This window comes from Topomyia yanbarensis, chromosome 3 (genome assembly GCF_030247195.1).
Source record: "Topomyia yanbarensis strain Yona2022 chromosome 3, ASM3024719v1, whole genome shotgun sequence".
NCBI lineage: Eukaryota > Metazoa > Arthropoda > Insecta > Diptera > Culicidae > Topomyia > Topomyia yanbarensis.
Genome location: NC_080672.1, coordinates 176430596 through 176574774, shown reverse-complemented (window position 1 = coordinate 176574774; position 144179 = coordinate 176430596). Strand labels below are relative to the sequence as shown.

The 144179-nt window shown below is 39.2% G+C and overlaps 3 protein-coding genes, 1 long non-coding RNA gene and 1 pseudogene across 14 annotated transcripts; 3 read left to right on the top strand and 2 right to left on the bottom strand.

Annotated features, from left to right (window-relative positions):
- Positions 1 to 40256: 40256 nt before the first annotated feature.
- Positions 40257 to 42230, top strand: LOC131689289 (uncharacterized). Of its 2 annotated transcripts, none has more exons than XR_009305371.1 (3): positions 40257 to 40287; positions 40704 to 41898; positions 41963 to 42230. It is a non-coding gene; the product is annotated as an uncharacterized LOC131689289 (long non-coding RNA). The 2 variants fall into 2 exon arrangements; XR_009305370.1 differs by lacking the exon at positions 40257 to 40287 and having other exon boundaries at positions 40644 to 41186; positions 41246 to 41898.
- Positions 42231 to 57909: 15679 nt separating this feature from the next.
- Positions 57910 to 106688, top strand: LOC131689283 (putative pre-mRNA-splicing factor ATP-dependent RNA helicase PRP1). The gene is made up of 8 exons (XM_058974263.1): positions 57910 to 58112; positions 58217 to 58657; positions 58715 to 59535; positions 59588 to 59851; positions 60284 to 60406; positions 60465 to 60655; positions 106135 to 106297; positions 106358 to 106688. The coding sequence occupies exons 1-8, from the start codon at positions 58063 to 58065 to the stop codon at positions 106483 to 106485; spliced, it is 2181 nt and encodes a 726-aa protein (XP_058830246.1). The 5' UTR covers positions 57910 to 58062; the 3' UTR covers positions 106486 to 106688.
- Positions 106689 to 106724: 36 nt separating this feature from the next.
- Positions 106725 to 113302, bottom strand: LOC131689285 (grpE protein homolog, mitochondrial). 2 transcript variants are annotated; one of them, XR_009305369.1, is made up of 6 exons: positions 113087 to 113302; positions 112829 to 113009; positions 112611 to 112772; positions 107797 to 107952; positions 106844 to 107007; positions 106725 to 106786 (listed from the first exon to the last, which is right to left on the bottom strand). XR_009305369.1 is itself a non-coding variant. In XM_058974265.1 (5 exons), exons 1-5 carry the CDS (start codon positions 113158 to 113160, stop codon positions 106900 to 106902), a joined length of 681 nt encoding a protein of 226 aa, XP_058830248.1. In that variant the 5' UTR covers positions 113161 to 113301; the 3' UTR covers positions 106725 to 106899. The 2 variants fall into 2 exon arrangements, 1 of the variants encoding a protein (XP_058830248.1); XM_058974265.1 differs by having other exon boundaries at positions 106725 to 107007; positions 113087 to 113301.
- A 904-nt stretch (positions 113303 to 114206) lies between these two features.
- On the bottom strand, positions 114207 to 116437 carry LOC131687406 (F-box/WD repeat-containing protein 7-like; annotated as a pseudogene).
- Positions 116438 to 124580: 8143 nt separating this feature from the next.
- Positions 124581 to 131986, top strand: LOC131689063 (uncharacterized). Of its 9 annotated transcripts, XM_058973844.1 has the most exons (4): positions 124581 to 124775; positions 124856 to 124920; positions 124982 to 125041; positions 125095 to 131986. In XM_058973844.1, exon 4 carries the CDS (start codon positions 125227 to 125229, stop codon positions 131470 to 131472), a length of 6246 nt encoding a protein of 2081 aa, XP_058829827.1. In that variant the 5' UTR covers positions 124581 to 124775; positions 124856 to 124920; positions 124982 to 125041; positions 125095 to 125226; the 3' UTR covers positions 131473 to 131986. The 9 variants fall into 9 exon arrangements, 4 of the variants coding, with proteins under 4 accessions (XP_058829827.1, XP_058829825.1, XP_058829826.1 ...); XR_009305344.1 differs by having other exon boundaries at positions 124581 to 131606; positions 131687 to 131751; positions 131813 to 131986; XR_009305343.1 differs by having other exon boundaries at positions 124581 to 131751; positions 131813 to 131872; positions 131926 to 131960.
- The last annotated feature ends 12193 nt before the right edge of the window (positions 131987 to 144179 follow it).

The window sequence follows — 144179 nt, the reverse complement described above, 5'->3', positions numbered from 1 at the left end:
CTTTAGATGAGTTCTATCTAGCTCACATTTGGCCATGTTCAGTGTCAAGTTATTTCTACGAAGAACCTGAAGAACCCGAGCAGTAGTGGTTCGCACTTCCTCTAAGCTTTTTGCGAAAATAAGGATGTCATCTATGTATACAACTATATTCGTAATTCCTTCCAGGAGCCGACATATTTCTCGTTGGAAGATTTCTGGAGCACAATTTACACCGAACATAAACCTTGTAAATTTATACATACCGTTCTCTGTCAGGAAGGTAGTGAGGTCCCGCGATTGCTTATGGAGTTCGAGATGGTAGAAAGCGTTACTCAAGTCCAGCTTAGAGTATTTCGAACCCTTCAGCTTCAATTATATCTCGTCTACTAGCGGAAGTCGAAAATACTCCCGTTTGATTGCCCTATTTTGGGCACGCATGTTGACGACCAAGCGAAAGTCGTTCTTTCCTTTGGCCACCGCGGACATACCACTTATCCAATTTGGGGCCGTTTCTACTTTTTCTATTATTCCGCGAGCCTCCATTTCCGTAAGACGAGATTTAGCAGCTTCGTGATAAGCACTGGGCACATTGAAATATGCGTTTCTTACAGGAGGTATAGTCTCATCAATGCTGAACCTCACTTTAACCCTAGGTACCTTTGGGAAACTTCCTGTTGTGTCCGAGCTCTCACAGCTGTTGACTGCCGATCCCACTTCCAGTAATCTCATCTCACTTGCCGTTGATCTACCAAGTAATGATCTGCGACCCTGATCAACAACGAAAAACTCTGCTGTTACGATCGGTTTGGTTAATCCAACTGCCTCAACTTGAGCGCGAAAAAAGCAATTGATTTTCATAGGGTTGTTCCATGCGTAACCACGCAACTCTTTGTTCCCTGAGCAATGTATTGGTTCCAATTGGGCTATCTTTAAGTGATACTCTTTCTTCAAGACTTTCCAATCATCACCCCCGATTACGTTAATGTCTGCTCCTGAATCAATGAGCATACGAATAGCATTTGACGATCCCAAGCGACAGTCCACCAGTACATCGCTGAGAGAAAGGGCGTTTACATGCTGAAAGAAGGAAAAGGAATCGCTGAGCATAATTTATTAACACCTGACCTTTTTCTCTTTGACAGTCCAATTTGGGAAAACTTTATTTTAATAATTTTTTTGAGATACAAATGGTTTATACCTGATCATTACTATTTTCTTCGTCAGTCCAACCTTTGGGCTCTCTTCTTTCCTGTTTTTCTTGAATTAAACTAACACGTTTCTTGTGACAAGTAACAGCAAAATGACCAAGCATACCGCATGTGTTACAATTTTTGTTAAGAGCTGGGCGTAGGTCTTGTTTATGTCCCATCCTATTGCATGTCGAGCAACGAAAACGCCGTCCTAGACCAGGCTTGCTAGTGTAAGGTACATGACGTTGGCGTATGCCTGTATCCTGGTTTCTATTCTGGCGTTTACGAAACTTGCCATCAGATACGTTGCGCCGTTGTGAAACTGCAAGGGCGCTAATACCGCTCGATGTTGCATTTTCGGTGTGGTACGCCTCATCTCTCGTCGCCGATTGCACAATGTAGATAGTTTCGTGCCCGAAGGTACGAGCAGCTTTCGCAAACTTCCTGTTTGTCAGTCCCTTGAGAAGTTGTACCCGCACAAATCGCTCTTGATCGTTCGGGCTGTATCCACAAAGCCTAACTTTTTTTCTAACCGAGCGTGAAATGCAACCGCTGACTCATCCTTGCTTTGCCGCATATTCATGAATGCCTCATGCTCAGCTGCCGTATCGGTCATGGACTTGAGATGAGCATCAATATTCTTCACCATAGTCGCGTAACATTGAGGGTCACGAAGATCCGGCCGAAGCTTCACCATTCTAACTATTCCTTGGAGGTCCTCCCCCAAGGACAAGAACAGCATTTGAGCACGGCGAGCGGGATTGCTGGCGTTGGAAAGTAACGCTGCGATCTCAAAATTTTCTAGGAATCGATGCCAGGCTTCCCAGAGCTTGTTTGCCGGCACATTTTTTGAAAAAGCAGGAGTTTCCCAACGAACGCCTGGCTGGCTCTCAAACGGTTTCTGCGTTCCACCGCTATTTGAATATCCCCAGCTATTTTCGGTTCCATCTACTAAGTCAATTGGCGATCGCTGTTGAATGCCGACCGAGTTAGAATTCAGCATGCCTTTATCCATTGCACGTTTCATTTCAACCAGCAATTTTTCCATGTTGACCAAGTGTTCGTGAAAGCCGCCGCTATCTTTCACTACTTCTATATTTGAGTCAACACTTTCTTAGTTATCGCTCTCAGTCGCTATTTGCATTGAATCGAGTCGACGGTATCGATCGGAGCTCTTACGTATTTTCCAGTATTTGGCATTTCTGAAATTTCCGAAAAAAAACAAAGCTATTTTACAGTAATTAGATGCTTTCGCTAGTTTCGTAAACTGATCGGGTGAAGAGTACCCTCAACTACCAATCCAGGAGCGATTTTTTTGCCTATGATTATATATGTAAGACCTAGCACAACCCAGAGTTATTTCGTCTACCTCCTGACATTGTATGCGTAACCTAAACATTTTGACGGTTGTAACCAAGCTTGTTGATTGTTGAGTGAACGTCGATTTTTTCCCGTTTCGCTTTGTGCTGTGATGATGCACACGTCGAATCTCACAATAGTTTGTTCATCCCCCTCTCTCTGTTCATGCGATGAATACAATGCCTGATGAGTGGCGTAGTTGAGTAGAGGCTGGCACAATCTAGCTTAGAATTGCTCACACAGCATTTCGTTCGATGGATGAAGGAAATTCTTCCGAATGCCACGCTCACTGAAACTGGAGGCAGCATTTTCATGCGAATGTGATTTTCGCCACTCGTGTGAATTTTTTTTTGAAAGAATGTGTGTTGTGTTTGGCTGCCGGATAAAGAGTCAGTAGATAAAAAGGCTACCAGATGCATAGCGTTCGAACGTGTGCAGATGCCCAGTGACTTGCAAAGAAATTATCGCGCTTCCAATGATGTGTGTGTATTACTACCAACGATTGCAGCAGGTCCACCGCCCATAGCACTGGGTTGTCCTCTCATTATAAATTGATCAAGCATTACCCACTAACCATCATCACGAGCCATTGCACGAAGAGTCAAAAAGGATATGGGTGATAGGAATGAAATTGTCGCCATTTTTCGGTCTATAACACTATAAGGAAATATTTTGTATTCTCTGCAAACTTATGACTAAACGATACTATAGTCACTGTGCTATAGTGTTTTTAAACTGTTCATCAAAACTTTTTTCTTTTTCAAATATTTGGCACAGTGTATTGCGTAAGACAGAGTTATTCGGAAATTGAGTCTACAGGTCCAATGCAAACTATCCTAGCAAGTGCAGAGTCGGAAACAGAAATTGAATGTCAAAAAAATATACATTACCGCCATCATCAGTAAGAATTTTTGTAGAACAAAATAACGATGGGGTTATTTTCAATTTTCGCAAGCAAATTATAGGTAATTATTCTATGCAACTTTTTTCAACACTAACATAAAAATTCTACGTTGCAATACCGGTGCTACAAGGTAGAAGAACCATATTTTAAAATGAATTGATTTTGATGAACCGTATAATTTGAAATATTATAAATTGTATTTAAACTGACATTTTAACTGATTTTCACTTAATGTATTTTTATATGTATTCTATCATTGTAAGCTATTTTGTTAGTGCTTCCATCAAATAGGTCATATATAATCACAGTTCACTATATTACATTAAGTTTAACATTTTCAAGTTTTCCTACACATATCCGATCAAAATGAAATAACAGAATTTTATTGCAATGCTGTTTTCGTAACAAGTTGAGTTGTAAATATAACTTATCGAAAAAAAAGATTTGCATATAAGAGCAATATAGTATCCAGTCGGTCCTTGAGAAAGGCATAGGGAACCTGGGTTAATTCGGACCTAGTAAGCGTTCAATGGCGAATCCAGGGGAAGGGTCCTGGGGGTCCGGACCTCTCCCGAAATTTTTCAACTTGTTGAGAAATTTTAAAATAGTTTCTATTTTAATTTATTTTAAACTCAAATTTGTTCCAAATTAAATTAGACCACCAAAAATGATTTTAATTAAATGAGGTTATTGTTCAAAGAACATTTCAAAATCGAACCCTCTCCGATTTTTTTTTGATCCGACCCTGTAACGGTTTATGAGCTATTGATCTGAAATGTGTTCACCGACTTGCTGGACTTATTTTTTGCTGGAAAGCCTGATCAATTACACATATTTTAGCTGATACGGTTCGATCTCTTACTTTTATTGTGTATAAACACTTCACCGCAAAAGGGCATCAGAAGTTTGAATTACCCCAACCCTGGACCGCTTATGCAAAATATATCAGACCATCAAACTTTTTATCAGATTGTTTCTGACCACTAGAACTTTTCTTTCTTATCGATATGTTAAACATGCATTATAACTGATTAGCCTTTAAACGAGAGAAAGATTGTAATAATCGATTTAGCTGTCTGCGACAACGATATATGTTAAGTAATGTACATATACGAGTAACCACAGACATTTTCTGAATTTTAATGAGGTATTAATTTTATATTATTTATTTTATGGCTGTACGTGTAAAAGATTTTGTCTGTAATAATTTGCAGACTGAATTGGCTGTTCTTTATCTTTTGGACGAAAATAAAAAAAATGTTTTTCATTCTTTTTTGTGAGAACGGGTAGTTGGTTAATCGATTACCTTGTACGCAGCTCACCCCGCACATAGGGTTAGAGATTTTTCCAAAAGAGATTTCTCTAACTCGACAAGAGGCGAATGACTCTAAGGTTAAAACCTCTATAATAAAAAAATTAAAACAAAATTGTTTTTTGTAGAATACATTGAAGCCCGATTGATAGTTGGTAGATTGATGGGCTTTAGCAGACGAACCGAGGTGATTTCGAGTAAATCCTTATTTGAGTATCCAGCTTTTTACGAGCCATAATGGCGGTCTAAATTGTTCAGTTCGTAATACGTTTAATTGCCCTTGTTTGACAATAATTGTTTACGCCAGCTTGACAGCGACGCCCAGTTGAAGATGTCGGACGTTGATTGAATAAATATTTAACGCATTGGACTAACGTAGGATGACTTAATCTCACTGGGCGGTTGACGTAAACGATTATTGTCAAAAAAGGCAGTTAAACGTATTACGAACTGATCGATTTAGACCACCATTATGGCACGTAAAAAGCTGGATATTTTTCATTTCTTAGAGATACGAAATTAAATTAAGAAATTATGGACTTTTAACCCTAGAACGGTTTTGTGGGGTACATTTGAACCCCAGGGCTATTTGCAATCCCTGTAATTCTGTTACGGTTTCTTTTAACTGCAAGCAATCTTTGTCATAAATCATTTTTATTGTTAAACTTCCATTATAGCAGGCGATACCTATTCGTTTCACTTGATCAACTTAACAATGCTGGTTTAAAGTGTGTCTGGGGTACAAATGTACCCCACAAAACCGTTTATTTTAATAAATTGTAATGATCTTTGTTTTCAGCTATTGATCTGAAATGTGTTCACTTCAGGCTCGTAGTTTTCGGACCATGCTTCGCGCGGAATCTCAGAAGGAAATCGCCGAAAGTTCTTACGTCTTTTAATTATTCCACAAACAATTTCAAACTTACCTAATTTACATCCAAAAGAAAAAATAACCTCCCCTTTAGAAGTTTATTCTCCACAACACTATATAGGGTGATGAGCCTATTTTGGCACCATTAGGGAGAGGGTCGCACTATTTTTTGAACAACTTTAAAAGAAGCCATATTATCTATAACCTTTCTCAGAATAAAGTATCAGTGTACTGTTACTTAAACATCTATATAATGCTTACTTAGATATATATAGATTTTTTTACAGATCGACTTCGACGAATCAAGTTTTTATGAGAAACAAAATTCAGATTACCCAATTGTTGTCACTTTGGCTGCTTTATGCTCCATACGAGACGCTTTTCTTAAATAGACATTGTTGATGGAAAGTATATATAATTTGCATACTTTGAGAAAATTTAATATGGATCCAATCTATTTTTTGTTGTTTATTACACATGATGATTGCCTAAAATGTGCTTTTTGCAAATTTCGTATCTGATATCCCAATAAATAGAAGACGAAAGCAATATATAAATCTTCAAATATTCAATTCCGCCGTAACGTCTCTTATGTACACTTCGAGTGTACTGAAAACTTAAACCGCGTTTTTCTCGAAACCATTTTTTAGCTGATCGAAATGTAACTAGAGCAAATTTTCACAGTGCAGTAGGATTTCGTTTTTGGCAACAATTTTATTTTATTCAGTTACCAAAACCGGAACCGTGCCAAAAATAGAACCTTATTTTTAAAGTGTGGATTTTCAATTTACGACTTCTAAAATGTTTCAAGGATGTTTAATATTATGTGAAATGGAATGAGATGAAAGAAAAAATTAGCAAATTCAATTTTATTCATGTTTAATCAAATTCAGCCGTCATCCAGTAGAATTCTCGAGATAACGGGCATAGCTCAACCAGTAAATCGATTGCCAAGAGATTTTTCAAAAAAAAAAATTATTCTAACCCAAAAAGAGGCAAATGGCCCTAAGGTTAAAATCTCTATAACCAAAATAAAAAAGTAAAATTCTCACAATCTTCGCGCACTTCTCGGGCGCAATGCCCCTTGTTACGGAGGTGTAACATATCATTTAATCCCAATCGCTTTTATTCGGTCCACTGGACGTCAAAACTCAAACGATTCACTGCATGGTAGTATTGATTTCGCTCCTGGGGCTGTTATCTCTGCTTTCTGAAAGTTAATGAACAACTTTGTTTAAAAACACAGCTCTTTTAAAAAATAATTACATTTATTGATTCTCCATAACAAACCAATCGTTGATCTTTCAAATGCAATTGATAGATTGAAAATCAAATTGCAATGCTTGAAGATATGTAGGTTTGAAAAACAAAACATTTTTGTTGTAAAAATCACTTGCAACTGTTTAAACAAAATGGATTGAAACATCAGTGCTACGGTAAAAATATGCGCCAATGAAAGTTCCAAAAATCTCTACAACAATGCATTTGAGAGGTAAACAACCCGATTTTTCAAGAGCCACCCTACCTCAAATCTTTTTAAAAAATTGTAACAAATTAACCATTAAACATCGCCTTGTTTATTCAGCAAACTTGCTCCCATTTAATTGTGTTATTATGTTGTAGGGCATTGCGCAAGTAAACTTCACACATCTAAACAGTCGATACTTCGAACACCCTAACCACAAGGACCACCCTAATTCCATTCATTTAAAAAAATCACCAAAAAAACTAACAAATTTGCCAAAGACATAAAGCCAGGGCCGGCGGAAAGCGTGGGTAGTATGGGTAGTACTACCCACTCGAAAATAACCGAGTGGGTAATTACCCACTCGAAATTTTGAACCATTTCAAAAAATTTAGATGTGCAACGCATGTATCTCGCACTACACACATTTGAAATCATCGATGTACCACAATTCCATTTGCTCAAACGAACGTGATTTATTGTGAATGTAATGTCAGCGTGTGCATTGCGAAAAGGGAAAAAATCCTAATAAAAAATACTAATGGACCCCTCACCCTATGCTCAGGCCCGACGAGAGGGGGGGTCAAGGGGGGCAACTACCCTGGGGCCCGGGTCTGTTTTGGGGGCCCGCTTTTTTAACTGAATTTAATTTATTTTAATTTAATTGTTGAAGTTTATTGATTCTGTTGGCACTGTAAATATAGGGTAAGGTGGGGCAAATCCGACCGTTGGGTAAACCCGACCCCCCTCTGTTACCGAAAATCAGAAGCACTACGCGAACTAATATCAATGTTGTCATGTAGAGCATCGAAAATAATTATAATGGTGGTATGACAGCATTTTATTAGTCTATATTGAGATGCTCATACGACAAAAAGTGTGTTTTTACAACTTTTGATTTGACTTTTGTGCATCATTGACTACAGGATATTTCTGATTGTTAACGTGATTGCATAATAAATGTAAGTGGATTTAAATTCTTTGATTTAAGTCCTGCAAAGTGCATAGATGAATTTAGTTCAACCTTTTTCATATTTTTTTTAATTGCATCGTAATGAAAAATGACGCGGTGGGGCAAATCCAACCTGTAAATAGTGGGGTAAATCCGACCGCTTTTTTGCTAAGAAAATTTTTATTTATCAAATTGAAATATATTTTTATTGTTATTATTTATTATTTTTATGTAAAATGGTTCATAATTACGAACGAAAAACACAAAAACGTGATGATTATAGTATTCGTCGAGCAATTGCTCCGATGCACATGGGAATATTATTACGTGCCACTGCTCGTGATTTTAGCATTCCAAGATTGACATTGAACTCCATGTTCTTCATGTTACAATTCAATAACACAACATTCATTGATTTATCATTGAAAAACCATAAAATTTGAGTAATATCTGCACTAAACCAACCAAAAACATAGGGGGTCGGGTTTACCCCACCATTTTTGAAAACAGCAAAAATGAACATTTTTGTAAAACGCTTGAATCTCAAGATAATCTCAAAATCCAAATAAAATACTATATACAGAAAGTTGCCCAGGAGTCTAACCTTTAATTTGGTATATAAAACGACTTGATCCGATGTAAAGTAAGCATTTTACAGCCAAAACCATTTACTAGGTCGGATTTGCCCCACCTTACCCTACCACAATCAACTACGTTCCAGTCGTTCCAATGGTTTTCTGAAGAATCTGAACGTAACCCTATTAAATTCATTTAACAGTGCAATGGAACCATTCTTGTTTCATTTATCGCAAGTGTTTTTAAAAGTGTTCGTAAAAAAGGTTTGAATACGCACAGTACAGTATGAAGTTGTATACAATTTAACATATTCTTAGCTTCGAGTCTACTTTCTACTTCTGCTGCAGTCAGACGTACAATCGAGTCAAGTGAATAACAGGCCCCTCGATCTAGTGTGCATTGTCTCGAGAACAAAGGAAACATCGGATTATTCTTGTCGTCATGAGTAAAGTTGACGAAAAAGCTCTACTCCGACCCAACGCTGCGGTCGTTGACTTTAAATTTTGTTTAAAACGACCGAGTTTTAGTGAAGTGGAATACCTTCTGAAGGAAAAAATGCAACTTAGACTTGCGGAAGTGTTGTACCTTCAGTATCATCATCTTCGCAGTGCAGTGTTAATATCATTCAACACGTTAGCACAAGCCGAGCGTTTCGTTTTGAAGAACAACTTAAAACACGTGGTTGAAAGTGATAACGTTGGAATTAAGATTCCCGTATATATTGAGAATGATTATATAGATGTAAGGTTATATGACCTATCACCTCGTACCCCTCCTGAGACAATTGCAAAATGCATGTCGCAATACGGAGAAGTAGGATCCGTTACATCTGATACTTGGAGAAACTTCTTCCCGGGTACTCCTAACGGCGTTTTTGTAGTGAGGATGCGGGTTGAAAGGCCTATACCCTCCTACTTAACAATAAAACTCAAAACTCATGGAACTACAATTATGCAAACTACGCTATGCACCCATGAGGGGCAAACTCCTACGTGCAAGTATTGTAATCATACAGCTCATCATGGACAACCTTGCGCGGAAGATGCAGAGGAAGACGCATCTCAACCGACTGCCAACTCATCTACGGCAAACCAACCCAAAACAGAGTTTTCAATACCAATACCTGAACCACAAACGGTGGCTAAATTTGTGGCAGCAGTTGCACAGACCATAATGACAACCACAAAAGAAGCATCCAGCGCCCCAAAAGCAACTGTAAGCAACATCGGCAACGAATATAGTAACAATGACGACGGATTTACACTGATCAACAATAAGTGCAAGAAGCAGGGGAGAACATCTGATCCCGGACACCAAGCCAGCTTCGACCGGAACGTGAAAAACAAGAGAGAATTTAATGACCCCCCTGGCGCTGTTTGCCAACAGACCTCGCGAAAGAAGGTCTCCGCTCGCAATAAAAAGTTGCGCGCGCGAGATCCAATAATACTACAATAATTCTAGTTTGGATTTTTATTTTTACATGTATTGTAAACATATAAAAGATCCACGGCTCCGTTAAGCTACCGCTATGAGCCGTGTCAAATAAACGAAGTAAAAAAAAATATTCTTAGCTAACTAATAAAAATTGGATATTTTCGGAATTGGGTTGACGAGTAGATGACGAAAATCAATGTATGAAGCCATTTTGAAAACCAAGATGGCGTATTCCAGTTAAGATATCTGTATAACCTAAAATATTGACATTTTCGAAATAAGTTAATAATAGAACAGATATAGATATATTGATTTGTGATGCGGATGATGATTATAGAAAACTTTTCTCAACCAGAAGACACTATCTTGGCCTCCAAAAGGGCATCACTCATCTACTCGTCAAGCCCGTTTCAAAAATTCCCAAATTGTTAGGGTTATCGAGATTATTGTTCAATCGGAAGTCTCCGTCCTGGATTTCAAAAGGGTACCAAATATCCATTTTCATCATGTACTTGTCAAGCCCGTTTCGGAAATACCAATATTGTTAGGGTTATCGATAATGTTGCTCAACCAATGAATTTTAGTAAGAATGTAAAGCAAACTTTTTTTACGATCTTAATCCCAAAAACGAACACTTTTTTTACGAACTAATTCAATTTACGAACCCATGGCTTGGTTCGTAAATGGAGGTTCCAGTGTAAACATTTGATGAAGAAAAATATGGGAATTTAACTGTACATTTATTAAACCCATTAGATTTCACCGAAAGTTGAAACTCTTTCTCTCACAACTCTCTGTCTCCGTCTTTTTAACAGCAGACTTCGCTGTAGGATCCCAGTCATCGCATTCGTAATGTTTTTCCTCTGAATGTCAGCACAAATGTAACAACTGGTTCCAAAACCGATTATACCATGTTCAGAAACCGGTAAAGAAAATTCGTTCAGGTCATAGTGACAGGTGCAATAGCACAGCATGTACCAATAACAAGAAACAAGGCAGCATCAGTGGTGCGAAATTTCTCATTTAGATACTTATTTCTGATTAATTTGCTGAAAACAATATTCAGTTTCAACGCTCCCCTCATTCATTCACTTCCAAACTGACTGAAATTTTATGAAGAATCGAATGGTTGAGTGCAGAGGAAATATAAATTCATTCACCAACCAAAGCATTCATTTGTTATTATGTGGACAGTTTGAAGGCAGAAGTTCTTTTACATTTTCGAGCATAACTGAACTGCGTAATCTATATCTGGTGCTATTTGCTAAATAATCCTTCTCAGAGCTAGCATAGAAACAAGGTTCAGTTTGCTTCTAAAACCGAACGTATGCGGACATGAATGCTTTGTACCGAAAAAGCGAAGGACGAGGGAAACAAACCAAACATTCGATTCATCGCGGCGGGCATGAATTGAATTTTGTTTCTCTTTCAAGCTCACGCAGGGATGTCAATTTTTCTAAGCTCTGATTCTGGGCAGCATTAACGATGGTAGCATTAACGTGAGTCAAGGGAGCATAAACGATGCCGATATGGACTATATGGCAACGCCGCAAAAAAGGATTCCAATTGCAATGGCAAGTCGGACGTAAGTCATTCTGATGTCCAGCCACAAATATTCTTTTATTAATTTTGATTTTTTCCATCTATTACATGTTTAAAATACTGACGACTCTATTAAGCTAACGCATTGAATCGCGTCAAATAAACAATTTTCATAAAAAATAGTTTATTTGAAACTGTCGCATCCGTATAATTTCTCTAATCGATATTGAAATAAGAAGTCATATATGGTAGGGCCCGTCAGTACTTCAAAGCCCGGGGCCCGGCACGGCTCTCGACGGCCCTGCCTATGCTTTCTACCCACTCGGGCGTAAAGTGTTTCGCCGCCCCTGCATAAAGCTAAAACAAACTATTTGCGTGCTATTAGTTTTGTATTCCTAAATACGGCTGTGGGACGCACTATGGTCAGCTTTCGATATGTAATGAAAATTAAGTGCCAAGTTTTGTAGCGAAGTCGTAATAATCGAAAGAGAAAGAGGCTCGAAATGTTACTAAGGTTCTATTGAAACTAGTCTTATTATGCATGCATGCGCATTCTTCTGTTCAAGACTCTCAGATTGCAAAGACTCTGGGTCTTATTATAAAAATTGATTCCGTCAGACACTAAATAATTCATTTATATACTTATTGTAATAATTAAATACAACACGTATAGTGTAAAATTTAGTTAACCCTTAAATGTATTACGCTGTTTTAAAACAACATTGCGAAAACCATCTCAAAATTATCACAGTAATGTATTGAAGCTATGAGACAATTTTCACAAAATTTTATAAAAACTTGATTTGCGCCTTTAAGGGTTAATATGACTCCAATCTTTGGAAATAAAGTCAAATGATACAAAAAATATCCATTATTAATTTTTAAAAGACTTATTAAGTACAACAAGACTGTTGCCAACAACGGAACCCAATTGTTGCCAAAATCGGAGTGTACCAAAAAGGGAGCATACCAAAAACGGAACAAGCCAAAAAACGGAATCATACTGTATTTTCGAAATTGATTTCTCCATCTTGTGATGAAATTACTCGATTAAATTTGTTATGTTATAAATTCCATTTAACAAGATCTCAATTCATCTATTTATTGCATATTGATAATCTCTTGCCTTACAATCAATGGAATGCGTAAAAATTGACATCAACCGCTTTGCTTCGTTGTTAAGAACCAATATAATAACACAAATGCGTTGAAAACAGTAAAATTCTCGTGTTCGAGCACAATAAAAACTCGAATCGAGTGCCCCTATTGTTGAGCTACCATTTGACTCAATGCGTTGAACAAAGATGGCAGACACTGCTCTAACCAACGGCTTTAAATGGGTGATAATAGAAACATGGCGCAAATAGGCTCAGCACCTTACCTCTTTTTTCGCGCTTTATGGTGGTGTAACCCCTTAATTTACAAACCATTGATTTACTTGCGATGTTTTTTCCGCCAAATTAATTAATGATTTATGTTATTGGAATGCCTTGAACACTACGCTCCATTTCACGACAGACTTGCGCGCTTTCATTTAGTATATCAGGTAATTTTTCACGCAATATTTTGATTCCCGGAGACGGCAGCAGCCCATTAAAATCAGTTCCTTCCTAATCAGGGAAGCGAGGCAGAACACTTTATAGCCACCAGCCGCTAGCAGTATTCCGATGTTCGTTTTCCAAGAGAATCAATTACGTAGATACTTATAACCAACGCGCACAAGAACAGCAACAGCATCGGCATCGAAATGGCGTTCACGAATGGCATTCACGCGAAAGCGATTCATTCAATTATTGCGAATTTCATTCTCATGATTCTTGGCTCCGAAAATTCGTGCGAGTGTGGACTCACAGCCTACACGAAAATGGTCTGAGGAGAATGGCATATGAATGAACCTATGCTGTGAGTTAGTTTATTCTCTGTCTCCCGTCGCTCTCACTCTCTCGAGCTTGATTTGGGCTCTCGTTTTCAATCTGTTCGATGGTTCTTTCAAGTATTGCCTTTCGATAAATCTAGCACGGAAAGCCATTCGGCAGATGAGTTCAATTCGCATTCAGGCGAATGAAAATTATACAACCTTGGTTGTAACAAGTACAAACTTTGACACAAGGGTCACATATCCAAAAGTTAAGCTTTTATTTTCTCACAAGTATGTTTTTTCTTCTTTTTTATGCTTTCGACTGCGTTTACAACTTGTGACTATCAGCACCGGTGCGTAAGCAAATGCGTGTGTATTTTGATTACGCTAAACGATAATATTTTATTTAGACACCCGTTTTCGCACCGGTCGTTGGTAAATAGGTTGCCAAAATAATAATCTGTTTTTACACCGGTAGTTATTATTATAGTTACGTTACACTTTTTTGCAATCATGCAATAAAATAATCGTTTTTTTAATGATATGGACTTTATTCAGTGAAAAAAATATAGCTAGAAAGAAAATACATTTATTTATTGAATTCAATAAAACCATTTCAGTAACGAACATCGTTCTCTTTTCTAAAAATATTTTATTGCAATGATTGTAAAATTATTCAAACTGGAAATGTTTATTGAGATTAAAAGTTAATTATTGTTTCAATGAAAAAAATGCTCATACCATTAATTTTGCCGTTTGAAGCAATAAACATTGTATTATTGAATTGAATAAGACATTTTTTTGTTGAAATATGCTAAAATTCTATATGTAATAAAAATTCTAAGAAATGTTATGGGTTCGGAACGGACAACGAATTCTAATAACTAATGTTTACCCAGAAGTTATTGTCTGAAGCACATACTACGGCCGCTCTGAATCAGGAGTGTAATGAAAAGGATCTCATGCTAGATATTACAAACAAACTTGCGGAGAAGGAACCTTTACGACCATTCAACGATTGTTTTGCAGAAACAGTTTATACGAACGATCAGTTTCGAATACGCTTTCGTTTTTATGTATTTCGAAGCCTTTGAAGAGGAGCTAATACTATATTGAAAAGCCAGAGAAAGTTGGGTTTTACCAAATTATACGGAAGCCATCTGACGTACGTCCTTCAGACGCTGCTGTCAAATATATTCGGCTGGGAGAAAAATTGCGCGTTAATGTATGTGAGAATACTGCCATACCCCAGGTAATAGACGTTTACACTGATTTTTACATAAATTTTGTCCATCAGCTGTGGTCATATTGTAGACAGCATAGCCGGGTAAACATATCTGGGTTTTAAGTACAGTAAGATTCCGTTTTTAGCACGTTCCGTTTTTGGCATGCTCCATTTTTGGCAACAAAAAAGTTCCGTTTTTGGCAACAAATGGGTTCCGTTTATGGCAACATTATTTTTGTTCATAGTAAATCTTTTAAAAAATGCTCAATAATCATTTTGTTGTATTAATGGATATCGCTCTTGACTTTATTTCCAATCATAGGAGTCATATTTACTATATTTTATGGGGCGGGCATGGCGAATAAAGTTAAATTTGTTGATTTTTTCTATTATTTCATTCCATTTCACATATTCTTATATAATTAATGTTCTTGTAACATTAATGATGTCCCAAATTGAAAATAAAAGCTTTTAAGGTAAGGTTCCATTTTTGGCACGGTTCCAGTTTTGGCAACTGAAAAAAAATATTGTTGGCAAAAACGGAATCCTACTTTATATTCAAAGGCAATTTTGAATCGCAGAATAGTGGGCTTATTTATGAATACTTGGTACGCTGGACTGTAACCATTCGAAATGAAAACATTACTGTGCAACTTGGGCAGAACAGTATACAGTAAAACAAAAATAATTAAGTGATAGTATTTTATGTGTGGCTTCAATAATAATATTAACTTGCGTAAAATGCGTTATTTTCCTAGGTTGATACACGGAGCACGTTGTTATAGTAATCATATCTCATCTAATTAACCTAGAACTAGAATCAGGAATCAGTAGCGACTGGTTCAAATAGCACGTTCCCCATGTTGATCGGAGATTTGTGCTTAAAAGACAATTAGCAAAATTCACGTTGAGAGGAAGTTCCAAACCAATATTCACCAAACACATCTAATGCTCGTGAACAAAAGGAGTATCGTCAACTCTTTCGTGACTGCTGTGAATTGCGCTGAGCCAACAATAGTTTCTCCGGAATTTCCCCTCAATGTGGATTTTGACCCATACCAAAAGTAATTTTACTTTTACGACAGAGAAAACTTTTCTCTTTCATAAAATGTTAACATTCATTCTCGGCGAGTTACGGTTTGTCCGGAATTTTTTCTCAATGTGAATTTTGACAGCATGCTTATTGGCCGTTTACAAAAAACACGCGAGATTTTTGCTGTAATTTTGAGTGACTTCAACCAAGTTACACAATAAATTAATATGGAGTGAATTGAAAACCCACTGTTTCGTGGCTTATAGCACTTTATTCTTGATACTATTCCATGTAATTTATTTTACATTGTTACAAAAAAGCATAATAAACTAAATACAGTGTCTTGTTTCGACGATTGAAATATTTCGCCATGTATTATCTAACTAATACATTTCTTGCATGTTCTCCGAAAGAAGAATATTTGTTTATTTGCACGATAGGTAGCCATCTGACTGTTCGATAGGTAGATTTGGGTTCACTCTGTGCGAGCCTTTATAACATAAACAAGGCGTTTGGCAACAAGTAGCCGCTAGCCGGCGCTACTATCGGCCAATAGGCTTCCAGTAATCGATATATGAACTTTGGGGGCTAACCTGTTTGGCATAAAGTCATTTGGCATAACGTCGTTTGGCATAAAGTCGTTTGGCATAATGCCCGTTTGGCATAATGCCCGTTTGGCATAAGAAAAAAATGATAGTAGGTCATTTGGCATAATAGCCATTTGGCATAATGGTCGTTTGGCATAAAATGTACAGGATATTGAATGCAATTGCGGTCGTTTGGCATAATGGTCTTTTGGCATAAAAGTCGTTTGGCATAACGGCCGTGTGACATAAGAGCCATGTGGCATAAAGTATGAAAATACCCGTTCAAATGTTTTTGGCGTTTTGATTCACTGAAATAAGTACGATTCCAAGAACTGCTCATGTTTGAAAGAAGGAATAAATTTCAGTGAGACGAAGAATATTTTTGTGTCAGATTGATTACATAGAAAACTAAAGTAAGTATGGAATTTGTGCATTGACAATATTTGCATTTAGAACTATGTTGGTCATCTTGCATGAAAGTTAAAAAAATTGTGAAATGTCATGCAACAAAAAATCTGTAATTGTAATCTGCTAATGATAGGCTATTTTAAAACTACAGATCTCATGTCAAATCAATTAGAGGGAACGAGTGAAGAAGAACCATAGTATTAACCATTCAATTTACGAATATTTGGATTGCTACAATTTTTTAACTTAACTACTTTTTATACAATATGAAATCTAATTCGAGATATATAGTATCTTGCTTTCCGAATGTTTGTTCTTCTGACGTTTACTTTTGTTTTCTGTCTAAATTGAAAAGAGGGAAAAATCTCGACTAGTTCATATCCACAAGAACCCAGGTAACCAATAAGCATGCAAAATGCGTCTTAACGGCTACCTGATAGGCATTTAAGTTGTTTTAAATGCTATTTAAAAGTCGCTTTTGGCAGAATATACGGCCACTCTACTGCTGTGCCAAGAAAATGCTGTTTTACTGCTGTTGTGCATTCAGAATGCTGAATACTGGCAAGAAGCTTTTTAACAGTTTTTTGAATGCTGATTAACAATAGATATGCATAAAGGATGCAAATATACTGCAAGAAGCATCCGAAATGCAAATTATATGCTATTTTACTGCACACACTAATGCTTGTTGGTTACCTGGGAAGAAAAAAGCTCAAAGCAATAAAATTAAAAGTTAATAGAAATTTACTACATATATGTAAAAGAAGGCAAAATCTCAGACGCTTTAAGTTATTATCGAAATCAAAAACATTCGAAGAATTGACAATATTCAGAATAATGTAAACTCTTAGAAATTCATAGTTGCATTTAAAATGAATAAAATTCAACCAAATTTTCATGTTCAATTGAAAGTGGAAAGCTAAAGCGCAGTTGGCTGCCTAGCAGGTCTTTTAGGACAAATTCAGTGTTGACTGTAGTTTTATTGTATTTCCGGAAAATTCAGGCAATTTGTGGACAGTCGTCCAACTAACGAATTTGATTCGCTAGTTGGAACGAAAATGCATCTGGTCAAATCTCTAATTATTGTCAGTTTGATTGGCAAAATGAATTTGACATGAGGGGGCCTATTCTCACAGTCACGTCACCTAGTGACTAGAAGGAAATCTTCTTCTAGTCACTAGGTGACGTGACTGTGAGAATAGGGCCCGAGATTTTGACATTCAGATCCAACTATCGGAGCTCCAAATAAAAAGTGATCCAGTCAAAAATTGACTAACCAGTGAATCACGACTGTAGTCCATATCGGGCAATGGTAATTCGGGAAACTGCATACCAGAAAATTACCAATTTTGTATCCTATTATTTCGGTTACATGTTAATCAAATAGACCTGAGAAATTAGGTTTAATGTCTATTATGCCAAATGGGCATTATGCGAAATGGTCCTTATGCCAAATGGCAATCTATCAATTTTCTTTTAATCGATTATGCTAAATGACCTTTCTGCCAAATGGCTTTATGCCAAATGACCACTTGAATCGCGCTATGGTTATGCCAAGTGGCTTTATGCCAAATGACTTTATGCCAAACGACGTTATGCTAAATGACTGTATGCCAAATGGGCTTCCCCCTGAACTTTGCGTGCACCTATGGGTAAAGTAAAGTTCAATCGGAAATTCTGGTTGGTTCTAATTCGTATTCGTAATTCGTATTCCGGCCGATTTCCCGAAAAAGCTTAACTGTGTAGTATTCCGGCGCCAATAACACAACTAATTCTAATTACAATCGGTTGTATCGCTGGAGCTGAAATACTAACTACAACTACATCTACTTCAAGAAATAAACATTAAGTGCGTACCCTGGAGCAAATTGGTACACACGAATTTGTGGCAAGTTAATACAGATATATATTAACTGAATTCAACATTTTGTCGTCGATACGGTAATTCCAAAGACAGAATCAAATAATGAGTTATTGCTCAAAAATTATAAATTTGATTCCAATTTATCAGTATGGCAAATGACATAACACGGAATCTTGCTTTCAAACAACGGTCCTGCGGGGTAGTGCCAAATTTCGCTGCTTACCAAATTGGTCATCAAATCCACATCCATGTATCCACAGTTTGCATAACATTGTCGGAGTAAGTCAAAAACTATTGCAACGAATTAACAAAAGTGGCTATTCTAGAATTATAGGACATTTCCACATTGTTCGACGCGGGATACTTCTAGTAAATTTATAATAAACGTCTTGAAACAAGCAATTTCATTGTCCAACAATAAATTATAAAGTTAATTACATTTCGTGTTACTGTTTCTAAGAACAATATTGGAAATGTTAAAATGTATTAAAAATATCATTATATTATATTATATCGGAGCAAATAAGTGATCTTGGGTAGTATACAGTTGTGATTCGCTAGTTGGACCACAGCCTTGTCCAACTAACGAATTTGATTCGCTAGTTGGACCGACTGACAAATGTCAAAAACTCTCCAAAGAAGATGTTGGCAGTGTAAATGCATCTGTTCTTATCTCTAAATATTGTCAGATTGATTGTCAAAGTAAATTTGGCACGAGATTTTGACGTTCAGATGCTTTTTAGTTGGACAATGGTCCAACTAGCGGAGGTCCAACTAAAAAGCGGTCCAGTTAAAAAGTGTCCAACCAGCGAATCACGACTGCACACCACAACACAATATTATCCCTCGAAAATATGATGAACCACCGAATGAAATGAGATGGTGATGATGTAACAGGTGTGATCTGTGTCCTACCATGCGTACCTATTAGCAATTAAATCCAGCGTTTTTGGACTAAGCGCTGCAGTGTGTGTGCGTGTGTGTGTGATAAACCATTATCGTTGTGATCTTCTTTTTACTACTGGTCCTGAATTAAAAACTTTGCGCGAGAAAAATACACGGATTTTCTTTCTTCTCGAATCTTAGTTTCCACAGTCCCCACAATCATCACCATTTGTTCGCAGCGATTTTCGATTTTCGTTGGACACTATCATTAGCTTTCGTATTGGACTCCACATATAAAAATTTTCGGGCTTTTACAAGCTTCAAAGCCAATGAAATTCCGCTTCTTGTTAGCATCCCATCAATCGGATACTGGGACACATCATGCCCAGCTTGACATCATGCTACATCTTCCAGTTCAATCCAAGCTGCTTAGATGCACTAATTTTTACTTCCACGCAGAAAACATACAGCATAATCAAAACAGTGGGTAATTCAATACAAACAAATACTGTTCATTGTATCAAACGACAAAATAATTGGTGTGAATCGAGGTTTGAAAGTATATTTTCATTAAAGTTACAATAAACTTTTAATTTCAATAATTGTTTTAATAGGGATCTTTAATTTGGAAAAATTGTGCGAGTTTTTCATATGTATTGGTAGCGGGTGCCCTTACGAGTACACTCATATCATTCTTAAACTTTAATTATTCTTTAATGATTTTTAAATTTAAAAAATCAAATTAAATTCAACCAGCAAACTGACAGTTGTCCTACTAAATGACGTATCTGCTAATATCTCGTTCGCCTTATTGTTAACCGGGACAGCACCCCACACATCATGATCTGGTATTTTGTCAATCCGCTAGCAGCCTGCCATCCCAAGTTTAATCTGCAAACTATGGTAGATCTGATAAGGCAACCTATGGAGTCGTGCAAGTCTCATGGGTTTGGATGTGTTATTGTCCAAAAAGGAAACAAACTAAAAAATGTTTTTTTTCAATAGTTTCGGGCCAAAAAATTGAAAAAGGCTTGAGATATTAACTCACGGTACAAATCTGCATCAGAATATGCCTTAACCCGCACACCCCTAAAGATCCCTATTTCTGTAAACTTTAAAAAATGTTATTGAATTCAATCAAATAATTTATTGTCTCACAACCGATAGTTTTATTTATTGAGCTCAATCCATAATTTTATTTAAAATAAAAATCTTTCACGAGTCGAATCAAAATTCACGCAGAACACTTCTGCATAACATTTATCGCGAGATCCTTTTTTTTTACATTTTCCTTTGTTTTGCCTCCTTTCTGCCAATAGCAACGTTGGCGTCGGTTGGAAGGAGTTACCAAATATAGATACTCGCTGTAAACCGAAACGATAAGTTTCCATTTCCCAACCTGTTTACCAACCGCCGGTGCGGTGTCGTGTTATGATGACGGTTAGTAAATTGCTTATATCCACACCCGGTGCTGATAATCTAAGAAATGAGTTGACGAAGTCAACTCAAACAATTTTTCCTATTTGACGGTTGTTCAAACACGTTCGAAGCTTTACGCATAAGTCCATGTGTGGATTTAAAATCTTGGAAAAACTTCTGTTTTCTCAACAAATTTTGGCGGTTGCACAACGCGTGTGAATCTTCATACTTCTTGTGCGTGGAATTATCTGCCGAAAAGCTTTCGAGTCAAGCGCATTTTTTGACGGTTGCCACAACGCGTGCGAATCTTCAAACTACTTGTGCGTGAATATGTCTGTGGAAAAGCTTTAGTGTCAAGCGCATTTTTCGACGGTTGTCACAACGCGTGCGAAACTTTGCGTACCACGTAATTTATGGAAAACCTTCCAAATCAAACTTTCTTTTCGACGGTTGTCACGACTCGTGAAAAAACTTTACACAACCTGTGCAAATTTTCCGCTTCCATTCATGCCGAGGTCAACTCTAGCAATTTTCCTATCTGACGGTTGTCCAACCACGTCGGAAGCTCTACACACAAGTCCATGTGTGGATTTTCAACCTAACCAAAGCTTCTATTTTCTCACTACCTACACTTTCCTCAATACATTGCGACGGTTGCCACAACGCGTGCGAAACTTCGAGTAACACGTGTGCGGATTTGTTTGTGGAACAACTTCCAATTCAAACGCTCTTTTCGATAGTTGTCACAACTCATGGAATAAATTGCAGAACATGTAGGTAAATTTTTGTAAGAAAACTGTCATGCCAAGGCTAGGGGCAGATCACTTGTGATGCATTTTTAAAAGTTTTTTTATGCATTTTTTTGCAATTAACGAAGGCATATAGACACTATTTGCTGGCACATAAACCTAACCCGGATAGAATTTTACAATAGCATTTACCCTACAAACAATCTTAAAACAATAAATATTATAGTTATTACTGTTTCAACATTGTTCGATGCCAAGTTCTCACAGTAGATTTGCAATAAAATTTCATGTAACAATAAATTTCACTGTTCAGCAAAAAACTGATACAGTGCATTCACATTAAATTTTACTGTTTCCGAGAAAAAAATGCATGGAGAAAAATTGATTTTTTTAATGTTAAGATACATAACCACCCCCCTTTTTCACTGTAAAAGTCTATTTTACATTGAAATTTACTGTAAAAACGTTAAGGTTTAATATTTTTGTATTTTAGCATAACACTAATACTTACTGTAAATTATTGTAAAATTACTGTACTGTCACAGTGAAAATCATGGTTTTGTTACTGTACATTTCTATTCGGGAATGTGTGTATTAACAAGAAATATTAATCTTACATTCACATTTCATAACTATTAGGCACATAAAACCCCATTCTATAACAATATGCACATATAACTTATGTGTGTGCATACATAGTTTATACAGTTGACACATAGAAGGTATGTGTGTGCGTGATAACAAGAGCATTTCTTCTTCATATGAATTTTAGGCGGTTTGAAGCAAATAGAATTAACGTTTGGATTTTTTTCAGTGTACATTCAACAAAACGTCGAACAAAGTGAATCAGCGTAGAACGTTAGTTAAACAAACTTTTCTGCGAGGGAGTGCAAAGTTGATGCAAAAATGGAAATTAAATGCATTTTTTCTAATTTGATGCAAATTTGTTATGCATTTCTAGAGTGATCTGCCCCTAGTGCCAAGGTCAACTCTAGCAATTTTCCTCATCTGACGGTTGTCCAAACGCGTCGGAAGCTCTTCACACAAGTCCATGCGTGCATTTATTGTCGCAGAAAAGCTTTCGTGATTACGAGCGGAGGTATTTGTGGCGTCACAGTAGGCGTTGAAAATGGGCAGAGGCGTGCTCTTCTAATTTTTCTTTCTTTATTTTTACTTACTTTTCACTGCTTGTTGAGCATTCTCCACAGTTTCGATGAAGAAAAAAAATCCTATTTTTCCTAGGTTGCGTATTTCTGTTTAGAAAATGGAAACAGCAAACCTGGCAGGATCGCCAATGTGGAAATCTAAATGCCTGCCAATGAGATCGCTCTGTCTGCTTGACTGCGGATTAGAAGCGTCAATTTGCTGGCAAATTGAAGGGCAATTAGCGCATCCGAGTTGGCAAATAGCCCCCCGTTAGCCAGCAACTTGCCCTTTTTGACTGGGTAGCATTTCTTCTTCATATGAATTTTAAGCGGTTTGAAGCAAATAGAATTAACGTTTGGATTTTTTTCAGTGTAGACAAACAAAATACAAGCGAGAACACGCCAACCCTGTGAGCAAATTTTCTGGCAGAGACCGCTCTGCTAGATTTCTGTAAGTCTTAGTTTGGCAGCCCTGTCAGAGTTCTGCGCGTATCCTGTCGGGTTAGTTGAGCTAGGGCGAATTCGGTTTCGCTCGCGTTTTCTGGCAAATTTTGACAGAAACCGAGCGAAACCCTGGCATAACTCGGACATAAACTGTGCAAAGATCCTGGCAATTCCTACCTGGTAGAATAGAGCACGAATCGAGCCAAATATCTGACAAAGATGTGGCAGGAAGCGTGCAGAGATCTTGGCCGTACATTTCTGACTGGATTCTGGATAAAAGTAAGCAGCATCGGTTGGTTTAACCGCTTCTGTCAGAAACGGTTTTTGCATTTGAGCGAATTCGTTGCCAGAATTCTCGCACAAATCGCGCAAAATGCTCGCAGAAACTCTGCCAGCATCAATTTCGCTTCGCTCAACTTTTGCTAACTTTCTGTTTGCCACGCTGACCGGGAATCGTTTAAAAAAACTATTTTAAGCTTCCCAGTCAAAAAGGGCAAGTTGCTGGCTAACGGGGGGCTATTTGTCAACTCGGATGCGCTTATTGTCCTACAATTTGCCAGCAATTTGTGGGCTATTTCAAATGCAACATTTGGGCGATTTGCCGCCGTCATTTTTAGCCGCTCTACCCGCCCTTAAATTGCCCCCAAATCGCCCAGGGAACGCGCCATTTAATCACCCTTAGTTGCCTAATATGAAAATTACAAATAATGCTTATTTTTGGATTCATTATCTACTCACCTAAACTTGTCAGTATACATCACCACTAAACCAAATACAAATTTGTATTTGACTAAACTATAGGAAGAATCAATGGTGAAATTGGTATTGCACACCAAAACTTACCACAATCTGATGTTCATTAAGATTTTAGGTCAAAAATCATGTTCTGCTATACTTCCACATGATTCCACAATTTCCTACATTTGTGTGTTTAATCAGGTGCACTAAACAAACAAAATACAAGCGAGAACACGCCAATTGTTAAAAAAAACAATTTTAAGCTTAAGTCAAACATGACCGCCATGTTGGAAAAACGCGAAAAACAACCAAGTCCATTTCAGCCGCCAGAAAATTTGTCTAAGTATTGAAATTGCCTTTAAATCGCATTCGCAAATTGCATTTGTTCCTAGGGGCAATTAGCACAGGCGAGTTGAGTCAAACGTCAAACTTTTTAAATCGCCTGACCCAAAGAGAATAGGGAAAGAGACGAAGAGTGAAAATCAGTCAAAACGGCAACACTCTTTATGATGATTTCAACACTAGAATTTTGGCAACCGCTTCCACAGGCAGCACTTTCCCGGTCGAAAAAAATGCGGACGAACATGGTCAGGCCAAAGAGAATAGTGAAAGAGACGCAGAGTGAAAATCAGTCGAAACGGCAACACTCCCTTTACGATGATTTCAACACTAGAATTTGGCAACCGTTTCCAAAGGCAGCACTTTAAATGACTCCTATTATATTTTGAAAACAAACCTTTTGTCGATCGTTGGATTTGTTTATCAAACGATGTGCATTTCGAAACAAAGAGATGAAATAATTCTAAAACTTGTTTTTACTCATACATAGACTCTAGAATGCACCTTACAATCACGATTGCACTAAATTCTGACGAAAATTCAAATTTTTTTTTTGATAGATTTACAATACTTATCTCCTCCAACTCAGGCATGAGTAATGTTTATTTACATTGCACGATTGGTCTGCTCAATAAGGTATTTTTGGCTTCACACTATTCGTCTCTTTTCCTATTCTCTTTGGGTCAGGCGATTTAAAAAGTTTGACGTTTGACTTTTCTACGGCTCATGTACGTACACGTCACATGGCACCAATACTACATCACTAGCTGGTGGAAAATAATAAACAATGACGGGGAAAGCAAATGGGATTGTTTTCAACCAGGAAGCTGCAGAAGTGTTTGTGAGACCGGGCGACAAGAACTCAATTGCATTTTGAAAACAAACGTTATGTCGATCGTTGGATTTGTTTATCAAACGATGTGCATTTCGAAACAAAGAGATGAAATCATTCTAAAGCTTGCTTTTACTCATACATAAGTTAAGCGCAAATCCGCCCTAACGACCATAAATGACAACTCAACCAAAAGCATCGTAGCAACACCCGAAATAGCTGAGCCAGCGTCGCGTACGTGGAACACGCGCGAACGACCAAACATCAGACCATCATGGGAGCCACCGTTACCAGGTGCAAGATCAGCAGTTCTAGGAATCAAGCTAGGGACTCAGGTGTTCGATAAACATTGAATAAATCAGTCTTTAGTGTGCTGTCGAGTAGGTTAGTTCGGTTTTACTTTTTAAAAAGAAACTTTCCAAAGCAGAGGCTTTCACTGGCGCAGTCGGGCGCGGATTTTTCAGTATTAACTCCCGGATAGATCCTTCCGCGAACGTATATCGCGCGAATTGTGTTGTGTTCTGAAAGATCCCGCTGAACCTATACACCTTGCGAACGGACATCGCAAAAAAAGTACTGTAAGTAGTTTTAATCTTTCTTAATCTAACACTAAAGAGAACGGCTAAGTGAAACAAAAAAGCCCTATCTTTAGATAAACAAATAATACAAATACTAATTCAGAGGCCCGAGCCCCGACCCACGGTAAGCGGAGATCTGAATATCACAAAACTAAAATAAGGAAACTAACCCTAAACAAAGAAAACAATAAATAATTTGCGATAAAGTGTATAAGTTTTTATAAATAAATAGGGATCTTTAATTTGGAAATATTGTGTCAGTTTTTCATATGAATTGATAGCGGGTGTCCTTACGAGTACACTCATATAATTCTTAAACCTTAATTATTCCTTTATGATTTTTAAATTAAAAAAAAACCAAATTAAATGCAACCAGCAAACTGACAGTTGTCCTACTAAATGACGTATCTGCAAATATCTCGTTCGCCTCATTGTTAACCGGGACAGCACCCCACACAGCATGATCTGGTACTTTTTCAATCCGCTAGCAGTCTGCCATCCCAAGTTTTATCTGCAAACTATGGTAGATCTGATAAGGCAACCTATGGAGTCGTGCAAGTCGCATGGGTTTGGATGTGTTATTGTCCTAAAAGGAAACAAACTAAAAAATGTTTTTTTTCAATAGCTTCGGGCCAAAAAATTTAAAAAGGACTGAGATATTAACTCACGGTACTAATCTGCATCAGAATATGCCTTAACCCGCACACTCCTAAAGATCCCTATTCAACAATGGAAGCTCATCTCCAGGCACGCATAGCTGAATTACAGCAGCTGCTCGCCGAAAAGGAGGAGCACATCGAGCCAGGCCCGACGAGAGGGGGGGTCAGGGGGGGCAACTACCCTGGGGCCCGGGTCTGTTTTGGGGGCCTGTATTTTTAACTGAATTAAATTTATTTTAATTTAATTGATGAAATTTATTGTTTCTGTCGACACTGCAAATATATTACAATCAACTACTTCAACTTTGGCGGTATTAATTGGGTTCGCAATAATACATCATTTCTGTACCCAGACTCATCACACTCATCAACTAACACGTGTATCACTCAGCTACTCGACGGTTACAGCACCGCGGGGCTAGTTCAACTATGTGACGTCACTAATGACAACAACTGTATTTTGGATCTTTGCTTTGGAAGCCAGGAGCTCTCCGATCACTTTACCGTTTGTCGTGCTCCAGCTCCTCTCGTTAAACTATGCCAACACCACCCTGCTCTTCATTGTTTTCTCCGAAAATGTGTACCTTGTACATTCGAAGATACCACTGAGAAACTGACATATGCCTATCGCAAGACAGATTTTCGAGGAATGCACCTTTTCTTGTCTCGTATCCAGTGCTGGGAAAATCACCAAAAATCAAAAATCATCAGTGATAATTATCACTGCTGATCATGCTGTGCTGTGATCACAACCATAAAAAATCGCTAGTGATTTTCTCTGAAGCGATAATGTGCTAGCAAAAAATCATTGCAACAAAATCACCGCCTGTGATCACGGCCTGATTATGATTTTTTTTTTGATCAGGATTATGAAGTTGAGAAAATCAGGTACGATAGAAAAGATGCAAAATCGGGTTTGATGGTATTGTACATGATTATTGTAAGAAACTCCTTATGATGATGATTTAGCCAAATGATTTTGGGAGTGAGAGCGATCCAGCACACATGTAGGGATGCAAAATAATCCAAATGCTAACGATTTCAGCTTTTCGGGAAAGTGTTTTATATTGAAGGACAAGTTGTTGGTAGTTGAAAATCAATAGTTTTGGACCTTTTCAATGCACAGGGGGGTCCGCCGATGTGTCGAAATGGAATTTTTACAACTTTTCGGGAAAGTGTTTTATATTGAAGGACAAGTTGTTGGTATTTGAAAATCAATAGTTTTGGACATTTTCAATGTACAGGGGGGTCCGCTGATGTGTCAAAATTGAATTTTTTTCAACATTTCGGGAAAGTGTTGTATATTGAAGGACAAGTTGTTGGTAGTTGAAAATCAAAAGTTTTGGACAGTTTCAATGCACAGGGGGGTCCGCCGATGTGTCAAACTTGAATTTTTTCAACTTTTCGGGAAAGTGTTTTATATTGAAGGACAATGTGTCAAAATGGAATTTTTACAACTTTTCGGGAAAGTGTTGTATATTGAAGGACAAGTTGTTGGTAGTTGAAAATCAATAGTTTTGGACATTTTCAATGTACAGGGGGGTCCGCTGATGTGTCAAAATTGAATTTTTTTCAACATTTCGGGAAAGTGTTGTATATTGAAGGACAAGTTGTTGGTAGTTGAAAATCAATAGTTTTGGACATTTTCAATGTACAGGGGGGTCCGCTGATATGACAAAATTGAATTTTTTTCAACATTTCGGGAAAGTGTTGTATATTGAAGGACAAGTTGTTGGTAGTTGAAAATCAAAAGTTTTGGACAGTTTCAATGCACAGGGGGGTCCGCCGATGTGTCAAAATTGAATTTTTTCAACTTTTCGGGAAAGTGTTTTATATTGAAGGACAATTTGTTGGTAGTTGAAAATCAATAGTTTTGGACATTTTCAATGCACAGGGGGGTCCGCCGATGTGTCAAAATGGAATTTTTACAACTTTTCGGGAAAGTGTTGTATATTGAAGGACAAGTTGTTGGTAGTTGAAAATCAATAGTTTTGGACATTTTCAATGTACAGTGGGGTCCGCTGATGTGACAAAATTGAATTTTTTTCAACATCTCGGGAAAGTGTTGTATATTGAAGGACAAGTTGTTGGTAGTTGAAAATCAATAGTTTCGGACATTTTCAATGTACAGGGGGGTCCGCTGATGTGTCAAAATTGAATTTTTTTCAACATTTCGAGAAAGTGTTGTATATTGAAGGACAAGTTGTTGGTAGTTGAAAATCAATAGTTTCAGACATTTTCAATGTACAGGGGGGTCCACTGATGTGTCAAAATTGAATTTTTTTCAACATTTCGAGAAAGTGTTGTATATTGAAGAACAAGTTGTTGGTAGTTGAAAATCAATAGTTTTGGACATTTTCAATGCACAGGGGGGTCCGCCGATGTGCCAAAATGGAATTTTTTTCAACTTTTCCGGAAAGTGTTTCTTATTGAAGGACAAGTCGTTGGTAGTTGAAAATCGATAGTTTTGGACATTTTCAATGCACAGGGGGGTCCGCCGATGTGCCAGAATGGAATGTTCTTCAACTTTTCGGGAAAGTGTTTTATATTGAAGGACAAGTTGTTGGTAGTTGAAAATCAATAGTTTTGCACAGTTTCAATGCACAGGGGGACCGCCGATGTGTCAAAATGGAATTTTTTCAAGTTTTCGGGAAAGTGTTTTATATTGAAGGACAAGTTGTTGGTAGTTGAAAATCAATAGTTTTGGACACTTTTTGAATGCACAGGGGGGTCCGCCGATGTGTCAAAATGAAATTTTTACAACTTTTCGGGAAAGTGTTTTATATTGAAGGACAAGTTGTTGGTAGTTGAAAATCAATAGTTTTGGACATTTTCAATGTACAGGGGGGTCCGCCGATGTGTCAAAATTGAATTTTTTTCAACATTTCGGGAAAGTGTTGTATATTGAAGGACAAGTTGTTGGTAGTTGAAAATCAATAGTTTTGGACATTTTCAATGCACAGGGGGGTCCGCCGATGTGTCAAAATGGAAATTTTTCAACTTTTCGGAAAAGTGTTTTATATTGAAGGACAAGTTGTTGGTAGTTGAAAAACAATAGTTTTGGACAGTTTAAATGCACAGGGGGTCCGCCGATGCGTTAAAATTGAATTTTTTCAACTTTTCGGGCCCTCAACTTGCCCTTCAAAATAAAACACTCTCCCAAAAAGTGGAAAACAAATTAATTTTGATGCATCAGCGGACCCCCTGTGCCTTGAAAATGTTCAAAACTATTGATTTTCAACAGCCCTCGATTTGCCTTTCAATATAAAACACTTTTCCAAAAAGTTGAAAAAAAAATCCACTTTGACATATCAAAGTTTTGAAAATGTCCAAAACTATTGATTTTAAACAGCCCTCAACTTGCCTTTCAATATAAAACACATTCCCAAAAAGTTGGAAAAAATTCCATTTTGATGCATCGACGGACCCCCCTTGTGCATTGAAAATGTCCAAAACTATTGATTTTCAACAGCCCTCAACTTGCCTTTCAATATAACACTTTCCCAAAAAGTTGGAAAAAATTCCATGTTGATGCATCGGCGGACCCTCTGTGCATTGAAAATGTACAAAACTATTGATTTACAACAGCCCTCAACTTGCCTTTCAATATAAAACACTTTCCCAAAAAGTTGAAAAAAAATCCATTTTGATGTATCAGCGGACCCCCCTGTGCATTGAAAATTTTCAAAACTATTTATTTTCAACAGCCCTCAACTTGCCTTTCAATATAAAACACTTTCCCAAAAAGTTTAAAACAATTCCATTTTGACACATCTGCGGACTCCCTTGTGCATTGAAATTGTCCAAAACTATTGATTTCCAATAGCCCTCAACTTATCTTTCAATATAAAACACTGTCCCAAAAAGTTGAAAAAAAAAATCCATTTTGATGCATCGGCGGACCCCCTATGCCTTGAAAATGTTCAAAACTATTGATTTTCAACAGCCCTTGATATGCCTTTCAATATAAAACCCTTTCCCAAAAAGTTGAAAAAGTTTTGAAAATGTCCAAAACTATTGATTTTCAACAGCCCTCAACTTGCCTTTCAATATAAAACACTTTCCCAAAAAGTTGGAAAAAATTCCATTTTGATGCATCGGCGGACCCCCTGTGCATTGAAAATGTCCAAAACTATTGATTTTCAACAGCCCTCAACTTGCCTTTCAATATAAAACACTTTCCCAAAAAGTTGGAAAAAAATCCATTTTGATGCATCGGCGGACCCCCCTGTGCATTGAAAATGTTCAAAACTATTGATTTGCAACAGTCCTCAACTTGCCATTCAATATCAAAACACTTTCCCAAAAAGTTGAAAAAAATTCCATTTTGATGCATCGGCGGACCCCCCCCCCCCTGTGCATTGAAAATGTCCAAAACTATTGATTTTCAACAGCCCTCAACTTGCCTTTCAATATAAAACACTTTCCCAAAAAGTTGAAAAAAAATCCATTTTGATGCATCGGCGGACCTCCCTGTGCATTGAAAATGTTCAAAACTATTGATTTTCAACAGCCCTCAACTTGCCTTTCAATATAAAACACTTTCCCAAAAAGTTGAAAAAAAATCCATTTTGACACATCTGCGGACTCCTTTGTGCATTGAAAATGTCCAAAACTATTGATTTTCAACAGCCCTCAACTTGCCTTTCAATATAAAACACATTCCCAAAAAGTTGGAAAAAATTCCATTTTGATGCATCGTTGGACCCCCTGTGCATTGAAAATGTCCAAAACTATTGATTTTCAACAGCCCTCAACTTGCCTTTCAATATAAAACACATTCCCAAAAAGTTGGAAAAAATTCCATTTTGATGCATCGTCGGACCCCCTGTGCATTGAAAATGTTCAAAACTATTGATTTTCAACAGACCTCAACTTGCCTTTCAATATAAAACACTTTCCCAAAAAGTTGGAAAAAATTCCATTTTGATGCATCGGCGGACCCCCCTGTGCATTGAAAATGTTCAAAACTATTGATTTTCAACAGCCCTCAACTTGCCTTTCAATATAAAACACTTTCCCAAAAAGTTGAAAAAAAATCCATTTTGACACATCTGCGGACTCCCTTGTGCATTGAAAATGTCCAAAACTATTGATTTTCAACAGCCCTCAACTTGCCTTTCAATATAAAACACATTCCCAAAATGTTGAAAAAAATTCCATTTTGATGCATCGTCGGACCCCCTGTGCATTGAAAATGTCCAAAACTATTGATTTTCAACAGCCCTCAACTTGCCTTTCAATATAAAACACTTTCCCAAAAAGTTGGAAAAAATTCCATTTTGATGCATCGGCGGACCCCCCTGTGCATTGAAAATGTCCAAAACTATTGATTTTCAACAGCCCTCAACTTGCCTTTCAATATAAAACACTTCCCCAAAAAGTTGAAAAAAAAATCCATTTTGACACATCTGCGGACTCCCTTGTGCATTGAAAATGTCCAAAACTATTGATTTTCAACAGCCCTCAACTTGCCTTTCAATATAAAACACTTTCCCAAAAAGTTGGAAAAAATTCCATTTTGATGCATCGTCGGACCCCCCTGTGCATTGAAAATGTCCAAAACTATTGATTTTCAACAGCCCTCAACTTGCCTTTGAATATAAAACACTTTTCCAAAAAGTTGAAAAAAATCCATTTTTCCCCCCTGTGCATTGAAAATGTTCAAAACTATTGATTTTCAACAGCCCTCAACTTGCCTTTCAATATAAAACACTTTCCCAAAAAGTTGAAAAAAAAATCCATTTTGATGCATCAGCGGACCCCCCTGTGCATTGAAAATGTTCAAAACTATTGATTTTCAATAGCCCTCAACTTGCCCTTCAATATAAAACACTTTCCCAAAAAGTTGAAAAAAAAATCCATTTTGACACATCTGCGGACTCCCTTGTGCATTGAAAATGTCCAAAACTATTGATTTTCAACAGCCCTCAACTTGCCTTTCAATATAAAACACTTTCCCAAAAAGTTGGAAAAAATTCCATTTTGATGCATCGTCGGACCCCCCTGTGCATTGAAAATGTCCAAAACTATTGATTTTCAACAGCCCTCAACTTGCCTTTGAATATAAAACACTTTTCCAAAAAGTTGAAAAAAATCCATTTTTCCCCCCTGTGCATTGAAAATGTTCAAAACTATTGATTTTCAATAGCCCTCAACTTGCCCTTCAATATAAAACACTTTCCCAAAAAGTTGAAAAAAATTTCAGCTTGGCTCATTGACACCCCTAACATATCCATAATGTTCGAAAATAGATAATGATCATCGATCCAAGAATTAAATCAAATCGCAATCATGGCTGATAATGCTCACTTGTGATTTTTTCCGAATTGCTCGCTGCAGATAGAATCATGCCGGGATTACCCTCTCAATTATCAAATTCAGCCACAGATCAAAATCATTACTGATAGAGGCCAAGAAAAAGTGATTTTTGTGAGATGATCTTTTGATAGTTAAGAAAGTGATCACGGCATGATTTTATCGGCAGTGAGAATTTTCGAAAAAATCATAAGCGATAATTATCAGCCATGATTGCGGTTTGATTTTTTTTTGATTATGATTTTCCCAGCACTGCTCGTATCAATTGGAATGAAATCTTGCCACAATCTGATGCAAACGCAGCGGCTGAAATTGTTTCGAACGTACTGATTTATGCTATCGACCAGTTTACTCCTAAAAAACTCAATCATGGCTGTGAATATCCTCCATGGTCGAATCGTACACTAAAAAAGTTTAAATTGGCCAAAAGGTCAACTATAAAAAAGTTTTCGAAATACCGAACCGATATGCTAAAGAATCAGAATCTTCTTAAATCATTGTTACAAGAGACTTAATAAGTCTCTCTTCAATTCCTACCTTCATCGTATTCAGAGCCACCTTCGTAACAATCCAAAAAAGTTTTGGAATTACGTTAATGAACAGAGGCGTGAGTCAGGTTTACCCACTTCTATGTCGCTGGGTGATTTAGAAGCGACTTCATTGCCGGACATCTGTGAGTTATTTCGCCAACAATTCAGCAGTGTTTTTACCAAAGATACTCTTAATAATCAACAAGTCTCCGCAGCAGCCGACAACATTCCCCGTAGGACTAGTATTGGACCTCATTTCACGATATCTTCCGATATTGTACAAAAAGCTTGCACAAAACTCAAGCGTTCTAACACTCCTGGACCTGACGGAATCCCATCATCTATCATTAAAAAATGCTCGTCGTCGCTTTGCCTACCTCTGTCCGTCGTTTTCAATATATCGTTAAGTTCCGGAGTGTTTCCTACCATCTGGAAATCATCTTACGTTTTTCCGGTTTATAAAAAAGGATCCAAAAGCAAAGTTCCCAATTACCGAGGAATCGCAACTTTATGTGCACTATCGAAATTATTGGAGCTCATCGTTCTCGAGTTTTTGACACATTGTTGTTCTAGATACATATCAGAAACTCAACACGGTTTCATTCCCAGGCGATCTACTTGCACTAATTTAGTAGCCTACACCTCATTTATCGCTCGCTCGCTACAGGATCGATTGCAGGCTGATGCAATATACACCGATCTGTCGGCCGCCTTCAATAAAATCAACCAATGGCTTCGATCTTACTTGTCAGGCCGTAAAATGTCTGTTAAAATCGGGAATCATTTATCCTCATCCTTCGACGTAACGTCCAGCGTACCTCAAGGCAGCCATATCGGTCCTTATATTTTCCTTCTATACATAAACGATCTGGATTCATTGATTAAGTGCTTCAAGGTGTCTTATGCCGATGATTATAAGTTATTCCATATAGTTAAAAGTTACTCTGATGCTTTGTTTTTGCAATCTCAGTTAGACATTTTCGCTAATTGGTGCATGACTAACAGGATGGTTTTGAATGCCTCGAAGTGTTCTGTGATTACGTTTGCACGAAAACGCTCCATCGTAACATTCGACTACACTATCTTGCAAAACAAATTAAAAAGAGAAACTACAGTGAAAGATTTAGTGGTTCTTGTGGATTCAAAGCTTACATTTAAGGATCACATTGCTTTTATCTCGTCTAAGGCTTCGCGTAATCTAGGAGTTATTTTTAGGGTTACTAAGCATTTCACTAACGTACAGTGCTTAAAAACGTTGTACTGCTCGCTCGTTCGTTCCACACTGGAATACGCCGCCGTTGTTTGGGCTCCTTTCTACAAGAACAGCATTCAACGCATCGAGAGTATTGAGCGTAAATTTGTGCGTTTTGCGCTGCGCCACCTGCCTTGGAGCGATCCCTACAATCTGCCCAGATACGAAGATCGTTGCAACCTTATTGGTCTTGAAACACTGTCTTTGCGCCGCAATGTGACAAAAGCGTCTTTTGTCTCTGATCTGTTATTGTCTCGCATTGACTGCCCTGATTTACTCTGTCTTCTCAACATTGATATTCGCCTCCGAAACCTTCGTTCCTACTCTTTTGTCCGTCTTCCAGTGTCTCGTACTAATTATGGCAAAATGAACCCGTCAGTAGCCTGTGTAGAGTGTTCAATCAATGTTACAATGTCCTTGACTTCAATTTGTCTCGCACTTCTTTAAAAAAATTGTTTTCGCGCACCCTTTCCCAAACCTGATAGTGTTAGCCAATTTTTTATGTTAATGTTAATACTTTACCTATGTAAGATAGAGTTTAAGAAGTGTTTATTTTAAGCAGTGTTTAGTGTTAGTCATTGTATCATTTGGTTTGTTTGTTAAATGTTGATACCTAAAAGATAGAGGTTTTGTGCCTACGGGAGAAGGAGCTTTTGAAAATCCACTTCCGCGGGTTTTTCCCTCTCAATAATAATAACTACGTTCCAATCGTTCCAATGGTTTTCTGAAGTACGTGAACGTAACCCAATTAGATTCATTCAACAGTGCAATAGAACCATTCTGGTTTCATTTATCACAAGTGTTTGTCAAAGTGTACAGTATGAAGTTGTTTACAATTTATCATATTCTTAGCTAATGTTACTAATAAAAGTTGGATATTTTCGGAATGGGGTTGACGAGTAGATGACGAAAATCAATGAATGAAGCCACTTTGAAAACCAAGATGGCGAATTCCAGTTAAGACATCTCTATAACCTAAAATATTGACATTTTCGAAAAAAGATAATCATATAATAGATATAGGTATATTGATTTGTGATGCGGATGATATGATTATAGAAAACTTCTCTGAACCAGAAGACGCTATATTGGCCTTCAAAAGGGCATCGCTCATCTACTCGGCAAACCCGCTTAAAAATACCCTCATAGTTTATACAGATATTGTTTGAAATAGCTCCAAGGTACCATTTCTATCATCTACTCATTAAGCCCGTTTCAAAAATTCCCAAATTGTTAGGGTTATCGAGATTATTGTTCAATCGGAAGTCTCCATCCTGGATTTCAAAAAGGTGCCAAATATCCATTTTCATCATGTACTTGTCAAGCCCGTTCCGGAAATACCCATATTGTTAGGGTTATCGATAATGTTGCTCAACCAACGAATTTTGATAAGAATTTTTTACGATCTAAATCCCAAAAAACGAACTAATTCAATTTACGAACCCTTGGCTTGGTCCGTAAATAGAGGTTCCAGTGTACACATTTGATGCAGAAAAATGTGGGAATTGAACTAGATACTTATTCTACCTATTAGTATTCACCAAAAGTTGAAACTCTTTCTCTCACAACTCTCTGTCTCAGTCTTTCTAACAGCAGACTTCGCTGTTGGATCCCATTCATCGCATTCGGAATGTTTTCTCTCTGAATGTTGGCGCAAATGTAACAACTGATTCCAAAACCGATTTTACCATGTTCAGAAACCAATAAAGAAAATTCGTTCAGGTCATAGTGACAACTGCAATAGCTGCATCCAGTTCCTCAAAATCATCAACATGTACCAACAATAAGAAACAAGGCAGCATCAGTGGTGCGAAATTTTACATTCAGTTGCCTATTTCTGATTAATTTGCTGAATTCAATATTCAGTTTCAATGCTTCCCTCATTCATTCACTTCCAAACTGACTGAAATTTTATGCAGAATCGAACGGTTGAGTGCAGAGGAAATATAAATTCATTCACAAACCAAAGCATTCATTTGTTATTATGTGGACAGTTTGAAGGCAGAAGTTCTTTTACATTTTCGAGCATAACTGAACTGCATAATCTATATCTGGTGCACTTTTGCTTGATGATCTCAGAGCGGACGGACGAGGAAAACAAACAAACCTTCGATTCATCGCGGCGGGCATAAATAGAATTTTATTTCTCTTTCAAGCTCACGAAGGGATGTCAATTTTTCTAAGCTCGGATTCTGAGCAGCATTAAAGATGGTAGCATTAACGTGCGTCAAGGGAGCATGAACGATGGCGATATGGACTGTATGGCAATGTCGCAAAAAAAGTTTCTAATTGCAATGGCAAATCGGACGCAAGTCATTCTAATGTCCACAAACAAATATTCCTTTATTATTTTAATTTTTTTCATCTATTACTTATTTAAAATACTGTCGACTCAGGTAAGCTAACGCATTGAATCGTATCAAATAAACAATTTTCATAAAAAATAGTTTAATTGAAACGGTTGCATTTGTATAGTTCCTCTAATCGATGTTGAAATAAGAAGTCATATATGGTACGGCCCGTCAGTACTTCGAACCCCGGGGCCCGGCGCGGCTCTCGACGGCCCTGCATCGAGCAAATGCAGCTCGAATCCATTGGTGCAGCAGAAGCAGTGCAGGCTGCACAAGCCGCTGGTAATGCCGCGCGGTTGCAATTACAAACAACTAATATTGCGGACCAAACTCCACGGGTGGAAGACATTTTAAAATCACTTCAAACACCCCAAATAATCAAAGAGTTGCCGTCTTTCGATGGCAACCCAATAAAGCTGCATAGCTTTATTAAAAGCATTGATAACCTCATGCCACTTATAGAAAGTGCAAGAGGTACAACTGTATTTAATGTCTGGTTACAGGCAATTAGAGCAAAGGTGACTGGCAAAGCTGATAATGCACTGGAGCTCTACGGGACCATTCTAGAATGGGAAGAAATAAAGACCAATTTAATCACCCATTATAGTGACAGACGTGACGAAGTCTGCCTCACTAGAAATCTGTTCAAACTAGAACAGACCACAAGTATCGAAGATTTCTATGGAAAAGTGTCCCATATAATATCTCTGCTTGTTAATCTATTAAATTTAAACCACGACAGCGAACAAATTAAACATGCTAAGAAAAAATTGTATGCTGAAATGGGCTTAAAGGTTTTCCTGGGAGGATTAAAAGATCCTCTTGGCCCGATAATTAGAGCGCAAACTCCATCTACTATCAGAGAAGCCTTGAGACTATGTCTCGAGGAAAACAACTACAATCACGGGAGAAACTGCCCAAAAACACCAGTTTTTCCACCTGCTCTTCCTCCGAGACCATCTGCTAATCTGCAGAGAATTCCTATGCGACCTCCTCCAGGCTTCCTACAACCTCGACCACCTCCAACCTTCCAATTTCGACCCCCTCAGATATTTTCACAGTATCACCCCCCTCAAAACGCCCAACAATACAGGCCACCTCCACCTATTCAACAATTCCGACCTCCTCCACCTTTCCGACAAGGTCAACCCCCACAATTTCGACAACCTCAGTACAATCAGCAATTTCCCAAACCAGTCCCTATGGAAGTCGATCCTTCCATCAGGAGCCGACAAATTAATTATATGAACCGCTCACACCCGACAAGAGCTAATCATGGTCCACATTATCAACTACAAGTCGACAACGAACCCTATGAGTATTTCTATGACGAATTTAATATTCCTGACCCTCAGGCACAATATGAAATGCCGAACTCATATCAGCAACCTGAGAATTCACTACCCGCAGACGAATATGCAGGGCAAACTTCTCAAACACAAAACGACAACACTAATAATAACGAAGAGGGAGACGATTTAAATTTTCTGATGGCTCAAGGTCACCATCCGATGACCTAGAGAATTTCATTCCTTACATTACGATACAAACATCAAAAGGTTTACTAAAATTTCTCATTGACACCGGCGCTAATAAAAATTATATTAGCCCGCGACACGTCAACCTCGAAAGGTGTCGTTTCACAGAACCCATCAAAGTCCGTAATATTAGTGGTTCACACTGTTTAAATCAGTACGTCGAATTTAGTCCGTTCCCACAAAACGAAAAATTAAGATTTTACGTCTTCGAATTTCACGACTTTTTCGATGGATTGATTGGTTACCAATCCTTACAAAAGTTAAAGGCTGATATTCTGACCACCTCTAATGAACTTAAATTGCCAAACAATACAATCAAAATGCATCGCAAATATCCGAACACAACCCAGGTAACGCTCAATGCTCACGAGAGCAAAACAATTAACCTTCCCGTGAGTTCCACAGAAGGAGATTTTCTTCTAGAAGATGATTTAAAAATTAATCCCAACATAGTTATCGGATCCGGCATATACCAAGCAAATGACAATAGAGCATTCTTCCGAATTTCAAATCTTTCAGATACTCCTACAAAGTTCTTGATTACGGATCCTCTAAGCATTGAAATTAATAATTTCGAAACAAGTACACCCAACCTTAATCAACCCGATATAAAACAATCGCTTTTAAAACAGCTGCGGACCACACATCTGAATAAAGAAGAAGAATCCAAACTTCTGCAGCTCATATCGAAATATGAAGACGTATTTTTTATTGAAGGTGAAAAACTTACATTCACTAGCGCTATTAAGCACAAAATTAATACGAAAGATGACCTACCAGTACATGCTAAATCATACCGTTACCCTTTCTGTCATAGAGAAGAGGTACAACGCCAAATTATGAAAATGCTTGACCAAGGCATCATTTGGCATTCGAATAGTCCATGGACATCACCAGTCTGGATCGTCGAAAAAAAAATTAGACGCTTCTGGAAAGAAAAAGTGGCGACTTGTAATAGACTACAGAAAACTTAATGAAAAAACGGTCGACGACCGTTACCCCATACCCAATATTACAGACATCCTCGACAAATTAGGTCGTTGTATGTATTTTACAACCTTAGACCTCGCCTCTGGTTTCCACCAAGTCGAAGTTGAAAAAGTAGACATTCCAAAAACTGCATTTAGTGTAGAAAATGGACACTATGAGTTTTTGCGAATGCCTTTTGGATTGAAAAATGCACCTTCAACGTTTCAGCGCGTGATGGACAACGTGCTGAGGGAAGACATCGGAGTCATATGTTTAGTGTACATGGATGACATCATTGTCTTTTCTACCAGTCTAACTGAGCATCTTGACAATAGACCTTTGTCGTCAAAAATTTTTATATGCAGAACAGCTTCCGTTTTCATCGCTGGATCAATTCTGAATACTGTCACGTTAATTTGGTGTCTCTAACTATTGAAAAAATCAAAAATTCTTCGAGCTGCCCATTTTACTCTGTATTCCCCTGTCCTATTTTACCTCGATTCTCCATACTTTTTCACCATTTGGATGAATTTCGAGTAGGGAATATGAAATAAAGTTACGGCGGGTAGCCTATAACATAGTTCCAGTAGCCTGCCGCTAGCCGGCAGCTGTTTTAATCTGGCTATTCGCCGTTTCGTTTACTGGGTATGAACTCCAAGAGTTCATTCCAATTTGTCAAAAACATTGTTTTGACGTAGATGAACCCCAAAACAGTGTTGCAGAATATACCGATTTATCGATATTTAAACCGATTTTTAATTTTAATTCCAATAAAGTTACTAAAAATACCAACTTCTTTTTTCTTACCAAAAAATCACGATTTTCATATAATAAGATCAACTAATATTACGTATGGGCCTTTTTAGAAAATGTCTTCACCTTTCCACATCAAATCATCCGGAAATTGATTCAGAAATCTGCCAGGTTACTATCAAAATTTCAAATGAAGCTCAACAACCGATTCTGAAATTGATTGAGCTCGGTAGGTTTGATTACATAACATTAGAATGATCTATAATTTAAACCCAAAAAATTGCAGGTAACTTTTGGTTAGCATACATCTTCACACCGATAAATACCTATTTTTTATTTAGAACTATACCGATATTAGATTTGTTCCAGTACCAGTAGAAAGTGGAAGTACTCCGGAGCAAACAGAGAGAAAATCGTTCCTATGTTCTCTTCTCTTTTTTCTGCTTCCGTTAGCAAACCGGAGTAAAAAGGAAGTATTTTTTGCTTCTGTTTGCTCCGGAGCAACTTCTGTGTACTAGAGCAAACCTATTATACAAACCATCTGACAACGCTGCTCTAAAGTGAAAAGTGCTCTTAAAACATCGATGACATCTTTTTTGTTTTTTCTGTTTTCTCTACCTATCTGATGTGTTTCATCCTGTCAAGGAATCCAAAAACATCAGCTGTCTCCCGTTTCCAGAGAGTTCGCCGACCAGTTTTGCTTTCAAACTGAAGAGAAAACTACAGTTTAACTTCACCAGGCACAATCATCAGAATGAGATGCAGGAAAATATTAACCCAGAATGGTTTCATTTTACCGTCCAGTTGTAGATTCATTTCACAAATGATAATCGTGTATGTCCAAAAGGTTTTGTGCGGATCTGCGAATTCGGTTTTTGTGGAATAATTCGACCAAGGGCTATGATGTAGCAGCGGTCAGAGTAGGTCCAATCATACGGCTTCATCCCACCCCGAAAGCAGATGAGCGCTGGGGAATGTTTTCAGCCACCTGGAGGAGGAAGTTCAGCGCGGAAGAAATGTTACCAGACTTCACCGATCTGGTATCTGGACTTTTTTGATGATCTCATAGAGATTGTGTGTGCAGATGGGCGGTTAAAGTTCTGGGAGGGAAAGATTTGTAACTTTAAGGTAAATTGTTTGGAGTCATTTGTTTTTTATTACAACTATTGACGGACGTTTCATTGCAGGATATATATGAAGCCGAAAACACCCACAACAATGGGGTAACTAACATAAACCTCGCCGGTGACGGAGTTGAGTGAACGAATCGATTTTCTGAGACTGGAAACGTACACGTAAGGTTGTCAGATCGATTGGGGATTTACGTCTGTATATGGGCGAAGTAAGTTCTATGTTTCAAGCAATTTTTTAAGCTCACCTAGGGCGCAGACAGATTTTACTTGTTCTTTTAAAATACTGTATATTCTAAGTCATTTAATTTTCAGTCTGTAATGAGTATGTCATCAAGTGCCTTAATTCTTATTCTTTTTAGCTCACGTACGCAGCGGTTCGGCAGGAAGCATTTCAGCAATCCGCCGGATCAAATCCGTCCACAGCTTTCCCAGCTCAACATCACGCATCCGAGGAGGAGCTTCGATGTATCCTAGAGTTTCACCAGCAGGGTTACCGGTGACATGTTTGGAAGTGGCGGGCGGTACAGTCATGACTGGCAGCCAGGGCCACACTGTTAACGTGTTCCGGCTCGATAGCCACCTATTGCAGTTCACCCTAAACGGCCATTGCGGTCCTATTACATGTATTTTCATAGACCAGTGGCAGGCTGAGATGGGCGCATCTGGTTGCCAGGATGGTGTGCTATATGTGAGGGACTTGATACGGGGTATGTCAGCCAAATTTACGGTATGGCCTAAATCTACATAATTAAATTGATTGGTTATTTATAGGTGCCTGTATGTACAAAATTGAAGCCCATGACGACTCAATCGTCGCACTTGCCTGTTCCCCGAGTTACGCAATATCGCTCGGACTGAACGAATGAATACGGTTCTGTGACTACGGAAATCAAATGAGAATCGTTCGTTTCCCTCTTGTTGCGTCGGAAAAGTGGTTCGGTCGGGGGAATCGTAATCGACCAGCTAACGAAAACAAATGTACAGCAGCTTCTGAACGAAGCCATTGCTAGCACGAGTTTTTGATTTGGAAGGATAGTTGCTGAGGACCATTCTTACAATAGTATAAAAGTTCTAACCTCAAAAACACAACAATAAAATGTATTTCTTTCAGAGTTTATCATATCCATTACATGATCAAATGCGCTGATGGGTAAGGCTTTGGATTCGGCTATATTCCATCATCATTGAAGCTAGATTATAGAATCATGTTAATTTGACAGGCTGCAAGTGTTATTAGTAGCACAAACAGCTAGCAGCCCAGCTAGTATTGTTCTTTCTGCTTGCAACCAACCTGGTTATATTGATGTCAATGCTAAATTCGCTGTTGCAGCTGTACTGTCGCTATACTGTCCCATGTGTTATGGGATTCGCTATTAACATGGGACAATTATGCTTAGAGCACCAGATTCTAAAAGCGACCAATTTTGGCCAATCACTGGAGGCAAAATCACGCGTAACAATTAATAATAAATTAAATTGTTGCTGAGTAATTTTTGTTGTACATGAATAAAAGATACCGATTGCCTCGTTACCTATGCTGCCGTGATCCGCATAGCAGTCCCATTTGGGTTTCCTATGCAGATGGGACAGTTATGCGTATCACGGCAGTATGGCTAAATAACCATTAGAAAGGTTATGAGCTTATGTTGTCGCATTTTATAATCATTTATACTACGCAACAATTAATAATAAGTTACATTATTGCTGAGTATTTTTTGTTGTACATGAATAAAACATACCGATTTCCTCGTTACCTATGGCTAAATAACCATTAAAAAGGTTATGAGTGTATTGTTGTCGTATTTATAATCATTGATACTACTTTCAAGTGATCGATTTTAAAGATACGTTTGCAAAAAAAACACCGAAGCACAGTGAGTTGGTGTTAATGCTCTATCTTTGATCCTAGTTCTGCAGGATTTGGCCAACATTTATACTATTTTTATTCAATCAACTTCAAGGAAAATGTATCACGTGAACGCTATATATATGGACTTCTAGATTTGGTAATTGTTCCGAATCACACTCGACCTGGCCTTGGGTACAAGATATTTGCTTGATCTCCCACGAGCATGGTCCTGCCGGAGTGTTTGCCTCGCCCGATACCGGGGCAGTCCTAGCGAGGCTGCCTCTTGTGAATCGGAATCGCTAAACATTCCGATGAGGGCATGTCCAACGGTGTTACCGACGGAGCCGATCGCTACACTACCAGCAGTAGCTGCGATTTGAGTAATTAATCCAAAGGCCTGTTTGGGAGCTACCATTGGTGCAGCGACAGCCGAGTGTGACGCAGGCTGTACCATCGGCTAACTCGATTCCGGCGAGGTGGAGCAGCTGCAACTGGTGTGGACCTATGTTGCGATGTATATAATTTCAAGGATTACCAGAGATTACCAATTACCAGAGATCATCAAAATGTTTTGTGGCTAACGTTGTAATTCAGCAAAAAAATCAAAACAAGTTAAATTGATCGCAACAAATAAAATCGCTTTCTTCAACGAATCGTGGACAAGAAAAAAAAACAAATGCCAAATTTAACGGAACATTGCCCAATGACGTCAAATAAAAATGAAAGCCTAGCGAGCTTGTTAATACAAGTATTCGCATTTAAAAGTAAACCAAATCACGTTTCTCATACTGTGGTCGAATAAAAAAAAATCCAAGTCTATGTAAACAAGCTCTGCGAAATGTCAAAAAAATGAGGTTAAACATTTTCATCCAATGTTCTACAGCGAGAGGTTCATTTTAGTTTGTTTACATTGCTAATGAATTTTGTACTGCGATTCACCACTTCATTTACCGCGTTGCCAAGAACTTAAGTGAAAATATTCAAAGCAGTGCTGCCCAAATGCACATTTTAAGTCCCACCATTCTTGCTGAGGTGAAAAAAATATTCAACATTCTTGCATATTTCAAATTTTAAAAAATCCTTAAAAAATCATGATAGCTCCTAAAAATCTCATTTTTACGGAAATGTTCTTATCAATGTGTAATCTTTCGATTAAAAATAAGAAAAACAGGTGTTAGGTCGGACGAGAAAGGTCTATTTGTCAAAAATCTTCGCGACATTGAAAAAATACAATCTGAAGGTACAATTGGACAAGAGCGAATTCCTACAAAAGGAGGTTGCCTTCCTGGGCCATATTGTGACTTCGGAAGGTGTCAAACCCAATCCCGACAAAATTAAAATTATAAAAGAATGGCCATTGCCGTCAAATGAAAAAGAACTGCGTGGTTTTCTAGGTATTTTAGGATACTACCGCAAATTCATTAAAGATTTCGCTAAAATAGCCAAGCCACTGACTAATGCCCTTAGAAAAGGTGAAGGCATTTCTCACTCGAGAGACTTCGTTGAAGCATTCGAAAAATGTAAAAATATTCTATCAGGGAGCAATATTCTGCAATATCCTGACTTTTCCAAACAATTCATACTTACCACAGATGCCTCCAACTTCGCAATCGGCGCTGTGTTATCTCAAGGAATTATAGGAAGTGATAAGCCGATAGCCTTCGCTTCCAGAACTTTTAATAAGTCAGAGGAAAAATATTCAGCTATAGAGAAAGAGAAGGCTTGCAAATATTTTCGCCCTTACTTATATGGCCGGAAGTTTATTCTTTATACTGATCATAAACCTCTCACATATGGGCTTAATCTGAAAGACACTAATAATAGGCTTGTCCATTGGCGTCTTTCACTTAGCGAATTTGATTACGAAATACGTTACCGTCCTGGTAAACAAAACATAGTCGCAGACAGTTTATCAAGGATTCGAAACGAAATTAATATAAATGAGGAGGAAATCTCATCCGATAATGCCACGGTGCATTCTGCGGATACAGACGACTCCGAATTTATCCCGTGTACTGAGCTCCCGGTGAACATCTTTAGTAACCAAATAATTTTGAAAGTCGGGCCTGACGAGCCAGACAATTACGAACAAATATTCCCCAGAGTATATCGAAGAACGATAACAAAATCTGTCTTCGGCGTACCAGTTATGATCCGTATATTCAAAGATTACATGGACCTTAGACGGACTAATTGTATCTACTGTCCGGAAAGTATTATGAACATCATACAGATCACCTACAAAAACTACTTTAGCAGGGCCAAACCGTTTAAAGTTGACATTTCACAAAAACTTTTGATAGATTTACAAACACCAGAAGAACAGAACCTCGTGATAGAACAAACGCACGAATGTGCACACAGAGGAATCTGGGAAAATAATCAGCAAATAATAAAGAGGTATTATTTTCCGAAGATGAAAATAAAAATCAGAGAGTTCATAAAACTTTGCGACATATGTAACAAAAATAAATACGACCGACATCCCTACAAAATTATATTAGGATCAACACCAAATCCGAACAGACCGCTTGACATAGTTCACGTCGACATCTTCGTAGCAGAAAAGGAACACTTTCTGTCATTCTTAGACAAATTTTCCAGATACGGTACTCTAGTACACATCAAATCCCGAAACATTTTAGATATAAGAAAAGGGTTAACTAAATTTTTCAAAATCTACGGGACACCACGCTTAATCGTATGCGATAACGAGCCAGCCCTTAAGTCTATAGAAGTTCGTGGCCTCTTGCAGGACTTAAATATCGAAATATTTTTCACACCACCTAACCACAGCGAAAGTAACGGTACGGTTGAACGATTTCATTCAACCATAGCAGAAATATTTCGCTGTAACAAACCAAATTACGAAGATCTAAACATTAAAGAAATATTTAACATTGCGTGTACATTGTATAACAATACAATTCACTCTGCAATAAAACTCAAACCTAGGGAAGTTTTCTACGGGTTGAAAGATCAACAAGAAAGACCCCTCAATATAGAATTAATAGTAAAGGCCCGCAACGAACTCTATGACGAGGTTATGCTCGCACACAATAGATCAAAACTAAGAAATTTGGAATATCATAATAAACACAGAGAACCAGAACCGGAAATAGAACCAAATGCCATAGCTTACAAAAAAATTCAAGGCATCAAAAAGAAAACAAAACCAAAGTATTTACCAGTCCGAGCATCAGAAAACAAGGGTAGAATACTTGTAGATGACTCTGGCCGGGAAATACACAAAGATAATGTCAAAAGAATTTAATAGATTTTGTACTTTCAGAAAACGAGATGATCAACGCCTGCAGAATCCTCCTGATTTGCCTCCTACTCACTCTTCCCATCACACCCTATTCACAGTCCATCCAGATACATGACATAACAAACAACGCATGTGCGTTGCTTCTTCGAAGAGGGGAGGGAAGAATAATAGCGGGGTATGATAGACTTTTACACATAATCGATTTCACAAAATTTGACGTGTCTGTCGCAATAATTGAGAACGTAATAAGTCAGATAAAAAATTCTACAGATTTTTCAGAAATAATTGTAACTAAATTAACTGAAATAAAGTTCATCCTTAGTACCTTGCACGATAGACCAAGAAATAAACGATCAATTAACATATTAGGAAGCATAATAAAAACGGTGACAGGGAATCTAGATGCTGAAGATATGAACATAATTAATTCTAATTTAGATAACCTCAGGAGAACAGAAAATGTATTAATCCAACAGAACAATAGACAAATAAAAATAAATTCCAAATTCGAAAATAGACTCAATATGATTACCGATGGTTTCAGAAACCAACAAAATGTACTTAATAAAATCATTGACAACGAAGATTATGTTATAACAGAAAATCATAAAATTTCAATTATTTTTCAACTAGACTCCCTTCTGAACACACTAAAATCAATTGAATATTGTATAATGTTAGCGAAACTAAATATTGTCAGTAAAACCATTTTCACACCAAAAGAAGTAGAAATAATAGCGCAGGAAATTAAAAACCAAGGCCTAGAAATCCACGATGCAGACGAAGCATTCAACTATCTGACAACAAACATCTTCTACAAGGGACCAACACTCATCATCAGCATCAACGCTCCACGCCTACTTTCTGAAAGATATAGAAAAGTCATCATCGAACCCCTACCACTCCTGAACCAAACCGTTAAGCTAACGCACAACACAGTTTTCATCAACCCGACACAAATACTTGCAGTAATTTCCAGATGTCAAGAATACAACAGAGTGACAATCTGCGAGAGGAAACAATTGATTGAAATCAGCGATGATCCTTGTGAAGCTCCACTTCTAAGAGGCCAACACGGAAAGTGCCATTTATCAGAAAAACCTCCGTCATCAGAAACAAGACCACTAACCCCAGGAACACTGTTGGTGATATCCGTTCACCAAGACGTACGCATCAACAGCACCTGCGGCATCAGCAATAGGACGTTAACCGGAATCCACTTGGTAACGTTTCATAATTGCTCACTCCACATTAGGAACGAGCTGTTCGAAAATTTTGAACTACGGTTCTATCAACCAACAATTTTGCCACTACAATCAGGCAAAATACAAACTATGCAAATAGAGCGGCACGTAAACATATCAGAGCTACACCAACTCAACATAGCAAACAGAAACCGCCTCGAAATAGTTAACGTGGAACACCGACTTGGATTTTTATCGCTTAGCACAGCAGTTGTCCTCATTTTCGCATTGTTGATTTTTATACTTGTTAAATATTACCAGTTTACAAAAATAGAAAATTGCTCAGGACGAGCAATACTTGAAGGGGAAGCAGTTAAGCGCAAATCCGCCCTAACGACCATAAATGAGAACTCAACCAAAAGCATCGTAGCAACACCCGAAATAGCTGAGCCAGCGTCGCGTACGTGGAACACGCGCGAACGACCAAACATCAGACCATCATGGGAGCCACCGTTACCAGGTGCAAGATCAGCAGTTCTAGGAATCAAGCTAGGGACTCAGGTGTTCGATAAACATTGAATAAATCAGTCTTTAGTGTGCTGTCGAGTAGGTTAGTTCGGTTTTACTTTTTAAAAAGAAACTTTCCAAAGCAGAGGCTTTCACTCATATACTCTAGAATGGACCTTACACAATCACGATTGAACTAAATTATGACGAAAATTAAATTTTTTTTTTGATAGATGTACAATACTTATCTCCTCCAACTCAGCCCAGTCAAAAAGGGCAAGTTGCTGGCTTGCGGGAGGCTATTTGCCAACTCGGATGCGCTAATTGCCCTACAATTTGCCAGCAATTTGCTGGCAATTAGGGGACTATTTTATATGCAACATTTGGGCGATTTGCCGCCGTCATTTTTTTGCCGCTCTACCCGCCCTTAAATCGCCCAGGGAACGCGCCATTTAATCGCCCTTAATTGCCTGATATGCAAATAGGCCATTTTAAAACAAACTGTAACTACTCGTGCGCCAACTAGTGATATTTTTGTGAACCACAAAAAAAGTGTAAACAAAATAAAATACAGTTCGGGATTCTACAGAAGCACTATTACATCAAAAAATTTCCTTAAAAATCACGAAAAATGAATTGGGAAATGAATAACAATGGTAAGAAAAAGATTATTTTATCGTTTGCTGTGATATTCAAAAAGTGAAATATATTTTTATGGAATATTTTGGGATTATTTGTGTACTACAGAGGTTATGTTGGGTGAATTTTCAGATGTGGCAGAACCAGAAGTAAAACGAATTTCCATTACCCTCGGAGATGTAATGGATTACGTTGGGGATTCAATACGACCCCTTCGCGAAGGACAAAATGTGTTTACATCTGGACACATAGTATGTATCGGATATACGAAGCAAGAAGGATCCAGCATCGAACTTCAAGCGTATGTACTTCAAAGTTCACATCCCGGACAATCACCTCACGAGATAAAACTAAGGATAGGATCGGACTACCGGCAATGGGCATTATCGTGTTCCTGTAAAGCAGGAACCGCCAGGTGCAAACACATTGTTGCTTGTTTACTTCATCTTTGTCAGTAAGTAAAAATTATATTGCAGTTATTTGATGTATAAATTTAACCTCCTTGATATGATTTTTTAGATTCGGATTTGTGGAATTTATTACTTGTACGGATTCACGACAGGCCTGGGGGATCAGTAAAGCAGAAAAAACTAGTTTGTGGGGTGCGAAACCGGTGTCCAAACTTTGTTGTGTGCGCAAACATAAAGTTGTTCTAGAAAAGAATTCTTCCAAAAAGGAACAGTTACTTAAAGACGCTTTTGATCGTATTTTAGAAGGTATGAATATGGATATGAACATTATTTATCTTATAGAAATTAATTTTTTAGCTTCGCCAGACTCAGCAATTAAGAAGCACCTGGATGGAAGAATTCTCAGAACGCCAAAACCGAACACTGGTCCCCTGACTAATACAAATGTGGAAATCTATGTGACCAGAAACGAGATACAAGAATTGTTATCTTTCCACGAATCTTCGTCAGCTTATGATGGAATCGACTTTTTGTCTGAAGATGACAAACAATTTTATGAGCAATTTGTTTATAAAGAAATCGAATCCGTCATCAACATATGCGAAGAATCCAAATGTCAGTCAAATAATGCTTGGAAGCTGCATCGATCAATTCGCATAACTGCTAGTTCGTGCTATGAGCTGTACACATATGGCTCGAATAAATCTCCAGATTGGCCAAAAAAAATCAGAAGTTACCTTGCACCGAAGATTGTCACAACACACGCAATGAAATACGGAAAGGAAACCGAGCGAAAAGCCTTTGAATGCTACAAGTCAAAGCGTAATCCACTTATTAAAAAATGTGGCTTTGTTGTATGTCCAAGCAAACCTTGGATAGGCGCGAGCCCAGACGGTGTTGATCCTTTTGGTCATGTGGTATTGGAGATAAAGTGTCCTACGTCAGGCGAAAGTAACGGCTTAGACTATATTACTAATCTGTGTAAAGCTACAAAATCATATTTACGTATTCAAGGGCAGACAATGTACTTGAATCCAAAACATAAATATTTTGCTCAGATTCAACTGAACATGCATATATTGAATTGCAGCAAATGTGATTTTGTCGTTTATTCAAAATTTGATGACGATTTCGTCGTACTAGATATAAGTTATGATAAGCAGTATACTGATCAGCTTATCACAAAATTACAAAATGTATATTTTGATCATATGTTATCGCAAATTGTTTCTAGAAATAAGATTTCTGTACAAACAGATGCTTCTATGAGGAATAATTCACATTCAAAATAGAAATGCTGGTGATAATAAAATAAACAAGCATATTCTGATCATCAGAAAATTTATTTAAAAAAAAAAACAAACCATTCTTTGATCTTCTGCAGAATCCTTATTTAAAATCTATCATCACTCAGAACTGGCGACGACAGATTGACTAAACTACAAATAACTGTCATTATATTGTTGATCAACCCTAAGGTGGAAGCGTCTATTGTAGTCTGCAATATTCCAAATAGCTTGATTCTTTGGATGACTCGCTCTACATGTATCCTGGTTTTAGCAATACGTTCATTGAGTGCAGCATCTTCCGAACTGTGCCGGTCCCCACGCAGAAATGGTGGAATATGCAAACGCAGCCCATGCTCCATACACTCTCGTTCTATATTGAAACCTTTATCGGTCATTATTTCATCTGTATACGGATCGAGTAGAGAAACAACATTTTCTGCATTGAATATTAGCTTGTCTGATGCTTTTCCGCTGTAAGCTTCGCTAACAAAACTAATTGTGCCTGCGGGTGTAATTCCTATCAAAAATTTCACTGTTCTTCTGCCTTTATAATTTGAATAGCATGCTATGCAACAGTTTACGCACTTCAGAGTAGCTACTGGGACTTCTGTGCAATCTAAAACACATCTCACATTATAAAACCTATCTCGGAAGCATAAAGGAATGTTTCGTCGAATTTCATCTCGCTCTGGCCAATATATAAACTGTCGAAGAACAATTGCTAATACTTGTAATGTATGATTGAAATAGTACGCTACGGTGGCTGGTGAGATATGAAATAAGGTTGCAAGAGCGGCAAATGAATTGTTTTGCTTCAACTTTGCAAGACTCAAAATTACACGATCTGCGGTATGCATTCGAAACATCTTTTGATACACATGGTCCTCCAAAATCTTTACTGAAACGCATATAGCATCTAATTGTTTTAGAGATGCAACTCCTGTCCAAACAATAACGTCTCTATCAGTTTGGATTAAATCAGGCAGCATTGAACGTTCCCCGCGTTTTTTATTATTATCAAAAGATATGGTATTTAACGGTTCGTCCGCATTGATAGTTTGATTATGGTAGTTTGAGTTGGAGCACTCTTTGAATAAAAATGGATCTAAGTGTTCTTCAAATTCTACGTCGGTAGAATAATTTTGCTTGTTTAATACAGGGATTTCAGAGTGTGTACTATGTCCAGTTAATAAAGAATTTTCAATGGGAGCATTCCCTGTCACGCTTTGCGAATCCTTTGTATATGTCGGACTGCTGTTAACTAATGTCCTTCCTTCGTAACAATCGGAATCACGGTTGGATGACGTTTTAGATAACCGCTTGAACGATCGAAAGGTACGTTTGTATGGATTCGACATCTGAAGCGCTTGGGATGTCGTAAGGAATTGGGTCGGAAATGATCCTGGTCTTAACCGCTTTCCACCTGTAAGTAGATCCGTGTCAATTGATTTCAAAAATGCTGTTTATATCAGAACCTGCAGTATAATCTGATTTCAAGAAGTGCCTGCTACACACACGTGTATGTTTTGTAGGATAATGTATCGATTTAAGAACGCGAGCCCACTTTATGAAGATATTTGCATTTGGCGGAGGAACCTTATGTAGCATGATTCCATTTCCTGCTTGTGCCGTGCATCCTTTGATAGAACACATTACACTACTTCGTGGGTAGTTAAAAGACTTTGCGTATCCGTGCTCTGGAGTTTGTTCTGCAGTGTTACCTCTCTCGATGTAAATTTTCCTTTTTAGCGAAATCAGTGGCCTGATTTTAAGACTTGGAACTGCGTTTGGTTTAAGATACCGTTTTGTTTCTGTAAAAACATGGTTTAAATTATGAATATGCATATAGTTTCCATAGAATACTTGCCAATTGAAAAATCTGTTGCTTGAAAATGTTTGTGGCAAATACGCAGGCGCCCCAAACATGATATGTCGTGATCCATTAACCCTAGTGCTACAATCCACTTGTGACGAATGCTTGGTCGAGTTACAGGAGGGAAACGATTCAGAAATTTTTGCTTGCGTGTTTTGCAAGTTAAAAAACAACATCCGTGTTTTGATAACGCATTTCCATCAACAGCTCTATGGGAAGGAAAAACCGATGGAACTGCAGTGCGATTCAATTTCTGGGTTGTGACTGTTTTAAAAAGATTCATATAAACAAATATTCACGGTTGGAATTTTTGACTGCTCACCTATGATGAAATCCTTCGGCTTGAAATGACTTCCACATATTCTGTGTTTTGATTCACCGCTTAGCTTCATATATTTACTCCATTTTCCGAAAACTTTGCTGCCTTTATGAGGAACAGGGAATAGTTGACAACTTCGTTTACCACAACTTTGTACTATACAAAATTTATCCATGTTGTGATCGCCACGTCAAGGAAAATGATTCTTGTGATCTTCTCCAAATCTATTATTACACCAGGTACAGAACATTATATTATCATAAAGGATTTTGTTTTTATTACCTGTTTGCAGTTGTCTGTGAATGTTAAAATAAGCGTTTTAATATAAAAAAAAGATTTTTTCCACTCGCTTTATAATACACATGCGTTTTGACAGATGATTTCTACATCACACCTTTTTTAGTGTCAGCGCGCTCTGGAGGTAAATTTTACATAAATAGTTCTATAAAAAATAATAATTATTTTCGGATTCACTATCTGCTCACATAAATTTATCGGTACACTAGGTAATCACCACCAGACTATAGGAAGAATCGATGGTGGAATTCGTATTGCAAACCAAAACTTACCACAATCTGACTTTCATTTAGACTCAGAGATCTTGTTCAACTATACTTACACACCATTCCACAATTTTCCACATTCGTTGGCTAAATTAAGTGCACTAAACAAACAAAATACAAGCGGGAACGCGCCAATTGTTTAAAAAAAAACAAATTTTAACTTAAGCCAAACATGAACCGCCATGTTTGAAAAACGCAAAAAACAACCAAGTCCATTTCAGCCGTCAGAAAATTTGTCTAAGTATTGAAATTATCTTTGAATCGCATTCGCAAATTGCATTTGTTCCTAGGGGCAATTAGCACAGGCGAGTTGAGTCAAACGTCAAACTTTTTAAATCGCCTGACCATGTTCGTCCGCATTTTTTTTACAGGGAGGCATGAGTAATAGGTTTGTTCCAGTACATGGAAGTTACTCCCTGTTGCTCCGGAGCAAAAAATTCTTGCTCCTTTTCACTCCGGTTTGCCACCAGAAGAAGAAAAAAGAGAAGAAGATAGTACAGGAACGATTTTCTCCCTGTTTGCTCCGGAGTACTTCCAGTTTCTCCTGGTACTGGAACAAACCTAATGTTTATTTCTAGAGCGTTTTTTCATTACATCATATCTAACAGAAATGTGAAACAGAAAATCGCGTGCAAAAATTTCCTTGCGACTTTTAAATTTATTTAAAATTAAAGCACACAGAAGCCTATTAATTGTACTATCACATCTGCATTTACTCATTGCTGGATCGTATGAGCATATTACATGTTTTTCGCGAAGATAATAGGGAGATAATTGATAACTATTATTTTATTACATTTTGCCGATCACTTTTGCTATTATGCTCTTTTACACATGTGGTCTTGGCAACACCGTTTGTAGATGTCACATTTTACTGTGACGTTTTAAGAGACGGGCTTGTAGTTGTGATATATTTCAAGAGTACTTATTCAAAAGGTCCTAAGTGACATTGAGCTCGAACTGAGAAAAACGAGGCTGAAGTTTCATGGACCTAAAACAAATCCCTATTAGAGAACAAATATGTGTTTTGATGAAACAATTATGCCAATATAGTCTATGGACTATGCTCTTTAGGTAAATAATACTAAAAACATGAAATGTTTACTGCTAATGTAGTTTTTAAGCGCTTTAAAATGATGCGTCCTTTTGAAAATTATAGGACCTTTCACATAGGTCTTTTTTTCGGGCCTAAAAATCATACGACGCTGCACATAAGGCTTTTTTCAGCAAAGGTGCCTCTTACGACGAATATTGAATATCTTCAAAGTTTTCGACAAAATGAGCACCGGAATACGAATGTTCTTCATTACTATGGTAAATAGTTGCACTGGATTTAACAGAAGTCTTGCAGGAAAAAAGTGCGGAAAACTTTAGTTTATATTAACAAACCATTGGCTGGAAGTGGTTAAAACCAACGAATGGCATGTTACTTTAGAATAACTAAGCTTTCCAATTATCATTTAATTTATTATACTTTCTAAATTCAACTTCGAAAATAAGTCGCATAAACAGAAGAAAATAATTTTTTATTTTGATGCTTAGGACGTTTTTACTAGGTACCTATGTGCAGTGGGAAAAACATAGAATGAAATGAATCATGCGTCGTTTTTGCATGGCGCCTATGAACAGCTGCAGAGGTTTTGAAATGTTTCACACATAGGTCCTTTCAATTTAAAAGGTCTCAAGTGCAAAATTTCAAAATATGATCATGAAAACTTTGCGACTTTTTATATAATGCTTGTTATTTTGATAAATACTGGGTATAATGAATCCTGGTTTTCGGTATTCGTTAGCTATGTTGTAATCACATGCTGCGCTGCAAATAACTCAGTTTGTTTACATTTGTCACTAAGGACCATTTGAATCAGCACTCTTGATTTCATGTGCTGTATTGCAATCGAGGGTGTATATATGAGGTTTGGCATTGGAAAAACATGCTAATTACAGTCGACTTCGAGAAACATCACAACGCAAAACATCACATCTACAAAATATTAACAATGCTTTGGTATACTATACGTGACATTTTGACTTAAGATTAAATTAACATGCAAAGAGTTATTATTTTTCTTTATTATTTGTGGACGATAAAGAGTCAATGCTTGGCTTTTATTTGGCATAATAAACTCAGTTTGTTTACATTTGATAGATATGACGTTTTGAATAATGCACGGTAATAAAACTTCACTCATTTTATGTATTAAAATTGCCCATTTTCGGAAGTCAAAAAAATGGGTATTTTTTTCTGACAATGAGTACTTTTTATCCATTTCACAACTACTCGATAAGGTAATGTCAATGGGTATATTGATCTTAACAATGGGTGAAAACTCCTTAAGAATTATTTCAAGCAAGTTAACCTGCTAACTAAGGATCGTAGTGGAACCTGCAAATTATCGGCCTGCTCCGGAGTCCGTGATGGAAACGGAACATTTCGGCAATGCTCCGAATACAACGGCTGTTTAGACTACTGAGGATGTTGCATGTACTAGTTCGGCATTTTTAGAACAGCCAAAAGATCCAGCCATCAAAAATATATCCAGTTGGCGGTTTTATTTTGTTAAGGAGTTTTGGAATAGGATCTCTATCTAGATTCCTATACTTTTGTAAGGAGACAATAATGTCAAATGAGTGTTGTTTTATGTTCTTTTTTAAATTCAGAAACAATTCTATTGAAAGTATTTTTAATTCTGGCGCGATTTTCATAAATGGGTATTTTTACGCATTTTGTTGTAACAATTCTGCGAAAAATAATGGGTAAACTATACCCAGGTTGACGTACAACGTCTGTACTCATTTATGAGTTTAAACTCTTTACCCATTTAATGGTTTATTCCACTTTTATTGAAAATGCGTAGTTTTCTACGCATTAATGAGTACTTTATTTTATCAGTGAATACCAGGATTGACAATATTGTTGCAATATTTCAATCCCATTTGAAATCCACATCGTCAATACAACTTTTTTCCATTACACGTACAATACTTTTGTCAATACTCTCTAGTATTGACAAACATATTGTACGTGTAAGGTCCGCTAATAAGTAGAGCACTCTAGTTAGAGTGCGGCCAAGACGCGTTTGACGTATCCAAACGAGCAGAAATCTGACGTATTTATATTGTGTATACCACAGTTTATAAAGAACAGTTGCGCAAAGACTGAAGCAAATCTACCTATTGAACACTCAAAACGTCTACCTATCGGACACGAAGAATAATAATGCTCGAATGCGTGGGGAGTATCGTTATTATGTGATTATAATTATGAGAAAAAATTCAATGATGTAATATTAACATTTAAATAATGTTAATATTTCGCTTAATGACAATTATTAAAAAATATATGTTCACTGATATTCAAATTTGGCGCTATTTCAAACACCGGAACAGCTCTGGGTAGTGTTAATAATCTTCCACCGACAGTGGAAATATGAAGGTATTTCTCATAGTTAAAGTGCAGCTAAAATTTTGACAAATGTGTGTATGCATTCCACTTATACATATGTACACGCAGAAAAAAGATTTGTAGGCTCAATAAAATTATGCATTAAATTCAATAAATTAAATTATTGGTCGGGAGACAATAAAATTTTTTATTGAATTCATTAAAATTTATTTATTGTTTCAATAAAACAAAATTATCGTTCCGTTTTTCAATAATTATTTTATTGAAATTAAAAGAAAATTATTAATACTAAAAATGTATTTATTGAAAGCAAAAATTTGTTGCTGCTCTAATAAAAAAATATTTTCAAACCAATAAGTTTGTGTGTTAAAGTGATAAACAATAAATGATTGGATTCAATAACACATATTTTTGGTTTAAATATGCTATTTTTTCTGCGTGTACCTGTTTCAAATTTATCTTACGCTGCAAATTCGACTGTTTTTTGTCACACCCCAATCAGACGGCAAGCGGCAAAAATCAATGCATTTCGCTCTTAGTTGCGGATCAGTTGAGAACCGGAAAAAGCTTAAATTCTTTATACGATGTTATTTATCGTACTGATTTTTAAACACTTTATTTTAAATTTTTAGATGCACAAAGTTAACTTCTAACTGAAGCGTTCGGGTTAAGTCATTTGAAATTTAACTAAAAATAAAAGGTCGCCAAAATTTAAAAAAGACCAATGATTGGTCCAATGTTGCCAATCCTCTTTACGCAACTCTACTATTAAAAACTCTGGTGTATACGTCAAATTTCATGTTCGTTTGGATACGTCATGGCCTCTTGGCCACACTCTAACTACCCGAATAGAAATGTACAGTAACAAAACCATGATTTTCACTGTGACAGTACAGTAATTTTACAATAATTTATAGTAAGTTTTAGTGTTATGCCACAATACAAAAACAATAAAATTTAACGTTTCTACAGTAAATTTCAATGTAAAATAGACCTTTACAGTGAAAAAGGAGGGTGGTTATGTATCTTAACATTAAAAAAATTAATTTTTCTCCTTGTTTTTCTCTATACATTTTTTCTCGAAAACAGCAAAATTTAATGTGAATGCACTGTATCAGTTTTTTGCTGAACAGTGAAATTTATTGTTACATGAAATTTTATCGTAAATCTACTGTGAGAACTTGGCATCGAACAATGTTGAAACAGTAATAACTATAATATTTATTGTTTTATGATTGTAGGGTAAATGCTATTGTAAAATTCTATCCGGGTGGAGTGCTCTACTAATAAGGTATTTTTGGTTTCACACTATTCGTCTCTTACCCTATTCTCTTTGGCCTGACCATGTTCGTCCGCATTTTTTTTTGATCGGGATAGTATCAAACGTCAAACATCAAGTTTTTCGTTTTTCAACACTCATGTATTCTTCAGTTCGTTCAGCAGTAGCAGTATATAAAGGAAGGTCGCGTGTGCTTCAAATTTTGGAAATTTTTGTAATTAAAACACGCTATTTCCTGTTTATTGTGCTAATACTGCTTACAAAAGGTTACTTTTCTGAAAAATGGCTAAGCGACGAATCGAAGTAATGGATCCATTTATCAAGAAACGCAGGTAATGTTTTATATGATAGGCTGCTTCCATAACTGAAGTAGAAGAGCCAATATGGCGGCATATGTAGATTTGCGTTTTGCTCATGCCTATGTTTTACTTTTCAGAGAAGAAAAAGGCATGTTGGATGAAGGGGCTTCTTCCAGCAAAAGTGGCAATAGCTCCCTGTCAACTGGTACCTCCGCTTCTGGCCGATTGAATCCGCTTAATGGTCAACCGTATACGCAAAACTATTTCAATTTGTACAAAAAACGGATTACACTGCCGGTATTCGAATACCGTGCAGATTTTATGCGATTGTTATCGGAAAATCAGTGCATTGTGCTGGTGGGTGAAACCGGTTCCGGTAAGACAACTCAAATCCCGCAATGGTGTGTTGATTTTGCTAGGGCAAGCAGCCAGAAAGGAGTTGCTTGTACACAACCTCGTAGGGTAGCTGCCATGTCTGTGGCGCAGCGCGTTTCCGAGGAAATGGATGTCATGTTGGGTATGGAAGTTGGATATAGTATTCGTTTCGAAGATTGTTCATCACAAAGAACTATTCTGAAGTATGTAACAGGTTCATTAGATATATTTCCTTAAACCACTTGTTTCATGAAATTCAGGTACATGACTGACGGTATGCTGCTCCGTGAAGGTATGAGCGATCCAATGCTAGAGGCCTACCAGGTAATTCTTCTCGACGAAGCACATGAACGTACATTAGCTACAGATTTGCTGATGGGTGTTCTCAAGGAAGTTATTCGCCAACGCAAGGACTTGAAATTGGTTATTATGTCTGCAACATTGGATGCTGGCAAGTTTCAGCAATATTTTGATAATGCACCATTAATGAATGTACCGGGACGAACTCACCCAGTGGAAATTTTTTACACTCCTGAGCCGGAGCGGGATTACCTTGAGGCAGCCATTCGCACTGTGATACAAATTCACATGTGCGAGGATATTGAGGGAGACATTTTGATGTTTCTCACCGGTCAAGAAGAAATTGAGGAGGCTTGCAAAAGAGTAAAGCGTGAGATAGACAATTTGGGTCCAGAGGTTGGTGAGTTAAAGTGTATCCCTCTGTATTCATCCCTTCCACCGAATATGCAGCAGAAGATTTTTGAGCCAGCTCCACCCAAACGATCAACCGGTGCAATTGGACGAAAAGTGGTCATTTCTACCAACATTGCTGAAACATCGCTGACCATTGATGGAGTTGTATTTGTTATTGACCCTGGATTCTCCAAACAGAAGGTTTACAATCCACGTATTCGGGTGGAAAGTTTGCTGGTGTCTCCAATCAGTAAAGCCTCTGCCCAACAACGTGCTGGGCGTGCTGGCCGTACCAGACCCGGCAAATGTTTCCGATTATACACCGAAAAGGCGTACAAAACTGAAATGCAGGAAAACACTTATCCGGAGATTCTAAGATCCAATTTAGGTAAATAAACCTGATAAATTCTTTAGAAATTGTTACGATTTGTTTGTTTTAGGTACTGTCGTTTTGCAGTTGAAAAAATTGGGAATCGATGATTTAGTTCATTTTGATTTTATGGATCCACCGGCACCGGAGACACTTATGAGAGCACTTGAACTTCTTAACTATTTAGCTGCTTTGGACGACGATGGAAATTTAACTGACCTCGGGGCGGTTATGGCGGAGTTCCCGCTAGATCCCCAACTGGCAAAGATGTTGATTGCTAGCTGCAATCACAACTGTTCGAATGAAATTCTCTCCATCACTGCGATGTTGTCGGGTGAGATTTACAATAGATAATTTAGGATCCTTCCCCAAGCAGACCTTTTGATTCCGTCCGAAGGATGTATTGCCGTTGGAGTGGCTTATTTTGATTTGTTTTCCATTGAAACAATATGCGACCTGAATCTCTGAGAAAGCGGCATTAAATCTATTTACTATTTTTTGGAGTAATTCAGTTCTTGTTTAATGTGACTGTACCCAGATGTGTGTTGAGTCTTTCGCGTTTACCATTAACTTTACGATATGTTTGAACCTAGTAGAAAACAAACTTATGCTTGCATATTAGCTTGATTCAGGTCGTATATGAAACAAACTAAATACTTAAAGTCTTAGGTTAAACCAATGAAACTGTTTGCCCAAAGCAACTATATTTGATGGGACGCGCGCGGTATTTCTTGCGGTGTGCCTCCCAAACCCTACTTGTGTTTAGTCCCGCAGTGTTTCGTGCGTCCAAATGAGATGAAAAAGGCTGCTGACGATGCTAAGAAGCGTTTCGCCCACCTTGACGGCGACCATTTGACGCTTTTGAACGTATATCACGCATTCAAGCAAAGTAAGCACGTATTTACGTGTAATATTACAAAACCTAAAATTTCTTCCTTTCGCTGTAGATAACGAGGATCCCAGTTGGTGTTATGATAACTTCATCAACTATCGTTCGCTGAAATCGGCCGACAATGTACGCCAACAACTGGCACGGATAATGGATCGGTTCAATCTGAAGCGTACGAGTACTGATTTCAACACGAACATTTATTATTTCAACATTCGGAAAGCTCTTGTACAGGGATTTTTCATGCAGGTAAGTTTTTTTTTCCGCTATATGTGGAGTCAAGAAAAACGAAAAGCCTTCTTTGATAATGCTTCCCTCGCAGTGCTAGAAGCTGCTTAATTTTCACCTCCAAATGCTTAATACAATTTTCCTAGAATATTAACAATAGTTCACTTGCTTGGAAAACATAGCCAAACACAGTCTAAATTGATAAGTTTTATCAGTTTTCAATAATATTGCAACATAGCGAAGATGATGAAAAATTCATTTTTCTTTGTCAATGTAAACTGTTCCTGGCAGCACTGCTCCATCGGAATCCAATCAGACTAATTGCAATAACTTCTGTTCCTGAGCTGATCCTTGTAACTCTTAAATGAAAGGCAATAGTCACATTTATCAGCTTTACTTGTTGGCATGAATGGGTTAAGAATATTCGGTTCCGCAGTGCGATCGGGCCGTACATGTTTAAGATAACGTTTTTAAATGCGTACAGACAGATTATATGACACAATTTCTTTTATCTCACGAGCAACAGTCATCTGGCATAATTTTTAATTGTACGTAAGGGGCCATTCATAAATTACGTAACGCAAAAAATGCCCATAATTGACTCCCCCTCTCCCCATGTAACATATTGTGACAAATTTCTCGATCCCCCCTCCCCGGTGTCAAGCCATTTGGCATAAGCCCGTTTGGCATACATTCGTTTGGCATAAAAGTCATTTGGCATAAAGTTAACTGGCATAATGGCCATTTGGCATAATAGACGTTTGGCATGGCGGTAAATATTTTTTTATAGCGTTGGAAGCGACGATCATCGCAAGCAAACCTGTAATCCACTCGTTTGCCCGGATTACTCAAACATAGGGGCTAGTTTAAGTCCGACTAAGCGATAGCGAAGTCGGACAGCACGGTTGAGAAGCGATGTGGCGTTGCCACATTAGGCGGTGGCAAATATTTTTTTAAATTTATTTATAGTGTTGGAAGCGGCAGTACTTCGCAAGCAAACCTGTAATCGCAACATGATTTTCTTGATTTTGGAATTAATATTCCATCTAAAGTATTCGTTTTTCGGCATGATACTGTACCTTGATGTGGTCCGGGAGCTTTTCCACCAAAGCAGTATTACAGTGATTATATCACAGCAACTTGGGATACGATTATTTTCTTTTTAGTTAAGCTACATTGTGATCAATTTTAGTACTTAACTTGGCTACCTTTATTATCCACTGCCATGGTCAAATAATATACAATGTGGGTTTTGGGCCCAATTTTCTCTGCAGGCGCCCTTCTTTTGTTGCTGTATTTTCAATTAGATCCATGCTAACATTCACTAACACAAATTGCTTATTCGCTTATGTACACTAACAGTCTCTCATTCCAAACGTACAAACGTGGCCTACGCGATAACACAAACCTGATCACAAGTGCGAACGCCCACCAATATTCAAACTTCCCGATTGATTAGGTGAACGTCGGTGAACCTAAGCTCACGTAATCATGAATCGGTCACGTCAGGAGGTCTCCGCCCTTGATTCTAGCAGCCCAAATGCATGCCTTTAATTGGACCAATAGAGGTAGAAACTAGACAAGACGTCCACGCGTGATCCTTGAGGAATACGCGAACATGCGAATGGCAACACGCTTATAAAAATAGTGTGTCCACGCGAAGTTGCATACATACTGGCACACGCGACAAAAACGTCCACATACAAACGCTCGAGTCCTTCGCGATCATCCACGCACGACCACACCCACGACCTCGTAAAAAGTATAACACCCAGGTGACTGAGTGAATGGTTTAGCACTTATAAATTAACAATCCCGGTCTCGAGAGTGAACCTCCAAATGCCCGTGTTTGCGCGATCATGAATCGGTTTCGACCGGAATCCCCTATTCTCGGCCCTAGTGGCATAGGTTCAATGCCTTCAGGTGGATCAATCGAAGATATAGCGCTCATATCCACTAAACTACATAAAAATCGAATGCATACACACAAAGTCACATACACGCGACAGACAAATATAAAAATGCTTGAGCCCTTCGCGGCCATCCACGCAACCTATACTCGCGCTCTTCCAGACATTATAACATCCCGGTGATAGTATGAACGTCTCAGCACTTGTAATCACTCGGACGCGGTCTCAAGCTTGAACCTACAGTCTCCCGCGCTCGCGCATTCATGAATCGTTCACGTCCAAGAGTCGCTATCCTCGATTACAGAAGTCTAGGTCCATGCCTTAATTGAATTAATTAGCTCTACAGCTCCAGTAGGACGGCTCTCGAAAAAAATCGGCATATTATTAATACTCCATAACAATACTAACTCTTCTCTTTATTTTATTTTTATTTATTTTCGGTCTCATGCGTTATATTCTTGTGATGACCTTTTCGAGCTACGTCCAAGAAGAGCAACATTGCTGCCAACAATGATTCTTCTCTGCCATCAGACGTCGCCATGTTTTAGAACAATGGAGATGTATTCTCAAGGTGTAAACACAATGGATGCGGTTGCGGTGCGTTGCGGCAAGATGCGGCGAATGCGGCATGTACTAAAATCGCTGCCGCAGAGTTTGCCGCATTTTCAAACCACAATGCAACTATTGCGGCAAAGTTTGACACTTGATGTTTTGTACACGCTTATAGACAAATGCACATTTATTGTATTGTATTGCAACAAATGCAATTTGCGAATGCGATTTAAAGACAATTTCAATACTTAGACAAATTTTCTGGCGGCTGAAATGAACGGCTGAAATGAACTGAAATCACTACATCGAGAACTGTGTTTAAAGCGTCATGAGAACTTTTGGAAAATTGTGGGAAGGCGATCTTGTAACTTATCTCTTAGCCAAAATCCCATAGTTGTCAAATTACTTCAATGTAAAATAAAATAACTGTCTGAATTATTATGAGCTCATTTTTGGTAAGATGCTTCAAAATATGAATTAGAGACAATTTTTCGAATGGGAATCTAAATTTGAATAGGTTGATTGCATATAAAACATAAGCTTGTTTACCGAAAACTTAGATACATTTCAACATTTGCTGAAAATGTATTTTTAGATTGTGTAGAGTTTAGACAACAATTCAATATGGTTAACAACAAGAATAACATTTCAGAAACTAGTTGAAAGCTGATGTAATTTTGTCTCTAGTAGGTCAGGATCGGTTTTATGAGCATTGGATTTTTGTTGTATTATCAACTATATGAATAGCCTCTTAGCAGGATGCAATGAATGGCGTACTAAAATTTTGTGTGCTACGTACTAGTACTGCAAGTTGTGAGGTTGACTAATGAAGAAAAGTAAAATTAATGCTCGATAAATTTTTAACGGTCACGATCACAATCATTCGAAACTGACAAATTTCGATGTTAAGTAACATTGAAGAATTTCAAAACGTAAAACTGTTCATCTGCTGATAGAATAATTTTGACGGTTAATCCTCCTAGAAGTAATTATAGACAAGAATTACTCTTCAACCAAATTTGAGTCGAGACTTAATGTCTCCAGCAAAGTTTTCGAAAGTGCTATTTCAAACAACTTTGTCAAAGACATAAATATCCCACATATTCAGAGTATCGAAATATAGTAGTAGAAAACCTTTACAACAAGCTATTCTGAAATTACTGTATTTGATAAATCTCTTCTGCGGTAATTAAATAATAAATTCACATTGCGTTCAAGGTGCCTTTGAAGCTTACAAAAAAAATAAGGGAACTGGATTTAAAACAAATAATTCCCAGATATTAAAAGGACTCAAAAACACAAAGAGTGATTCCATTTTCAGGAGCTAGCATCAATTCGGCGCTAGCTTAGTCCGCCCACCAAGTTAGTGTCGGATTCTGATGAGATGAAGTCGAAACGCAAGTTTCAGTTCCATCCATCCATAATTTAGTTATAGGTTTTGTGTTCTCAACTCGCAATGATTGTTTCAAACAATTTTATCCGTAGCGCTGAAAAAAATAGTTTTCACCTAAATTTTTCTTCACTAAGAAGAAATATAGCAGGCCCAGTCCATTTAAATCCCTATATGTTGAATTCATGTAGCCTTCATATTTTCAACAAAATTATTTGAAATGACATTATCAAAAACTTTGCTGAAGGCACCATGTCTCTTAATATTTTTGAAAAATTAATTCACCATAATTACCTCTATGAGAGTTAATCACTAAAATTTCTATATCAAAGCAGGCGCTGTTTTATGTTGATAACTTCCCGAAGTTGTCAAACCTTCAAAGTGAAGGATTGTTATATTAGGTGATCTTGAACGTTGAAAATGTTTAGATCATTTATCCCACTTTAAAAGATCGCAATTTTTGACTTCATTGACATATTATACAAGAAAATAATCTATAGAGGTTTGAAAATTGTTCCATGTTGATCCTTCTTGTTTGTAGACTAGAATGACATCTGTTAGATTACTTATGTTTTTGAGTTTTCAATAATTTATCAAACTCATATTAAATTTTAGCATTTTTTCAAAAAATTTGCGATTTTCATCAAAACCCCCTCCAAACCAAATTTCTGGCTACGCCACTGGCGTGTTCTCACTTGTATTTTGTTTGTCTAGTGCACTTCATTTACCAACGAATGTAGAAAATTATGGAATCGTGTGTAAGTATAGTAGAACAAGATCTCTTACTTAAAGTCTTAATGAACGTTAGATTGTGATAAGTTTTGGTGTGCAATACCAATTTCACCTCTGATTCTTCCTATAAGTTGGTGGTGATTACCTAGTATACTGGTAAGTATATATGAGTATAACAGCTGGACCGGACCTGATTATCACGGTTAAACAGCAATAAACAATACCTTTTACAAATATGCCAACGACTAATACACGAGATATGCGAAACCACTTATCCTATATTCTCTTTTTGGGATGAAGTAACCAAAAAAACAAGGTCCAAAATGCTGAACCGAGGCGAGATGTTGGGTACGCACGAAGTATATGTCGTTTGACAACCACAGCCTACCACTGAGTTTAACCGCCTAGCCGCCTTTTCGTTTACTGGGTGGTACACCAGAAGGTACACTGTCAAAGTCAAAGTGACAGTGTACTTTGATGAAACTGGCTGCACTGTAGAATTTGTTAGTTTTCTGACACTGACAGTTTGAAATATTTTGGATTGCTATAGTGAAGAAAACTAACCATTTTCGTCATAATAAATAAAAGTATTTTCGTCATAATAAAGTATTTTACGAGTCACGGAGTAACTTGCTTATCTTTTACATGCGCAATTTCACGGACAAGCGGCAACACATGTCGAAATATGTGGAAGTGGAAGCTTGACAATTTGGAACCATCTTGCTTAACTGTTCCAGATTTTATTCTCAACCGTAGCTAGTTGTTCGTTACCAAAAATTAGGTCTGGATAATATAATAAGAGATTCCCATCTTGCGGCACAACTGAATTGAGCTCACATCATGAGCGATAACGAACTAAGTGTCCTGCTCTACTAGTTTTACCACGGTGTTGACACGCTGGCGCACCTGATGGCTCTTCGATGTTAGTGGTTCTGGTTTACCGGTCTTCAAGATATGAACCTTGGGGATCGGGTTTTCCGGGCGATACTTTTCGACCAGTTAAAACAACTGTTTGGCAGTGAGTTTATCCAAGGACTGCGAAACTGTTTAATCGGAGGGATCCTAAGGTGATTCTGGAGGACTGTCTTATGGCGCTGAATGCGAGTGTATATGTAACGTACGATACGAAACAGATGACACTTTGATTGCACATTCTGACCGAGGCCGAAGTTCTTGATGCGGTTCTCAAATAGTAAATTTAACAATTACCTTTAATCCTCTTAACGGTCAGAAGAGCAACGGCGAATTTCTTGTCCGCTACTTCCTTAGATGTCTACTTATTCACTATTTTTGGTGGTATCAAACCGAGCTATGATTTTGTGTTTTGTAAAATCGAGATAGAAAAGTTTAAAGCAAAATCATAAGCAACATCCCAGTAAGCCCAGCCGGAATTCTGGCTGGTTCTAGTTAGTTTTCGCTTACAGTGAAACAAATGAAGTGAAAATAGCATTAGGTTTCGAAAAAACCCTAATTGGTAATACCAATCGCTTACACTTTCGTTGTTCTATATACTCTCTTTTTGATCTCACATCGATTATTGGCATTTGGAATCCTAATTGGCTTCGATTCAGAAGAATCTGGGTTATTTTTGATTTTTTAAAGAATATATACACGGATTAAAATTTTCTACATTTATGTTCTTTACACTATTCTCTATCCGGAATTGTTTTCCTGCTCATTGGTACATGAAAGCATAACTGACTTCTGATTGATTTACGGCGATTGATGCGCTTAATGTATATCAAATCATAAAATTTAAAGTGTGTTTATAATATATCTTCTTTTCCAGCCGTAATCATTCAAAATAAAGTTCTAAATGGTATTTAAAGAATAATGGCAGTATTCTATTCGGCATAATCGTTATAGCGAACGCTTTTTCCTGGATCCTAACTCGAACTTCCAAACAATTGCCAATAGCCGGGTGAAGGTTTTTAAGTAGATTCCCTAGTTGGAAGTTGCACCCGCTTTTCCATTAAACTGCCAAGGCATATACATAGAAGTGAGCCATGACCATGTCTCGGACTTTCCGAATTTGCGGTGACTCTAGTATTTAAATTTAAATAAACATTTGGCGTGTTCGTAAACTATCAAGTATTACCATTAGCACAGGCCTAATTGTAAAAATGTTTCCGTGAAATTTCGCTCAAGGATCGTAAAAAATCCTATAAGAAACTTTACTGAAAGGCTCATTCTGAGCTAACACTTTTGGATTTTTTTCTATTCGACGTACATATTCAGCTTTTTATAGGGGTCCAGAAGCATGACTCATTAGCAGCTCGGTAGAATCTGATTGCTATTAACAATTCCAACAGCATACGAAGTGCAGAATCCAAATTCGCATATTTCTATAACAAACCATATTTATAGTTAAAAAACTTTATCATGGTAATATTCAACCGATTTGATTTCAAACAACTTGCAACAGCCCATGCAATTTTACTATTCCTCACCGGAAAGTGCGATAATTAAATCTGTGGTCCCCACTATATTCATCTGTGGGACCAATCGTTTCAATATATTTATAAAATGCAGTTTTTCTACCTGATTCCACATTAAGAACACGAGAAGTTTGAATTTACACTAGTGGTAGCTTCAAATTAAATTATTTTGACAAGTATCAACAAGATCAAAACGTCAAAGTGATTGCCGCACTCTGCCGCATCGCATTTTTTGAGAAATTTTAAAATTTAGTACAACGCCGCAGTTGCCGCAACGCGTCGCGCCGCACTCATTGTGGGTACTCATATGCAAACGCATTGTTTTAAAAATTTGCCGCGCCGCGCCGTGCCGCAACCGCATTGATTGTGTTCGGGCCTTCATACTCGATGGAATTAGATAAACATCAACAAACTGCAAGTAGTATATTACACATTTCTAATTTTAACGTATAGTGTGATGTGCCTATTATGGTAGTAGAGCCTATTGTGACCCTATTTCGTACCCCTTGGTTTCGAACCAAGCATATGAGATAATGACACTATCGATTTGGCTAAAACGGGTGAGAAAAAATAAGCTCAAGTTTTATTCTTTATTTGTTGTGCACATATGTATTTAGAACTATCCTCTAAATCCAACTTTTAATTAAAACAATATCTGCTAATCCGTCTCACTCACGTAGTGAACCGAAACTGGATGCAACGGCGCTTAGCAAAATAAACACTTACGAGCCAGCATTTACCGCCTCATATCTCGTTATTCCAGCACAAATATACTAAACATTGCACTGATACATACCTTTATTTTAGCTGGAGAACCTTTTTACGATAATTTCACTTTAAAATCACTCGTCAAACACTAGAATAGGCCTAGTGTTATAATAGGATAAAACTAAATACGGGGGTTCCTATTATTGGCATGTTTTGCTGATACACTACCACAATCAAAACCAACTTTTTGTATCCATCATGCAGAAAAGAATCACCAGTGCGGCTAAACCAAAACATGAACTTGTAAATATAATGTAATGCAATTTCAGGTATAAGTAATCAATTACTTCAAGTTATTCAACTAATTGTTGATTGCAGATATTTTATTTTCATCTGCACATACGATTCGGATCGGGAGAAAGCAATGCGTGATGTGAAACTTGTTATTCCAGTTGCTAACCTTCGAATGGTTTTTTTCTGCGTGCGCAATTCTGGGCGCTCTTCTTCTAACAGCTGATGAGTTTCATTGATGTGCGTGATGTTTACGTTTGTTTTGATCGGCTGAAAAAAGCAGAATGATTCGTTTTACAAATCACACGTTGGCGTCCATGATCTGGATACCTAGTTAGAATCGACGCAAATGGAATATGAGGCATTGCGTTTCAACTAGATTGTTTTTCGATGAGGTGGAAATTGGCACACCCATGAGGCGATAATTGAATCGTTGAGGTGGGAATAGGTGCACAGAATGGAACATTTATTTTCATTTATGCTGAAAATTGAGGCAATTCTGCTAAATAAGATATATAGATGTTTAAGAAACAGTACACTGATACTTTATTCGGAGAAAGGTTATAGATAATATGGCTTCTTTTAAAGTTGTTCAAAAAATAGTGCGACCCTCTCCCTAATGGTGCCAAAATAGGCTCATCACCCTAAATATTATTCGTATTAAAATATTATTTACAGGCTCCACACATATCTCAACACACACAAATACACAAATGCTTGACAGGTGACTGGGCCAAGTGCATTCACTCGTAGTATCTATCATTTCGATGATCGCCTCGATTCTACGAAACCAGTGCACAAGTAAGCTGATATAAGCTAGTCTCATCTGCATGTAACCTGGAAACCCCAGACACGACAGGACGAGACGGATAGACTGGACTCAACGGGGTCTAGTTCAGAGTTTTTGGGCATTTTGCAATGCACGATTAGTGACCTAAAAAAAGAAACATTCGGCATGTTGTTTTCCTTTTATTACTATATCTTATGTTAGGTTCATACTCATACTCACTAACACAATCAATTGCATATTCTGCCATATACACTCACATCCAAAACGCACAAAAGTCCCTACCTTTCACACAAACCTGGTCAAAAACGCGAACTTACATTACAATTTCAATCATCCACACACACCTACGCTCGCAATTTCGCCAACATTAAAACACCCCCTTACTTAAGTGAACTTTTCAGCACCTATAACTTTACAATCGCGGTCTCGAGCATTAACCCACCACTCGCGCGATCATAGGCCGGCTACGTTCGGAATTCTCTACTCTCGATCAGCCTAGACTCATGCCTTCAGTTGGACCAATCAAGAATGATGCTCATATTCACCAGACAACACTAAAAATTAATTATCAGATTTACGGTCCGCGCGCGATCTTGGTGCAAATAGAAACTAAAAACATCAAAGGTCCGTATATTAAGATAACTCTATTGAATCTATTGTGGCTTGATGATTAGAGTGGGACAAAACATAGATACCAGCTCCGAGCAACTTTTTAGGTACTATGTATTTCACAATGGTCGGAAACGCCAAAAACGTGAACTTAATTCACTAGAGGCCAAACCATCGAATATATTCACAGGGTGTCTTTGGAGAAATTGTTCATATGAATATTCCCCACAATCTGATAATAATTGAAATTAGGCATGGCTTACTATAATCGAACTAATAAAATTAACTTTTTATACTGACAAGGTAGAAAGTTGGTGTCTTCGACAAAGTTTTAGGAATGCTCGTAGTGAAGAATTTTGTTGAAGAACTTGAGCTTGTAGGACAAATGGTTATCGATTTATAAGGCACTTTCTATGGTAACCACCTTAAATCTAGTTTTTTTAATATAACTTTTTTCATTGTGACTTTTCGTGCAAACTATGTTCAAGACAAATCAGTAGGTATCTAAATTACATAATATTGTCGAAGACTGAATGTAAAAATATTCATTCGTTTCAAAGTTTCAAACTTCAACTACGTATAAGAAAGGAAGGTGCAAACCAAAATGCTCGAACAAGAACTTTTTTCACTTTTTTGAAACGCCCATTTCAGTTTGAAACAGTCACTAGCCACGTTTTAGATTCAACAAAACGTTTTGTTGATTCAAAAAGGCCTGATTCTTCTGCGTCTTGATGCTAGAAATTTATCAGTACCAACAACACAGAAAAAAATTAATAACTTTAAATGAAAATATTTTCTCTTTGAGCGTCTTGGTTGAATGCTGAAAATGAAAATTTTGAAAATCCTGAATTTAAATGAAAATCAAAATGCCTAAAGAAACGAAACATCTCTGAATTAATTCTCACTATCATGGTTCACTTGCTTCTTTTTCCGTGCACATAATCCTTGTTTAGGCCGTTTCAACCGAGGGATTGCCCTTCCTATGATCATTCTCAGGGATAGACCGTTCCAACATCAAATTATGGTCTTGTCAAATTTTGGTCTTGTCAAACTGCAAATGACGTGAAAACACAAGATGGTACCAGATAAGGTATAGGCATACGTAAAGCGAGAGCTTTGGTTTTACGATTGGCAAGATCGACATTGCGTAAATATAGATTCACTTCCCAAAAAAGAGGCTAATAAAAACTAAATTAATTAAAACAATGTTTTGAATATATAAACTAGTGCTTTCAGCCTCTTAAAGCGTTTGCCACCAAAAATATTATTGTACACACATGCATACACCTTATACACATTATCTTGAATCTGTTTTGCGTTTGTCAAATTTGCCACTCTTCTTATTCCTATCCGGACACGCTCTTTTTCTCTTTGGGACAGACCCTCGGTTTCAACAAGTATATAGCAAAAGTTTTATAAATCTGTACTAATTGAGATTTGATCATGACTGAACAACATTGTTTTCGGTAATACTGATTCTACTTGACGAAAACAACAGTTTGCACAATACTGTTCAAATAATTTACTATATCCACGATAATTTACTATATACTAGTGAGACAGAACTTTATTCCATTTACCAACTCAGTAAACTTGGTAGTAGATTTTTTTTTACTTTTTTCAATAAATTATATTCAATTCATGTTTCCAGTTTTCGTTGTTCAAAAAAGAAACTATCCTTAAAAAATTTTAGATTTCATTGCTGGATATCATATACATCCTGCCCTTCTGTTCAGAAGTGCGTAATATACGCCCTTCACTTCTGCTTAGAAGTGTATACTCGGTTCAAAAATGCAAACCCATTAGCAAGCATGGGCTTTTATAGAATAAAGAGCGAACACGAAATTATTGCGACACCGAAAATGTCATGCCAATTTTCTTATAATGTTTAAAATCAAACCAAAATTTTAGGGTAGTTTTATACATACATTTACTTCAAAAATCAAAAGAAAAGTTAATCGATGGAGCCTTGAGTGTAAAATTGAACGCATTTTCGCTTGATGCCCTCCATCAAAGTCTTTACAGTGTCATCCGGTACCAGTTTCTCAGTTTTTTCCATTTTCTTAACATGTCCTTCCCGTCTTTGACTGTCTTCTTGCTCTTCCGAAGTTCCCGCTTCATCATTGCCCAGTACTGCTCCACCGGGCGCAGCTCCGGACAGTTTGGCGGATTCATGTCCTTTGGAACAAAATGGACAGAATTGGCCTCATACCACTCCAGGACACTTTTAGAATAGTGGCATGATGCCAAATCTGGCCAAAATAGCGTAGCTTCGTCGTGCTGCTGTAAGAACGGCGAAAGGCGCTTCTCGAGGCACTCTGATTTGTAGATCTCGCCATTTACTGTGCCCTTTGTCACGAAAGGCTCACTCCTCAGTCCGCAAGAGCAGATGGCCTGCCAAATGAGATATTTGGAGGTGAACTTCGACATTTTCTTCTTCTTAAATTTGTCGTCCACATAGAACTTGCTCTTGCCGGTGAAAAACTCCAAACCCGGAATCTGCTTAAAATCTGCTTTTATGTACATTTCGTCGTCCATCAGCAGCCATATTTTGTCAGCATCTTCTCGTAGAGCTTCCGTGCCCGAGTTTTAGCCGTCGATTGCTGCCGCTCATCGCGGTTTGGAAAGTTCTGTACCTTGTATGTATGTAGTCAAGCTCTCTTCTTTGCATTCTGGACGTAGCTCTGCGACATGCCGATCTTTTTAGCCAAATCACGGCTTGAGACGTTTAGATTTGCTTTAATCATCCGCTTCACCTTTCCCTCCGTCTTTTTGTTCTCCAGTTCCGGTTTTCTTCCAGCTTCTTTGCCGTGGTCCAACGTCAACCACTCCTGGAACCGCTTCAACACTCTGGAGACGGTTGAATGGTGAATGTTCAACATTTTTCCCAACTGCCGGTGCGACAGGTCAGGAAATTCCAGGTGTTTGGAAAGAATTTGTTCTCTCGACTCGCCTCCATTTTCGTTGAATCGAAAAACACGACTTCGAGTTCGACAGCATGTAAACAATACACATTAATGAGAAAGTGTGCAAAATTTGGTCGATTTTTGCCCAATGGTAAAAAAGTTATGCCCTGTTGAATATGTCGCAATAATTTCGTGTTCGCCCTTTATGTGGTATCATTTCCTTAAGGGGTCGCCTGGTGTAGTGAGAAAAAAACATCAACGTTTTTTATTCGTTTAAATGTTAGTATTGAACCTCTAGAAAAATCCAGCGCAATCTCGGCGGTCACACTGATCTTCTTTTGTTCTAAACAACCATGCGTTTCAACGATTTCAGTCTATCGGTAACTTTAATAACATCTTTCTCGAAACCCCTTTTTTCAAATTGCGGATTACTCAAAAACCATTCAACGTATTGACTTGATTTTTTTTTATGAGAATGCATAACATGTGTAGCCAGTCGATGAACCAAGGAAAATTGAATAAAAAAGTCTTCCTAGTTATTTTGAAGAAAAGTGAACGAATTTTATTTTTTCGGTTGTTATTATGCCATTTTCTGAAATTCCAACTTTTCTGGTTCATCGAGTAACTACAAGTCTATGTTTTAAAAATCTTATTGAATTTCCTATTTCAGACAATTGTATCAACTATCCTATCAAGAGTTATTATGTCCGCCACGGCACTCTTCGACATGGAAATGGTTGAATGGTCTTCGAACGCTCGTATGTTTGGCTTTGACTGACTTTTTTTTCATTCATAATGTATGTATACATAAACCTTGACATTACACAAGAGGTCACCGTGCCATCGTAAAACAAAATTACTGTCAGTTGGAGCTCTTTACAGTAGACGCTCCTTAAAAGACACGCTTTATTTAAGACACCGCACTTATAATTTGTTTACATGTTTAAAAAAAAATATGAAAAAAATTAAAGGGTTGTGTACAGGACACGACCACGGTGACATTAAAAATGTAGCTTTTTTCAAGAGCGTGTAAATTAATTTTATCTATCACACATATCGACTCATGTTCTTGCTCACTCGCCTGTTTTCATATGCTACAATTTCCTATATACCCTCCCCATTAAGACATAATTTATTGAAGGTCTTTTAACGGTAATCTATTATTTAATCAAGTATCTCACTATGTGATTGTCATTATTTGGCTGATCCATCTAGTAAAAATAGGCTGGTCTGTCCAGAAAATATATGCAAAAGAAAAGTTCCATATTGAGAACTGTGATGAGGAAGCCCACGCCCGCCAAAAGAAATATACAGATTCTCCATGAAATAATTTCATTTTCCATTTAAATTTTCAATAATGTACTAATGAACTTAAGTAAACAATCTTAAGGTTAAGTATTTCTTGATCGATTAATGGTGGAAAAAATGAAATTATTTGATAAATACATTGTTATGCAACGTTCGCACTACCAGTTAAAACGGGTTTTTATGCTATCTTGGTGACATTTGTCTTGTTGCTAATTATTATAACGTGTTATAACTCTGTAGTGTAAACATTGTATTATTAAACCAATTCTGCAGTGTTTTATGTTATATAGGTGTTTTATGTGGTAATAGGACTGACATAATTATATCTTCAGTGCAGCGGTTTGTTTCATAATTTAAAACAGATTTAAAAATTTAAATTAGTATACCCAACCGTTCTATTTGTTGTATACTTTAAAACGCAATTAGAACTGTGTTTTAAATACATAGGGTAGGACAGATACTGCCGCTAGAAGCATAATTGTCCCATGTGTATAGGGATTCCCATAGCACATGGGACAGTAATGCTTCTAGCGGCAGGATACTCTGACTGGATAAACTGGGAAAACAATTTTAAGTCCAGTAACGCTTAAGACATGGCTTGAATTTGAATCGAAAAAGAACACCCGCTTAAACTGCTGCTGGGATGGTAAGTTCTGTTTTAAAATTTTCCGTTGTGTGCAGTACGAAACAAAAGTGTTTGAAATTAGAAAACAAAAAGTTCTGCTGGGAATGTGATTGTTTCCGATGCAATTACAGTCAGGTTTTTTCACGCAGGGGATACAGGCCGTGCAAATGAAAACCGCGTAAATTTAAAAAAAAAATGCGTAAATGAAAACCGCGTAAATTTCAAAATCCGCGTAAAAAAATCTGAGTGTACTCTCCTATAATTAAACCATTTGAAAGTTACATGAAAGCAATCAAAATATATTTCAACCATAGGGTCTGTTGATTAAACTATATAGCTGAATTATATGTTGGTTGTTTTCATGTAACTTTAAAATGTTTCACAATATCGCCTTGATGTCAAAGAGAAAGTTGCAGGAAAGTTTACGGGCCTTTTGAAAAATCTATTATTGTTGATGGAGAAACGCGACTAACTTATGAAAAGGTCGTAATAAAACAAAATAATTGTGTTGTTAAAACAAAAGTTAAAATATCTCGAGAACTACTACATTTTAGAAAATTTTTGTTAAGAGCATTTCGATTTAAAATGGCGTTTAAAATCATATTCAAAAAGAAAATTGTATTTTTGACTGCAAATAGTAAGAATTATAAAAAATGTCAAAAGTTGTTGCTAGGAAAACTTTTTTATTGAAAGCTTCTCCAGGATCCAAATACACTAAAAAAGTTGCTTTTACGTCTTTAAAACGATAAACATTAAATTTTTGACATTTTTTGATGGGGTAACGCGAATAACTTTTAAAAAGAGCATAATTACACGAATTTATTGTTTTTGAAGTAGCAAAATTTCAAATATCTCGAAAACTATCGCATTTTGGAATATTTTTGTTAAATGCATTTTGATTTTAAATGGTGCTTAGAATTATATTCTGTAATAGAATTACACCGGATTCTGTTTTTGCACGACCTTTTTTTGCACGGTTTTTTTTTGCACTACTTTTTTTGCACGGTTTTGCGAAATAGCATGATTTTTGGACGTAAAATGTTAATATTGATATACACGATTCGTGTCACGCCATTATCTTACAAAGAAAACCGTGCAAAAAAAATCCGTGTTATTTCGAGAAACCGTGTAAAAAAAATCCGTGTTATTTCGAGAAACCGTGCAAAAAAAATCCGTGTTATTTCGAGAAACCGTGTAAAAAAAATCCGTGTTATTTCGAGAAACCGTGTAAAAAAAATCCGTGTTATTTCGAGAAACCGTGCAAAAAAATCGTGTTATTTCGAGAAACCGTGCAAAAAAAATCGTGTTATTTCAAGAAACCGTGCAAGGAAAATTGGTATTATTTGGAGAAACCGTGCAAAAAATAGTGCTATTTCGAGAAACCGTGTAAAAATATGCGTGTTATTTCGAGAAACGTGCAAAAAATCATGCTGTTTCGAGAATCCGAAATCAGTGTTATTTCGAAAAAAAACGTGCAAAAATACTCGTATAGTATCTTTTTGGCTATAAATAAATTTCAGATTTAAGAAGAAGTGTACTGGTGAATATCAATATTTGCGGACACCAAAGGATTGATTAAGGTAAAGTTTGATCATCATTAAATTATAGTTGTTTACTTGAACGCACACTTTATTTTTCCCCCGGTAATCCCAGTAATCGAAAAATTAAATTACAATTACACTACATCTGCGTAAAGCTATTGACACTTATTCAAATATGCAGCAATTGAATTTTTTTTATCGCTGAACTAATAATAGCAAATGTCGCAACGCATTATATTATACATCAAGTTTTTATCTAGGTGCTATACCCGTATAATGAAAGACAAGAGATATCTATTACACCAAAGTTTGAGCAAATATAGGCAATACTAAACCAATCCAAAATGCACTGAGTGCTGCTACAGCAAAATGAGAACGCAAAAATATATGAAGTGACGCCTTAAAACGTAAAAATTATATTTTAGTAGGCGCCGTTTATATTTGACATACAGAAGAAGTACGACTAAGAACATTGACGAGCTTTTTTCTGGAGCATGAAACCACAAAGATTGTCTTCCATCTAATCGCAACATTAAAGCACTGATTCCAGCTAGGATGCATTGGAAGCTAAAAATAAGTAATCAATTGAAATCAGTATAGTAATAATTCCAAATTTCTTTTAGGAAAACCCATCAATATGGATATGCTTTTGTAGCATATACCATCCTGATCTAGGACTTCCTGCTGTAGGGTTTCTGCCAACTGGATAATATTTTCAAGCGCACCAAAAGCAATATCTTCCGAATATTGGGTTGGACCATGTGATTTTCACTATCTATAATTTCCAGCAAATCTTCATCCTTAATAATGTTATCAGTCAGCAATTCATCTATATCATCTTGTCCAAAAGAAATCAAAACCTTCTCCCACGACCGCGTGCGCTAGCAGAATTATCTGAGCATTGACTTTTAGGTAAAACCCATCTGAAAAATATGGATATGCTATTGTAGCATTTACCCACAGAATATTTTACCATTGGTATTAGAAGACATTGTAAGTAAAATTTCAATTCGTAAACTAAACATTCATAAAAACGCTGCAGTTCTTTTTCTAAAGGACAAGTGAATACGAGATTACACGTATTGCTATTAAACACGTACAGAAAGAGTTTGGGGGTCGAATAGCATCTAAGTCTCGCTTGAATAAACTATTGAATGCTATCAATAGCGCGCGAGGGATCTTGTAACGATAATTTTTAAACCTTTGACCGGTTGGACGATGCACCAGTGAAGGATCATTCTGTTTGATTCCTCAGTGTTTGAAACTGACCTTTAGTTCAGCCTTAATCGAAAGCACCTCAAAACCTTCTTTAGGATTATCCATCCTGCGATCCAACACTGTACTTAAAGAATGAAGACAGAGAGGACGCTGATTGATTGCCATACAAATAGTTATTGTGTGGTACCAATTGAATATACATATCTAATAAGTTGTTGAACTGAATACATGTAAGCAATTATTTTAAATACATTTAATTCAATTCCAACTATGCGCCAGCATCAGCGGCCTAAAAATACCTCGCGCTAATAGCATAGTTCTCCTGCCGAAAAGGGTATTACCGCAATGACTGTCTGGTTAGCTATGGTCAAGCACCTGATAATTTGGAATGGTTAAATATATGAAAATTTAGTTGCTTATATGTTTGAAATTCAGTATAAAATTAATATTCAATACTTATTTGCTTCCAATACAAAATTTGTTGAAATAATTTTGTGGGAAGTTCACAATTTATATAAGGACGGATTAAATGTAACAGTAATGTATTTAATTGTATTTAATTTCAAGAATGTTTTACGAAAGGGAGGATCACATTATCATTAGTAGTATTAAAATGTCTATATAAAACAACAAAAACAAAATCAGTTGGTTCAACTCAACTATTTATTAAAATTCAGTAGCAAATAATAAAATACATTTCATAAAAAAAAATACATTTCATCGAAATACCATTTCAACAGAAGCCAGAGATGTTCAATCACTGTCGTCTGATATCTTGCGTATACGCTTACGTGTATGCGGTTCAATATACTCATCGCTATCTTTAATCGCTTTGTATAGTTGTTTGTATCGAGCCATGCAATACTCAAGATCGTTTTTAAATGATATTGCTCTTTCAATATGTGGATCCTGATCTAAGACTTCCTGCTGTAGGGTTTCTGCCAGCTGGATAATATTCTCAAGCGCACCAAAAGCAATATCTTCCGAATATTGCATTGGATCATGTGATTTTTCACTATCTATAATTTCCAGTAAATCTTCATCCTTAATAATGTTATCAGTCAGCATTTCATTTAAATCATCTTGGCCAAAGTCATCAAAACCTTCTCCTCCGACAGCGTGCGCTAGCAGAATTATCTGCGCATTGACATCGTTGACCTGTTTATCTTCCCTTATAACACATTCTGGCCAAACGGCCTTCCAACAGGCATTAAGTGTGCTTTTTCTAATATCCAAAAGAGCCAAGTTTACATTTTTGACACATTCACGAATCGAAAATGATTTCCAAGCAGTCGTAACGGAAATGGAGTCATCCTCAATTGCCTTCAAAATGAACCGGAATGAATGCTTCACGTAGTATCGTTTGAACGCAGCTATAATTCCTTGATCCAAAGGTTGAATCAGGGAAGTCGTATTTGCAGGCAGAAAGAGCACTTTAACGTTTGAATGTTTTATTTCCAGGTGCCCCGGGGCGTTATCAAGAAGCAATAATACCTTAAACTCCAGTCCCTTATCTATGAGATATTGCTCGACTTCTGGAAGAAAACACTCTTCAAACCATTTTAAGAAAATCTCTTTCGTCACCCAGGCTTTGGAATTCGCCATCCAATAAACTGGTAGAGAGCTAAAATCGGTATGTTTCATCGACCGGGGACGAAGTGCCCGATTTATGAAAAGTGGCTTAAGTAAGCGATCCCCGGATGCATTGCTGCAGAAGAGAAGCGTTATTCTGTCCTTCGCAGCCTTGAACCCACTTGCAAATTTTTCCTTTTGAGCAATATATGTTCTAGAAGGCATTTTCTTCCAGAACAGTCCTGTTTGGTCACAATTGAACACTTGATCTGGAGTGTAGCCTTCTTGTTCGATCACATCCTTCAAAACTGCCGGAAAAGCAGCTGCAGATTCTTTATCTGCAGATGCACTTTCACCTTTTAGGCTAACGTTATGCAAGTGGTTTCGTTTTACAAAACCAGTAAACCAACCTACACTTCCCGAAAATCGACCAGTTTTCTTTGGAGTGGCCATGCTTGTTGAAGGTTCTTGATGTTGCAGCATATTAAATAAATGAATAGCCTTTTCGCGAATAATTGGTCCATCTACAGGAATCCTTTTCTGGGCGTTGTCCTCGATCCATATGAGTAAAGCTTTCTCCATTTTTTCTATCAACGGGTCTCTTGTGTACGAAGCTGATTTTGAAGTGGCGTCGGTCCCAAGAACTACCGCTTCTCGAATGGCAGCTTCATTTTTCCGAATTGTTCGTACTGTTGCTTCGTGTAAATTAAATTTCCGCCCAACAGCAGCGCAGCTTTCACCTTTCGCCAGATAATCCAAAACGCTGATTTTAGTGCGCAAATTGATGGATTTTCGTTGGCTTCGTTTCACGTTTTCGTTGTTCGCCATTTTTAAATTTACCGATATCGACTGCTGAAAAACGAACTGATTTCTGTGAACTTGTGAATACGATAAACGACTATTGTTGCCGGATTCATTTACGCATACACCTGTCGTTTACGATAATGTTGCCATCTTTGATAACAAAAAGGACCCATATTGGCTCGAATCAAAACTCGTCGAAATGTCAATTGACGATAGGTTCATCCGCAGTGTTCATTTGTGTTTACATTTTGCTAGCGTTGCCAATTTTATTTTGTGTCCACCACATTTATTTATTTTGTTTACTACCAACATTTGTGATTGGCGAGTAATCGTTTGTCCGAAATTTTCATTCAAAGTGAATTTTGACAGTTGGCTTTTACGCCATAATCATATGTTTGTCGAGAGTTTATGTTCCTAGGCTGACAAAAATTTTGACGTATTGCTTCTAGTAATAAATTAGCTAGCGTATGACATTCAATTATTCAAGATATTTTAATTATCTTTGATTATTCAATGTAGCTCCATATGTAACAAAAATATTCAAAAAAATTGATTCCCAACTGACCCATATGGATATCCATCATTAAATTAAATCATTAAATGATGAAAAAAATTCTTCTTTTATTTCATAAACCGATAGAGATGATCTTTCTAAATATAACAATATATATGTTCAACCTTCAAAAATTCAGAATGATTTTTAATCGATTTTCTAAAAAATGTAAACACTATCGATCTTCCTTGACAGTGAATTTCGCCGCATGGGTTAGCATTGTTGACAGTTATCACAGCAAAAGGTTAGGAATCAATGCAAGTTGTGGTTGAATATTATAAAACAAAAATTGTAAAAAGTGAAAAAAAAGTTCGATTACGTTTGATTTTTTGCAGGGTATCTAAAAACCACAAGGTTTTAGTACACTGTTTTTCGAGATAACACAGATTTTTTTACACGGTTTCTCGAAATAACACGGATTTTTTTTACACGGTTTCTTGGAATAACACGGATTTTTTTTGCACGGTTTCTCGAAATAACACGGATTTTTTTTGCACGGTTTCTCGAAATAACACGGATTTTTTTTACACGGTTTCTCGAAATAACACGGATTTTTTTTACACGGTTTCTCGAAATAACACGGATTTTTTTTACACGGTTTCTCGAAATAACACGGATTTTTTTTGCACGGTTTTTTTTTTGCACGGAACGCATCCCCCGTGCAAAAAAAGAATTTGGTGTACAATTTTGTATGTCTATTAGTATGAAATTTAAAAACATGTACGAAGTTATTGTTAGGAAAACTTTTTGACTGATTTTTTCTCCATCATGCAATCACATTCAAAATGTTTCTGTTCTCTTTAGGTTTTTGGTAACAAAATATAAAAAAATTAAAAGAATGGGTCTTTTCGCAATTTTAATTTTTATCATAAATTTTTGGTTTTTTTTTTGAAAAATGACAACATTTTTTTCAGTGTATATTTTTTTTCAGACAGAAGTATTCATTCCCTGTAACTCGTTCTCAGATAGTTTTGCTGTATAAAATACAGTGACTGAACAAAAAAATTTTGAAATTCATGCACGTAGAAACGTTTACGCCCTTTTGAAAAGTTGCTCTTGAGTTAAAATAATCTTATTACCTGTGGAAAATATTTAGTCTTGCATGACGGTGAAACGTGTAAAGTTTCATTGGAATCTAAGATGGTCGGTCACGATTTTAAAGATTTTCGGACGGATTTTCGTGGAATTTCTCAAGTGTCGTTTCTTTATGCGTCAGGTGAAGTACCTGGGCCAGCTTCTTGATACGGACGGTATCCGCCCCGACCCAGACAAGGTTGAGGTTATCGTCAACATGCCCCCACCTCATCATGTTCCCACGCTTCGATCGTACTTGGGCGCGATTAACTATTATGGGAAATATATCCGCGAAATGCGCACACTTCGCCAACCGCTGGATGAACTGCTTAAGAAAAGTAACAGTTTCCAGTGGTCTGATGCTTGCCAGCGTTCCTTTGATCGTTTTAAGGAAACCCTCCAATCATGCTGACGCACTATAATCCTCGCCTTGAAATAGTTGTGTCTGCAGATGCTTCAACGTTGGAATTGGCGCCCACGTCGCACACCGGTTTCCAGACGGATCAGAGAAAGCCATCTATCATGCATCCCGAAGTTTAACTCCAGCCGAGTCCCGCTACAGCCAGATCGAGAAAGAAGCCCTGGGCCTGGTGTACGCGGTCACAAAATTCCACAGAATGATCTACGGAAGGCATTTCGTTCTTCAGACCGATCACAAGCCGTTGTTAGCGATTTTCGGTTCAAAGCGTGGTATTCCGCCATATACAGCAAACCGCCTCCAACGCTGGGCCCTAACCATACTTCTGTACGACTTCCGTATCGAGTACATTTCCACTGACCATTTCGGACATGCAGATATTCTCTCGCGTTTAATTAACTTGCATGTTAAACCCGATGAACACATCATTGCATCGATTGAGATGGAAACAGTTACTGCAGCATTGTCTGCCAGTCCATCGAGCGTCTCCCTGTGTCGTTTAAGACGATATCCGCCGAGACCAGCAAGGACCGGACGTTGCAGAAAGTCGTGGAGCTCGTACATAAAGGATGGCCAAGTGACGCAAAAGCTCTCTCCGGAACACCAGAGGTCCAGCAGCTATTTGCGCGTTGGGATTCGCTATACTTGGCGCAAAATGTTTTTATGTACGATGAACGGATTGTCATCCCGAAGAAATTACAACAGAAAGTCCTCGAGCAACTACACAGAGGGCACCCTGGTATCGATCGTATGAGATCATTAGCACGCAATTATGTTTACTGGCCAAACATCGATGATCAAATCACAGTCCTTGTGCGTGATTGTCAAGAATGTGCCTCAGTTGCGAAGGCCGACCCAAAGACGAAGCTTGAATCGTGGCCGACACCTGAGAAACCTTGGCAGCGAGTACACGCGGACTTTGCCGGTCCTATTAACACCTATTTCCTACTAGTTGTGGACTCATTCTCCAAGTGGCCGGAAATCATTCCGACCAAACGCATTACCACAGTTGCTACCGTTTCGAGTCTTCGCAAAATATTCGGAAGTTTTTGGGATGCCGGAAGTTTTGGTGACGGACAACGGCCCGCAGCTCACCAGTGATACCTTTGGAGAGTTTTGCGAGGCAAATGGGATCATCCATCTCAAAACGGCACTTTTCACCCACAAAGCAATGGGCAGGTGGAACGTTTTGTTGACACCTTCAAAAGGACTGTCAAGAAAATTCAAGCAGGAGGGGAAGACCTGGATGAAGCACTCGACATCTTTTTCAGCTGCTACAGATCAACACCCTGTCGGAGTGCACCTGATGGAAAATCACCTGCTGAAATATTTCTTGGCCGTCCTTAGAACTACTTCGTGCACCCAGCAAGTTCATAAAGGACAACAACAGCAAGCAGAACCGACAGTTCAACACAAAACATGGTGCGAAAGAGAACAACTTTGCCGCGCAAGACAAAGTGTATGCTCAAGTGCACCAAGGCAACAACTCGTACTGGGTCTCTGGGAAGATCCTGGAACGCGTAAGACAAGTCATGTATAATGTGTGGCTCCCGGATCGGCAACGAATAATCTGCTCATACAGCAATCAGCTGCGGAAACGCTAAGACGACTGCAATGGAGTACCAGACCAGGCAGAGCAGACTATTCCTCTTGATATCCTTTAAGGCGCTTGGGGTATTAAGCCGTCTGTAGATGCCACTACCACGGTAATAGCGCCATCGCCAGCTGAACCAGAAGGATTATTATTATTATTTATTATTTATTGATTGGGCTTTAACCGCACAGGGTCATTCGCCATAAGATGGGAGATAGTTACAATACATTTCACAAAATTAAGTTAATCTTCTTTGAGTTCAATTTGCTATTGGGTCGATGAGGTGTTGAGCCCCGGAATAAAGGCAGCTTGCCAGGGCCGCGGGAGAGCCTCCCCAGCGCCCGGTTTTGGTATGTCGGTGGACCCGCTGAACGATGGTGGTGGGTGACTTGGTTATTTTCGGTTAATGGAGGGACCTCCCCTGCACCCGGTCCGGGTGAGGCGAAGAGCCCCGCTGGGCGTTGCACAGTGGCGGGACTTCAAACAAAAGTCGGACAAAACCTCAAATGTTACCTAATTTGGCTGAAAATCACAATTTAAGCTAATTTTGAGGTGCTGAGCTCAAATTTACAAAATGTATTTTATTCACTAACCACCCTTTTTGTTCCTCTACACAATGAAACAGGTTATGCTAAAATCGGACCAAAATCAAAAGAGCAACATGCATTTGAAGTGAACAGAGCAATGGTTTCGGAAATAAAAATCATCAAAAAGTCCGGACTCTGCTTCGTTTACACTCATGTTAAAAATCGTGTTCTTATCTAATGATCATAAAATTTTGAATATATATCATTCAATATATGAGAAATTCAGGAAAAATATAAAATATCAATATTTCAAAAATAATTTTTTGAGGTTTTGGCCAGCCTCCCACCACTGTGCGTTGGTAGCAGTTTGGCTGACGAATTGCGGTTGTAGAAGGCCCGCGGGAGAGCCTCCCCAGCACCCGGTCCGAGTGTGGCGGAGGGCCCGCTTGGCGGTGGTAGTAGTTGAGCTGACGGATTGCGGTTGTAGAAGGGCCGTGGGAGAACCTCCCCCACACCCGGTCCGGGCGTGGCGGAGGGCCCGCTTGGCGGTGGTAGTAGATGGGCTGACGGATTTCGGTTGTAGAAGGGCCGCGGGAAAACCTCCCCAACACCCGGTCGGAGTGTGGCGGAGGGCCTGCTGGGCGGTGTTAGTAGTTGGGCTGACGGATTGCGGTTGTAGAAGGGCCATGGGAGAACCTCCCCAGTACCCGGTCCGGGTGTGGCGGAGGGCCCGCTGGGCGGTGGTAGTAGTTGGGCTGACGGATTGCGGTTGTAGAAGAGCCGCGGGAGAACCTCCCCAGCACCCGGTCCGGGTGTGGCGGAGGGCCCGCTGGGCGGTGGTAGTAGATGGGCTGACGGATTGCGGTTGTAGGAGAGCCGCGGGAAAACCTCCCCAGCACCCGGTCCGAGTGTGGCGGAGGGCCCGCTGGGCGGTGGAAGTAGTTGGGCTGACGGCTTGCGGCTGTGGAAGGGCCGCGGAAGAGCCTCCCCAGCACCCGGTCCGGGTGTGGCGGAGGACCCGCTGGGCGGTGGTAGTAGATGGGCTGAAGCATTGCGGTTGTAGAAGGGCCGCAGGAAAACCTCCCCAGCACCCGGTCCGGGTGTGGCGTAGGGCCCGCTGAGCAGTAGTAGTTGCAGTAGAGGATGGTGTGAAGTTAGCCTGTTCGCGGTCTGCTTTAGATAGATTCGAGAAGATTGGCATCTTTCAGGAAGGCAAGTAGTGCCTCTTCGTGCGCTGGGTCGTTTGCCAGTGTTTCTCGAATCGAGGAGGGCAAATTGTGATGCCGCCGTAGGTTGTCGAACTCCCTGCCGTTTATTAGTAGGTGCTCCACCGTGAGTCTAGTGCTCCAAGATGTATTGGAGGGTCAACGCGGGTAATGATGTGGGCATGGGTGAGCCTCGTATGTCCCACGCGGAGGCGGGATAGCGCTCTTTGTTCAACTCGGTTTTCGCGGTCTGTCCATTTTTCGAGGTCTCCCTTTACCTTCTGAGGGTAGCCTCGGAGGGTCCTCCAGTGAGTGATGAAGTGCTCAGAGGTTTTCGCCTTGAATTCCCCGATGATGTCGGATGACGGTACCGCATTAGAGAATAGGGCGCGAGAGTGTCGCCCGAGCGCGGCCAAGTGGTCAGCATCCTCGTTACCGCGGATTCCGCTGTGTCCGGGTACCCAGCATATGGTAGTTAATGGATCACAGGATTGTTCTATGGTTTCGACGTAGGGGTGCTTGGACTCCCTTGATCCCAGCGCTTTGATGACTGAGAGGGAATCGGAGTGTCTTCGGGTTTGTTGGTAACCGCAATTGCGATAGCGGCGGCTTCCGCGGAGAAAACGGAACACACGGAGGGTAGACGACGTACGAGGCCCGCTCCGATTCCGTTCACCCCCGCGCCCACCCCATCGCCAAGTTTCGAGCGGTCTGTGTAGATGTGCAGATGGTTTGAGTATTTTTGTTCGACCATCTGCAGAAATTTGGCTGATGGGCAGGCTGATGTTATGTGCGCTTTGCCTATTCCACCTCGGGTGTTTCGAGCTGATGGTGCGGACAAGACGTTTCCTGCTTTCGCGATCCTTTTTCACCCGTCGAAAGTGTGGAAGGAATGTCATCTTACGCTCGATTATCACGCCAAGGATTTTTGGCTCTTTACGGAATGGTATTACTGTTCCAGCGAGTTTGACCGGCCTGTCGGTGGCTAAGTGGTAAGAGTTGCAACAGTGTGATATAGTGCATTTTGGGGCGGAGATGCTGAAACCGACCGAGTTGGCCCACCGACCAACGGAGTTTACGGCAGCCTGCAGCTTTAGTCTAGTGCGGCCGGTCGTTTTCCCGGTCGCTACAAGAATCACGTCGTCTGCGTAGATAAATACGAATATGCCTTTCGGGAGCGTGGCAAAGAGAGAGAGAGTTCATGCTGACTAGGAATAATGTGACAGCCAGCGCCGAGCCTTGGGGTACCCCGTTTGCCTCCCAAAATAGGTCTGATTGGTTTCCTCCGATACCTACCCTGAAGCTTCGGTCACTAAGGTATTGTTTTATGAAGCAGCCAAGGTTTCCGCGGATGCCCCATTGATGCAGCTGGCGAAGCACTCCTTCGCGCCATACCGTGTTGTATGCCTTGGCGAGATCAAGGATGGCAATGTCCGCATACAGGTCGTTGGCTATGGTGTCGCTTAAAATTTCGCCGAGGCAGCCTAAATGAATACTTGTACCGAGTCCCTTTCGGAAAGCGAACTGCCGACGATCAAGAAGATCCTGTTCCTCGAGGAGGAATCAGGAATCAGAATATATTGGCTCAAATGGCACGTTCCCCGTACATAGTCGGGGATTTGTGCCTTGCCGTGTGTTTTCATCATTTCCTGAGTGGAAGGAAAGGACAAGGAGGAGTGGGGAAGTAGAATTGGAAGGGTGGGAAAAATAACAGCACAAAACAAAAATAAACAACAGGTAAGTTAAACTCACAAGTAGTTCAACTTGCCTGCGAATAATCCTAAAGCTCTTTACCACATTGGATAAGAAACTTTAGTATGTCTCTGAGTTTCAGTCGACCAAGATCAACATCAACATCAAGATCAACATGATTACTGTTCCAAAGCCCAGTAACCTGCAGTCTGTATGCACATAATAGTGCTTCTTGTTTTAAGTGTATGTGTAATGGTTTGATATTTAGAAGTGCCTCAAGAGCAGCAGTCGGAGTCGTGGTGAAAGCACCAGTCAACGCCATGAGCGCCATTCTTTGCAGATGGTTTAGCTTTGACTGGACTGTCACCACCTCTCCCCTCTGCCACCACACAAGGCATCCGTATGACAGTATTGGACGTACAATTGTCGTGTAAATCCAATAGATGTATTTAGGTTTGAGACCCCAGGTCTTTCCAAAAGTTCGTCTGCACTGCCCGAAGGCCATGCACGCTTTCTTGACTCTGAACTCAATGTGAGCAGACCAATTCAGTTTGGAATCCAATATGACTCCAACGTATTTGACTTGATCCGCACACAGTAGCTCAGAATCAAAGAACTGCAAGGGACGAACCCCGGTTGTTATTCGCTTCTTCGTGAAAAGAACCATTGAAGTTTTGCTTGGGTTAACTGATAGTTTAACTTGTCGACACCACTGTTCGACAGCTCTTAATGCCTGTTGCATCAAGTCAAAGATTGTTCCGATGCAAAATCCAGTAATTAGTATTTGGTAATCGTCAGCAAACCCGTAGGTTGGAAATCCAAGCTCATTGAGTTTCTTCAACAAGCCGTCAGCTACTAAGTTCCATAACAAAGGTGACAGAACGCCGCCCTGAGGACAACCGCAAATACTCAACTTCCGTATCTCAGCCTGTCGCAGTGACGAGCAAAGCATGCGGTTACTAAGCATTGCGTTTATCCAACCTGAGATACATGCAGGTATCCCATGACCGCGCGTCGCTTCCAGAATAGACTGGAAGGACACATTGTCAAAAGCACCCTCAATATCTAGGAATACACCCAAGCTAGATTGCTTGAGCGAGAAGGCTTTCTCAATGTTGTAAACAACATCGTGAAGCAGAGTGATCGTGGATTTCCCACACTGATATGCATGTTGCATTTTGTGCAGTGGATATTCAACTAAACTAACGTTCCTGATGTGATGATCGATTATCCGTTCCAAAGCTTTCAGAAGAAAAGAACTTAAGCTGATTGGCCTAAAACTCTTGGCTTCTTCATAGCTTGAGCGCCCCCCTTTGGGAATAAATCTAACAGTTATTTCTCGCCATGCTTTCGGGATATACCCGGTAGCAAGACTGGAAAGCAAAATCTTTTTCAAGACATGTTTAAGAATATCAAATCCCTTTTGCAGTAGCACGGGAAGTATCCCATCTTTTCCGGGTGATTTGTATGGAGCAAAGCTGTCAACTGCCCACTTGACCGATTCAGTGGAAACCAATGTGCGTGCTAACGCCCACGAGTCCGAATCACCAGAATGAGATCTGTGAACGTTGATCAACTCCGGATCGATACAGCCTGGAAAGTGTGTGTCGAAGAGACAATTAAGAACATCTTTTTCGTCCGTCACATAAACACCATCTCTGGTTTTCAAGGAGTTCATCTGAAAATCATTCGATTTGGAGAGAATTTTATTTAATCTGCTAGCCTCGTTCAGACTAGAGACATTAGTGCATAGGCTTTGCCAGCCAGCCCGTTCTGCAGATCTAAGACATTTCTTATATGCACTACGAGCTGACCTGAAAGCCCTGGAGTCATCACGCTGACGCCGATTCCAAGCTCTTCTCATAACTTTCTTCATTCTTTCAAGCTCAGCCCTCCACCAAGGGGTTCCCCTAGTCGATTTAACAGTACGAAGTGGACAAGCTTCTTCGTAGGATGCTAATATGAATGAGTTTGTCGTATCCACGACGTCATCTAAGTCGTCTAGTTGACTAATTGTTGGAAAATATCCATGAAATTTAGTCGCCAAGTTTTCCAAAAAGAGGTCCCAGTTTGTAGATTTAGGATTACGATAGGTCACCACATTGAAGGTGACATCAAAATGCTCGAAAAATATATATTTATGATCGGATAGAGACGGTTCAGTTTCATTTGGAACCTGCCAATTTCCCAGTTCATGCAAAATTCTATCAGAGCAAAGTGTTATGTCTAACACCTCCTCCCTCCCAGACCTCGCAAAAGTTGGTCGGTTTCCCACATTCAGAATATGGAGATTTGTACTACTTATGTACTCCATCAGTTCAGAGCCTCTCAGATTGATGTCTGAGCTGCCCCAAATGATGTGATGAGCATTCGCATCACTGCCGATAATGAGCGGAAGCCCATTTCTGCTACAATATGATACAACGCTTTTGAAATCATCAGAAGGAGATGATTCGTTATGCGGTAGGTATGCTGAACAATATATATATTTTTTGTCTACGTTTTCGACAGTCAATGTAACTGTGACAACACAGATATCGCGAGTTGTGAGCTCCGATATGAGACACGCGTCAATAGCCTTATTTGCAAGAATGCAAGCACGAGGCATTTCACGTGGGTTAGTCATGCCTGTCTTGTTGTAAGCAATGAAGGCAGTGTTAAGTAACTTTCCAAAATAGAAGTTTCCTTTATGGAAATACGGTTCTTGAACCAATGCTATGGAAGCTTTACCTTCCTGCATGAGTCGAGATAAATTCATAGTTGCTGTACGTTTATGTTGGAGATTGACTTGTGCTATTCTAACCATTTTTGATTAGAGAACTGTACATTTCATCTCCAACACAAATTGCACAACAACTAGAGGACACCAAGCGAGTTGGGATGTTAACGCATTTAGCGAGCCATATCAGGTTTAAATGGGACATGATCATTTGATTCCCACGATTTGCGAAGAAAATAATGGTCCATTGTGTCAAAGATTCGCATAACACAGCAAGGGCAAAACCCAAAATGCTCCGTGCGCGACTGGCATATTTTAGACCCTCCAATCATTAAGTCCTCGGCACGGAACTACACCTTGACTTAGGGTCTCCTACTTTCAGTCGCCTCCTACGACATGGCAGCAGGACTCCAGTGGCTCAATTCTAGGCCGGATACCACACGGCCTCTGGGCAGGTTCATCTGTACACATCGAAATTTGATAATCGAAACTCAACAAAACTTCACCGAAGTACCATTAGCCGAGAGTCTCTGCAAACCCCCAGCCAACAAAAATTCGGCAAAATTAAGTGGATCATCGGTGAAAAAATCGGTGTGTAGAGTGAACGTTCCGCTGCGTAATGCAGCATACTGGGGAGTTCGCCCGACTTTTCCCAGGCTCCGTTCGCCATTGAGAATGTTTTAAACCCCCTCAACAATTTTACCCATAGCACGGGTCGCATGACACTATGGAATTGGGGTTCCCTGTTTGGTAGATTTTTACCACTGAAACAGGTAGTCCGTAGTGTTATTCTTAGCCGGTTGAAACAACCACTACCGACACTACACGGCTTATCTAGGCTGTTCGGTGAAAGAAGCTGACATTGAAGAACAGCTTCCATATTTAGATGGGCGAACAGCCGCAGAAGGAAGGAAGGAAGGAAGGATAACGGGAGGAGAGGGATTTGGGCTAAGCGCTTATTTAAAGGCGGCGCTGACTCGCCTTGTCAGGGCTGCTTTAGGGCATGTGGTATTTAGGCCTAGGACGTATAGGGCCCACTACCTCGTCCTACCACACCCGCAGTCAGCCCCCGCTGCTGGTTCGGGTCGCGAATCACAACTAGTTGCTATCGCGATTAAGCATTATCCACCACCTATGACCCGCCCGGTTGCTTGCAGCTCAGCTTCCCACGTAGCGTTCCTCCACCACCACGGGGCCCGGGAGTTTACGGCAGCCTGCAGCTTTAGTCTAGTGCGGCCGGTCGTTTTCCCGGTCGCTACAAGAATCACGTCGTCTGCGTAGATAAATACGAATATGCCTTTCGGGAGCGTGGCAAAGAGAGAGAGAGTTCATGCTGACTAGGAATAATGTGACAGCCAGCGCCGAGCCTTGGGGTACCCCGTTTGCCTCCCAAAATAGGTCTGATTGGTTTCCTCCGATACCTACCCTGAAGCTTCGGTCACTAAGGTATTGTTTTATGAAGCAGCCAAGGTTTCCGCGGATGCCCCATTGATGCAGCTGGCGAAGCACTCCTTCGCGCCATACCGTGTTGTATGCCTTGGCGAGATCAAGGATGGCAATGTCCGCATACAGGTCGTTGGCTATGGTGTCGCTTAAAATTTCGCCGAGGCAGCCTAAATGAATACTTGTACCGAGTCCCTTTCGGAAAGCGAACTGCCGACGATCAAGAAGATCCTGTTCCTCGAGGAGAGTTAATAGGCGTCTGTTCACCATTTTTTCCATCGTTTTCCCAATGCAGGGGAGGAGACTGATGGGTCGGAGGTCATTCGGGCTTCTGGTTCCTTCGCATTTCTTCGGGATGGGGATCATGAGGGCGGTTTTCCAGTTGTCTGGTAGGGGCTCGCCTCACCAGATCCTGTTCAATCCGTCTAGTAGCGCACGCTTGGCAACTGGAGGTCTTAAGAGAAGAAGAAGTCCTGTCTTAAGAGAAGATAACCGACGTCGTCGAGTCCGGCAGAATTGCCTTTTGCTGTGCTTTAGCGCAGTGGCAAGTTCCACCCCGGAGAAAGGTATGTTGTAATTTTGACTCGCATCTGGCGTGAAGATTGTAGGAGTAGCTTCTATGGCTGTCTTCGTTTTGAGAACGGAGGGTGGGAGGGAGGAGTCCCCCGAGATCAATGCGAAGTGTTTCCCGATTTCGCTTGCAATTTCGGCCTCCTTGGCTTTCGCGATGGCTTGTCTAGCCTGATTCCTGAAATGTCGAAAGTCCGCCGATCGCTCATCCCATTGGTGATGGTCAGGGGAGTATTTTTAAGAGCTCGAAGAGCTTTTCGTCGATCTTTGATTGCCTTCGCTACTTCTGAGTTCCACCAGTGAAACGCCCGGTTTGGTGGTGCTCCGCTAGTTCGCGGGATGCATGATTTTGCGGCCTGAGTCATAACTTCTACGAGTTCCTCTGGGTAGTAATTGCGTTCTCGATCGAGAGCGTCCGAAATGTTGTCTTCGTAGGTGGGCCAATCCGCTCGATCGTAGATCCAACGGCGGCGTCGCGACGTGGATGGGGGCAATCGACCATGAGAGAATGTGATAGGGAGATGATCACTGTTCCCCGTGTCGGCTAGGACCGACCATCCGCAGGCTCCGGCGATGGAACTAGAGCATACAGTTAAGTTTATGGCGGATGTGGATCGGCCCCGGAGAAAAGTTATACTGCCATCGTTTAGCGTCACCGCATCGCTGTCTTCAATTGCCTCGATAATGGCGTTGCCGCGATGGCAACACCTTTTTGATCCCCACACTGTGTGATGCGCGTTGAAGTCACCCATTAGTATGAACGGGGTCTGCAGTTGCTTGAACAGATTCCGCAATTTGTTTCCGACGTATTTTACTTCCTGGAGGATGTATATGGATGCTTCCTAGGGGATGTATATGGATGCCAGGGAAATTGATCTTTCTGGCGACGACGATCAGGTCGGTGTCCAGTTTTACCAACTCGGACGGAAGGTCAGCTCTGGTTCCTAGGCCTACCGTCTGGTATAGGTTTGATCCTTTAGCTGAATCTCAGGTGTAACGGTGCCCGAACCACAGTGATGGATCCGTATCGCCTTTTAAGTGTGTCTCTTGGATAGCGAGACAGATGGGCGCTGAGCGAGCAATCATGTGTTGGAGGTCACCTAGGTTTGTTCTCAGGCCGTTGGTGTTCCACTGAATGGCCAGTGTGTAGTTTGTTCCTACGGGTAGAGGGTCAGAGATACGGTTAGGACCACGATTCCTCGCCGGTCGGCTGCTGGGCCTTGTCGAAGTTGGCATAACGGGCGGTGGGGGGACTTCCGCGATTTTGCTTATAGGGAGCGTTTGACCTGTTTGTGCATTTGTGGAAAGGGTAGAGGCGACAGCAATTGGGATCTGGTGAGTTATAATATGGTGGGAACTAACCCGGGAGGGACCCGGGTTCCCCGCGCTGGCAACCGTCGGGGACTCTTCGGATGTCTCCGGCACTTCCCGAGTCGGGGGCGACGCGGGGAGGTGGGCTTTTTTGATGCACGATGAGCAAGTTGTGTTGTGGGCGGATTGAAGTCTGTTGCTTTCTTTGGTAACGCTGACGTTCTGCAATGATGCGGCTGATTTTGTACCGTGGGACTCTGTAGAGAGGAAGAGTGCGACAGATGGATCCGGTCAAGTTACGGGGTTGGTAGAACTTACCCGAGGAAGCCCCGGGTTCCCCGCGCCGGCAACCGTCGGGGACTCATCAGATGTTTCCGGCGCCTCCCGAGTCGGGGGCGGCGCGAGGGAGGGGGCTTTTTTGATGCATGCGTTTTCGTTGTTATTGCTAATCTGGTGTGAATCTGAGCAAACGGATTCTGCTGACGGACTAGTGGAACAGGTATTGATGTTCCGTTGCGGCTCGTTCGAATCGCTGTTCCCGTAGTGGAACCGTGCTGGGTGCCACGAGCATCCGGCTATAGGGCTTGGATGACGGGGATAACGGTTGATGTTGCTGTGGTCTGAGCGTTTGGGGGTGGAATCCAAGTTGTTGAGTTCTCTGTGTGCTATTGAACGGGTTGGCGTGTCGGGCGAGGGTTAGCAGAGTCATGTCGGGAGTTGCTTTGGAGTTCGGGCTTCTGGATTTATCAGTGCCACTTTGTCGGAAGTCTTTTTCTTTCTGGCGATTGGATCTTCTAGGTTCCGACAGGCTGAACGGGCCGATAGAAGTTCCCGCAACGGGGGTTGGTTCAATAAACTTGCCCTTTTTGACTTTCGTTCCCGTACAAGCGTTTTCGTTGGTGTTCTCCGAGGGGTTGGTGGACTGATGTTTGTAAAGTTCGGTTACGGCTTGTCGGAGTTTGGCTATTTCGGCGGAGGCTGTTTGCAGCTGTTTGGCCTGCTTGGCACAGTATTCCTTGAGAATATTGATCATCTGGTCTTTATTGTCTTCCGCGCTTTGAGCTTTGCTTTCCTTCAGGGTTGCTAGTTCTTTTTGTAGCTGGGCTATCATTGTGTCCTTTTCGTCGTCCTTGTTTCCTTTGATGGTGCTGGCATAGGTTGGGATTTGCGATCGTTTGGTTATTAGAGCTCTGGCTTTGGGATAGGTGATGTTATTGTCGATTTTTGCTTTAGTAATCATTTCCTCCTCAAAGAATTTGGGACACTCCCGGCTACGTGTCGAGTGTCCTTGTCCGCAGTTGATACACAGGCTTGGGTTGACACAGGGGATTTCCTTTGACGTTTCATGTTCTTTGCTGCAGTTCAGGCAGGCGGTGGGGTTTGGGCAGAAACGACTACCGTGCCCGAAGTGTCCGCACTTGAAGCACATCATCGGCAGTGGGTAGTACGGGCGAATACTGGTGCGCAGTAGACCAATATACACGTGCTCCGGAAGGATTGAACCTGAGAATGATAGGATAACCAGTGGTGTGTTGGTCGTTTTTTGTCGACCATTTTTGTGATTCTCCGAACGTTCGTGACCCCCTGAGTCTTCGGCTCTTCCAGAAGTCTAGCTTCTTCTACGTTTTGACGTAGGACTACGTCTTTGTTTTCGATATAGGGGTGCACGTTGCAAATTCTACAAAAATGGTATGTAACGATAAGTGGTCCAATTTTAAACGCATATAATTCAGCCATCTCACGATAAATTTTCAAATTTTTTGCGCATATCGCCCCGAAATACTTCTAAGAATAGATTCCAATAGATAAACCCAAAGATTTTTGATATCATGGCATTAAAAATTTAAATAATGAACAAACTAGTCAAAATATCGCGCATTACACACAGAAGATAGCGCTTCCCTAGTCCAGCACGACAGATTTGTGTACTTAGCGCACTACGCTTCTATGAATGACGTCATCATCGACTATTTAAACGGACGGATTTCGCCAGAGCAGCTCAGTTGCCTGTTGAACAGCAGGCGAAGCAGATCACTGCGCTGTGTGTTTCCACAGCCAGTGTAGCTGATTTAGAAGTCCGTTACACTGCCTGTGGAGGTACGCTACCCAGTGAATGCGAATGAGCTTGTCCGTATGCTATCTTTTGTGTTGTGCTCGTTTACAGCACACTTTTATGTATAATAATTCCTACACAAAATAGTTTGTACATGCGAGCTCCATTTGCAAACACGGTTAACATAGTATCGTGGTATTAGTTGTCTCTTTCGCTCTATCAATTATCATCAGCGTTGATTCATTTTGCTTTGTACTAATTTTGAGGCGAATGCGTAGGTAGATCTAATAAATTGCACAACGAAAGTTTATTATTTACGTTCGATCAATTCATAGATTCATTTCCCCATCACGTGATTCATTTCCACTCAGCCTATAGTAGTATAATAGGTACATACTACAAAGCCTATTTATGAATGAATACACTGCCACTTGAAAAACCGTTGCAAAAACGCATCTTGTACATATACAAAATTGTTTTAGATTCTTGTATATTTATAGTTTCGATATATGATTAAGACGTTCTCTATATTTGTATGCGTACTCTAGGAAAGTTAAGTCTTCTTAAATAAGTTTAATCGGATTCGATCACCTACTACAAATGAAATGACCTGATAACCAAGAAGGTTTGGTTCAATATGTAATATTCGATGTTGATTGGTTGTGATTAAACCATAAGTAAGAAATATGTTTGATTTATTATTACTATTAATGTAATAAGAAAATAAATATTTTACATTAAGGTTGGACAGAGAAAGGGTAAAATTCGCAAACGAAAAAAGCAGTTTTTTCCACACCGTATGTCAGATCTTCATAAAAATCAATCAGCAGTACTGTAACAACATTCTACATACGCTGATTGATTTTTATGAAGATCTGACATACGGTGTGGAAAAAAACTGCTTTTTTCGTTTGCAATTTTTGCGCACTCTCTGTTCAACCTTAAGTAGTATAGTCCTACGTCTACAGCTCGTGCAACCCCATAGGGCTGCCCCTTGTAGTTTTTTGTGTCGCGATCGTAGATAACGCCCTGTACTATGTTGAGTGTTGGGTGGGGGATGATCTTCACCTTTTGGCCGCCTATGAGCTGGTTCATTTTCTGTAGTGCTATAAAGGTTTTCTTGGATCGGGTTCTCAGTACATATCTGTTCCCCTTTGCCTCTTTTGTTGCGCTCACCAGGTTTCTTGGGTCAGTCTCAAGCACAGCTTGTACCGATTTCAGGATAAAGAAGGGATCGGCGGGGAGACGTTGTTCCGTGTTTTCTGGTTCGTCGATTGCTCTTAATAGTAGGGTCTGTTGATCAATTACGTCCCCAGAGTTCATGTAGGCGGGGAGAGATCGACTAAGGGGTGGTTCCCCGCCCCAATCGGCGGGAGGGGGGCGCGGCATTTTGTTATTGTTGGTGGGGTTCGTCACAAAACTCTCGTACAAGTCACTACACACACGGGCACCGGTTCGACTCTAGGGTTCGCTGCAACACACTCATACAAATCGCCGACGGTCGGCAATTTAATTGGGGCGCAAGTTTTTCACTAGGTTTGAAAATTCGACTTGCTGGAGACGCAAATTTTTCACTTAGTTAGAATATTTGGTTTGGTGGAGGCGCGGTCGCGTTTATCGATTTGAAATTGAAGTTTCGGTGGAGGCGCGAGTTGTCTACCTACTTGTGAGTCTGCGCTCCTGTTACCTGGTACAACTTTCGATGTCCAATTTTCTCGAGAAAATGTCGTAGTAAGCTTGGAATTTTGCTAAATTGGGTCGGGAATGACCCTTTGGCGGCTCCGCGGCCCCTTGGGGTGGGACGGACCCGTAGGGAAGCGACTTTTGATGCACTTGATATTCGCACTACTGATCGGGAGAATTGACACTGCATTCGCGTGAACTATCGCTGGGGTAGCGAAATATGATTGGAGGCGGATGGCTGAGGGCGAGATTGAAAGAAAGATCCGGATAGCGTAGGCCGAGCACTTATTTTCCAGGCGATCACGGGCCAGTGCGAGAAAAGAATAAACTCAACCGATCACTCCGAGTGGTTGATACGATCTGAACTAGAAGGATTGAACGAATTGCAGCGAGAGTTCTTACGAGAGCTCTTCGAGCCGGTTAGCCAGCAACGTCGTACACGAGTTCCTGTTAGGGGACCTGACCCAGATGAAGCGCTCCTGCGTCGCTCTTCGAGACAGCGACTTGTACCGATCCGCTACGAGCCGTACCAGCTCTACTAAAAGGGGAGTTGTTGGAGTGCGACCCTATTCTTCACACGCTCACGTCTGTCAACCGACAGCTGCCAATCGATAATTATCAAGCAGCAGTTGTCATCCAACCGGATGTGATCAATACTAGTTATCCTCTAGGGAGAGATATGCGGAGGAAAAAAAGGCAAACCAGCAACGGTAAATATCGCGATAAAAAACTAGCATCACTTATTGCGAACCAAGTTTTGCGTGACTTTATTATCATCACGTTTATTTTAAAAATAAGAAATGAAGTGCATTGGAAAATTTTGTGCGAATCGGCCTTGTAATTACGCTCTAATAGCTGAAATAAGTTTTTTTCGGTACCCGAAGGATGCTGCATTACGCGATAAATGGGTTGAATTTTTCGAGTTCCGGCGTTCCCATTGCTGGATTCTTTGCGGCTATGTAGCGCAAGTATTATTCAAACAAAAATCAGTAAATATGTGTATAATAAGAAGAGAATACTGCAAAGAAAAACTCCGTTCCTGTGTATTCGCACATTACGCAGTTATAGGAGCTTAAGAAAAACAAAAAAGCAAACTTTTGATGATGGATCTATTTCCCGCAGAAAACCATTCTTGACCCTATCGAACAACGTAAGCAAGAAGATAGATTAGATGCATAAAATATACCATGCGGTAGCTTTCGGACAAAAATTCATCTCTTCAGATCAATCAAAAGCAACACTGCCAGCAACGCAACCATCTGGAAAAAATCAGATAGAAGGTATTACCGACGATTCCGCCGGGAATCCTACCTTTGGATATAGGTTGGTTACCCTAATTGAACAGCATTATTCTTGTCAGGAAAGTTCAACTTACAATAGCGCCTATTTATAATTTGTTGTCTAATGTTTATCAACAAAAATAAAAAAATAACATTACTATCCAAAAATATTGCACCAATGCAGTCAAATAATGATCGACTGGCTCAAAATGTTGACAGTAAGCTGGCTCAAGATGGCGTCTTCGCATATCTCTCCCTAGAGGATAACTAATCAATACCACCGGCTAGCAGAGACGTCAGACATCCACAGCCGGCTGAACATGAGACATGTATTTTTAATTAAATGTATTTATTTAATAAAGTGTTTGTTACGATAGCATCTCGTTTACTTTCACATCGTAAGAATTTGTTATTTCAATAAATAAAATACACGTTAAATATGCGTTTTTTTCGATTCTCATGAACTCAACATTCAAAGTATATGTGCTATTACATATGATTTTAAAACCATCTACACTTAAGCATTATTACCTTTACATTTGATTTTAACTACTTTGAAGTTTTAAATCAAACAACACGACACTTAAATTTGCTGTGTTAGGATATTGAAAAGGTTGTATATCTAGGTACAAAACACGAAGTGATATTTATTCGAATACGATATGTTTGCCACTATGTGCAAATCTAAGTGTGAAATAATCGGTAGGTGTGTGTGGTTTTTTCAGTGTAATAAATATCTTCAGAGCTGTAAAGAGTGCTTAGCACACAGGAGTGGGTGGCATGTAGTGAAAACTCGCAGCCGAGGACTGCAGGGATGCCACATTGAAATCTGTGTTTCAGCTAAAAAAATCTTTTTACCTTCGGTGATGACTAAAACAGGAACAAAATCTGTGATAAATTTCCAAAAAATCTGTGAAAAATCACAATATTTCCAAAAATCTGTGAAATTTTTATCAAAATGCCAAAAATCTGTCATCTGTGAAAAAGAATCTGTGATCAAAAATTGTGAAAAAAATCTGTGTCATAGAAAAATCTGTGAATACAGTAACCCTACCGAGGAGTCACATCATGGGAACCCACTCGCCGTTAGACCTGGGGCCCTATTCTCACAGTCACGTCACTTAGTGACTAGAAGGAAATTTTCTCCTAGTCAATAGGTGACGTGACTGTGAGAATAGGAGCTCTGACATCTAGCGAGCCGACAAGAATGCGAGTGACACACGAGCCTATAGCGAAGGCAGATAACTCACACGAATACAAAATAAGGTTTGTTCCAGTACACGGAAGTCACTCCGGAGTAAACAGGAGCAAAAATACTTGCTCCTTTTTACTCCGGTTTGCTACCAGAAGAAGAAAAACGGAGGAAGAGAGTACAGGAACGATTTTCTCCGGAGTACTTCCAGTTTCTCCTGGTACTGGAACAAAGCTATGATTGCCGCTCGTGCTGATTGACACACATTAAATTTTGAGAGTTCTTCGAAAACGTGTGTACAGCAGGGTCAATGAGGTATATATACACGCAGAAGAATCAGGCCTTTCTGAATCAACAAAATGTTTAGTTGAATCTAAAACGTGGCGACCAACTGTTTCAAACTGAAATGGGCGTTTTTCGAAAGCATGTATTTGGTTTAGTTCAACAGTTTAGTTTGGTACTTCTGTTTACATTTTAAATAGAAACATTGTTGAATCAAAATAAAAATTTTTAGATCTAACTGATCTCTGTTAAAAACTAACAGAATCTTTGCTTAATTTCAACTAAGTTTGAGTTGTTCTCTCCTTTGGTTAATACAAAAGATTTGTTTTTGTTTCTTCGAACTTGTTTGTTCGGTTAAACTTACCATGATTTTGTTGTTTCAAACGAAATATTTGTTGAAACTACTGAAAAGCCAACAAATGAATTTGTTGGTAATTTCAACCAACAGTATTGATTGAATCAAACCTGAATTTTGTTTATCACTATATCAAACGGGAAAATTGTTATTTAAAACCAAAATTTGTTTATTTTTACTAATTTTTTTTCTGCGGTTTGCTAGTATTGGCAACCAAAAATATGTAAACAATCCAGAAGCGCATCGGGTCGACGTCATAGCGTTCACACGATTTAATGGGAGCATAATGTCACAGATTTTTTTTCATAATTTTTGATCACAGATTCTTTTTCACAGATGACAGATTTTTGGCATTTTGATGAAAATTTCACAGATTTTTGGAATTATTGTGATTTTTCACAGATTTTTTGGAAATTTATCACAGATTTTCACATTTTTTTTTGTCATTTTTAGTCATCACAGATGATAAAAAAGATTTTTTTGACCGAAACACAGATTTCAATGTGGCATCCCTGGTGTACAGCAGTAGGAAGCTTACAGTGAGGAGGATGTGTTGGCTTCTCGCTCTTTCAGCAACACTGTGCTGTAGTTGTATCTGGCGTCGCCATTGGTTCATTTTGCTGAAAATACTTTGATGAGAACATAATATGTTTTACCTATCATTATCGGCCTCTTTCAACTCCGCTTCCATTATACGAAATCTTTCATTATGAAATTCCTGGTCAAATTGCAGTTGCTTCATTTCGAATTCTACCTTCTTCTGCAACTTTTATTGTTCGTGACTGCTATCCTGCCCTACGTTCTAGCTCTAATTGTCTATCCAACAGAGCTTGCTGTGCCTCGAGTTTTTGAAGATGCAGTCGAGTTTTTGCCTTAGCGCTGTGAGTGGTAGATAATCTTGAAGAGCTACCAGCATGGGACTTCTTGCCACTTTCCGCGGCATTTGGTTTTGGCGAATCTACATCAGAATACTCGGTACCTTCTATAATGGGTGTTAAAGTTGGACAGAGAATGCGCAAAATTCGCAAACGAAAAAAGCAGTTTTTTTTCCACACCGTATGCTAGATCTTCATAAAAATCAATCAGCGTATGTAGAATGTTGTTACAGTACTACTGATTGATTTTTATGAAGATCTGACATACGGTGTGGAAAAAAAACTGCTTTTTTCGTTTGCGAATTTTACCCTTTCTCTGTCCAACCTTAATGCCGGAGGAAGAGTTGAACACTTAGGTTAAATGAATTTCGCTGATGCTGTCACCGACTCCAACACACGCAGACAATGATGAAGTGGTCCAGTGTGATCTTTGTCAGGGGCCCTATTCTCACAGACACGTCACCCAGTGACTAGAAGAAAATTTCCTTCTAGTTACAAAGTGACGTGACTGTGAGAATGGGGCCCCAGATGTCACGTCACTTGGTGGCTAGAAAGAATTTTCCCTCTAGTCACTAGGTGACGTGACTGAGAATAGGGCCCCTGACAACGATCATACTGGACCATTTCATCATTGTCTGCCGAGTTGCATACAGGGCAGTTTGTTGCCGGGGCCGTCCGACCATGTTTGGATGGCATCCTTTAATCTTTTAGATTGTTGGGGCAAGGTGAATTAAGTCCTTTAAGCAAAACACCTTGTATTTGTGCGGTGAAATGTTGCTAAAAGCTATGTATTTCATTAGTACAGAAATATAACGTTTTATAAAGAATAACTTACATTAAAGCTAACCTCACTTTCTTAAATGCCCCCAAAGCATCCAGCATGCTGCATCGATTTTGTTGGCTATTTTCGGCAAATTTGAGACTAAGAGAAACGAAAGCAATGAAATTGAAAGACGGATAGGTATTCTAGAGCGAATCAGTTATAAACTTAGAACGGAAAACTAGAACTAGGCAGGCTCATATGGGCATGATCGAAAGGAAATGTGAAGAATTCTTTGCCTTCTGCAGAGTAGGAGTTGGGCATTGCACCCAAGTCTACCGCATGGTCTATGGTAGAACATAACTCATCATCATGTTTTACCGCCGACTCCGGCGTCGGCGGTCTTTCAATTTCATTGCTTTCGTTTTTCTTAGTCTCAAATTCGTCAAAAATAGCCAACAAAAAAATCAATACAGTAGAACCTTGCGGCAATTAAAACATAGTAACAGATATAGATTATGCTGTTCACTTATGCTCGAAAATGTATAAAATGCCAGCTTCTGCCTTCAAAATGTCCACATAATATCAAATGAATGCTTTGATTGGTGAAGGAATTTATATTTCCTCTACACTCAAGCATTCGATTCTGCATGAAATTTCAGTCAGTTGGAGAGTTAATGAATGAGGGAGACGGTGAATCTGAATGTAGGTTTCGGTAAATACAGGCAAAAATAAGTAACTGATTTGGAAATTTCGCAGCACGCTCGAGCCTTCGTGATGATACGCGCGATCGCGAAGGGCCTTCGTCCGCACATATCTACAATGAATATCACATTCAGAATCACGGCGCGCTGCAATTGGCGTTAGACAGTGTTTTAGTGGGTGACATCTTCCGTCTCGTCTGCAATTTTAGCGTGTGATATTGTCGATGAGCCCTTCCGAGAACCTGGAATACTCAAAAAATTAATTGAGATTATGCCGTTCTTGTTGTGGATGAACCCAGTTAAACCTCCTCGTAGTTGAGCTACTGTTCCATCAAGTTCTTTCACTTGCCGAAGTAGATAGGCTACGATGATGATGATAGGTCTCGTAACCAGTCTTCCCAAATGAACATCGTACACAATGTACGCTCTAACTCTGTGCTCATATTAAACCCACCCTTCGTGCACGATCTCAAACACGCTATTTTGTACCAAAACACGTGCATATGTTCGCCTGCACAACCGAACCCCATGTACGCACCCGGTGTGCGTACACATCGGTTCGTGGCACCAGTTTTCTCTTTCTCACTCTCATCATCACTAGCGTTGACTCTTTTTGTCTTGTGCGAATCGTTCTTGTGTACGTACCCGGTATACGTACACGGATGTTTCAACTGGAGTTTGTACATCGTTCGTTTGAGTTCGATGTTCCTGTACATCGAGACGAAGTATGTTTGAGGTTGAACACGTGCACGAAATTTTGTACACAGGTACAAACCTGTTGTTGTTCATGGGAGGTCTGTTCGTAACTGATGGTAATTCTATTTTGATAAGTTTAATCAACTAAGTTCAAACTAGGGAAAAAACGAAAAGAATTTTAAACCTCATCGTACAGCGATATTGGAATCATATTTCAAATAGGTTTCCGCGAATATAACCATATTTATTAGGGTGGGGCATTGTTATATGCAAAAACGTAATCATAGCCACATCAACCGAGCACAGCACTTTTTTGGTTCCTTTTGGGGCCCCAAACAACTGTGCAAAATTTGGGGTCGATTGGTGTTGACCCGGCGTAGCGCATTGCGTTTGAAATTTGTATGGAGATTAGTATGGGAAAACCTACATTTTTGCATTTTTAATTCTACAGACTACAATTCTTCCTGTAGTATGCCGACAAATAGATAGAAGTGTAGTCCAGGATATGCTGGACAACTTTGCCGAAGGATGTATGGTGTTAGAATGTCTCTAAGCCGAGTTATAGCTGTTCAAAGTTCAATACTTCGAATTAAATGCCAAAAATCATTTTTATTGCCAACACTGCGGGTGTACCAATGGAATTTCATATAGAATTCCAAATTCCAAATTTATTTTAGATTTACCACATTGGTATGTTTGGATGAATTATTCAAAAGCCTTAGCTCAATTTCATGAGCGTAGGTAGTTGAGCAATAGGGCGTAGTGAGGGGTGATGGGGGGGGGGGGGGACTTTAATATGTAGAAATTCGAACTGAAATGTTGTCGAGTTGGAATGTTCAGATGAATTATTTCAAAACATTTACACATTATCCTACGCATAATAGTACGTTGAAATAAAACATACTGTATCCTTTTGCCTTGACTTTTATCAATAGTAGTTATGTTACAGACTGAATCAAATGATGTCGAGTTGATATGTCAGAAGATTATATTTCGGTATAATACGCATAATTTGATAGAATGCTCCTTTCTATGCTGTTCGATCACCAGGCGTGAAGCTAATTTCTGGATTTCAACATGAAATCCACCAGATCCCTACATCAATTTTTGCTTCAGGTGATCGAACAGCATCGAAAAGAGCATCCCATCAAATCATAGTGCGTATTAAACTGAAATATAATCGATTCAATCATCTGACATATCAACTCGACATCAGTTGATTCAGTCTGTAACATAACTTCTATTGATAAAAGTCAAGGCAAAAGGATACAGTATGTTTTATTTCAACGTTACTATTATGCGTAGGATATTGTGTAAATGTTTTGAAATAATTCATCTGAACATTCCAACTCGACAACATTTCAGTTCGAATTTCTACATATTAAAGTCCCCCCCCCCCCCCCCCCCCCCCCCCCCCCATCACCCCTCACTACGCCCTATTGCTCAACTACCTTATGAAATTGAGCTAAGGCTTTTGAATAATTCATCCAAACATACCAATGTGGTGAATCTAAAATAAATAATGTTATTTTGGAATTCTATATGAAATTCCATTGGTACACCCGCAGTGTTGGCAATAAAAATTATTTTTGGCATTTAATTCGATGCATTGAACTTTGAACAGCTATAACTCGGCTTAGAGACATTCTAACACCATACATCCTTCAGCAAAGTTGTTCAGCATATCCTGGACTACACTTCTATCTATTTGTCGGCATACTACAGGAAGAATTGTAGTCTGTAGAATTAAAAATGCAAAAATGTAGGTTTTCCCATACTAATCTCCATACAAATTTCAAACGCAATGCGCTACGCCGGGTCAACACCAATCGACCCCAAATTTTGCACAGTTGTTTGGGGCCCCAAAAGGCACCAAAAAAGTGCTGTGCTGAAAAAACGATCATTTTGCCCCACCCTAATATTTATGTTCCGTTCATTCTCATGAAGAAGGTGGTTTCTATTTTGTTGATTAAAAGAGAGCAAGGATTCCAGTTCGCGAGATCGATTTTTCTACAAGTCATATAAAATAAAGTAAAAAGTATCCCAATGTTTGTATTTGTTCAAACTTTGATCTGCATCCTCACAGTCTTTTTGCCATCTCCAAAAAAATGGCACTAAGTTGTTCCGGCGAGCATTACTCATTCGACAGTTGTTGTTCCATATCGAGAGGCTTGTCCCACTGATTGTGCGGCGGTGACGTGGGAGGGGTCGAGTAGGGTCACTTCGAGACGCGGGACGCTATTAACGTTCGGCAGGGCTGGGGTGGTGGGCGAGATGGTAGTGAAGAAAACTTGTCTATGTTTACGGGCGGCGGCTTCGTTGTGCGATTCGGTTGATGTTTGAGATGTTTGACCGAGTACTCCTTCCTGATGCGGATGAATTCTGCCCAGCGTGGGCAATCTTTACTAATAGCAGGGTGGTAACCTTCACCATTTTTGCATTTCACTTCTGATTTCTCTACCATGTAGTCAAATGTGTTGTGGGACTCTCTGCACTTCATGCATTGGCTCTTGATGAGGCAATTTATGGCTCGCTTAGACAGCTCGTGAACTGCGAAACTTCGCGATGTACTGTATTGTATCTCTCACTCCATAATAATATGGAAGATATATTTAATGTTTTTCTGCGATGGAACATTGATTGTCAGTGCATAGGGGGATTGTTGCTTGTGGGCCGTGACTGATGAGCATGTTCATATACGACCGCAATGTCGGCGGGAACACCTTCAAATAGAACGCAAGCATTTTATCCTTCTTTTCGATTGTCTTCTCTGCTGGCGTATTCGGTTCGCGGCTGTCTCCGATCCGTTCTGCTTCTGCCCCTTGGCAGCTTCGAGATTTGTGGCGCGATCTGCTTATCGTGCGGGAGTGAAGATACGATTGGGAATGACGCAATAAAACGGGAATGTATGTAAAACTTGTAGTGAGTTTAAAAACGTCCAAACAGCACGAGGCCACCAAAATCTAAGAGTTTCACACTACGAATATCAGCATAAAAATGGTAGACTGGAGCCCAACGTGAAGTCTACGGCCATACGTTTATTTTGCGCTAGCTTTATCCGGACAATACTATTGTAAGCGATTGTGCTTTCATAATATTAATATTTGTAATATATTTTAGGTTGCCTATTTGGAACAAACTAAACACTATGTGACAATTAAAGATAACCAAATAGTACAGCTGCATCCTTCTACTTGCCTTGGACACAGGCCGAATTGGGTTATGTACAACGAATTTGTGCTGACCACAAAAAACTACATTCGAACCGTTACTGACGTGAAGCGTAAGTGTTGATTATGTCACAAATGATGTTTGCTAATTCATAATACTGTTTCCATTCTAGCGGAGTGGCTTTTACTGATAGCACCACAATACTACGATATGAACAATTTTCCGGAATGCGAAGCTAAACGTCAGCTAGAAGTGATATCTGCGAAACTAGAATCAAAACAATATCAACAAGGATTCTAAATTAGTTAGTTTTGTTTTATCTATTTATGGAACCTTCGCACTTTTTTGCAATTGAATATCCCATACCCGACAAAAACGATCTAAAACTCTGAATTTAATAACATACCTGTTCATACTTGCGTAACAATAAACAGTTATCGGCTAGAAATCCAGACATTGCTAATACGAATAAATGTAGGCGTCATTTTTGACAAGCCTTTGAATGATGGAGTTCAATTTTCAAGAAAAATATCACTGTCTTTATTAAATTATAGTTTATTCTATGGTTCGGCCCTTCGACATGATACCATTACAACAGGTCCTACAAGAAGAGAACAATTTACTACTGTGCGGTATTCTGATGCCTTGTAAGGGTTACACTGGAATAGTCATTTTATAGAATCTTTTTTCGCCAAAGAATAATCCACCCCAGATTTATCCTTTCGATACGCCTACTAATGCTGGTCGTATGCAACGCTCGTGTAGTTTGTATCCAATTTTACTTACAACAACGACTGTATTTGGATCGACATTTTGTACCTCCTTAAAAGAAAAAAATATGTTATTGCTACTAGTTTTTTCTCATATAATCAACTTTAAGCTGCATTACGATGTACAGTTTTTACGTGTATATGATTTTCATTCCCTCAATCGAAAAAACAAGTAATCGTAAAGCAGAATAAGGGGTCATCCATATACCACCTGGACGATTTAGGGGAGAGTAGGGGGTACGAAAAAGTCCACGCTTGTCCGTGAAGAGGGGGTGGGGGTTTGAGAATTTTCCACGTGGACTCTTGTTTTTTCTTTAGAATGTAGAATAAATTTCTGTAACTGACATCACACAATTTTGCTCTCAGTAACATTTGATCCAATCTTGTCATTTCGTCAATTCCCATTATTTAGTTGTAGTTAAAAACTTGTTACACGACCATTCATATGTTACTTCCATTTTATGTTATTAAGATGAATGCAAAAAAATGTATTTTAGACCCAAAAACTTAAAAACTTGTTTAAACTGATTTTGTGCAAAAATAGATAGTTTTATCAAAAGTTTAAAAAAAAACTAAAATTCTGTGGACACAGCTTAAATGAAATAAACACTATATGTGTTTGGGATAACAATACATTAAAAAAATCGATAATTTGCTGGAATTCAAAACACTTATGAAATTACCAGATAAAAATGGGGAAAATCCACGTGGACATGGGGGGTAGGGATACAGAGATTGTCCACGTTTGTTCACGATGGAGGATGAGGGGGTTAAAAACCAAGGTAATTCTGTTCACGTGGTATATGAACGGCCCCTAAAGCGAAATATATTCTATACAAACCTGTTGGAAAAGCGCTTCGTGAAGGTTTGGGTTAAATTTTTCGTTCAGTGGGTTAACCTGCTCTAAACCGTGACGTTTAAAGACCTGATTGAGTTGAGCTTTGGTCATCGTGAGGCCTTCATATAAGTTCTTCAAGTGAGGATTTTTATCTGAAATCTGAAGGTGCAAATGATTAGACTTTGCTGTGCCAGATATTTTAAAACAGGGGAAAGTGAGCACACTAAGGTTGAACGCTAATATATTTGAAGCAAATAAAATAAACCCCAAATTTCTCCCTATCGGCAGAATGCAGTATATTCTTGATATTTAGATCCCAAACGAGCTAAAAATTTGTCAAAATTTTTGAACATAATCATTGTATGTATGACCCACTTTGGGCTTGCTATTTTAACTTATGGAGCAATATGAGTAATCATAAGAGGCAAAATGATCATGTAGCTAATTTATATTTTATAAGCAAATTTAAAATTAATTTTATGCTTCTCTAATCTTCCGGTCATCACATCGTATGCTTTGGTATTCTTAGTATGTATAACAAACATGAAGATGTGACACAAGGCGCCAAGACGCGCTAAAATCCTGTCAATCCTATTTTTCATTGGATTGTCTGCTCTAAATATATCACCAGGGGACCATTCATAAATGATGTTGGATATTGACAATAGAGGAAGAGCGTCACGTAACGAGATAAAAACTAAAAATGAATTTTAGACGTATCAGCGGATCAGGGATAAAAAAAAAGTACAACATTGTTTATGAATGGCCCCCAAACAAAGAATATTCCATAATGAATATCACGTAACATCGGTGACAGAGCAGTGGGATCAAGGCCAAGTCCCCCCTGGGTCGTGCAAAACTGAGAAGCAACATCAATTTAGGCACAGATAGCAGACGTCCATTTATTTTCATTTTGTTTTGTTTTGTCTTTTCATTTGTTTCTCCTGCTACGATGTGTGCGGATCGGTGCGGGAGAGCGGGACGGCCAAGGAAACGGAAAGCCAGTGGCCCAAACAGATCAGGAACAGGAGGGAGGACTTCGAACAGGGAAACCGACAACAGAGGAGAAATCGTTCATTTATTTATTATAGCTACGATACTAATCACAACTGTTTTGCTTTTCTTGTTTCGTTTCAGCAAACCAAAATCTATACGGACTAGCACATACGAACAGTTAGGCTTTGTAGGTTCTCATCTTGAGAAATGACAATGACACTGTACGAGATGGCCCTGGGCCTGTGGCCTTCGACTGGCATGGTCTATTCTCATTGATTCGGAAGTCTTCTAGGCTGGTTGGTAGATATGTGCTCCTACTTGCAAGTTAATCAATTCGCTTGGGTGGGGGACATGTGGATCCTACTAGATGTCGACTATTTTGATCGTGATTATAAGGCTAGTTCAGGAAAGGAGTGTAGGACTGGCACCTAAGAGATAGTTAATTATTCAGGACTTGTTCTTATGATTACTAAACTCGACCAAGCACACCGGCTTTCAAAAGAAGAGAAACCGGAGAAACTCTTACTGTTACTGAGGTCCTAATCCAAATTTTTTCCAGAATTTATACAGGGTGTTTGGTTCATGGTTAAGAACCTATCGGGGGTGATAGACTGTCATATTTGGAGAAAAAAATTGTTCTACACATGCCATCAAATCTCAACCGTTACAGAGTTATTGAACTTTATGTGTAAAAAACTTATTTGTCTTAAAATAGCTCTAACTCAAAAAGTATACTTTGTATTTCAAATATTTTAGGTCCACTGGGAAGGTGAGAAAATTTCGCATTGAGTGATGCCCTCACATGTTTCAACTAATGAGTTTAAGTAGCCTTTTCAAAGTAATTTAGTGAAAATTAAACAATTTCAATCGATTTTTCGTTCATTTCTTGAAAAGCCTAATGGTTAACCTCATCATTTTAATAATTAATTATAATTTTTTTTAAATTTTGTTAGTCTTGAAGAGCTGCATAATTCGTTCTTTGACATGATACACTTACCTTTTCTTATTTTCATAAGTTTGGGTTATTCAACTTGGATATTTTCATCTCATTTTCACTAATACCAATGTTGCTCTAATTGAAAAAGTATGGCACTTATTGTACTTTTTTTCTTTTTATTCGAAGGCCAGGAAAATTTTATAGAGAAAAATGTATTAATACCTTTCAGTTAAGTGAAATTAGTATTCTTTTAGAAGTAAATTAGTTTAATGTTAGTGCTATATTTAGCATTTTCGTTATTTTCTTAAAATAGTAAATAATAAACATCACCATTTTTAACATGCAAATAATGCATCTCAGCAAGTTCTACAGTTCTTTCTTTGACTCCATTCAATTACCTATCTCTTTTGGTTTCGACGCAAAATCGTTTTTATCACATCGTTTCATATGCAAAAATAACGATTTCGAACCTACTACATTTGTGGCGAGGTCCTAATAGCAGCAAAATAAAAAGAGATATAGACAAAGCGTCAAATAAAAAGTTATAGAGAACATTAATGGGCATCAAATGAATAATAGTAACAATAAATTTTGTTGATTAATAATTAGAATAATTAAAAAACTCCAAAAAACACAAATTTTGAATTATTTCGTTAGTAAAAAATCATTTAGTACACTTAACTAAAAGATACATACACTGATAGGACATTTTCTCAGCTTTCCAATAAAATCTTGTAAATAACGATATAAAGCATATTTTTTCAGATTAGAGCTTTTTAAGCACTTGCAAGTCGGTTACAGGAAAAGTATAGTAATGAAATTACAAAGAAATGAGAAGAGATAGGAATATGTCGTCCAAGAAAAAAATATGAATCGTCCCAAAATCCAGCTTTTGGATAATGGATATTGCTATAATCATACTTCATTATTCCGAGAAAATTAGCAAAAACCTCCTCAAAAACACTAACTTTTAACTACTTTACAGCTAAAAGGTAATTAAAACTAGTTAACTAAAAGATACGAGATTACCATTGAATAGGAAATTTTCTCACCTTTCGAATGGAACTAAAAGATTTAAAATACAAAGTATACTTTTAAAGTTAGGGGTATTTTAAGACAAATAAGTTTTTTACACAAAAAGTTCAATAACTCTGTATCGGTTGAGATTTGATGGTATGTGTAGAACAATTTTTTTCTCCAAATATGACAGTCTATCACCCATCGAGAGGTTCTTAACCATGAACCAAACAACCTGTATACAATGCCTTTGTATTTACGCGGGAAAATTATGTGAAAATTCGTAAAAAAAATCAAGATGATTAGTCAAGTCGATTTTGAATTATGATGTGCACCGCATTTTCTGCATCACCAAAACCAATAACACTGCGATGTAAAATAGATTTGCTTAATGGTAAGATAGCCTTGCGAATCAGAAGAATCTACGTAGGCGTTGATTAAATCTGACGCAAATTTAAGTGCTCTTGAAAATTCATGCATTTTTCGTACACCAATAACGGAATGTGAAAAGAAGTGTCTTAGAAATTATTTGTAAAAAATATGTGCGCGTGTGGAAGGAAGATTTCTATCTCTGATTGGCTTATTCTGCGTAGAATGAGATCGGTCCCTGACAAGGTGTGTTTACAGAAAGTGGAAGAAGCTAGAAGTTCTTCACCTCAAAAACACGATCCAGGCATCTGACAAATAGGATTACCGTGAGAGGAGTTCATCTGCAATAGGGTGAGAGCAATCTAATTTATTTTGTAATTGTCTAACAGCATGGTTATGCATTGTACCTATAGTTTTGTATTAGGTTCTTAACTGATACTGTCACCTCTGTTTGTCGCCAGTTCACTAATACTGGTTTCATGGACTTATAGAATTTTTGTGCACGACCCTATTCGCTCTAAGAAGATCGCAAAGAAATCCAGGTCCTTGTAAACTGTACTAGCCGAACTGTCAAAGGTACACATTTGAGAATTGTTTTGATATACGTCTGTTCTGATTGGAAAACCGGAATCACCAGTCGTTCTTCTAGTGTGAACCTCTTTTTATGGCATTCTGCGAACCTTTCTTTTAATTTTCGTTCCCCACAAAAGAATTTAGTTTACCTAATGTTTCAATTGTGGATTCTCGTTGTTTCGGAGCATGTGTTGTTGTATCAATTAAATTATAGAATTAGCAACATTCGAGTGAAAGTGACGTCTAGTCCATTCATTTCAGAGTTTGAGAGCGAGTAAAGGAGCTTTATCCTAGGCTTATTAGCCAGGGCAAGGTGTAAATACCTCTGCCCCATCCCAAAGGACCAAAGGAGTGACATTAACCTTCTTAGCCAAGTCACTCCCAACGGTTTATTATATCCCCTTTAAACTGAAACGGTCGGTACGGTTGTCCTCGTTTCTTTCTCCTTCAAGATTCAAAGCAATTCGGTAATTAAATTATTCATTGAATGAATAATTTAATTGCCGTCTAATTTTGAAACATCTTCAAACCCAACTCTGCACAGTAGGCCTGGCCTTTTTAATATTTGTGACATATGAAAATAAGCTTCAAATAATAATGTTGACAAGAAAAACAGTTCAGAATAACTGCAGTGTTTTCCAGGATGCTTTTCAATACTGGCTGTGTAATGGTTAGAATAGAATAGAATGGTAAGACAGCCTTGCAAATCAACTAAACAAAAAATGCCCAAAATATACTCCAACCAAAAATACTTTTTTTTTTAAAGAATGCTGTGGAAAAGAATGTCGCTCCAATAAAATCACCGATTAAAAAAAATGGATAACATAGAAACGGTACAAACTTATACGATATTCTTGTAACTCTAGCGTTTTCGTTTTACGAATCGCAGTGACATCTTGCTTACATAAATGAAAAATATACCTACCTCTTCCTTGGGAACTGACTCGGTTGCGTGGCCTAAAATATCCGCCACCTCGAGAAGATCTTTGCAGAAACCCTGGATACCAAACATTTTTGCATCTTCAATCTGCTTCGTCAAACGTCGTCGTAGGTTTTCGCCATCGGCAAGTGCTCGCTTATACTTATCCTAGTAACGAAAAATGTCATATATTGTTTGTTTATAATTTTGACTGTTCGCATTACATCAAGCTCGCTAGCCTTTTCATTGAGCAATTCAACATCCTTTTTCAAATTTTCCATTTCGATTGTTAGCTTTTTTTCGGACTCAGAAAGTTCATCTTCCTTTTTCGGGGCTTCCTCATTGGAGAAGTATCTCAGGGAACTTCGAGCAGGTGTCAAGGTAACGTGCGACTGGATCAAAGATCTGTAAGTTCCATTTCACACGGATTAAATTTTAAGGTTAATTACATCATCCTTGATACTTGTTGGAAGCATACTCACCTAATCAGATTCTGCTTTAAAATCGGAGCCAATCTCGACATTCTTGAAAGCACTTGTAAATTAAGCGATGCCATACTAATTTTAAGCAATTTTAATTAAAAATCTCACTAGTTAACAAGTAAATATCGCTTTGAAACTTTTCCGGATACACAGAAACGAAGAAACGTTCGAATAAGATTATACCCTTTTTGACAGCTGCTGGTGGATCTTGATGTGCGGCTGGAGATCAGGGATGCCAGATGGGAAGACATAAACATATCAAAGAGAATAGGAAAAGAGACGAATAGTGTGAAGCCAAAAATACCTTATTGAGCAGACCAATCGTGCAATGTAAATAAACATTACTCATGCCTGAGTTGGAGGAGATAAGTATTGTAAATCTATCAAAAAAAAAATTTGAATTTTCGTCAGAATTTAGTGCAATCGTGATTGTAAGGTGCATTCTAGAGTCTATGTATGAGTAAAAACAAGTTTTAGAATTATTTCATCTCTTTGTTTCGAAATGCACATCGTTTGATAAACAAATCCAACGATCGACAAAAGGTTTGTTTTCAAAATATAATAGGAGTCATTTAAAGTGCTGCCTTTGGAAACGGTTGCCAAATTCTAGTGTTGAAATCATCGTAAAGGGAGTGTTGCCGTTTCGACTGATTTTCACTCTGCGTCTCTTTCACTATTCTCTTTGAAACATATATAATATGTAGACATTTCGAGCATAATTTTTGAAAACAGCGAAACTCGCATGTAACCCAAACTGAGAAACCCAGTAGATTTTGTAGAGCTCCATCGGCCCGATTATCAGGCCGATGATCGGGCCGACTAAGCCCGATAACGGGCCGATCAGAGCAGGATATCGGGTTTATATCCTGCAATTTTGCACCATTTGTATAAACCGCGCCAACCTTCGAATATGTCAAAAGCATCGACGTAATCGGACCGACGTGAGTCCGATGTCGAGCTATAGAAAATCGGGCGATCGTCGTGCTCCTTATTTTGGTCTTCTTCTTATTTCATTCGTTTGGGTTTTCTTTTTTTTTTCAAATCAAAACAAAAACAGCAATATTTTTTTATTCAAAATTTTTATTAGCGTCAGATTATCTAAACTTATTTCTTCCGCACCGTTGCGTAACCCTACGACACAAATTTGTTTCGTGTCATTGGCTCTGATTCGTTACACACCGCCCGATTCTAGTGCAACCAGGTTACCCCCAGTTTTAACGTCCCACAACTTGACGGTACCGTCGTCGGAGCTGATGATTCCGAAGCGGGAATTGAACTGTAAACCGGTAACAGCTGATTGATGCTTGTTGGGGGCAAGATAGCATTTGCAAGCACTAGCCAGTGATGATGTCCAAAATCTTGACGGTCGAGTCAGCATTCCCTTATTCCAGAATATTTTGCCGGAGCTCCATTCCTGATGTTAAACTCTGGTGACCCATCAGATCATGATTGCAACTCTCCGTTTCCGCGTTCCACACGCGAACCGACGCACAGTGGCTCAAAACAGCGTTTAGAGGTACTTAATTCATTGGAATCAAAACTATTCATATTAGCGTTTTTTTGTAATTTGTAATTTGTAATTTTATTGAGCACGATAACCTGTTAGTACAGACTTTGAATCAGGTCAAGGAAGTTACACGGATTCGAAAACAGGTTAAAATAAAATCAAAATCAGCCATAAGTCTTTACATAGCATTCACAGCTATTTTGTTTCTTCTAAAAAGTTGTGTGTTTTGTAATGATAAAAAATACCTTCGAACATTGTTAACGCGAAAAATTAGAAACAAAAAAGTTATAAGTAAAAATAAGAATTGTAGGACTTCATCATAGAAAATATCTTATAACTCAATAACTGTGAGTGACAGAGACAACATGTCTTCTGCAAAATTTATGAAAATACTCTCCTCTACAACTTTGTCGAAGACGGCCAAGCGCTATCTCTTTTGGTTCAAAAGTTACATTTTTTATAGCCTACTATGATCAATTTTTTAAAACAACAATGTTGCCAAAAGATGGCGCTTTTTACACACACAAACATTGTAGAATATGTAAAATCGCTAATATGAACAGTTTTGACTCCAATGAATTAAGTACCTCAAAACGCTGTTTTGATCCACTGTGCGACGTGTAAAGCGAGCCAAACACAACGTGAATGAATACCATCAAACTAGCGAGTACACCCGATTAGTGTGGCCCTGGAGCGTATGGAGATACTCTTGTCGTTCAGGATTCCACACATTAACCCTGCAGTCCCGCAACTACTAGCCTACCATAGTACTGAACACAGCGAACAGCAGCCAAATGACCAACCAGCACATGTAGGCAAGTGTCCTCGGTAACGTCCCAGACTCGTAGAGTCGCATCGCGAGAGCCACTGATGACTTTATTTCCGTGTAAATGCATACAACGAGCAGTCGAAGTGTGGCCATATAGCGTATGTAACAGTTGGCCAGTTTCAGCGTTCCACACCTTCAACGTGCGGTCAGTACTGCCGAAGATGATTATGTTTCCGGCCTTTTGTGACAACCAGACTCCTCCTGTGTGGTTAACCAATGTTCGAAGGCACTCTCCGGTGATGGCAAACCACACTTTGAACGTATTGTCGTCGGAACCGGATACAATTCGGTTGCCGCAGAACTGAAGGCACGTGATAACGTGGTCATCGAAACCTTTTTAGTACTTTAGCCGTACGAATCGGTCTCGAGCGCCAGTTCATCTCGATGATGTGTTGTCGCATGTACGCCACTTTCCATTGGGACGAAACAGGAGGCATATTGCCGGCACGGCCCCGTTTCGGACGGTCACCTCCCATCGCTTCCATCACGATGGCAGCTTCCTTGCTATTTTCTTTCTCTTGGTTCCAGGTAGGACAGCACTTGAAGTGCGAGCTCTTTCAGAGGAAGTAAAATAAAATCTCGCGGGAGTTGGGGTTCGATAACCGTCATCATGTGCCGCACCTGGGTCGGGCCGTAATGTTCGGTCAGCAGATCTACTGCCACCAGACGTTTGACGGGAGTCCATCGTTGGAAGTGTTGCAACCAATCGTTTACCTCGGGAGGAGGATTATACTTCGGGAAGTCTTTCGCTCTCTCATCGTTGAGGATGTTGGCGTTGAAGTAAGATTAGACGGACTGAGTTAAGTTCTCGGCGAATCTAAAGCTAACCGTTTCATACTACTAAAGTTGAGGGACTTTGAGCTTGCGTTGTCACAGTTATTCCTTCAACGGTTTCGGATCCCATAGTACGACCGGTGCCGCTTCTGAACAACATCCGATTCTCAGTCAACTTGCGCTTCCGATGCGTACTTCCGGAGCCGGGATCATGAGCGAGAATATTTTCCGCAGCATCCATGTGAATATAGTTGGACAAATGAACGTCTCGTGAAGGCAGTTCGTCCTCGATGCTTGCAAGACCGCCGAGACCGGTGCCACCATGTCCTTCATCATCAGTGTAATCTCGGCATGTAAAAGTTTCCTCATTCTATCCTTCCTCGCAATCGGCTTAGTTTTCTTCATCGCACTCGTGCTCTACTACAGCAGCAGCCAGCTCTAGTGAAATAAACATAAGGTACTTCTGTGAAATTAATACGTAATCATATTAATTTACGATAAAATGGTATCGTCCAATTTCGTACGTACCGAAATCTAAACTAGTACACAGGAAAGCCATACGTGAAGCAATGGGACTAATCCAACTCGGACGAGTTGGCAACTGTAATTTTGCAGTAGCACGATGACCGGATGAGAGCAACTTCTGGGCAGGTTAATGTGTCTTCATTAGTATCCAGCGTGGACTACAGTGTAGATCAGGTTTAAACAGTTTTTCCCAAGAAAGTCCTTCACAAATGCCAAGAAAACGAATAAACTACCAAATGTGATGACCCCGCTCAACACCTGAAAAAACGACATACGTGATTAAATTTTAATATATTATACATGGGCTGTTTACCTATAGCATCAAGTTGTATTGGCCTAGATTTTTCTCGTCTGGTTGTCGTAGAATGGAGTACAACGATAGTAGGATGGCACGTGGAATATCCAGTCCAAATTTAGTAAGCCAAGTCGGTCAGGAGAGTAATGTCGATTTCCGCATTGCTTTTTGTTATTCGGGTCCTGCGTGGTCGTGACAAGTCGGCTCCAGCTCATGTTCAACATATGCTGAAACGCATCTCGGAAACGCCATCATGGTATCGAAAGGTTCGGTGTTTTGAAATCTAGCGGATTTATGTAGAACATGATAAGCAGCTTCGTAATGCTGAGCGTTTGGATGATTTTCCTTAGAAACGTAGCATGGCGGAGATATCCATCAATCCGTCAGCCAATCGATGTGTTATGTTTAGGTCCAATATTATCACCGGTTCGTAGAAGAGGTACCTGGCAAATAGTATTTTATTTTATTTATGCATTCACCAGGAACAGTTTGGTGTGATCGTTTATTTTTGGTATATGCATGAGCATTGGTTTGCTTCTCGATATAATACTGTCAACTTACAATAAACTTCAGCGGCGATGAGGTATGTTTGCGTCTTTGACTGTCTGCAGGCAGAGCAAGCTTTGAGCTTCTTCTTTGTAAAAAATGTCTGAGTTTTTCAGTTGCTGCGGTTGATACTTTCCAAATATCCAAATATGGAAAATTTTTCATGAAAAGTAATCAATATAGCATAGTAATCAATGTAGGTATTTGGGGGCATTGGTAGTATTGCTGATTGATTTTCGTGAAGATTTTTCCAATGTACAGTGGTCCAAATCCAGAATTTAGGATGAGAAAAACATTTGTGACTAAACTACTGGTTCTAGAAATTTCATGTCTTCGCAACAAATAATCTGTGTCAATTCAGGCATCTTTTGAGATGGGTGACATTAGGGTGGTCCAGAAATTATTTTCGAAACAAGAAGAGATAAAACAATCAAGTGTTCCGCAAAATTGTAGTACAACTTTGTTCAAGCAACTTTGCGGAGGACGTCATATTTCTAACATTAATGGTTTTAATTTTACAGCCATTATAATGTGTGATAGGGTAACCCTAAAACATTGTTTTTTTTTCATTATAACTTTATAAAAAAAATTTCCTGCAATAGCGTCTTCACAAAACTTTTAGAGCTTACAGAGACGAATATTGTTTATATAGACAGATTTGAGATAGCTCATTTAGTTCAAAAGTTAAGAGAATTTTTAGCAAAAAAATACGCGTGAATAAATTCGCTTTTGTAACTCTGTGACCATTCACATATTTGCGTGTGCTTTTGGATGGCCACGCGGACCATCATTCTGATATTTAGTTTTCGGTGTAGGGATCACATTCTGACAGGGAGTAAGTTACTCCATATCACTATTGTTCCTGGTCATGTCGACATGAAACGTGTTGACCAGTGGATATGAGAGCTTTCTGTTTAGTTGGTTCAATTGAAGGGATGGACCTAGACTTCTGGAATCGAGGATAGAGACTTCCTGACGTGACCGATACATGATCGCGCGAGTGCGGGGGACTGTAGGTTCACGCTTGAGATCGCGTTTGAATGTTTATAAGTGCTGAGACGTTCATATTATCACGGGGATGTTATCATGTCTGCGAGAGCGCGGGTGTAGGTTGCGTGGATGATCACGAAGGGCTCAAGCATTTATATGTTTGTTTGTCGCGTGTATGTGACTTCGTGAGTTATGTCACCATGGAACGTGTAGTTTGGTAGATATGAGCATCAACTTTTTGATTGGTCTACCTGAAGGCATTGGACTTATGCTACTAGGACCAAGAATTGTAACATCGCGTGGACACATTATCTTTATAAACGTGTGGCCATTCGCATGTTCGCGTGTTCTTCAATGATCGCGCGTGCACGTCTTGGTCCAACTGAAAGCATGAGTTTGGGCTGCTAGGATCAATGGTAGAGACTTTTGGACGTTACCGATTCATGATTGCGCGAGCGGTGGGTTGATGCTTGAGACTGCGTTAGTAAATTTTTAGGTGCAAACGTTTACGTACCAGGATGTTTGAATTTTGGTGACATCGCGGGCGTTTGCGTTTGTGATCAGGTTTGTGTTATCGCGAAGGCCACGTTTGTACTTTTGGAATGAGATTGTGAGTGTATATGAGAGAATAAGCAATTTGTGTTAGTGAGTGTTAGCATGCATCTAATTTAAAATATAGCAATAAAAGAAGAGTGCCTCCTGAGAGAATTGGGCCCTAAACCCACATTGTATATTATTTGACCATGGCAGTGGATGATAAAGGTCGCCATGCTAAGTACTAAAATTTATCACAATGTAGCTTAACTAAAAAGAAAATAATCGTATCCCAAGTTTCTGTGATATCATCACTGAAATACTGCTTTAGTGGAAATGCCCCCGGACCACATCAAGGTACAGTATCATGAGGGATGTTGTTTATCTATCTGATCTCGTCGCTTTTGTGCTATCTTATGACAAGCGCCATTCTGAACATTTCGAGAAAAACGATTTTCAAAGTTTGAGATTGAATATCTTGAAACTTATAAATGGTATAAACAATTCAAAGAAGACAATTGATGCTTCTATCTATTCTGTATTAATCTTATATACAGTAATGTTTCGATTATATCACTATGCGTAGTATGATATAAATCAATACTCGTTTATATCACCCTCGATTATATCACGGTTTTGTCTCGATTATATCACGCTTTTTAAAAACGGACTAGACACACTACGTTTTGATCCAATTAAGCCACATGTTGCCCGGTCAGCGTGGCAAGCAGAAAGTTAGCTAAAGTTGAGCAAAGCGAAAATGATGCTGGCAGTTTCTGCGAGCATTTTGCGCGATTTGTGCGAGAATTCTGACAACGAATTCGCTCAAATGCAACAACCGTTTCTGACAGAAGCGGTTAAACCAACCGGTGCTGCTCACTTTTATCCACAATCGAGCCAGGAATGTACGGCCAAGATCTCGGCACGCTTCTTGCCACATCTTTGTCAGATGTTTTTCTCGATTCGTGCTAAATTCTACCAGGTAGGAATTGCCAGGATCTTTGCACAGTTTATATCAGAGTTATACCAGGGTTTAGCTCGGTCCCTATCAAAATTTGTCAGGAAATGCCAGCGAAACCGAGTTAGCCCTAGCTCAACTAACCCGACAGGATACGCGCAGAAATCTGACAATTCTAAAATTCCAAAATTCTAAAATTCTAAAATTCTAGAATTCTAAAATTCTAAAATTCTAAAATTCTAAAATTCTAAAATTCTAAAATTCTAAAATTCTAAAATTCTAAAATTCTAAAATTCTAAAATTCTAAAATCCTAAAATTCTAAAATTCTAAAATTCTAAAATTCTAAAATTCTAAAATTCTAAAATTCTAAAATTCTAAAATTCTAAAATTCTAAAATTCTAAAATTCTAAAATTCTAAAATTCTAAAATTCTAAAATTCTAAAATTCTAAAATTCTAAAATTCTAAAATTCTAAAATTCTAAAATTCTAAAATTCTAAAATTCTAAAATTCTAAAATTCTAAAATTCTAAAATTCTAAAATTCTAAAATTCTAAAATTCTAAAATTCTAAAATTCTAAAATTCTAAAATTCTAAAATTCTAAAATTCTAAAATTCTAAAATTCTAAAATTCTAAAATTCCAAAAACCTGAAAAATATATAATATATAATATAATATATTATAGAAATCGAAAATTCCAAAATTCTGAAATCCTAATGTCCTAAAATTTTAAAATTCCAATATTCTAATGCTCTGAAATTCTAAAATTCTGATGATCTAAAATTGTAAAACTCTAAAATCCTAATATTCTAAAATTTTAAAATTCCAATATTCAACAATTCTAAAATTTTAAGATTGTATAATAGTAAAATTCTAAAATTCTAGCATTCTAAAATTATAAAATTATGCAGCTATTAAATTCTAAAATAAAAAATTCTGAGATTCTAAATATCTAAAATCCTTGAATTCTAAAATTCTAGCCTTCTAGAATTTTAAAATTTTACTATTCTAAAATACAAAATTTCCAAATTACTAAAGTTATAAAATTCTAAAATTGTAATATTCCAAAATTCTAAAGCTCTAAAATTCTAGAATTCGAAAATCTTCAAATTCTAAGATTCCAAAATTCTGAAATTCCAAGATTCTAAAGTTCTGAGATTCTAAAATAGTAAAATTTTAAAATTCTATTATTCTAAAATTATTAAATTCTAATATTCTATAATTCTAATATTCTAAAAATTTTAAAATTCTAAATTCTAAAAATTCTAACATTTCAAAATTGTGAAATTGTGACACTAAAATTCTGAAAACCTAACATTCTAAAATTATGCAGCTCCAAAACTCTAGAATTCAAAAATTCTAAAATTCTGACATTCTAAGATTCTTAATTTCTAAAATTCTAATATTCTAAAATTTTGATAGTTTAAAATTCTAAATTTTCTAAACAATCTAAAATTCTGAAATTCCAATATTCTAAAATTCTTAAGTTCATTCTAACATTCCAAAATCACGAAATTCTAAAATTCTAATATCTTAAAATTCTAAAGTCCTAACATTCTAAAATTGTGCAGCTCTAAAATTTTAAAATTGTGGAATTCAAAAATTCTAAAATTCTGACATTCTAAGATTTTTAATTTCAAAAATTCTAAAATCCTGATATTTTAAAATTCTAAAACTAAAACATTCTAAACTTCTAAAATTCTGAAATTCCAAATTCTGAAATTCTAAAATTTTAACATATAAAGATTCTAAAATTTTACAATTTTAAAATCATAAAATTATGAAACTCTGAAAATTCTAAGATCCTGATATTTTAAAATTCTAATATTCTTAAACTATGAAATTCTAATATTCTACAAATCTGAAATTCTGAGATACTAAAATTCTAGAATTCTAAAATTGATGATTCTGAAAATCTAGAATCCTGATATTCTAAAGTACTAAAATTCTTAAATTATAAAATTCTAATATTCTACAAATCCAAAGATTCTAAAATTCTAAAATTTTGGATGTTGAAAATTGTGAAATTCGACGACTCATAAATTCTGAAATTCCAGTATTTTAAAATTCTTATATTCTGAAATCCTAGAATTCAAAAATTAAAAGATTTAGAGATTCCTAATTTCGTCGTAACGCAATTTAATAGCATTTTTGTTTTTACTTTGTGCTACACCGATGTGCAAAAAAGAGATAGACTGATTACACTTAAGCTTGAACTACCAACTACACCGGTGTAGTGCACTGTCAAAAAAGAAAATGTTATACCTTACCACTATCCTCTGAGAGTAAATCAGTAAATTCCAGCTGCAGAATGTGTCTGTTATTCTCCACCGGCTTACACTGCTACAATTTTTAACTATAGCCAACAACCAAATGGCGCAGGTGTTTTAAATAAGCATGCGACTCGTTCACCTTCCGTACTAACTCAATCAGGAACCAATTGAGCATTTCATTGTTAATATTTCATATCGAATCCTGGTCCCCTTGTTCCCCACTTGAAAATCCTCGAATAGTTCAAAACAATGCTTATTCACTGGCGATATGCAGTACCGGATTCTTGGTCAACTTCAGCAGTCTCAGAAAAGCCTTAAGTAGTCGTTTGGTAAAAAAAATTCTTATCACTGACAGCCAGATAGTCCAAACAGTGGGCGATATCCTCTTGGATTTTAGCTTTGTTGTAACTACACTGCAGAAGTGCCATGAAGGTTTTCATCAAAGTTGCTCCCATGCTTACAACGCTTTGATTAGTTTCCATTACCTCGGTGCCTTTAGGAGACGGTTCCGAGCTGAGCGGTAGTTTAGAGGTAGAACATATTACACAGACTTTTAATAGAGGCCGTTTGAAGCATTTAGGAAGCATGAGACATCTTTAAAACCTAGCCAGTTTTGCTGTTCGGGTCAGGCCAAAATCAGCTTACGATAGATGCATTGGTAGCCGCTAGAGTGGCCATGCCGCTTTTCCAGATTTGTTGGTCAGAGCCAGCAGTTCCTTGATTTGCACCTCCAGCTTCCGCTCGTCACTGTTGTGGGGCAAAAGCACACCGTACACTTTCGCAATCAGTGCTCTGGTCGGTTCAAAGATTTCCTTCTTTGTTTTCTGTAGCCAACACTTCCGGAATATTGTTGACCAAAGCGAACAAACCGGTTAGCAGCCAATGTTACCAAGGTGTCTCTAATCGAAGTATGCAATTCAACCGGTCTCTGTGCCAATGCATTGTATGCCGCGTAGTGTGCCTCATTGTTTTCCTCGGAACCTGTTCCGATCAGTTTTGAAATGCCAGTCAGCAGTACTTTGGATAGTTTATTAATAAAATCCGGTGGCCACTGAAAAAAGCACTGCTTTAAATCAATAAATAAAAGTGAAAGCGGAACTCACTTTAACACTTCTGATTAATATTCTCTCCAAACTTCGAAAATGGCCTGGATGCCTTTGGCAGCAGCGATCCAATTGCCGACATTTTAGTAGATGTTGAAAAAGTTTTCGTCGCGCACGGTGCTAACGGGACTCATTTTATTATCAGGAACTTCGGAACCGTCGCCAGAAAACAATGTGTAGATTGGTGCTGAAAAAACAATATAGGTTATGTTTCTTCAGTTTGCATAACCACTCACTACTTACGAGAAAATTTTGTTGTTCCACAACGGCCGGCGTTGCCACCAAGATCCGGGTGTCCGCCGAGCCACGAATCAAAGTGTTAAAGTTTCGGACTTAAAGAAAATGCCACCGATACCACCATACAACAAACGAACAAAGCCTTTTTCAGCTGCTGCAGTTTCTCTGTCTTTAGGTGTTTACTGATTACTCGCTCATCCCGGGTGGAACTTCGCTGTCTTGTCCCATAGGTAAGAAGCAGGACATCCATGAGGATCGAAAGAAACTCTATGCGGCTTCCCGGATAATCCCAGCAACTCTTAACGATTCTCCTAGTTTTTGGGGATTTTTATTTTCTGCGGTAGCGAGACAACCGACAACCAGTTTGCATTGAAAAAAACTGACAATGAAAAAAGGAAAAAACGCGTTGGTATTGAACCGAAAAATTGAAAGAGCGAGAGGGTGAATAATCCGAATAGCAGAAAATCAACCTCTCTTTCGCTCTAATGGCTTGGAACGGTAACGTCAAATGCAATCCGCCATATTGGAGCACGATGCGCACGATTTTTGAGGCACTGGGGGGAAGAGGCGATGACATTCTCGAAAATTTGTTTTTAATGTTATTCTGCACGCAGAAAAAAATTTAGTAAAAATAAACAAATTTTGGTTTTTAATAACAATTTTCCCGTTTGATATAGTGACAAACAAGATTTAGGTTTGATTCAATCAATACTGTTGGTTGAAATTACCAACTAATTCATTTGTTGGCTTTTCAGTAGTTTCAACAAATATTTCGTTTGAAACAACAAAATCATGTTAAGTTTAACCGAACAAACAAGTTTGAAGGAACAAAAACAAATCTTTTGTATCAACCAAAGGAGAGAACAACTCAAATTTAGTTGAAATTAAACAAAGATTCTGTTGGTTTTTAACAAAGGGATCTGTTACCGCCAGCACTGCTTCGCAGTGTGGACACGGCCTTACTATGCGAACGCAACCACTGTGAACGCGGCCTAATGCAAGCGGCGCGTCAACCGGTATGAACTGTCAATTGACGCGGGAAGATGACATGGCTTGCCATCAGCAGTTATTTCCGTTTGCACAATCTTTTTTTCTTTGCAACATCGAACGCGATCAGACGTAAGTTAGGAGGCAGGAGTTCATTTTGCTTTAATCTAAAGCTTGTAAAATTTAATAGTAAAGTTGTTTGCTCTTTTCAGTGTTAAATTGACTTAAACTAACTTACAGCTAGGACTTAAAACTAAAATCACAGATCATTATCACAGTGAGTAGAACTAAAGCTGTACGCATTGGAGCTCATGCTTAACCTAGAATTTTGATCACAGATAGTTTAAAGTGGAGGAATAGTCTTCCCCGGATTAAAATTGATTCGCACACCGAAATTTGTGAGTTACTTATATTGTTTACATGCGTTATCTAACTCTGAATAAAATTACAGCTTTAAGCTGTTTCCGCATCAATTTGCGACAGCTAACAAGATTTCGGATTTCACCTTTTGTTCTCTGAACAAAATCTTAAAGAAATTTCGTGGCCGGGAAAGGTATCGAATTGTGCCCAGCTGAATTTCACCATGCCAAATACGGATCCCAACCTCAAAACGCCCGAGCAGGGAAAATCATCGGATTGTGTTTGCTGCGCCCATCCGGAATCGGCCGATGATTGCGTTCAATGCGACCGATGCGATGGTTGGTGGCACATGTCATGTGCTCAAGTCACATCGTCTGTTGCAGACCGGCCGTGGACATGTAGGCATTGTTTGCCGGTGAGTGTGTGCACTCCCACTTCCAGCGCAAAGGCGGCACGGATGAAGATGCAGCGACTGAAAGAGCAGCAGGAATTAGAGCAACGTCATCTAGCAGAGAAACACCAGCTGGAGGAGGAGTTGGAAGAAACGGCTAGTAATAGGAGCCGGATCAGTCACAGGACGAGCCAGGATAGAGTAAAGCAGTGGCAACAGCAGTGCATGGAACAGGGTGCAAGCGCGCATGGTCAGCAGATGGATCAACCGACAGGCGGGGCAGCAGCTTCCCCGGCCATGCAATTATGCGATCGAGAACCAACGTTGGGACAGGTGGTTAACCCATCGGAACCAGGTCTGGTTACTCGAGATCAGCAGCAGTATACCGGCGCGATGCCGAAAACACCTAAGAACCCACAATTGGAATTCTCCGTGCTCCCCGCAGTCCAGCCCCCAGTTCCCCCCGCAGCACCAACGTGTGGAAATTCGTTCGACCCTCACCAATCGGGTCTCATCGTTCGGGATCAGCAGCAGTATACCGGCGCGATCCCAAAGGCACATCGGAGTCAACGGGGTGAATTTCCCGTGCCCCCCGTAGTATCAACACTGGGCAATTTGTTCGACCCTCAACAACCGGGTCTCACCGTTTGTGATCAGCAGCAGTATACCGGCGCGATCACTCAGAGACAGCAGGTAGCAGGTTCGAGAGGTAAAGTCCAGCCCCCCGTTCCCCCCGTAGCACATCAAGGTAAGCCACTGAATTATCCACCTACTAGTGTACCATTACCATCCAACTATGGATGCTCCCTCCAACACATAATGAAACAGTTCGGAACGTTGGCAGCCTCGGCCACGGTTCCATCGAACAACATGAATACAGTTTTTCCCTCGACGGGATCGAATGTTGGCCTTGCGCCACAGGCAAATCCAAGTATACATTCCGGATTAGTATCCGCAACTGCGGGACCGCCAATCGTAGGCCATACGCCACTGGCAAATGGGACAGTTTTTCCCAATATGGAACTGTCAAATGTTGGCCCTATGCCACACGTAAATCCGTCACTATCTACAGGCATAGTTCCCCCTCCGCCGGGACTGCCTGTCGTTGAACAATACACCCCCTCCCCCTCGCAGCTAGCCGCGCGTCAAGTGATGTCCCGCGATCTACCTTCGTTCTCTGGCAATCCTGTTGATTGGCCAATCTTCATCAGTAGCTTTATGAATAGTTCGCTGGCGTGCGGTTACAATAGTGCCGAGAATCTTTCGCGTCTTCAACGTTGCCTGAAAGGGCACGCGTACGAATCTGTCAAAAGCAGGTTGCTGCTTCCGGAATCAGTGCCTCAAGTGATCGATACTCTTCGGTTGTTATACGGGCGACCCGGGTTATTAATCGGTGCATTGTTACAAAAAGTGCGCAGTGTCCAGGCACCGAAGGCGGAGAAATTGGAAACTATAATCGACTTCGGCATGGCTGTGCGCAGCCTCTGCGACCACCTGGAAGCAGCGGGACAGCAGGAACATCTCTCGAATCCTACGTTGCTGATGGAGCTGGTGGAGAAGCTACCTGTACACACCAAGATGCAGTGGGCGGACTACATACAACAGCACCCGGTAGTAAACCTCAAGGCGTTTGGAGATTTTATGCTCAAAGTCGTCACAGCCGTTTGCAGTGTGTCAAACTACACCGGCGAAAGTAACAGTAGTCAGCAGAAGCCGAGACACAAAGGAGCGGTGAACACGCATAGCAACGAAGCAGAATCCGTTCGTGAGGTAGTGAGCGAAAAGGATCGAGCGTGTATATGCTGCAAGAAATCAGGTCACCGTCTAGCAGAATGCACCGCATTTAAGGCGTATACTGTGGACAGCCGATGGAACTTCGTACGAGATAAAGGTCTTTGCCGGAGTTGTCTCAACGCACATGGGAAGAGAAGCTGCAGAAACGCGACGCTGTGCGTGATCGATGGATGTACCTACCGTCATCATGCACTGCTACATTCAAATCGATCCAATGCAAACCAGCGACCAACCCAAGAATTGTCGATTGTTCAGAACCATACACATCGGCAAGGCAAGCAGACTTTTCTTTTCCGCATAATTCCTGTCGTTCTCCGTGGGCCACGAGCGACCATTGAAACTTTCGCATTTCTGGATGATGGTTCGGACTTGTGGCTCATCGAGAACAGCCTGGTGGAGCAATTGGGTATCGACGGTCGGAAGACACCGTTGTGTATGAAGTGGACCGGAAACGTCACCAGAGTTGAATCGGAATCGAAGCAAGTGAGAGTTTTCATCAGGGGAGCCAATAGCAACAAGCAGTTCACGATCAACGACGTTCGTACTGTAAATGAGCTTACTTTACCGGAACAGAATCTAGATTACGACAAGCTGGCGCGACACTACCGCCATCTGCAAGGTCTGCCGATCGCTAGCTACACGAAAGCGATTCCCCGTCTGCTGATCGGCGTTAACAATGCGAACCTCACGGTACCGCTGCAGGCAAGAGAAGGAAAGAGAACCGAGCCTATTGCCGTGAAAACACGGTTAGGATGGTGCATATTCGGCGGTGGTGAAAGTAGGGATACGCATTCGTTGAATTATCACGCTTGTGAATGTGCCGGTACCGGCGACCAGGAGCTGCACAATGCAGTGAAAGACTATTTTTCTATGGAGGATGCCGGAGTTCAACCGCCAGTCGTGCTGGAATCTGTAGAAGACACGCGAGCTAGGGAGATTATGGAGCGGACGACTATCCGAGTAGGAGAACAATTCCAAACTGGCCTACTGTGGAGGTACGACGAAATAGAATTCCCGGACAGCTACAACATGGCGGTGAAGCGTTTCGAATGTCTGGAGCGTAGGATGCTGCGAGATCCCGAGCTGGCAGCCAATCTGAAGAAGCAAATAGCGGAGTATCAGCTGAAAGGCTATGCGCACCGTGCAACTCAGAAGGAGCTCGCACTAGCCGATCCTAAACGAGTGTGGTATTTGCCGTTAGGAGTAGTTACGAACCCCCGGAAACCGGGCAAAGTCCGCCTTATATGGGACGCGGCAGCGAAAGTAGATGGAATATCCCTAAACTCCATGCTACTAAAAGGCCCGGATCAGTTATCTTCGCTTCCCGGAGTTCTGCTGCGTTTTCGTCAGTACAAGGTGGGAGTTTCGGCAGACATCCGTGAAATGTTCCACCAGTTGTTAATCTGTGAACCGGATCGTCATTCTCAGCGCTTCTTGTTCCGGAGCGATCCATCAAGGCCTGTCGAAACGTACATTATGGACGTGGCGACCTTTGGATCCACGTGTTCGCCAGCATCAGCCCAGCATGCGAAGAACAAAAACGCCGAAGAATTCGTCGCTCGCTATCCCCGAGCTGTCGAGGGAATCCAGAGAAACCACTACGTGGACGACTATCTGGATAGCTTCGAGAGTGTGGATGAGGCCGAAAGAGTTTCCCGCGCAGTCGGAGCAATCCATCAGAAAGGAGGATTCCACCTTAGAAATTGGTTGTCGAACAGTGCCGAAGTTCTACGCGGACTGAACGAGGAAGCTACCAACGCCAGCAAGAATCTCTGCTTGAGTACAACGGACGGCGATCGAGTGCTCGGCATGCTGTGGCAGACGACCGACGATGAGCTGCGGTTCTCGATGAATTTGAAGGAGGAAATTCAACGTGTATTAAATGAAGACGAGCGGCCAACTAAACGACAGATATTGAAGTGCTTGATGGGAATATTTGATCCACTGGGGCTTCTTAGTGTGTACCTCGTGCACGGCAAGATCCTACTTCAGGACGTGTGGCGAGCCGGACTGCAGTGGGACGAAAGGGTGCCGGAAGAAATATTCGAACGTTGGGCTAGGTGGACCGCTCTGTTCCCGAAGATAAGAGATCTGCGTATTCCGCGGTGCTACTTCGAGGAAGCGACCGAACAGACGTACAAACGATTGCAACTGCACGTATTCGTCGATGCGAGCGAAGTTGCCTTTTCTGCTGTAGCATACTTCAGAGTGATTGACATAGAAGGCAAAGCCGAATGCTCGTTAGTTGCGGCAAGAACAAAGGTCGCTCCACTGAAACCCCTCTCGATTCCCCGTTTGGAGCTTCAAGCAGCGGTATTGGGCAGCCGCTTGATGTCGTTCGTGCAGGAGAACCACAGTGTTAAAGTCAAACAGCGGTTTCTGTGGAGTGATTCCGCAACAGTGCTGGCCTGGTTACGAGCCGATCATCGTCGGTACAAGCAGTACGTTGCCTGCCGAGTAGGAGAGCTTCTTTCTACAACGGATGTAGCTGAATGGCGGTGGGTTCCCAGCAAATCGAATCCAGCGGACGCTGCCACGAAGTGGGGAAAGAACTCATGCCCGAAAGAATGCGACGAATGGTTTAAGGGACCTAAGTTTTTGCGGCTGTCCGAAGACAATTGGCCGGAGCAAGTGAAAACATCAACGGCTCCTGAAGAAGAACTACGGCCCTGCTTGGTGATCCAAGGAGCGACTATTCCGGAGTGTGTGGTGGATTTCGCCCGGTTCTCAAGGTGGAGACGACTTCTTGGAGCAGTAGCATATGTACACCGTTTCATAGACAACTGTCAGCGGAGGCGAAGAAATGAGAAGCCGGAACTACTGCATCTGAGTCAGGACGAGCTGAGAAAAGCGAAGAGCACGATAATACGGATGGTACAGTGGCAGGAGTTTCCCGCAGAAATGGCCTCGCTTACGAGAGGACAAACGGAGTTGCCTAAGACAAGCCGTTTGTATCAAACAACGCCGACAATGGATGAACACGGAGTGCTGCGCGTTGATGGACGAATTGGAGCCGCACCACATGCCGCATTCGATGCCAGGTTCCCGGCGATTCTCCCAAGAAAACACCATGTAACGAAGCTTGTGGTCCACGACTTTCATCGAGCCTGCCGGCATGGGAACTCGGAGACGGTAGTGAATGAAGTTCGGCAGTACTACAACATTTCACGGTTAAGGACGGTGGTGAAGCAAGTTGCGGCTGCATGCCAGTGGTGTAAAGTCGCGAAAGCGAACCCGAAGGTTCCTCGAATGGCACCGCTGCCTGTGGCTCGATTGTCATCGTTCTGTCGGCCGTTTACCTACACCGGCATAGACTTCTTTGGGCCGTTCTTGGTGAAAGTGGGAAGGAGCGCTGCCAAACGTTGGATCTGCCTATCCACGTGTCTCACCACACGTGCCGTCCATGTTGAGGTTGCCCATAGCCTGTCTACACCGTCGTGCGTCAAGTGTATTCGCCGTTTCGTTTGTCGGCGAGGAGCGCCAGCGGAAATCTATACCGACAATGGTACCAACTTCCAAGGTGCCAAACGTTTGCTGCAGGAAGAAATCGAAAACGAATTGGCAGCGACGTTCACAAATGAAGATACAAAGTGGAATTTCATCCCGCCAGGAGCACCTCACATGGGTGGCGCGTGGGAAAGGATGGTGCGGTCAGTTAAGTCGGCAATGGAAGCTGCTTACAAGAACGATCGAAAGCTGGACGATGAAGGACTGGAAACGTTAGTCGTCGAAGCCGAGGGTATCGTCAACAGTCGACCACTTACCTACTTACCTTTAGACGCTGCCGAAGGTGAGGCTCTAACACCAAACCACTTCCTATTAGGAAGCTCTAAGGGAGTGCGTCAGCCGGCTGTTAACATTAGTGACCCTGCCTATGCGGTGAAGAGTTCCTGGAACCTTATACAGCATCAACTGGACATATTTTGGAAGCGTTGGGTTCAGGAATACCTCCCGATGCTCACTAAGCGGATGAAGTGGTTCGGAGAAGTGACTCCCGTAGCTGTTGGAGATCTGGTCCTCGTAGTTGATGACACTCGCCGAAATGGCTGGCTACGTGGAAGAGTGAAGGAAGTTGCGACTGCCGAAGACGGACGCGTTCGGCAAGCTGTGGTTCAGACTGCGAGGGGGTTACTGCGTAGACCGGTGTCAAAATTGGCCGTGTTGGAGGTTGAGCCAGATGGTAAAACTGGGACCGGTGACCAGTGTTACGGGGGAGAGGATGTTACCGCCAGCACTGCTTCGCAGTGTGGACACGGCCTTACTATGCGAACGCAACCACTGTGAACGCGGCCTAATGCAAGCGGCGCGTCAACCGGTATGAACTGTCAATTGACGCGGGAAGATGACATGGCTTGCCATCAGCAGTTATTTCCGTTTGCACAATCTTTTTTTCTTTGCAACATCGAACGCGATCAGACGTAAGTTAGGAGGCAGGAGTTCATTTTGCTTTAATCTAAAGCTTGTAAAATTTAATAGTAAAGTTGTTTGCTCTTTTCAGTGTTAAATTGACTTAAACTAACTTACAGCTAGGACTTAAAACTAAAATCACAGATCATTATCACAGTGAGTAGAACTAAAGCTGTACGCATTGGAGCTCATGCTTAACCTAGAATTTTGATCACAGATAGTTTAAAGTGGAGGAATAGTCTTCCCCGGATTAAAATTGATTCGCACACCGAAATTTGTGAGTTACTTATATTGTTTACATGCGTTATCTAACTCTGAATAAAATTACAGCTTTAAGCTGTTTCCGCATCAATTTGCGACAGCTAACAAGATTTCGGATTTCACCTTTTGTTCTCTGAACAGGATCAGTTAGATCTAACAAATTTTATTTTGATTCAACAATGTTTCTATTTAAAATGTAAACAGAAGTATTTGTTGAACTAAACCAAATACATGCTTTTGAAAAACGCCCATTTCAGTTTGAAACAGACATTCGCCACGTTTTAGATTCAACAAAACGTTTTGTTGATTCAAAAAGGCCTGATTCTTCTGCGTGTGGTTGCAGTTGAAAATCGAAATACTGAACTAGCGCCTTTCGCTTTTTCCCCTATCTTGTGTACATGTTAGGCTGTTCGCAACGCTCTGATGTAAATTTGTTTCAAAATGATAAGCCGTCGGATAATTGGGTCATTAAGCATATATAGTTTTCCGTTCCATTCCTAGGGACAGATCACTTGTGATGCATTTTTAAAAATCAGCTAAATTAAATGCATTTCTTTCCATCAAAATATAAATTCGGAATGTATTTTGCGTTGCGTGCAATGTATTTTGCGTTGCGTGTAAGACGTCCAAACCCTACAAAAAATTAGCCCTACATTCAACAAAACGTCGAACAAAGTGAATCAGCGTAGGACGTTTGTTAAACAAACTTTTCTGCGAGGGAGTGCAAAGTTGATGAAAAAATGGAAATTAAATGCATTTTTTTCTAATTTGATACATATTTGTTATACATTTCTAGAGTGATCTGCCCCTAGGGAGCACCCACCCTAGGTGCGTTTTAATTCAAATACCAAATGCTGCCAATTCATCAATCTACCAGTGGTTCTTTGTGCCATATACCACTTGAGCGCTGAACCAACAAACAAATGCCACAGCCGACTCGAAAAGCTCGACCACCGACACATGCTCAGCTTGGGATAAAGCCTGTACAATTTCCAAAAACTCATTTAGCTTCAGCCCTTGATCGTCACCACTGTATTTAGTGATGTTCCATTTGGACACAGGAAGAGTGTGACGGTTGTGGTACGGTGCGGGGTACGGATTGTGTAGAACACCACTATACATGGGAGGTGAATTTCGTTTAGGGAAAGATGGGATAGCCGAAGCATGGTTGTACATCTCGGGATTTGCTCCAGTAGGATTAGAAATTCTCGTCGGATGATAGGGAATATTGTATGTATTGTTGGGAATTGGTATATTGTTAGAATGTAATGTACGATCTGGGATATTTTGAAAATTATGGTAACTAGATGAAGTATCGAATGAATTGGAAGGCTTTGTTGGCGGAAAATTATAGTTTTGAAATGTTCTGAAATTTGTATCGGGGTGTTGTGAATATGAAGTAAATTGAGCATGATCAGGAAGAGTTTGAGTTACAGCATCTTTTACTTCTCTTCGTCGAGCTAAATCGGCTTCTAGATCCGTAATTCTCGCTTGCAACGAATGGATCCAATCAAGGTCATCCTGACTAAGAACGGAAACTCTCGGTCTAGGATTTTCATCTGCTTTGTCTGCATCCAACAGAGCTAAAATATCATTTCCCTCTTGCTGATCACTCTGCAAAGACGAAGCAGAACCCCGAAAGAAATGTTCAAGAACCTCCGCTAATTCAACACCGTATTTTGCAATTGACTGTGCAAGTTGGGCGACCCCCGCGAGTCCCTCAACACAGTCACTAAACGCATACCGACGTGTACCATTCTAGTAGAACAAACCTTCTTTTCCTCATCATCCTCCTGTTCCAAACACGATTTCAACTCGGTAAACTTATGCGTACAAACCTTGACTTCCACAGTAGGATCACCCACTACTCTACGTGGGCATTTTCCCGACGGATCATCCCTTTCCACCTTCAACTGATCTCGCAGCCACTTGCGTTTTCGTGAGCGATCGAGACCGATAGACAAACTGACAGAACGGGCAGTCAGTTCATAATTCAGTTCATCGTCGGCTAAAAACTCCACACTCATATCAAATTACCAACCTTGGATCAGCTCACTAGCTTGATCGAATGTGAGCTGTGCCATTGCCATTGTATAAAAAGGCAAAAAATAACAAATTTATCACAAACCACAAATAGTTTTAAAACCCGCTAGAAAAGTAAACAAAAACCCGACAAGAAACAAATGTAATGGTATTAGTAAATGTCAAATTCAATCCGATCAATGCTACCTGTGTATGATATATGTTCAAAACAAACGATCAATTTTTCTACTCAAGCACTAGCAAACGACGGCGTGCCAGATATGCAATTTTTCATCACTCGCAACAACTCGCAATTCCACTAATCATAATTAAGTCACAGACTAACAGACATAACACTATGAGGGAATTCCCTAAAAAACATCGATCCGACAATTTTCCCAGAACACTAGCTCCACCTTTTATTCACAGTCCCAATCACTTAATTACTGGTGGGTTACCCCTCAGGTTTGGGAACAATTTTTCACTAGTGGTCTATCCCCCATATGCTTGTTCATATGTCAGTGGCGCCATAATTTCAAATGTGGCCACAGTCCCAACTACAAATATATTTAAAATAACCGTTAAAGCGGGCGAAGCTTTGTTTTTGAGTGTTATGTCTGTTAGTCTGTGATTAAGTTTCAGGATCAACTTCAAGTTTGGATATCGACCGAATGACTTCGCGATTAATGAAGTGAACAATGTGAATTGAATTTCTCCGGGAGACACAACGAAAAAGGGATTTGCTTCTGGTCTTGGAAACAAATCACTTTTTCTTTTATTTTGCGTTGGGCGCCAATTGTTACGTATAGGTTTCGTAACGTTCTTATTGTGGTGGCGGGGCCACACTGTACTCACCAGCTATTAGGGTCGTTTCACGGTTGTCTCCTGGAGAAATTCACACTGGGCGGACTTTTCTTCCCACACTATGGTCACTGAGCGAATCGTAATATCAAGCGGAAACAAGTACCAAAAAGGACTACACTATAAACAAAATGGACGACACAGCTTGAATATTCAGAGCATACACTTTTTATTTATTAACACTTTTTTTATATCGGAGCCAAAAGGGCTATTGAAAACAGTCAAATTAGTTTTACTTGCGCTTTTATTTGATGAAATTCCCTTCTTGGTACAACGTTGCGGCCGTGATGACGTTGGTCGACTTGCTGCTGGCTGGATGCGGGGCGGGCTTCGATGGTGGTTCAGTAACAGACGGACGATGGCGACGGGGGACTTCAGATGAAGCAGCAACTCGGCCTATTCGTAGCGGAGGCCTGCGTTTCACTACGGGGCCCGGGAAGTGGTACAATGCGCACTTTTAAAACACGAGTGTCTAACACTAAGTCGAGTGGGATTTTTAGCTTTTACGGTCACTACCACCAAAACCCTACCGGTACTTAGGGAATGGTGTCTTCAACGGCGTTCTTTGACTTCGCCAAACACTGACCTTTTGTTGCACTCGCGACGTACTCGTACTTCTGTAGTACTATAAAAACCGGTAACCACACTTATCCCACTCGACTGGCCGAACAAAACTTAGCGTTCGTGTGGCGGTTCTGAACGGCGGGAAATTAGATCCTAAGGATCGACTGGCACAAATACCGAAAACTTTCAACGAAACGCGCGGTCACTTTGTGGTCGGTGACTATCGCTGCTGCGGGTCTTCACTCCTCCGGCCCGGTTAACTATTAGAGACCGCATTAAGATTTCGCGGTACATTTTATCATTGCCCTGTCCACTTTCCAACACATACCCTCCGCGCCCTCCTCGCATCCTGCCACCCCGTATTTGATGACGGTGATGATGCGATGACAGAATGATGATGGTTGACGTTTACAAACATGTTATCGTTTTGGTTGGTGTCACGAAATATGCTCAAATTTTAGTACAATGTATTGACATGCTAAACGTGCGGTACTTGTTTCCTAGATTTTTTTTTATAATGCACAAATATAACGAATATAATAACAAAATGAATAATAAATAAACAAGCAAAATAAATAACAAATATAAATAAATAAATAAATAAATAAGCACATAAATATATAAATAAATAAATAAGCACATAAATATATAAATAAATAAATAAGCACATAAATATATAAATAAATAAATAAATCTCTGAACAAATAAATAACGAAACCTACATTTGACACCAACCTGGGCTATTAAGCAGAACTTAAACGCGACTCAAACATGCAAGCACGGAGTAGTAACGGTTTGACGTTTAAATTCTACTTAGACATTTACGAACAATAATTTCAGAGTATAAACAAAGAACAGGCGTCGTCAAATACACGAGATAGACCGTACACTGTTATTTATTTATACGACAAAAAAATAACAATTTTTACAAATATATACAAGCTGGGCTCAGTGACCAAAGCGACGATATTGTGACCTAAGAAATCACAGGTCACAAATTCTAATAAAAATAAAGTTAGATCACGTTTAATTAAAGCGGAGCAAACTTACCTGTGAAATGACATTCCCGGTCCGGCTTTCCGCTCACTAACTCGACAATTAGGTACGCAGCAAATTCTCACCATGATTGAAATTTTTCTTCATTCACTAGTAGCGAAATATTCGTAAACACAAAGCATTTGACATATATTACCCCGGCGAAGCAAAAATATACGTAACCTATATTTTTTCAGAGTTGCCAGCGCTATGCTCCCTCTAGTATTTATGTTCTCTTTTTTATAACTACTAGAGGGAGCATAGCGCTGGCAACTCTGAAAAATATAGGTTACGTATATTTTTGCTTCGCCGGGATAATATATGTCAAATGCTTTGTGTTTACGAATATTTCGCTACGAGTGAATGAAGAAAAATTTCAATCATGGTGAGAATTTGCTGCGTACCTAATTGTCGAGTTAGTGAGCGGAAAGCCGGACCGGGAGTGTCATTTCACAGGTAAGTTTGCTCCGCTTTAATTAAACGTGATCTAACTTTATTTTTATTAGAATTCCAGTAGAGGATACACGAAGCGCAACATGGCTATCGGCTTTGCGAACAAACGGAGTGAACGTGCATTCTTTCGCCCCGAAATCAACGATATGCTCGCTGCATTTCCGCAACAGTGACTTTTTGCTTACGGGGAGAGGAAAATGTTTTCGTTCAGCTGCTATTTTTCGTATGTACAAAATTCCGGTAGATACGGGGTATGTATTTCACAAACAATTAGTTGTTTTTGTCACAATGTAATTATATTCATTTCAGCAAACATAAGGGTAATGGAAAAGTCGCTGCTTGTTCCGAAAATCATCCGGATATATTGAACAAGCCCACTCAGTTTTGTACTGCGTTGGCTGATGTCACAAATCACCAACATACCGATTCCACATCAAACAAATACCCTGTTAGAGCTTTACAATCAAATGATGCACCGAGAATAGATTCATCTTTCTTCGAAGAACATCATTCAATTACAGATGTTGCGGATAACCAACAGGAAAAAAATGCGTGTGCACTACAATAAGTAATGCCATCTGAATTCGCTACATTTTAATTTGTTTATTTTAGTTTACACGACATCTTCGAGCCTAGTTTATGCATACCCAGAGAAGCAAGCGATAAAATGAAACCAGCTATTCCCAAGCCACTGCTCATTCGGTATCCTGGCGATGTTAGTATGGAAAACTTGCGAAATCCTGTTTTTTCACAAATTTCATATTCGCTAACTTATCGGAAATTAATTGAAACGAGAAAATCGAAAGAATCTTTAAAACAGCAGAACCAACGTCTCAAAAACAAAATCGAAAAACTAGATGCCGATTTGAAGGCCGCACAGCAACAGCTTTCTGAAGCCAAATCTAGTTCTCAATCACTGCAGGTAAGCTCTTCATAATGATGCTGTTTTTTTCTTTTTATTATCAGTTCAAATTTTAGGCAATTAAACAACATAAGCCAAACGTTGTGTACAGGTTGGCAACGAATATCAAGGATGGATTACAATATAGCAAGGAGATCAGATCTTTTGCAATGGGCATGAGTTTTCATTCAACGGCCGCCCAGTAAAGTTCAGCCGAAAATGAACTGGAATTCTGGCTGGTTCCAGTTCGTCCACGGGCTCCAGTGACACAACCGATTCTAACTGGAATCGGTTGTCACTGGAGCCGGAATGCAAACTGGAACCAGCCAGAATTCCGGTTCATTTCCGGCTAAACTTTACTGGGCGCCTATGAATACGCCAGAGAGTACCTCAGTGGTGGAACTGATCTACCACATAAGAAAACTATTGCTAAATGGCATAATATTGTAGATTGCGGTCCCGGAATTTCAGCAGCTGCTTTAAAGTTAGTGGAAATTAGGGTGAAAGCGGCAGAGATCAAACAAAGAAAGCTTTATGCAAATTTGGTGATGGATGAAATGTCCATCAGAAAACAACTATTTACCGAAAATGATGGAACGGTTAGTGGATTCACTGACGTGGGATTTAATACCGGGGAAACGCGGGAGCTTGCCTCCGAAGCTTTAATGTTCCTAGTGACTGGTATCAATGAACACTTCAAAATCCCAGTGTCACATCATTTTTCTGCTGGTCTGTCAGCTGAAAAGAAAAAAGTCGTAACTCAAGTCTTAATGGCTCTTTACGAACACAACCTCAACGTCCCTTCAATAACGTTTGATGGCATAAAAGTAAACCTATCATGCATGGCTATGTTTGGAGCTGTTCTCAAAGAGCATAATATGCGTACAACTTTTCAACATCCAAGTGATGTCGGCATAGTATGCATTATAATGGATGCAGTTCACATGCTGAAACTTGTACGAAACACATTTGCTGCAAAAGGAGAGTTGCGAGATGACAGAGGACGCCTGATAAAATTCTAATATCTGATAATGCTAGAGCAATACCAGCAACAAAAGGGACTGCGTTTGGCAAACAAACTAAGTAAGTTACATATTGAGTTCAAGAAAAATAAAATGAAGTCGAAGTTGGCCATACAAATGTTCAGCAATAGTGTCGCCGATGCCATTGATCTATTAAGAAAGCAACACGTAGAGCAGTTTCAAGGGTCAAGTGCAACAACAGACTTCCTTCGTACATTTAACAACCTATTCGATATAATGAACTCAAAATCGAAGTTTGGCAAAGAATTCAGGCGACCTTACTGCGAACAATCCCATCCAGAGTTCTACCAGTATTTGCAATATTGTTAGAAGTACATCGCTCAATTGTCCTTTAATGATAATGGCACTGATAAATACTTACTAGATTCTATTAATCATACAGGCTTCCTTGGCTTTATGGTCAATATAGAATCGCTGAATGTTCTATATTTTGAATACGTGTACCCAGCAAGGGGTCCCCTCGAGTACCTCCTAACGTACAAGCTATTGCAAGATCACATAGAGCAAACATTCGCTCTTATTCGTTCCAAAGGAGGATTTAATGACAACCCGTCGACCAAGCAGTTCTCGTATGCGTTTAGAGCCCTTTTAATAAATCGACAGACACAGATTTCGAAAGGTATGAACAGCCTTCCACAGGATGAAACGGAGTTCGCTATTTTTTTAGTACCTAGTACGATGAAAACTCAACCCGCAGCAGACAATAACATTGATGCGATTGAAGATTGGCTTATTGATGAGCTTAACCTTGAAGAGTTAGATGCAATAGATGTGGACATTGTTGGATATATTGCCGGCTATGTTGAACGAAAACTGTACAAATCATTGAAGTGTGAGGAATGTCTGACAGGAATAAGCACGGACGATTTAGATGTTTCTAATCTTATAGAGATTAAACGGCGAGGTTTCGGAGGACTAAATTCTCCACAGAGAGATATAGCGTTAACGTGTAAAATTTCAGAACAGATGATACGAGCAGAAAGGTTGAATATTGAGAAGGGTATTGTGCAGCCGACAAGCTTGCAGCACCAGATAGTTTCATTAACATATGATCGAAAGCCGGACATTTTTGGTAGCTTGGATGACCATGTAACAATGTGTCCACTCTTCGAAAATCATAAAGTTCTGTTGGTTAATAGTTCGGTTTTATTTGACTATTCGAAGTCATCATATTTGTAAACAATATTCAGAAAATTTAAAAAAAGAAAAAGATAGACAATTTGCCAAAAAAATGGTGATCTTTGCTGGTCAATAATTTTTATTCTCTAATAAAAAAACGCTTTTAATCCACCTAACAGTGTGATGAGACATTTCTTATAACTCTTATCACTCTCTTCAAATATTATATCGTTTGAGAACATTTAGAACTTGATGCTTCGCGATGTTTTTGATAACACATACTACATGGGATAGCGGCAGGACTCAGAGAATCGCTCAAATCAGCATAGGACAACATCAGTGCTAGAAATCTTAAACCAAATCAATGGGAAAGTGAAAAAATGGCCCATAAAATAGACATACCAACGAATTATTGTTAATGCTGTGTTAATAAAATATCTAAATTGTGGTGGGAAAACTGAATTTTCCTAAAGGGGTTATATATTGTACTGAGCCAAAAAAATCGAAATTTTTTTTGAATCGATTTGAAGTTTATACTTTACTCAAATTTCCAATGCGACTGAGAACTAAGAAATCAACGCTTTTTCTTGAAAAGGGCGATACTAGCAGTGATACCATTCAAAGAAAATCAACAGTGAATATTTCCAGACTTTCCAGACTTGGTTTTATTTCCTATTTAAGAATTTTTGTGTTTTTACATCCTAGATTGCATGATTCAGTGATCGAAACCCAAAGTTTCATAAAGTATTTGAAATTATTAAATTAAAATTTGTTTTTAGTATTGAAATTGACAAAATGATAGTATCGCCCTTTTGGCGATTGTTTACTTTTTCGGTCCCACCTATCAGCATTGAAGTATCGCCCTTACGGTTTTTTACAATAACTACCGTTCTACACCACCGATTTCGTCCGTATTTTTTCAATAGCGATCATTGTTACTATTTACAGCTGGTATCAGCTTGATAATCCTAAAAAAATACGAAAATAACAGTTTCGCCTCTAAACTGCTAGCAAAAAAATTAAAGGGTTGTGTACAGGACACGACCGCGGTGACATTAAAAATATAGCTTTTTTATCTATCACACATATCGACACACGTTCTTGTTCACTCGCCTGTTTTCATATGTTACAATTTGCTATATACCCTCCCCATTAAAACATAATTTATTGAAGGTCTTTTAACGGTAATCTATTAATTAATCAAGTATCTCACTAGGTGATTGGCATTATTTGGCTGATCCATCTAGTAAAAATAGGCTGGTCTGTCCAGAAAATATATTCAAAAGAAAAGTTCCATATTGAGAGCTGTGATGAGGAAACCCACGCCCGCCAACGGAAATATACAGATTCTCCATAAAATATGAAATTTCATTTTCCATTTAAATTTTCAATAATGTACTAATGAACTTAAGTAAACAATCTTAAGTGTAAGTATTTCTTGATCGATTAGTGGTGGAAAAATGAAATTATTTGATAAATTACATTGTTATGCAACGTTCGCACTACCAGTTAAAGCGGGTTTTTATGCTATCTTGGTGACATTTTTCTTGTTGCTAATTATTAAAACGTGTTATAACTCTGTAGTGTAAACATTGTATTATTAAATCAATTCTGCAGCGTTTTATGTTATATAGGTGTTTTATGTGGTAATAGGACTGACATAATTATATCTTCAGTACAGCGGTTTGTTTCATAATTTAAAACAGATTTATTTTAAAATTTAAATTAGTATACCCAACCGTATTTGTTGTATACCTTAAAACGCAATTAGAACTGTATTTTAAATACATAGGGTAGGACAGATATTCTGACTGGTTAAACTGGGAAAACAATTTTAAGTCCAGTAACGCTTAAGACATGGCTTGAATTTGAATCGAAAAAGAACACCCGCTTCAACTGCTGCTGGGACGGTAAGTTCTGTTTTAAAATTTTCCGTTGTGTGCAGTACGAAACAAAAGTGTTTGAAATTAGAAAACAAAAAGTTCTGCTGGGAATGTGATTGTTTCCGATGCAATTACACTCAGATTTTACACGCAGGGGATACAGGCCGTGTAAATGAAAACCGCGTAAATTTAAAAAAACGCGTTAATGAAAACCGCGTAAATTTCAAAATCCGCGTAAAAAACCTGAGTGTACTCTCCTATATAAAATATTACGCTGCTGAACAGTGCAATAACTACAGAAGCACGTTGTCAGATGCCTTACTGATAAAAAACATATAACCGAAATATGAAACATGAAAACCAATTGGCTCTTTACCCTACGCAGCTACAAAGCGCCGTAAACATGGATTAACAAGTTACAACGCACACGCATGCATAAAAATAAATATATTTTTTTCAAACGAAACACTCTTAAGCAGCACACACCGTATTGAATTAAATCCAAACCACCTCGCCCACCCACTTTGCAAATCATTCTGTGACACCATGCTGGTACCCGACAAATCCGCACACGGCCACCGCTGCCGAAAATGCATAGCGTCTACCGCTTATTGTAGTGCCCAGACGCTGCAGCCATGATCTTACCCGTTCGACATAAGAACAAAAACTGATTCAAACGGGTACGCGTCACCTCTATTTATAAACTAACCGTATATGGTTTAGTCACTTAGGTGCGAGTGTGTGCAAATGCTAACGTTACCGAAAATCGATAGCGCTTATTGCATCGCCCGGAGACGACGTTGCTCGTGTGGGATAAGAGCAACAACTGATTTAAACGGACATGCGTTGCTTCTATTTATGACTTTTCGTGTTTCATTGAGCAACTAAGCTGCCCTCTTTTGACGGCTGTGTCTGAGAAATCTGCCTCACGAATGGTATTTTTCCCGTTTTTCGTGAACTTTTTAATTTTACCAATTTCCAAAAGTCTACTTTTATTGGGGAGATATTAAATTATTACCAATATTTAAGTTAGGTGTTTCTGAATCGGTTGGTGTATGAATGATTAAAATCCATCTAGTAATATCGGAGTTATAAGCGTGCAAACCTTACATAGTTTCGTTACATGGGAGATAGTTTAGATTTTAGAATGACACCTAGCCCCAGATAGTGGAGTAAGACATTTTTAATGTCAAAAAGTATTGCCCTGTTTGTTTGCATGGAGCGTGGAGGGCGAAGCTTTGAATAAACAAACAAAAATACAGTTTCGCCCGTTGTATTTTTTGCTTTAGTTTAAGAAAGCAATATCGTAGAATCCAAATTTTTAGGTTAATTTGTTGCGTTTCAAAGCCCTCATTCGCATGTATTAAAAAAGCCATATGTTTACATTTGTAAGTATCGCCCTTTTCACAAAAAAGCGTTGAAATGAAATCGCAGCTCCTGATATCACGCTATCTCTGAAGTGCATGCGTGTATAGTTTCAAATTTTACTTCGACATCGACTTTTTTCTAAAGGTGACTTCCCAGTAGTATCCTTGATTTGAATTATTATCGCTAATCCTAATGTCAAAGAACAAATAAAAACCTCTCGAAAACGAACCGTTTGGGAAAATCATCATCATTACTGGAATTTTCATTTTCACGAAACTTTTTGATAACCTTCCGTCACCTGCGTTAATGCACTGGGTGCACAGTGCTCTGAAAATCGGCAGCGCGGCGAGTTAAATCTGTAAAGAATACTAAAAATTAATTTCCATTCCATAATTTTCTGTTCAGCAATTCGAGAGATCGTGCTCACCGCAAGGTCACTATTTATCAAAAATACAGTTAAATAAAAAATTAAACTATTAAAAAATTTCAAATAGTTTATAATTTTCACAAACTTATTAGGAAAAATGTATTAATAAGCTTTCGTAATATTGTGTAGGAAAAAAGCTGAAAATTTCAGTATTTTCTCTATCTGCAACATATAAACCCTCAAGTACACCAATTAATTGGTATACGAATTGGAATAGGTTCGCCAAATTTTGGAAGAAGTCTATAAAATAACCCCTTGAAAGCTACCTAAAAATTGTTATAGTTCGATGCAATAAAAAAATCCCCAAAAATGAAATGTATCTATTAATGTGAAACACAGTGAATAATACATACAATAAAGACCCATTTTTATCAATCTCATGGCGTATTTTAGGCTGACAAAATGGGGACATTGACTAAATCGGGCATTTTTTTTTTCTTTATAATAAACTGAAGCTGTTCAAATATTCTTCCCGTCCCTTGATGTAGTTTGATAACTATTTCTGATTATGATAAACTTTTTAATTTTGGATATTTCCATCTTCATGATAAGGAAAACGTGCTCAAGAAAGGATTTACTCGAATTCAGTCTTGTTCGTCTGCTAGAGTCCATCAAACATATGTTCATATTTGGCTGATAAAATCGGT

What these genes read in the sequence shown, in the direction of transcription:
- LOC131689285 (XM_058974265.1), bottom strand. Translation starts at nt 113,160, where the DNA reads ATGGCATCGCTTAATTTACAAGTGCTTTCAAGAATGTCGAGATTGGCT. An exon ending in AGTCAGTTCCCAAGGAAGAG is followed by an intron (nt 107,953 to 112,610) that starts GTAGGTATATTT and finishes TTGCACCTTCAG; the next exon opens with ATTTCAGATAAAAATCCTCA. An exon ending in ACGAAGCGCTTTTCCAACAG is followed by an intron (nt 107,008 to 107,796) that starts GTTTGTATAGAA and finishes TTTTCTTTTAAG; the next exon opens with GAGGTACAAAATGTCGATCC.
- LOC131689063 (XM_058973844.1), top strand. Translation starts at nt 125,227, where the DNA reads ATGCCAAATACGGATCCCAACCTCAAAACGCCCGAGCAGGGAAAATCA.
- LOC131689283 (XM_058974263.1), top strand. Translation starts at nt 58,063, where the DNA reads ATGGCTAAGCGACGAATCGAAGTAATGGATCCATTTATCAAGAAACGC. An exon ending in CATCACTGCGATGTTGTCGG is followed by an intron (nt 59,852 to 60,283) that starts GTGAGATTTACA and finishes ACTTGTGTTTAG; the next exon opens with TCCCGCAGTGTTTCGTGCGT. An exon ending in ATATCACGCATTCAAGCAAA is followed by an intron (nt 60,407 to 60,464) that starts GTAAGCACGTAT and finishes CTTTCGCTGTAG; the next exon opens with ATAACGAGGATCCCAGTTGG.